We start from the raw sequence: 144,179 nt of genomic DNA, 5'->3' as shown, positions 1-144,179 counted from the left end.
TTACAAAATATACGGGACATTTTGTAATCTGGAGCCTGGCTTAACTGTCTATCTAGTAAAGAAAATGAGGAAAAGAAATAAACTCTGGATCTAACATTGTCAAATATTTATTTCTTTCCCGAGGCAGACACAACATGGGGATCGTGCTATTATTAGCCGGTGTTGTGGTAAGGGATAGGAACACTTGAAAGCATCAAGCAGAGTTGAAAGAATCAGCTCTTACTTATCATATGTGTTGGAGAACCAGTCTGCTTCCAGCAATTCTAGGGATCAGCTGGGGAATAAGGAATAAAGCAATTTATACGTATCTCCACAAAATAACCATTAAACGGCACTGTGATTATTTGTTTATCTGTTTGTTTTCCTCCTTTAGATCAGGGAATAAGGGTCATGTCTATTAACCTCTCTTCATTCTCACTTCCAGAAAAGTGCCTGACAGAATAGGTACTAAATAAATGTTTGTCAAATATTAACTACATGAAAGGAGACAATAATGCGGTTGGTACTATGATATAACGGCGCAGCAGGTGCTGGAGAAGGCACTCAGCCAACACAAAGTTGGTCCAACGTTAAAGACTCTGTTTCCCAATGCCTGACCTTGTTAGGCTCAGAGATTTCACCAAATTATTAGGAGACATTATAGCACGCTCAGGCTATTTGCCCCATCAGTGATTTGTATGATTTTTTAGTTAGAGTCACATCTGTAACTATTAGGGAATCTGCTAAGAGTTCCCCTCATCTGTCCATCCACACTCACCATCTACAGATGCTATAATATGTGCTCATTAAACATTATTTGATGATAGATATTTACATTCCATGTATATCATACACATATGTAAAATACACACAACTAAGCCAATCCTTTGTCCACTTCCACCATAATTTCCACCCTACATAATTGGATCTCGTATTTCTTTAATGTCCTCAGCTACTTCAGAAATGTCAATCAAAGAACAGCTCAGTCATACAGCAGAGACGCACCTTGAAAATAAGTATCATTCAGAATCCTCTGCCCCAAAGATTACCTAAATATATGAACAGAACCTAGAAGGGAAAAATAAAACCAAAACCATTTCTGGCCAAAGAACTGGGAGATAATAAACACCGGAAAACATTGTGGTCAACATGCTCAATATCAAGTTTTTATGATGATTCATAAATTTCCTGGTTGAAATCTGTATCTTTATGCTACGCATGCTATTTTCTTTTGCAGTTTATACATTCATCTTTCAACTTCCTGAATTTTGTTTACATAACATCACAATGTCATACTGATATTTTCATCTCTGAAACAACTTCTTGTGAGATTATTTCTAAGAAAAAAGTTTTCTCAATTCCTTATTTTCTACAGTTTTCGCAATCCTGTATCTTTTTGTTGTGCTGTACGATCATGACATCATTTGTTTAGTGAGTACTACTTCCAGAAAGTTCAGGAAACAACTTTTACAAAATGGGGATGAAAAACAATTTATAAAAATGTTTTTAAAAACCAACAAATCTCAAAAAAAAAAAAAAAAACCCTGCTAACAGCTGATATATAGAATGGTTCTCAGTGTTAACTGAGATTTTAAGTATTTGTAGACTGGTCATATCATCAGATTATCAAGCCAGGAACAGAAAAATAAATGATCTAACATTATAGAAGAAAGTAGACAGGCTAAACGAAGACTTTTATATTAGAGGTTGGACTTTATCCAAATTTACATCTCCTACAACACCTATCACTTTGCCTGGTGCACATAAATGAAAGAAAAAACGTAAGGGATGAATAGCTACTTTCCATTCACTTCCTGCTCAGACTTTGTACCTTTAATTAGCTGAACCCTCCCCTCTATCATGAAGCAGATGGTCCACAAAGGCCAAACATATTCCAGCTCCATTTGCGGCAGTCAATCAAGACCTCTCTTGCTTTATTCCTGACATTGCTCCCGCTCTGTTCTAGACCTTGGCAGGCAGGCTCTCTGGTTTTGAATGTATTTGCAGGCCCCCCTTGTGTTCTTTGGACTTGTTGGCAGACCTTAGCCTCAGAACTTTCTGAGGATTTTAGTTCAGATTCATTTCTCTGGCTGCACCAGGTAGGACACTTTTCCCCAGCTCTTATACTTAATTCAAACTCTGGCTCATCTAGGTTCACCTATATCCCCTGGGGAGTTTTACTCAGATGCTGAGTAGTCAAAATAGGCAAAAGAAACTAAGGAAATTTAGGCTGTTGCAATCCCTCAAGGACAATTTCCTGATATCCTAACCTCAGTACACTTGGTTACATGAAACAGTGGCCTGAAACCATTTATTCATGCATTATTTCAGCAAACATTTGCTGAATGCTTAGTACGAACCAGAAATATTGAAGATGGTGGATGCAAAAAGAAATGAGATATGATATCTTCTTTGAAGGGTAGCTAATCTAGCATAGGAGTATGTAAATCAATGGTCCCCCATAAGGTGCTCTGTGTCCAAGAGCCAAGATAAGCTCTTGGATGGAGTTAGGGACTTTCTGATGGAGGTGATATTTGAAATGGCTCCTGAGTGATAAGCAGGAACCTCTGGTGACTGGGCTATGCTTTTCCTCCAGGTCTATCTCTCTGTCTCGCTGCCTCAGCGTTAAACTCCATGTTAAAACAAATAAACTACTTATTTTTGTTCTCAGGTCATACCACACTGCTTCCAGCTTCCATGCCTTTGCTCATTTGGTCCTCTTTTTCTGGAATGGGTCCCGTACCCATTGACATTAGGTAGCACACTCCTCCAGAAAGTTTTATGACAGCTCCCACCCTTCTGAGAAGAGGAGTCAGATGCCCCCTCACTCCTTACTCTGAATGCCTATAAAGCTCTGTACCTTGCTGAGTATCATGGACCTCTAGACAACTCCATATCTTTCTGTCCTACTCAGGTAGACCATGAGTTCAGTAGTGGCAGAGTCTGTCTTTTCCCTCTTCGTAACCTAATAATTTAGTTCCTAGTTTATAAATGGTAGATAGATGTGGAAGGGATGAATGGATAGAGAGATTAAGTAGAGTAAATAGAGTAACTTGTGCTGGAAAGTTATCCATAGCAGAAGCGTGGAAGATGGATGGTGTTAAGCAAGACTATTTCACTGGGAAAAGATAGGCATCTGATTTAAATGGTCTTAAAAAAAAAAAAGGAAATCTGTTGCCTTACATAGCTGAAAAGCCCATGAATAATTCAGAGCCAACTGGAGGACACAGGTGCCCAAACAAGGTCCTTAGTAATTTGTCCCATTTTCTGTGCTTTCCTCTGGGCCAGCTTCATCCTCAGGCAGGCTTTCCTCAAGCATTGGCTGACCTCTATGCCCCCATTTCACCAGTTTTGCAACCCCAGCAAGAATTAAGAACTTCTTTTTCAGTTGTTTGAACAAAGTCTCTAGGACTGTTTCTCATTTGGCCAGGCTTAAGTCACTCTCCCATCTCTGAATCAATCAGTAGGGTTGGGGGTGGGCCCCGATAGGAAAGGAATCGAGAAATGGATCATCCCACCTGAATGCTATGGACTGAGAGCAGGTAAATCTTGGGTGTGTTACCCTGGGAAGAAAAAGGGAAGCCAGACATGCAGTCTCGGGGGGGACTGAGTGGGGAGGCTGACTCTGATCCCAGTACACACTCATGACCTTGGCCTGTAGGGGTCAACTGACCCAGGAATTTAATATCATTTTCAGATATCTTCACTCTTCTCCCCTCAGAGCCAGAGTCTCACATTAGAAGACGTCACTGTGGGGAAATAGAGATGGCAGTCGTGAGGGAGTAAATTCTTTAGGCAAGCTCGGGGTGGAGCAGAGCTACCCTGCTCATTCCTGCTTGCCAATCAGCATGGTTAGTTCTCAGGAAGGAGCAGTGTCTTAGCCAAGCTGCCCCCACAAAAAGCAGAGCCTGAGTCATCACCTGTCATGCAGGCAGATTTATTTAGGGAAATGTTCCTAATGCATAGGACTGGAGAACTGGGAAGAGGGAAATAGGGTGTGGGTAACTGGGATTCAATCCTGCTGGAGACCCTCTAAGAAGTCATGTAGAATATTTGCCTAAAACATGAAAGACAGGGAAACATTTATCGATTTCCTCCTGTTCCCTATTGGGCAAGAGATTTTCCACTGCAGTGATGGAGATGCTTTGCATAAAGTGAAAGACCCTGGTGCAGCCCAGGTGGGGAGCTGTAAATTTACACTTGCATGCAGCTGCTGGCTACAGCAATGACTGGGGTAAAACAGGGGGCCTGAAAGGTGTAAGCATCCTGAATTTTACTGTCATTTCTGAAAGATTCGTAATAACACAGGGCAAATGGAATTAGCCACCAAAGCTTTCACTTTAAAGGTTCTTCCATTTGTTTAAGAGTTGTTGCTTGCATGGATTTAAAGATTGTGCCTCAAAACCTGGCGTTCCACTCTTGCAAAAGTAACTGACTTGGAGAAACACTTGTTCAAACAGACAAAGAATTTGTTTATTGTATTAACAATAAACCATTAACTACAGGACTTTTGTCCTTATAAATATTTCTGCATTTTAGTTCATGGAGATCTCATGGATTCAAATGGCATATTAAGGAGAAAAGAACAACCACCAAAAAGAAAACTTTCCTTTTCACTTCATTTCTAAAAACAAGTGATTTTGACTGTCATTCCCAGGAATCAAATTCTACACACTCTATAAATATTGTCTGCTTCATGACAAGCTTCGTTTGCTTCACTTTTTTGGCAACTTCTATAGATGAATTGAAATTCTACTCTTCCTGAGTATTCTCATTTATGTCAGTTCTGGGTTGGGTCTGGAGACCATTACAGCCAATACTTTCTGTTTTTCTTCAGTTACAAGAAATAGAGGAGAGATTTGGACAGCATGATTAATGGTGAAGACAAACTATGTAAGCCCATGAAACACAATGAAGTGGCCAAACTGGGACCGCAGATATTTTGGATATTCATGTTTGAGCAAATATGGACTCAACAAAAATTCAGTTCCCTTTCTAGAAGCTATTGAGTAAAGCACTCATGTCCACTGATTTCATTTGGTGGTATTCTAAATTGATTTAGAAACTGAAACTTTTTTAGAAATAAATTTTTTATTTTGAAATAATTATAAATTTACAAAAGTTGCAAAGATAGTACAGTTTCCATGTACCCTTCACCCAGTCTCCCCCATTAGGAACAATTTACGTTACCCTGGTACATTTGCCAAAGCTAAGTAACCAACACTGGTACGTTACTATTAACGAAACTCTAGACTTTACTTGGATTTCACCAGTTTTCCAATTACTGTCCTCTTTCTGTTCCAGGATCCAATCCAGGGTACCACATTGTAGTTAGCTGTCATGTCTCCACGCTTTCCTCTGGACTGTGACCATTTCTTAGTCTTTCCTTATTTTTCACGACCTTGACAGGTCTGAAGAGTCCTAGTAGGCTATTTAACATTTCTCAATTTAGGTTTGAAGAATTTTTTTCTCATCGTTAGACTGAGGTTGTGATCTTTTGCAAGAATACCAAAGAGGTGAAGTACCCTTCTCATCACACCATATCAGGGGGTACCTGATATCAAACTGACATCACGCTGATGATATTAACCTTCACCATTTGGTAAAGCAGATGTTTGCCAGATTTCTCCATAGTAAAGTTACCTGTTTTTCAGAATTGGACACTAAAAAAACATAAACTATATCAATGCCGCAGGAGAAAGTTAGGTCATTAGTGAAACAAAACCATGGAGATGTGTGACCATTTTGCTGTATTTGCATTTTAGAATAAGTAAGTTTGAACCATTCAACCAGGGGAATAACAAACAGATGTTTAAAACATCATTCCTCTCCAGAAATTATTAACCAGATACCACAGAGCATTCTGTCGTAGCATAATGGTGAAAAGTCATTCTCTCTGGGTTTGGGTCCCAGGCTCAATATTTTGTGACCTGAGGAAAGTTGCTTAACTTCTCTGCACCTTAGTTTCTTCTTTGTAACCTTAACATTCCATAAGGATAACAATATCTCCTTCACGGTTTGTTGGAGGATTGAGTGAGTCAAAATTTGTAAAACTCTTAGAGGAGCACAAAATAGATGTGCCGTGCCTTGGGGTGAGTGTAGAGGTTTAGTAACCTGCCCACAGTGTGTGGCAACTAAGTAAAGGAAGCGGTCTGTTCCATATTGACTCAGAATCCTGTAAGCTCTTATAATTTGTCAGCTACTATGTTTGTTGAAGAAAAAATCAAATTTTCACTGACCTGTTAAAGTTTGTTCCACAGACAAAAGTTAAGAGAGTTTAGAGAAAAAAATAATCTCTTCAAGTTTTTCTGGCTTTTATAAATTTTACAAAGTGAGCCTGCATTACATTTACAATTAGAAAACAAAACAATACACCTTTCAAGTTTTAATGAATAACTTTTGTATTTCTGGGCCAGTTTCCCATCAAATCCCAGAAAATTATTGATAACAAGAGGAGTAACCATACAAATTCTCAATTATTCATGAGCTAGTCCCATACTTTACAACTTTTAGATTATTTCTTATTTCCTACTGCTTAATACAAATTTTAATCTCCCTTTAATTTTCCTGATTTTTCTCTCAGGATTATACTGATAAACACTATAGTATTTTTAAAGACAGTCATTCATTTTATAAATCTTTTCCAGTAAATAAGATGTAGAGTCTTTAATTTAAATTTCCTTTTTTTTTTTTTTTTTTTGTGAGGAAGATTGACCTTGAGCTAACATCTGTTGCCAATCTTCCTCTTTTCACTTGAGGAAGATTCTCACTAAGCTAACATCTGTGCCAATTGTCCTCTGTTTTATGTGGGATGCCACCACAGCATGGCTTGACGAGCAGTGCTAGGTCATCTGGGGATCTGAACCTGAGAACCCCAGGCCACGAAAGTGGAGCGCATGAACTACTACACCACCAGACCAGCCCCTCAAATTTCCTTTTTATAGATGAAATGATGGAAAGTAGGACTATAAAATAAATCAGTGATAGATGTCAGCAGTGAAAAAAAAAATCTCATATAAAAAATCTCAGATCAAGAAATCTCATAAGTGCATCTCCCAGTAGAGTACAGATGTGCCTTCCTTTCAGAAAGCCTGGTACAGAAAATATTAGATGTGGAAAGAAAAATTGGAGAGTTAACATTTTCATTATAATTTATTTTTCTTTATAGAAGAATTCTAAAATGATCTTCTGTTTAGGCGATGTTGGAGAAAGCTATTTCCATTTTATTTATTTTACAAACATTTATAAGTCACTTAATTGGTGCTGGCTCTCACAAACATTGATTCATTTCTCATAACTACCATTACAAAAGAAATAACAGACCTAAAATGGAGTCATTGGCCCCCCACCACAAGCAAACCAAGGATTAATTATGGTTTCAACCTATTCCAGGAATGTGATCTTTAAACAGTCAATCTGAAATCTCCTGATTGACACAGTGAGGTTATCTGTATGATGAAGACCCCTGCCATTCCATCCTCCTCAAAAGAAGATGTCCTGGTCTGAAACAATCTTTTCTTTCTTTTTACTAATAGCTTCCTTGCCCCACCATTCTTCTGCCTATAAAAACTTTCCATTTCGTACAACTCCTCAGAGCACCCTTCAAGATGCTAAGTGGGCTGCTGCTGCTCGATTCATGAATCATTTAACAAAGCCAATTAGATCTTCAAATTTACTGGGTGGAATCATTTTGTTTTTTAACACTATGTTGGGGTAGGTAAAGAAATATTTAACAACTTGCAGATGATGGGGTTCAAGGCAGGCTGCCCTAAAATGTGCCACTCTGGTATGTGGATTATTTCGAGCTGAAGACAATAAGGGCTTAGAAGACTCAGGAAGAACACTTAACCTTCCCCCAAACTGCCTAAAAGAATTGAACACAGAAAGCCTGTTACAGGAAGGAGCTAATAACATAAAATAACTATAGTATAATATAAAAATAGGTGTGATAGCAAGGCACCATTTTTGACCCAGCAAAACTTGTTTAACAAACGTTTGCATTTCCATCTCCATGTAAATGGCCTTCCTCCCCCTTGAAGTCCCAAACCACTACCCCTTGCATCCTCCTTTGTGTTTAGCTGATGATGGTATTTAAGGTGGCAGCTTTGGCCATTCTGGCCAGTTGCTCAGTTTTCCTGGGTTTCTCCCACATGTACATTTTATTAAACTCTGTTTGATTCTCTCCTGCTAACCTGCCTTTTTATTTATTTGACCAGCCATAAGAACCTTAGAAAAAGGGGTGTGTGTGGGGGGGGATTCTCTCTCTTTCCCTTCACAGGTGATGGGTGGCAACTAAATCCAGGCACTTTGTTGCACCGCAATGGCTGGCTATGGCGGGCAGGCTCTGATCCACTGAGCTGGGCTGCCTAGTGCCCTGTCCCTAGACACTCATCCCTTGGCTAGAGGCCATTTCTTTCTCCTTCCCCCTCCCATCGTATTTCACATCTCCAAGAGGTCTGAATCCAATCTGAAGACCTACACTTGTTAAAAAGAAAACCACTGGCCCCAAATGATGTCACTCATGCTACAGCCCAATGATACCAAACCTAGATTTAATATCTCATCGAACAGCAGTTTCAGCCTCTCCTAGAAATGTAATCTTAATAGACCAGTCTGGAATTTTATGGTCAAGCATCAGTAAGGTAATCTATCGGGTGGGCCCTCTCCATCCCCTCCCCACCCCCACAGAAGAAGAAGAGGCAATCTTCATGACAAAGACCCCTGCTGTTTAGTTCCCTTCTCCCAAGAGGAGATGGGCTGACCTAAAAAGAATCCTTTTTTTCTTCCGATAACAGCTCCCTCGCCCCATCCTTCTTCCCATAAAAACCCTTCCCTTTTGTACAACTGCTCAGAGCACCCTCCTAATTCCTAGTTGGGATGTTGCTTGATTCATGAATTGTTTAACAAAGCCAGTTAGATCTTCAGATTTTCTCGGTTGAATTTTGTTTATTAACACACTTAAACCTTCTATACCTAATGTTGAGTCAATCAAAGATCTACAAAACTTCTGGAGAAAACATAGTAAAGGCATCAGGTAAAAAGACTGAAATTCCTGGTCAGAAAACAGAGACATCAATGTTTGCTTCTAGAGAAAGGGGGAACCGACACGGAAGGGCCTGGTAGTAAATGTAATGGGGTTTTACATGTGACTCAGCATTTCATATTTCATCCCCACGTCCGGAGTAAGGCTGCTACACAGCAGGTACCCATTCTAGCGTCCATGTGCTATTTTGTCCAGGGATAGACCGAAAAAGGTGAACCCTGTGAGCCTGACCAACCTGCCTCTCCACAGCTTTAAAGTGATCTCCAGTCCCAAATTTCATAGATCAAGTCTGATCTCCTCATGCATGGAAAAGGAGATGTCCTGAGAATTTTAGAAGTTCCAACATTTCAGGGAAGAAGGAAATTCAGCAGGTTACAAAAGAAGAGGTCACATTACCGCCCTTAATTTCACTGAAATTAACACTGGATTCAGCTTTTGACACTGATTCCAGTTTCCACCACATGGAAAACATAACCAAGATCTTCGAAGTGTGATTTGAGAATATGCAACAAGAGGAACGTGTCAAACATTCTTCTCTGGAATCCGAGATGACAGCTGTATTTTTGACAGAGAGCATTCACTTCAGACACGTAAAGCATGCAAATCCAAAATCTTTAGAGAGACAGAGACTATATGTAGATAGAGGATAGGTAACAGCAAAATTTAACCCTTCGCCCCTCCTTAATTCTCCCAGGTCTGATAACTAAAGCGACATGATTCTGTCCCTCTAAAGCTGTCGCTGCCTTTCGGGAGTCTCACAGAAGGACCCGCCCTCAGTTCTTTCCCCTCTGCCCACTCCGGGACTAGGGGTCACTTGGCGCCCACGGTCCCCCCTCGCAGGCGGAGCTCCAGGGTGGCTGCGACTCACTCGCCTCGCTCACTCACTTAGGGAGGGAAGTGAAGAGTCCCGAGTAGGCGCAGTTACAGTCACGCAGGAGGTGACACGCGGTAGGGTGGCACCGGCGGGTCCCAGCACCCCGCCTCATCCTAGGGCGGGGCCGCGCTTCTTTCCGCACCCGGGGGAGACCTGGAGGTCCGGGAATTTCCCTGGCCCGGGGCTGTGAGCGCTGCAGCCCCATCGTGGATAAAAGGGGTGCGCCGAGGTCGGGGAGCCACAGAGCTCGCTCCGCCAGCAATCCCGCCAGCTCTCTCGCTCCAGGCCCCGCCGCCCCGACCGACTGAGCTGAGCCCCATGGCCCGCGCCGCCACCGCCACCGCCTCCTGCGCTCCCCGGCTCCTCCGGGCCGCGCTGCTGCTCCTTCTCCTGGTCGCCGCCACCCGGCGCGCGGCAGGTGAGACCCGGCGCCCTGGGGTTCCAAGGGCGGGACAGGGATCGGGTGGGCCCACCGGGGGACAGTCATGCTAACCGAGTCCGTTCTCCCTGCAGGGGCCCCCGTGGTCAGTGAACTGCGCTGCCAGTGCTTGCAGACCGTGCAGGGGATTCACTTCAAGAACATCCAGAGCGTGAAGGTGACGCCGGCGGGCTCCCACTGCGCCCAAACCGAAGTCATGTAAGTGCCACCACGCGCCGCCGCTGCTACCGTCCTTGTGACCTGCACCGTCCCGATGCCCCCAACCCGACCCCCAGCCCGACCTCCTGCCTCACTTGGATTTTCCCCTCTTTCTGCAGAGCCACTCTCAAGAATGGACAGGAAGTTTGTCTCAACCCTGAAGCCCCCATGGTTAAGAAAATGATCGAAAAGATGCTAAACAAGTGAGTAAGAGCCATTGGTCACTGGCATCTGACTCCTGAAAACTGTATCAGAGAAACCCAGGGTTTAGCTGAGGAGGGAAAAATAATTATTTCTCAATTTAATTTGCCACTAAGATCATTAATCTGCTCTGGTGCCAGAAGGGCATTTCTAGTACCCTCCATCCCCACCCTTGACTCTATCCCCATTCAAATAAGTGTGGGTAAAGCTGCTTTCATTAAAATACTCATTGGGGTTGGTCAGTTATGCTAAAAAGCTTTTCCCCTGTTAGAAAACAGGCATTTTTTTTTTTTTTTTCCTCAGTGCCTTCTGGGCTTCACACCTGAAAAGGAGAACCTTTGATTTTCTGCAACTTAGCCCCTAAAGCTTAGCGGTGAAGAATAGGGACTTTGCAGTGACGCTGCGCTGAGTACAAACCTGGGTTCACCACTTATTAGCCATGTGGTTCAAGGACGATTATTTGGTTTATCTAAGCCCAGTCGAACAGGGAAGCTGCATGGGGTTGCTGTGAGTTACTGTGAGGCTGAAGTGAGGTGCAGTGTGACAGACAGACAAAGAGTCACAGGTTCTGGCTGTTTGTAGCCAATAATTCAGTTTTTCTAAATAAAAGCATCCTAAAGAAAAGCATCTTAAATAAGAGCATACAAGAGCCTAGAGGCCTCTGCTACAGTTTAGGGAGTAGCCACGTGGTGCCAGGCTGGGAAAATTTAAATTCAGAAAACTCTGGAACACGGTGGGGCAGGCCAGGAGAAGAATGTTATGCAGCCAGCTTTCCTAAGCAGTTACTAAGTACATTTTTCTCATTACAGGGGCAGCTCCGACTGACCAGAGGAAGAAGCTGATCAGTGGCTGTAGCTGAAGTAGGCCCTGCCCTTACAGGAATCAAAGCAGAAAGAGAGAAACGGATCATCAGCTCCCGAGGCCGCCTGGATCAGGCTTAATGTGTTTGACATCGCTTAGGAGGGATCCTCCACTATTTATTTATTTATTTGTTGCTTGATTTTTCCAAGATTCTATGTTATTATTTTAAATATAAAATAATTATGTAATTGAATCTATTTGTGCACTGTACCATTATTTTTATTGTTTATTTTATGCCAAACCCAAATTAGTACAATCCTGATTTGTATTTACTTTGAAGGTAGAAGGTTTGCAAACGCCCTGCAGTCATTAAACTAATATTTTTGAGGAGCCCACAACATACCAGTGTCTGTGACAGAGGCTGGGGAGTCGAAGCAATTAGACAGTGAGGTCATTGTCAGGGTGGGGGAATATGTGTGTATGTCTATTTTTCTAACTTTTTAAAGGAATGTCAGTTATTCTTTATTGAAATGACTTTATAGTATGAGAAGTGATTTTATAGTAGTATAGAAGTGAGAAGTGGTCAACACTTCTCATGTTGAAGCTTTCAGAACCACAATGTTCTAAATATCCTTTGGACATTTCATGTCTTCCTTGTAAGGCATAATGCCTTGTTTCATGTTAATTATGCAATGTTTCTTTATGTCTTAGAACAGAGAGCTTTAAATATTTATTGATGTTTTTTGCAAAAATAAACATGAAAATAAAGTATTTCAAAATAACCAATGTTTGTTTTGTTTTCTGGAAAAAAAAAAGAGGGCCGTCTTTACTGGATAATGTGATGATTTACGTCAACATTTCTCAACGGTTTTTTCCCCTCCTGGGCATTCAATTTGCTACACAGATAAATGAAACTATCAGCTATGCTTAATTTCATCTGGTGATAGCTGTCATTCCCCTTGGCTCTCACCCACCCAGGATTGTGCTTTTCCAAACTGTGGGCTGCCCCCTCCCTCCTCAGTGTGAGAGTCACTGATATATATTGCTGGCTTTTATAAGGAGCTCCATTCTACCTCACTACTCAAGTTTACATTCTTGAGCTACATTCATTGTAACATTACATACATTGTAAAAACGCTTACATTCTTACAGCTATCTTAACAAGGACTCTTATTTAATTCCTTTTGCTAAATGATTCTTCAAACAATTATTGACAATTTAATAAAGCTGGCAGTGAAATGGTGGTAAAGTGGGTTTTTTCTTTGAAACTTAACTTGTGTTATCAATAGAAGAAGAAAAAGTGAATCACTGAGTACTTGACCTATGGAGTGATGTGATGGATATTCGGGTTCAATTTTCTAACCTTCATTTATAAGTTACTACCACTGAGTTTAATGTTATCCCAGTCCGTGGTACCAACTTACCAGATAGAATGGTTTTAAGATTTGAGTGCATTTTGTATGGAAACTGATAGATTATTTAGACTGAGAAAATCCAGGAACTTGGTATTCAGTGCTGCCCCAGGATGACAGTAGCACTCCAGGTTTCCAAGACGGAAACAAAGTTGGTACGTCAAGGGAAGAAAGAGCCCTGTAAGCTAAACCAGTGTAATCCAGACCTGAAAAGGAAGAAGGTTTGTGGATGTGTGGGACGTGTGCTTGGCTCTGACTCAGGACTAGTTGAGGGAATCCTGAGCCCTAGGTAAAAGAGTTCAGCAGAGGTAAAAAGGCAGAGCTGGCAGCCTAAATACTGGAGATCAAGTTCTGGCTTGCTCCAAGCAGCTGGGTAAGCAAGGCTCTAAGTAGCAAGAAATAACTGTGTGAGCTTCTTTTCCCTCTTAAAATAGTTAAAAACAGTCAACTCTTCATAATTCCAATGTTATTAATTACAAATGAGATGAAAGAAAATTTGTGAACTGTACAGAAGTAAATAAAGGCAAAACATTCTAGAAGCTTCATAAATGCTAGCATTCACTTTCTAACTCCAAATCAGAGGTTGTTGGAAAATATTTACAAGTAGGACTCCAAGGGCTCAATAAAGCCCTCACACCTAAGACCGGTCCTTACATTCAAACACTGTCTTAAGCTTGCTGTACTGGCCACTTAGTTCTTGTCAATATGGAACACGGAGCATAAAAAGGAGGAAGGAGATATTTCTGTTCATAGGGTGGTTAAAGACAAAGATTTCAAAGAATCAGATTGACTTTGGAGTAAATTCCAGCTCTATCACTTGTTGACTGTGTGGTCTCAGGCAAATTTCTTGACTCCATCCAACTTCATTTCCCCTTCTGTAAAACAAAGACAATAACAGAAAACACTTTCTGAAGTTGTTGCAGTGATTAAGGATTATTAATGGCTTCAGAAATCTGCCATTGGTCCTCAGACCAATTTCATGGACGTTGTTTCAGTGTCAGTTTTGGATGAAGTGGATATGTAGTGTTGTTGTCTTACCAAATTGCTCTGAGACTTTGTGAGTACAAAGCAGTCTCCCACTGAGAGTGTTATGGCAGGAAATGGGACACAAGAGTGTGTGAGGTGGTGGCCATTGGGTGAAGGAAGTAGGAAAAAAATATGTGACACAGCACAACTTTAAGAGGTCATCAGCAGGAAGCAGCAACGGCAAGAATGACTTGAGGTTTCCTGAACAATGACACCAAAGAAGCTAGAGCCAGAAAGGAGGAAATATGGCTGACCCTATTCTATCACTATGAGTCCTTCCTTGTGAGTTCCACTGAGATGTTCTCTCTGAACTTCCCGAAGTAACGGAAAAGACATTTGCGGTATGGCGGAGGTGGCACAACTGCAATAGTGTAATAGGGACAAAGATGATACTGTTTCTCTTTTCTCTGACTACCCACACAAATAATAAGGGGAAGGGCTTGTCCTGACTTTAGCAGTGATGCCCCACTCCATATCCCCTCTGTTTACCAGTGAGTTTTGCAGTTGCAATGGGCAACATCCATACATGCTGGCAGTTTCCCAGCCCAACCTCCCCTATCCTTCTGATTCTCTTCCTGACGGCTTTCTCTATTTGGGTGTGGGGAGGGAAGCATGGTAGAGAGACTTTGCTCAGCTCGCAGGCAGGATGGCCTATAATTTAATGCCCTCAGAGCAACCCTCATTGAGGGGCAGGAGTTAGTGGATGAATATTCTGTTTTCCAGTCCCTTGGTTGGACAGTTCTAGAGGTTACACTATGTATGTATATAAATATATTTTTTCAACTTCTCTCTTCTTTGTGTTCACATTTTCTTTTAAATCTTTGAGCATATTTGTAACTGATTTTTTTAAAAAAAATCATCCCATTCACAACAACATGGATGGACCTTAAGGGAATTATGTTAAGTGAAATAAGCCAGATTGAGAAAGACAATCTATGTATGACTCCACTCATATGAGGAATTTAAACATGTGAACAAAGAGAACAGATTAGTGGCTACCAGGGGAAAGGGAGGGGGTGGGCACAAAGGGTGAAAGGGTGCACCTACAACATGACTGACAAACAATAATGTACAACTGAAATTTCACAAGATTGTAAACTATCATAAACTCAATAAAAATTAACTTAAAAAAATATATATATATACATATGTCCCTGTCCCATAGGAAGCCTGAGCCCGATCTTCTGGAGTTTCACCCTATCATGTGTAACTTAGTATTGATCAAAGAGACCCAATGGAAACTCGTTGCAGATTTCTGGAGCTTTATTTTCTTGCATGGATCTCTCCTTTCTGCAGCTTTACTCCGTAACTTCTAGTCACCTCAGTTTCCCTGAATTCAAATCTGTGTGTCTTCAACTCAACAAGACCACTGTGCTCTGCTTCGGATCTCCCGTCCTGCACAGTGGTCCAGAATTGCTCCAGGAAAAAGCCAGGGTGGTCATGGATCTAACCATGTTTGCTTCCTTTTCTCAGGGGCCCTAGTCCTCTGCTGACTGTTGTTCAATGCCTAAAAACAGTTGTTGCATATATTCTGTTGAGTTTTCTAGTTGTTTACAGCGGGAGGTTAGGACAGTTTCCTTTTACTCCAACATGGCTGGAAATGGAAGTTTTGATGGGACAATTCCCTGGAATGTTTTACAAGGTTTCTCAGAGGCTCCATAGCAAGATTAAGCCTTAGTTACCTGCAGTGACATTTCACTTATGACATATACTTTATTATCTTTTCTGTCTCCCCCATCCCGTATTCCCCCACTCCCTCACTTGTTCTTCCTATGATCATCTCCAAGATAAACTACAGCACACAAGTCTGTGTATCAGAATCTGCTTTCAGGGGAACCCAAACTTGGTCGCTTGGATTCCTCAGAAATTGGATCTCAAGGCAAAGACTTATACTCTTATTTTATTAAGGAGAATAATAGCAGAAAATCAGAAGGAAGGAAAATGTGAAGTAGGGCAGGGAAAAAGTGACAACTAATAGGGCAGTGCTTAACCACAACCACACAGACCATCATCAAGTACAACTGAGTTCTTCACCTTCCTAGAGGCTATTCTGAGAGTTTGCTTTCTTATTCTGAGGAAACTAGGAAACCAACTCAAATCAAGAAATTGGAATTGCTGGATTTACATTAGAGTCATAATTCACTCCAACAGCAGGGCATCAGCCTCTGATTACTCTTCCCGTGCTGACCTTGAAGTCAAAACATGGAAGCTGGATCCATAAGACCCTAAAGTTCAGGATAGAGGCTAGAACCTACTAAACCCACATCCGGGACCTTATCTTCATCTGTGGAGAGGATGGTAGTCCTGGTGACATTTTGTCTTCCAAATAAAAAGTGACATTTTCCTATCTGGATATTATCTTTTTCCTGCTGACTCATAGGTGTTCTCTACATATTTTGGATATTAATCATTTGTCAGATTTATAGATAACACAGCTCATTTTCCAATTTGTAGCTCATATTTTCATTCTTTCTAGGGTGTCTTTTCAATTGACATGTTTGTATTTTTATTATACTTGATAATAGCAATATGCTCTGTTTAAGCCAGGAGTAGTTGGAATTGTTCCTTTTGCTTTCAACAGTTCCCTGAAGAAGAAACCACATAGTTTGGAGAGGAATAAACAATCAAGATTAAAACCAGGAACTGATCTTTTAGCAGCCAAGTTCAAAACCTGAGAGATCACACACAAAAATCAGTTGTCTCATTTTATAGACGGCACCGGGGAGGCTCAGAGACCCCTAGGGAATTACCAAATGTCACAGAACTATTTTATTTAAAAATGGACTGCAACTCAACGTTCTGATATTTAGTACAGTACTATTTTCATTAACTAGATCATTCTCATAACTGCCAAAGAAGATTATTAGCTTGAATCTTGGTTCTAGGATTGGCTTTCTAAAATTTGTATAAGCAGTTTCAGGGAACTAATTAAGAACTAATAACCCATTCATACCACAAGCTACTGTAGGGCAGTCTAAAGGAAATATGATGAACATTTGGCCAAACAATTTGAAGTAAAAAATGGGTTCAGCCACTTTGTGTGATCAGCTAAGTTACTCTGTCAGCTATCTATCGCCTCCCCAAAATGCAATGACTTAAAACAACCACTATTTTATTCTGGCTCATGACCCCATAGCTCATCAGTTTGGGCTAGGTGATGCAGCGGCTGGTCTGGACTTAGTTGGGTGGTTCTTCTGATGGGGTCTCTGGGGTCACTCGTGTGGCTGCAGTCATCTGATGACTTGAGCAGGACTGCCTCACTCACAGGTTTGGTGCTTGGTGCTGGCCATTGGCTGGGCCTCATGTCTCTAGCAGATGAGCTTAGCTCTCTTCTTATGGTGGCAGCAGCATTTCAAGATGGCAGGAGTGGAAACTCCTTGGCTTCTTGCATTCTTGACTCTTTCCTAGTTGGATATTATCTTTTCCTTATTGACTCACAGGTGTTCTTTACATATTCTGGATGTTAATCCTTTGTCAGATTTATAGATAACATAGCCCATTTTCCAATTTGTAGCTCATATTTTCATTCTATGATGTCTTTTTAATTAACCTAAGTTTGTATTCTGAATACACTTGAGTTTAGCAATGTGCTCTTTTCTAGTTAGCACTTTTAGTGTCTTGTTTCAAAACAATTTCCCTTCACAGAGGTCATAAAAATATTCTTCTATATTGTCATTTAAAATTTTTTCTTTGTATTTAAGAATTTAGTCCACCTGGAATTGATTTTTGTATATGATGTGAAGGATTATCCAATTTTATTTTATTTTTCTATATGGCTCCTCAATTGTTCCAGCACTATTTATTAAAATATTATTATTCACCCACTGATCTGCAACACTACTTCTCGCATGAATTGAGTTCCCTTCAATGTGTGGGAGTGCTTATGACCTCTCTATTCTGTCACGTTAATCAATTTGTCTATACTTGTGTCCTATTTTCATTGTTAACATTTTATAATAATTCTTAACATCAGGAAAGGAAAATTCTCCCATCTTCAGAGTGGCTTTTCTTTTCTTAGGTTTTTGCTCTTCCATATAAATCTTCGCAGCATCTTGAAAATTTGCACTAAATTAAATTATAATTTTGAGTGGAATTTCTTCAAAATTATACAGTAATTTGTGAATTATTGATATATTTATGGGTCTGAGTTTTCTATTTCAAGAACATAGAATAGCTCTCAAGTTTTTGAGCCCTTCTCTAATGTCTTTAAACAAAGTTTTATAATATTCTCCATAAACGCCTGCCATATCCTTTTTATTATAAAGAATTTATTTCTAGTCTAGTCTATATTTTTTTCATGCTATTATAAAGAACATCTTTATAAAATGTCACAGTCTTGCTATTATCAGTGATTAAACATAAAATTTTGTATTGATTTTGTACCATCAATCCTTTTCTTGAGTGGTCACGTCATCCGGGAACAATGGCAGCTCAGTTTCCTCTTTCGGAAAACTTGTCTTTTGTTTATCTTTCTAGCTTTGCTGAGTTGGCTGTGGTAACAGCAGACACGTTTGTCTGGTTTCTGCATTCAAAGGGCATACCTCGACCTTTTCACCATTATGTACAATGTTTTACAGCTATCCTTGTATTGGTGACTTGTTAAGGAGTCATTATATTATCATTATAATTTTTATTAGTTTTCATAATCAGATGTTAAATTATGTTATTTTCTTAAACCCTGGAATGTACACTTCAGGTCAGAGTATGGCAAGATAATCTGGTCTTCATGTAATGAATTTCAAAGGGGTGGAACTCTGTCATTCTGTGAAGTGTAGTTAAAAACTACAGAATCAATTTAACTGAGCAATTTATACTCCCCTCCCCAATAATAAATGAAGCTTTAACAAGGTCCTAAAAGCTAACAAAATTAGAATAGTTATACTGACAAAGAATATATAGAAAGTGGTTGATAACTGGCAGCCTGGAAGATATTACACTTGTGTGGATTTTTCAGAGTCTAGCACTGTGCCTCGTACATCCTAAGCCCAATAAATGTTTGCTGATTAGCTGATATCTCAAAAGACTCTAAGAAAAGATGTTATTCTTTAATTGATTAAAAATAACTGAGTTGTGCACACAGATGTGAATAAAGTTGTATTCTAAGAAGATGATTAATATAGTTTGAGAAAACCCTGTGATCATTTTAAGCATATGCATTTTATGTTGCAGAAATTCTAATGAAGAAATTTGAAGCATTATTAAATTAAGTACCGTTATTATTTAACCAAAGCACTCTTTTCTTTTCAGAATCACATGTAAAGGTGGGAGATTAAGTTGTTTGAATCTTGAGACTAAATGAGTGATGAGTATCATCAAAAAGTTTATGGACAGGCACCATCATATTCATATTCTTGCTTTCTCTTTTCTTTTAATTAAATGTACATCTAAAATATATACACGCTCTGGTATAGATTAGGATAAAATTACAGTAAGAATAGAATAAGGCTATTCAGAGAATCTAAAAATGTGGTTCCCTGACCACCAGAATTAGCATCACCTGTCAACTTAGAGATGCAAATTCTCAGGCCTCACCTCAGGCCCACTGACTTGGAAGCTCTGAAAGCAGGCAGCCCATTTTAACAGCCCTCCAGGTGATTCTGATGCACTCTCAAGTTTAAGAACTACTGGTACATATCTTCTATTGAACAAAATATCCAAGTTTGACCTATGTTATAAATATCTCCATTGAATATAAAAGTGATTTAAAATTGCTAGAAGCTGCTGTATGCAGACCAGCTGGGCAGGCAATAGACCCATTTGATGAAAGAGATCTTAAGAAAAAATCCTCCCCCTTTTGAAAAAAAAATTATTTCTGACAGAACATTTCTAGAAACTAAACTTCAAATGGAATTTGCAAATTGGTGGATGGAAAGGGTATAATAAGGACTGGCAGGTGATATGGGAGCGAGTTTGGATTAACTTCTGAAAAAACCCTAGGATTTTCTTGGATTTTTAAGCTATAGCATTGGGTAAGAAGGGAGAGGTGACCACTCATAACAAAAAACTAAATTTCATGGTTTTCTAAACTAAAAAATAAAAAGGAAAATAAATTAAGGGTATATGGAGCTTATGATTCACCCGAGGGTCACCTTGACAGTTGAGTGATGCAAACTGTTGGGAGAGCTTGGGTTTTTTAATCCTATTGCTATGGTTTAGTGTTCCAGATCCACCAGCTACAGCTTATGTCGTTCTGGAAAATTCACTTAACATTGGGGATTCACATGTTTTCATTTGTTCTTACTTTGCTCTATCATGGGAGAAGTAGATATAATACATGTCAAGTACTTAATTATGGCTATTATTAATTTTCAACTTACCAAACACGTGGGCTTTTTTCTTTATTCTTTAGTGGGCTTTTTTCTTACAAGGGACTACACATGGGTAATCCTGTGTATCTGTATAGCTTGTATTGTAGTGCCCCTAGCTGATGGCCACACAAGGAACATCACATGCTATGGGTATCGAGAGCCCTTGGCATCATTGTGAGCTTGGACATCCTCCAGAATTTTCTTTGAAAGTAGCATTAATTTTTGCTAATTCAACTTTTGCTGAACTGCTTTCTCTACTTATTCTGGAGACCTAAACATTGTTTTCAGGCAGGTGACAGGCTACTTGTGAGGGCAGTAATGGAAGGAAAGTTGATGAAATTTCCATTATGTAGGAAGGATAGTCCCCAAAACTCAGATGGTAGGTGAGAAGTTTCCCTGTTAGGGTCAATATATCTTCACAGATGCTACCTTTTCCATGCTGCCCCCTACCGCCTTTAGTCCATTTAACTTCCTAGTCGACTCTGGCCTTTGACCACTGTTTTTCTCTTCACCCCATCCTTTGATGTGATTCTTAATGACATCAGTATGGCTCTTTATTAACTTGTCAACACTCTGCTCTCTTGATTGCTCAGCCTTTGAATTCCAAATGCCTTAACCTCCACCCCATTTTAGTCACCCACAACCTTGGATCTCAGTATAAAGTAAAGTTGTTTATCTACAGTGTGGAAAACTGAAATATCTCTTTTAGAAAAATTTTCCATTCATTATAAGATCTGAAATAAGAATGTACTTAAGAAGAAGGAAATGAGATGTCAAACGGCTGTATTATAGCCAGCCCTGGTGGTTCAGTGGTTAAGATTCAGTACTCTCACCGCCATGGCCCAGATTCATTTCCTGGTCAGGGAACCACAGCACCCATCTGTCGCTTGTCATACTGTGGTGGTTGAGTCTTGCTGAAAGTTATGCTACCTGTATTTCAAATATCAGTAGGGTCACCCATGGTGGACAGGTTTCAGCAGAGCTTCCAGACTAGACAGACTAGGGAGAAGGACCTGGCCACCCACTTCTGAAAAAATTGACCATGAAAACCCTATGAATAGCAGCAGAGCATTGCATGATAATAGTGCCAAAAGAAAGACAGGCAGGGTTCTGCTCTGCTGTACACAGGGTCACTAGGAGTCTGAATCAATTTAATGGCACTAACAACAACAGTTGTATAATAGAATTGTCTTAAATTTTAAGAATTTACTTTTAAATAAAGCAAACCTAATAGATAACATCAGCCAAGAGTAGAAGTGATCCAACCTAGGAAACTATAAGGTCATCATGTGGAGAGTGGAAAGGGAGGAAATTTATAACCATTAAGACCCAGGGAGGGGTCAGCCCTGATGGCCTAGGGGTTAAAGTATGGTGCACTCTGCTTCAGCAGCCCAGATTGGGTTCTCGGTGGCAGAACCACACCACTTGTCTATCAGTAGCCATGCGGTGGCAGCAGCTCACATAGAAGAACTAGAAAGACTTACAACTAGAACATAAACTATGTACTGGGGCTTTGGGGAGGAAAAAAAGAGAGGAAGATTGGCAACAGATGTTAGCTCAGGACTAATCTTTCCCAGCAAAAGAAAAAAAGCGGGGGGGGGGGGGCGGGGAGGGGGATTCTTAAAAAATAAAACAAAGCAAAACAGACCCAGGGAAGATCACAAGGATGCTGCCTCAGAAAGAAGAGATGGAAAACACTGAGCTAAAGCTATGTTCTAATCATTTAACTTCTTAGTAAAATTTCTGCATATACAACACCATATTCAGTGAATAAACATCACATTTCTTTTTACTGTTTCTGAAGAAAAAAATGTGTAAACAGATGAGTGATGCTCTCATGGAGCCAATGAACAGAAATGCTGCTTCAGAAAGTGTCTTAGTCCATTGGGGTTGCCATAACAAATTACCACGGACTGGGTGGCTTAGACAACAAACATTTATTTCTCACAGTTCCGGAAGCTGGAAATCTAAAGTCAAGGTGCCAACGTGGTCAGATTCTTGGTGAAGGTACTCTTCCTAGTTTACAGATGGCCATCTTGCTGCTGTGCCTTCACATGGTGGACAAAGAGAAAGGTAGTCCTCTGGTCTTTTCTTATGTGGGCACTAATGCCATTCCTGAGGGTTCTGGTCTCATGACCTAATTTCTTTCTAGCGGCCCTGAGCTTTGGAGGAACACAAACAATCAGTTCATAGCAGAAAAGGATTCAATCCATAGGTACTGGAGCCCTCAGGACTTTCTTTTGTCATCTGTTGTGTCTTTGCCTCTCTCTCTCTCTGCTTCTCTGGTCTCTATGCAAGTCAGCCACAAAAAGTAACTTGCTATCTCTAAGAGTCAATTTCTAATTCTTGAGATAGAAGAGCTTATTGGCCATATTGATTCAGCTGTCCATATAGGTCCAATCAACTGTGGCCAAGAGACTGTGGTTACTTGGTGCAAACAAGACCATCTGAGACCCATCATTGCAAAATGCAAAAACAGTTCACAGAGAAGTGAGCATTTGTACGAATTGGGCAGGCACTTCCAAAGGATTCCATCCCTGCATGTGTGTGTCTGCGTGTGCCAGAGGGAAAAGCAAAACCAGAGAGACAGAAAGAGAAAACACATTTCCTCAATATGAAACTCTTGCTAAAGAGAAACTATTGCTCTTTAGAGAGGTGACATGCACACTGAGAGAGCCCCAGGCAAAAAGTCGAAAGAGTTGGGCTCTATGATTCTGAAGAAGTGTCTGAACTTCTCTGTACTCAGTTGTAAATGTGAAAACATGGCCAAACAAAACAAAACAGAACAAAATATCTCCATGCCTCATGGGATTTTTAAGAGGAGTTAATAAAATTGAGATTGCTTTGAAAGTTAGTATGAAAATTCATATATAAAGTGTCATTATTTTTATTGCTTTATGTATAGTGTTGTCCTTATTATTAAGAAAATTGTAAAGTTACTTCCCATTTAGTACTTAATAAGCCAGTTTTATGGTACTATCGACACTGCCTTATCCACAGTTTTATAGCCCAAGCCTCTAAACTGGAGCAGGTGGCAAGTTTTTGCTGCGGATCATGGCAAAATTATAATCATGTCATTAAGCTCTACTCTAACAATTAACTCTGAGACTGAGTTTGACAAAAGGGCTATCTCAGGATCACAAGTAGAAGACTAATGGTATTTTAGAATATAAAATTCCAAATTTCAAGAGAAAAAGATCCAGTTGGCACAGTTTGAGTCATACACCCACTCATGGTCTAGCCCCCTGTGGACAGGAGAGTGGGAACACACTGCGGAGACCTGGCTGCTGCAGCCACCCCAGGATGAGGCTGGCGATCTTCCAAGCAGCTGGCAGATAACTCGGTGGGGCCTCTCTACAACTCAGAAAGCACCTTTCTCAAAACTAAGGGAAGGGAAAGTGAGCGTGGCACTTCTGATTCCACAGGTGATTTTTTTTTTTTTGGACAAAATAACCTAAAAACCTTTACACTACAAATCATCTAGAAATACTGGATAAGATGTGAAATAAATCCTTCCAAACGGATAGCTTAATTCCTCAGGATCTTTCCCCAGACCCCTAAAAAAGGAAGCAGAAACTGAGAGAGGAAATCTCCTAGGTAAATGCTGTGCGTTGTGCAGGGCGAGGATTGAAGGTAGTCGCAATCACTTAGCTAGATGTTGGCATTTTGATCTCACATTAGGACAGATGACATGATTGTGGATCTTTGTTAACATAGAGAGTTGTAACAAAGATCCCAGCATAAAATCAGAACCTTCAATAGAAATAAAGCTACTAAAAAACACAGGTCTGTGATAAGGAGTATGTCTACCCCCACATGGACAATGGTTGGGAAAAAACCAATTTCCTCCCTGCAAAGTCTCTACCAAGAGTCTACCCTCAGGTAGGATTCCATTATAACACCTGTATGGTCGGTGAGCTCCTAGCTAGCATAGAAGAGGACCCAGATCCATGTCTGGCAGAAATGCAAGTAAAACTGCCCTAGTAGAACATACCATCAGCATGGACCCCACAGGAGTCTCAAAGACAAAGCCATGCTGAAGACAAATCCATAGTCCACATTTACAAAACTCTAGAGGAACCATCCACCCTAAGCAGCAGTCAAGACCCACAATAAACAGCATCCCTAAAATCAAAAGTGTTCAAATCAACAAAGGAGACTGTTATAAATATGTTTCAAATCATCTGACATCAAAGAAGGAATAGAATCATAAGAAAATAATAAGATACTAGGAAACCAAGCAGATTTTGGGGAGGGGACAAATAGATAATAAGAAAAGGAACACCAAATTTAAAAAAACCTAAAAACAAGGGGACTTCTAAAAATAAAAGTATGATTACATAAAGTAAAATCTCATTGGATGGCTTCAACAGTAGATTAGATTCAGGTAGAGAGACAACTATTTTAGATGCATCTATGATGCAGCAGAGATAAAAATATAGAAGATACAAGAAGGCAGTTAAGAGACTTCAAGAATAGTGTGATAATATCTAACTTATTTCTGAAAGGCATTCCAGACGGTGAATGGGTGAAAAGTAATATTTGAAAGGATAATGACTAAGATGAAACTCCCATATTCAGGAAGCCCAGTAGATGCTAAGCAGGAGAGAAAAATAAAACTCACACCCAACTACGTTGTAGTGAACCTGAAAGAAACAAAATGCAAAGATAAGACCTATGAATGAATAAGCATGCGCCACCATGTGTCAAGTGCCCTAGAAGAGGGACTCAAGGAAAGGTGAAACCTGTGGCAGGTCTCTAGGAATACATGGTTTTTCTAAAATGATTGCTCTGGATAAAATAGTTGTAGAAAAATATCAAATTGCTCCAGTTTTGTATACATGTTTGTAAGGAAGAATCAGGGTCACCACATTTGGCTTGTGTTAGTATGCCTAGATGTGAAACAGTTTCTAAGGGATACAGTGAACCATTAAGATGAAATCAGCGTTAGTCATTCATTTATTTATTTGACTAATTTCACAACAAATTTTTTGCTTCCTTATGTTTGTGGTTCAAACACTATACACCTAATGAATCACACGTTTTACATTTTTTCACTATGATTTTTTTCCTTTAGGTGCAAAGAGCTTTTCAAAATGTAACCTGCTGGGTACATTGAGAAAATATGCCTTCATTCCTGCTCGCCGCACCCATCTTAATGTGTTAATGTGGGAAAGTGGTAAAAATTAATAGGTGAAACAGGATTTGGAGCTGACAGACCCTATTAGTTCTACTATTTACAAGTTACGTGATTTCAGATAAGTAGCTGTTCTGAATTTCAGCTTATTCTTCTATAAAATGTTAATGTCTACTTTAGAGAGTGATTGAAAGGATGAAAGAAGTGAATGCCTTCAACCAATTTATGCTCCAGAAGTCAGATCAAATTACTTATAGTCCCTCTGAAGGTACTGTTCCATTTCTTGGCTTAAAGCTTGTATTCATACTGCTCCCTCTACTTGGAGCATTTCCCCGTGTCCTGCCTCCTTACCCTTCACCTGATCTGACATTTAGAGGAGCTAACATCTGAAGAATGATCTTAGTTTGTATATCCTTTCCTCTAGGAGGCCTTTGTCACGCCCCTCAAGTCTAGGGTATTTGCTCTTCATCTATACAAGCTGTCAAAATTATAATGGCTTAACATTTTAGCTCATTTTACAGGGGAAGTTTTTAAATCAACACAAACATAAATGACTTGCCAAAGATTATAAAACTAGCTAGTGGCAGAGCCAAGGCATGAAGCCAGGAATCCTGATTTTTATCCCCAATTATCTCTATTCCTGCTACCTCAGCTAGCAGGGCCAGTTCCACCCTTGTTACACCCAGCTTCTGGGATGCTGAGACATATAAGTTCCAGAAAGAGACCCTCTGTGTATTTCTGGCTGAGGTGCATTTCTTCCCCATGACACGGTAATTCATCAGGCCATCTAAGACATCCTGACTGATAGTCCTTGCCAGCTCTGCTAGCCTCCCCCTACTGAATCATCAGATGCCATAATCTTGGTCTGGACCAACATCTATCTTCTGCATTTTCTTCCTGGTGCCAACAGAAACATGTTATCATTTTAATTTAGCCAAATCTCCTTCCAGAACTCATCATTCACACAGAAATTTTTCTCTTCTCTTGAGACTTAATCATTATCACTGCTGGAAAGAATTGTCCCCCTTCCTCTCATCACCACCAGTCACCAATCGGTCAATGCCCGACCCCATTGGCCAGGGAGCTCAAGGAGGAGAAGTTGCATTCATTATCTTCCCCAAACCCACTGTTCCTCTGTTTTATTTTGTTAAACTACAGTTCATCCATCTGTTTAAGCTGGGGACTTAGGGGTCATCCTAGAGCGACCCTCTCCCTCTGCCCCGCATTCAGCCGGGCTCCAGGTCCTGCCTTTTCAACTTTTTTAACCCTCAGTTAGCCCTCCTCTCTCTTTCCTCTGCCACTGCCTTAGTTCTGGCCTGCCCAAGCTTTCACCTGTATCCCTGAAAGAACTTCCTAACTGGTCTGCCTGACCCCAGTTTGTCCCTATCCCTCTTATTCACTGCCAAATGATTGTTCTAAAATGCAAATCTCACCAGGTGAGAAGGATCCCTCATCTATAAGACAGGTCAATAATTAAGAAAGACCTTTAGTTGTATCCTTTATGAAAATTATCTCTTATTCTTAAGATCTGCCTCTAAACACATCGAATGGACCCAGCTCTGACTCCGTCCTCCTGGAGTCATTCAAATTATGATACTCCTGGGGTCATCTGGTCAAAAGAGAGATCCACGCTCCTTTCACGTCATTTTATTCAATTTGCTATTTTTTACCCATGGGACAAAACTTACATTAGCAAATAGGTACATGTGCTTATATTTATTGAAAGAACATGTGTACATGGTAAAAATTCAAACAATGTAAGAGTTTGTACAGATTTAAAAAAAGGGGCGAGGGATAAGTTTTCATCTTACCCCAAATACTGAGTTGTCTGGTTTCCATTCCTAGGAGTAATGACTTTTACCAATTTGGGTGAGTATGTAGTCCCAGAAATGTTATCTGAATGCACCAGCATATTCGATGTCATAAATGAGAGCATTGTTGTATTTCAGAACATCTATTTTTGTTTATCTATTTATTTACTTACTTACTCAAGATGGGGAATTGGAGAAGAATATTTTATTGAAGGTATGCACCATTATTTGTTTAACCAGTCCATTTTGAGGGACATTTAGGTGTTTCTAGACTTTTTTTTGTACAATAAATAATGTTTGTGAATATTTACATATTCATTTTTTGTCTACGTGTTATGCATGTATATCTATAAGATAAAACCACAGAACAGGAATTTCTGACTCAAAGGGTACGTGCATTTACATTTTGATAAACATTGCCAAAACATTTCCAAAGAATTTGCACCATTTTAAACTCCATCTATTAGACTGTGAAAATGCTTATTTCCCAACACCCTTGTATAGTCTTTGATGGTGCTATGTTATCAAACTTTTTGACTTTGCCAGACTGATAGTGAAAACTACTATCTCATTGTTTGAGTATGTTTTTCTCTAATCATGAGTCATGTTTGGCTTCTTTTCATTCTTTTGCAGGTATTTATATTTTATAATCTGGGAAATTTTTCTGCTGATTATTAGTCTTTTATGATTTATCTGTAAGAGATATTTATATATTAAGAAAATAAGCATTCTTCTGCAAAATGAATTGTAAAATATTTATTTCGTACTTTCTATTTGTATTTTTATTTTGTTTCAATTCTTCTCCATGGAAAAATATTATTAGTATAATCAATTCATTAAATTTTTCCTTAATGGTATCTGGAGTTTGTGTTTTGCTTCCAAGCACTTCCTCATTCTAAAACTCATCTTTTTCGAATCTAGGTGTTTGATCTGCCTGGAAATTATTTTGGTATCAGAAGTCAGATGAGATTTAGCTTCAGCTTTTCTAGATGTTTAACCATTTGTCCCAATTCCATTTCTTTGTCATCCCTTTTCCCCCCTGGTTTTAAATACCTTCTTTGGCATATATTTAACCTCTGTGTGAATTTAGTTCCAACTTCCTGTTCTGTTCTACTGACACCTGATTCTTCATAAACTATCTTCTTAATTTAAAAATTACTCTGCCGTTATATGCTTTAATATTAGGTGGAGCCAATCCTCCTCTTGTAACTCCCCATTTTCAAAGATTTCATGGCTCTTCTCAAATGTTAGTTTTTCCATGAGAACTTTAGAATCAATTTGCCTAATTCCAAAGAAATGAAGCTACTTTTATTTACAGATCAATATAATTAATGTAATGTATATTAAATAATATAATCTATATTGTAGATTAATTTAGGCAAAATTGATATATCTATACTACTGAGTTTTTCTATCTAAGAATTGAGTATCTCTTTCCTGTAATTCAAATATATGTATGTGTGTGTCTGAGCCTCAGTTTCTGCCTCTGTAAAATAAGAAGAAAAATGGTAGTCACCCTCCACCACCACTACCAAGGATGCTGTAAAGGCCACATGTAAAGTGCTAACAGGTGCCTGGCATATGTTAAGTTTTCAGTATATGGTAGCGATTATTTGTTGTTAATATTATTGCTATTGTTCACGTAGTAACATTGTTGTTAATTATCGTCTTTTTGCTCCTTTCAGTTAAGATCTACATATCATTTATTTTTCCTGTATATCTAAATCAAGTTTCAATACTTTCTAAACAAGTTTCAAACCTTAATGTTTCCTATTTATCTCATTGTCTTCATCATTTAATCATTAATTAACACCTTATAGTTGGCACGGTCGTAGAGGAAAGGAAACTAGTTTTCCTTTCCCAGGAGATCCACTTTAAGCCTCATGACTCAATTCTTCAAAAGATTTTCCTCAGTCATCTTTCTACCTTTAAAAAACTTCTGCTGGATTCCCTTTACTTAAAAAAATCTGCTAAATAAGAATTTATTGGGATAAAGAAAAAGGATACTGCCTCCAACCTTGTACCCATCTCCAAAATATATATTGTTTAAATTAGGACTGCTGGAAAACAGGCTTCTTAATGAGGGAGTCACATACAACGTATTTAAGAATAATGAACCTGTGTTTAAAAGCTCTCTTCAATCTGGAAGGTTTTAAAGTAGTTCATGTTTTAAAGTGGATTGATACATTATGACAGTGTCATCTTCTGGAAAGAACAAAGGTAATTTTAAACTTTAACATAGGTACGTGTGTGTGTATGATATACACACACAAGTATATCCATGTGTTTGTATATGCACATATATTAAATAAAAACTATACATATAAAGTATTTTTATATTGAATATATTTGTATGTACATAAATACTTTGTATTTTATACAAAAATTATATATATGCTTGTATACACAATATGCTATACATATTTTTATACAAAAATAATATCAAAAATATAGTTTTTCACTCAAAAAGAAATTTAACCACATTACAATATATTTTGGATAATAGATGAGAAGGTAATTCCCAAGTCCTACTATATTAACATAATTTCTGCCACATCTTAGTGCATCTCCTTCCAGTCTGTTTTCCTGTGTATATATACATTTTAGTTATAAGTATAATGGCATAAGTCAACTTTAAGGGACATTACTAAGAGGTTTCCTGTTAGATCAAGGAAACACCACGAGAAGAAAGCTGGAGGTGTAGTGCCTTGAGGGCAGAGTTGGGGAGAAGGGTTCATAAGAAGTTAGGTGGAGCCTGGCTCCCCCCCCTTTCCCCATCAGGGAATGGAATGGTGCTGAGCATTTTGTGCAAGGCTGTCCGGAGAACTACCCACACACCCATAAAAAGCTAACATGTGTAGGCTGCTATAAAACAAAGCACGACCAGCCAGCGTCAGTGAAAAAAGAATCACAAATAGTACAAATTAAGTAAAAAGAATTTTTACCCTTTTTCTATATCCCTCTATCCCTGTTCTGATGCTAGAAAATACAGAAGCAGCAGCACAAGTAGGGGAGGAGAGGGGACAAGGAGAGGAATTTCAAAGTAGAGGAAGATAAAAAGTACACACCTTTGTGATTTCATCCAGGACTTTAAATGACTCCCAAATTTATAACTCCACACTTGAACCCTCTCCTGAATTCCAGACACGTACAGCTAATTTCCTACTCAACAGTTCCACTTGAAAGTCTAAGAAAGTGAACATGTCCAAAATGGTACTCTGATCACTCCCAACAACCTGATCTAGCTGCAACTGTCTTCATCACAGTTGATGGCAAACTCATCCTTCTAAATGTTCAGGCAAAAAGTCTTGGAGTTTTCTTGACTTCTCTTTACCCGCACATCACTTATTATTTTTGTCAGGAAATCCTGTGGAATTTACCTTTGAAATGTATATAGAATATGACCACTTCTCACCACCTCAACTACTACTTCCCTGGTTTAAGCTCATATTATCTCTCACCTGAAGATGCCATTATCTTCAAATTGACCTCCAGCTTCAATACTTGCACAGTATATTTCAAAATAGCAGCCATAGTGGTGTTTTGAAAACATAAATCAGATAATGTCATTCTTTTACTCAAAACTTTCCAATCATTCTCTGTCTCACTCAGAGAAAAACCAAATGGTTTTTAAAACGGCCAACAAGGCCTTATGTTACCTGCCCTGCTCCATTGTCCCCACCTCACCCTGCTGGAGTCTGCCTATAGACTGGTGGCTTAAACAACAGAAATTTATTTTCTCGCAGTTCTGGAGGCAGGATCTGGGTGCCAGCCTGGTCAGGTTCTGCTGAGAGCACTCTTCCTGGCTTGCAGACAGCTGCCTTCTCACGGTATCCTCATGGGGCAGGGAGTAAAAGAGAAAAACAAGCTCTCTGGTGTGTCTTCTTATAAATAGACTAATCCTATTGAATCAGAGCCCAACCCTTATGACCTCAATTAACTCTAATTACTTTCATAAAGGCACTATCTCCAAATACACTCATATTGGGGGTAAGGGCTTCAATATATGATTTTTGGGAGGTCCACAAACATTTAGCCCATAATATCCTAGCTAACAATAAGACCTCATCTCCTACTAGGTCCCACTTGCTCACTGTCCACATCCACATTGAGCTGCTTGATTATCCTTCAACAACTCATACATATGCCTACCTTAGGGCATTTGCATAGGCTCTTTCCTCTGCCTGGAATATACTACTTCCAGATATCCCTGTGGGTAACTCCCTCACTCTGTCAAGTCTTTGTTCAAATGTCAACCTCTCAATTAAGCCTACTCCAATCAGCCTGTTTACAATTGCTACCTACCCTCACTGGCACCCCTGATCCTCTTATCCTGCTGTCTCCTTTGTTGTTCTACACAACCTTCTAAGACACCTTACAAGGACCTGGATGTATAGTAAGGACTCAGATAGACAGGGGAGGGACAGTGAGAACCTGGTGAGAGTTGCTGCAACTGCCCCAGAGGACCAGGGGTTGGGGTACAGGGAGAAGGCCACACAGGAGCTGAGACTTGAAAGGTAGGTGGGAGCATTAGGAAGTAGGCCTTTACTAGTGAGTGGCCTTTGGAAACCAAATAACCTTAGCCCCCAAAAATGAATACAATAGTAGAACCACAGCATTATGATAAGGCAATGAGAGGAGATTTCCGGCAGGTGGACATTTAGGGGGAAGGTTGACCCTATTCTATTTGGGCCTTGAGACTATATTTCATGAGGATGTGTTCCCAGCTTGTTTTCTTGAATAATAGGATGTCACCCCATCTGACTTTGCTATTGCAACTTTTCTCCTTCATGTGGGAATTGTCTTAGGAAATATCTCTCAAAATACCCGTATTTTAACAACTGTTAAATAACTAAATTTTAACAATTTTTGTGCATGGACTTCTAGCTTCGTAGATGGATAAATGAGGTGGTGCAGGATTTAATACAACTGGCTGTTCAAGCCATGGACATTCCAAGGCAAGTCAAGTGTTTTCTCTGACTGCCCTTCTACTCCATCCTTTACCCGACACCCAAAATGGGTGACTGTCAATACTCTAGGCAAGCACTTCCCACATTTAGGAATTCTGTTTTCATATATATGTGTACAATGTCCTCATATTTCTAGGAGAAATAACTCTTCCATAAGTTAGGTAGCTATATCAGGGTGTTCTAGTTAAGGACAAACTGTGAAAAGTCTGGGTAACTAGTGAGCTGGTAACTCTTACTTTGCATTGACTGATTAACTGATATCATTTTTGGGTGGCAGAGGGGGATGACCTAGAAGAGGAGAGAAGGAAGGACCACAGAGAACAAAGTTAGCAGAGAAGAAGCGATGTCACCCGTCCCACTTGAAAAGTCGTTTGAGAGCCCCTTTGGAGAAAACGGTGGTAGGACCAGAAAACACAGCCTGAGATACATGGAAAGATTCAGCACAAGCAGTGCTTAATGAATTTATCTATCAATTTAATTTTTAAAAATATTATGCTTACCTATATTGACGTGATTCATTTGGACAATGGCAAGAATTTTGTGGTCTGACAAATTTTGTCCAATTGTCTATAGATAGCAGATGAGCACGATCATCAGTGACCCAACACGGTGCTTCTTACCAAGTCTATTGGTAATCTGTCACTGCACATCTGTTATGAGCGCGTACACAGGCAGCCTCCAGTGTAACCATGGTGCCTCCCTGTCCTCCAGAGGGTAAACTCACATGATATTTTACAAAAATGGATCAGTGGAAGAGGGAATTGGCCAAGAAAGAAGAAAGTGCAGTAAATAAATGAAAAGTGACAAATGTGAACACGAAATTCAAATCAAATGTAAATGCAGTTACAGAAGAAATAGCTGACCATGGGGATATTGGCACTGCTGTCTTTGAAAAGCTCTAGCTATGTAGCCAGAGGAACTTCACAAAGGTGAACTGATCAACATCACTGAGGAAAATGGTTGTGATGAAAAGGATGAGGATTTCCCAGAGGAAGTGATGTCGGCAAAAATCTTCACATTGAAGTAACATCAGGGATATTTCATGACACTCAAAGTACAAAGGATAAGATGATAAATGCTGATTCAAATTGAGGAAGAATCCAACAGCTAAGGTATAGAAAGATGCTCCGTTCATAGCATAATTATACAATGAGAAGAAGGCAAGCACTGTTTAAACTACTCTTGATAAGTTTTTTACAAAGAATTAAACACTTTCATATGCAAAGTTTATAATGTTTAAAATTACAGTGTACTAAATAAGTTTTAGTTTTACTATTTTTCTCATTTCCCTATACATTTACAACTGACAATAAGAGAGATTTTAATGTTTTGACAAAAATTTTAAGGGTGATGGGAAAATAATAATTTTTCCCATAACTATTAAGATTGCTTTGCACAATTGCAGCTTGCACAGTCATTTTTGTGGTTCTACACCTCCGTGCAAAGTGAGGACAGAACAGCCTATATCAGATAGGGTAAATACAGTAACATTCAATGAATGCTTCCAAATGCCAGATACTGAGAATGAAAGCAACCATTACTGGCTGAAATAAATATAGAAGGAAATTCTAAATTTAAAGTAGCAACAATAGTAATAATGACAATAGATAATACTTTATGGCCATTTACTCTATACCAGCACCTTAAGATATTCTGTTACATAAAGTTATTTAATCACCACAAGAATCTTATGAAGTAGGTACTGTTATTATTCCCACGAGCAGTGATACAGTAGAATGCAGAGATTTAATAATCTTGTTATACAGAATGAACAAAGAACTGTCTTAAGTTTAACCAGTTTCTAAGGCTAGGTTCTGGAAAATGGAGAGAAAATAGAATCTTTCACTTTCTTCGACCAAGCCAGTTTGAAGCTTATTAGTAAATGAAAACGTTATTTCATGTAACCTGGCACACTTGCATTTATGCATTCATGCATTTAATAATTCAACAGAAATATGTTGAGTGCCTCCATTTGCCTGGCCTACTTCTAGAAACTGAGGATAAAGCAAAACTCTGTCCTTGTGGAGCTTACGTCATAGTGGGAGAGACAAGACAATAACGAAGAGACAAACATATCACATAATATCAGATTATATTATGATAAATTCTGATATGTATATGAGAAAAATGAGATAGGGCAAGGAAGAAATTTTTCCCTTGGACAAAGAAATTGCTAAGATGTTCCAAAAAACTTTTCTGAGGATGGGACACTTGAACAGAAAACCAAATAAACTGAGAGAGCAAGTCACGTGAATATCTGGTGGAATAACCTTCCTGGCAGATGGAAGAGCAAGAGCAAACTTCCTGAAATGAGACTGTGAGTGGCAAGTTCTAGGAAGAACAAGGAAAAAAAAGGTTGAAATAGTGAAATAAATGAGAGGAAGGGTCTCAGAAATGAAGCTGAAGAAGTAGCCAGGGACTATTACAAAGGACTTTGCAGCCATGGAAAAGATTTTAGATTTTATTCTTAGTGTAGTGAGAAGCCAATGACGGGCTGAGAGCAAGAGAATGAAATGTTTTGTCTCATTTTAAAATATCACCCTGGCTAGAGTGTAGAGAATAGAGAGTAAGGGTGGGGAGCAAGCAAGGAGGCAAAGAGACAAGCTTGGTTGCTTTTACAGTAGTTCATATGAGACAGTGATGGAGTCTTGGACTAAGGAGGGAACAGTAGGGAGAGTGAGAAATACTGAATGAGTGATATATCCTGAATATACAGTCAACAGAATTTGCCAATGGATTTGATGCAGATTGTGGAAAAAAGTGAAGAATCAAGGTAGGCAACACAATTTTGGTCTTAGCAACTGAGTGAATGGTGGTGCCTTTTACGAAATAAAGACTACGGATAAGTAAGTTTGTGTGGGAGGGTAACTAGAGTTCTTTTTTTAGACATGCAAGATTTGAGATGCCTGTTAGACATTCTACATGGAGATGTTGGACAGTTGCAACATCTGTTCTGATGCTCAGAGAAAAGGTGAGAGGTATCTGAGTCTGGTGCTCAGAGGAAATGTGACAGGTGGAAGTATCAATGGAAGCATCATCAACAAATGAGTAGTAATTAAAGCCAAGGAACTAGATAAGGCAACCTAGGTCTTCATTGTAGATAAAATTGAGAAGAGGCCATGGGATGGACTTGGGCACACGCCAGCATTTTGGAGTCAGAAAGTTGAAGATGATCCAGCAATGGAGACTGAAAAAGAAAAAAACCAAACTTTGTATTTTATACTTGTATTTCAAATGACTAATGACCTTGCCTACAGTATAAATGCACCAGACATATGACATCTTACAAAAGTCCAAATAATGGAGGAAAAATGTGTGTTATACTCTCTGAGAAAAGTTGCTTTTTTTATTACAAGTTTTATTTTTTATCTATTATTATTATTTATTATTTGTTTATTAAAAGTTTTCTTACAAGTTTTTTAATTACAAGGACCATCTTAAAATTTGAGGTTTAATATCACCTGGACTTAACCATCCAGTGTGAATTAGGTTGACAGCTGGTTTACACCTGGTTCTTCCTTTTCCTTTCTGTGCAATCTCCTGGGTTATGAACTTACTAAAGGGAGTCTCTTACTAGACTGACCATTAAATGTAGGTGATCAAAATTAAAGTTCAGCTTGGGGGAAATTAGCAAATCTCCTTAGGAATAAGGAGTTCTTTCATGCTACACTTATTTATCTGAGTTCTTGATTTTCTCCAGATCTTAATCTAATAAATCTTTATTTTGTTGCCTCTTGAACTCTTAAAAGATTTTTTAAGAATATTTTATCTCCCATTTTTATTTGTTTTCTGTAGGAGTATGACTCCAAATAACCTAGCCTTCCATTATTAGAAACCAGAAGTCCCAATCCCATCTCTATCTGAGAAGATTTTACCCATGTTTTCAAAACTCTGCCACTGCTTCCATGATATTCTTCTTGACTGCCTCATATGTGTGTGATTTCTTTCTTCTTCAAAACCCATATCATCTCTCTGACTCTCCTCCCTATTAGTCACGAGTGCCCTTGGTGGTTCTCTTTTTATCTCATGTTAAATTCTTAATGGCAGGTGGCATGTCTTATGTCCTGAAGCAACTAGTTCATGCTTTGCACAAAGCAGACACTTAAGGTTTATTTAATTAAAAAAGATTTCAAAGTATTGCTTGAGAAATCAGTGATTAAACAATCACTTCAGTTATTTCCCACATTTCTCAATTGCAACAACGAATAGACTTGAGCAATAAAAAAAGTTCCCAAGTCTTTTCCCTCAAATTCCACTTAAGTTGAGTTTACATAAAGTAATGTGACAGCCCAGTTCATTCTTCTTCTAGCAACAGCCAGCTGCTGGAACATTCAATCACTATTAGTTCAACTTGTGATAATAAACATGCTTCATCAGTCCACTTCACAGAACTTATTAAGTAGCCGCAGTTCACAAAGAAAGAAGGAATTTGGCTCCCAAGGAGCATAATTCTATACAGATGTGATCCAGCAAGACCAAATGCTGGCCTGCATGACAATACGTGAAATGATGTGGGGAAGCAAGGAAATCATTTACATAAAACGTGAAACATGTGTTGCCTTGATTGCCTGTATATTCCAGGGGAAAATTGTTATTGGCCTGAAAATAATCTAAAGTTAGAAATCCCACAACCCAGCTGACAAATTCTAGGCTTGTTAATTACTAGCTCCTTAGTGAATCTAAGACACTATGGATTGTAAGACATCATTATTTTACATACCATTTAGAAAGGGAAAAATCAGTCAAACAATCTATATTCCCTGTTAGTATTAGGCATATCATGATTTCAGAGACTTTAAAATGTGATAAAATATGCTTCTTAGAATTATTGAAATATAGTATGTATCTTAACATCTTTGAAGCTCTATTTCTCCACGGAGTAAACAAATGAGTATAAAAATACTTTCTCCATAAATGTAAGTTTCCTCGTCATCCTTTCTTTATCAGTCTCAGTACTGACCCAAGGGAGTCCAAATCTACAGCAGCAGAATGAATAGTTGTATGAAGCTGAAGGTCTGTCACCAAACCCGCCCACAAATAACGGACCGCAGGTTGTGCAGGTTGAGCCACAGGCTATACAGCTCAGGAAAAGCAGTTCTTTCCCCCGTAAACTTGCTTCTACCCACTTATGATGTATCTACCTATGGAGAAGAAGGTGTATTGAAAAGCTAACTGATCCGGTCTTTCTGCTTCCGAGAGGAAGATCGAATTATTTGGAGGGGTGAATGTGTAATAAACTAACTGGATTTGCATAACTTAACATCTCCATCTTACCTTTCTCAGAGGAGCCACCTGCCCACCTATAGCATGTGATCTGCTCTGCTTTCTGCCATGTTTTAAAGTAGCTTACTCAGCAGGACATGACTGAGACTTTCCAACCCAGCTAGTGACTGGGTAGGTGCATCTGCTTAATTCTGGGGTTCAGTATTAGGAAGTTCACCTACCCACAGGTACAAACCACAATCTCTAATATCTGCTTTATTAGTAGTAAGGGTGATATTTTGGTCTCTTATCTACAATAATTTTTCTTATCTTAATTAGATCAAGACTCATAATTCAGGAAGTTGTAAGGGGTGTTATTTGTAGGTTCCCTAAAAGAACAACTGGCATACCCATCCTTGGCTCTGATGAGCAGGCAGGCCTCTGTACTAAAACCCAAAAACTATAATAAAGGTTACCTATTCAAGATAGCATTGGGAGGTTCAATTCGTCATGTCACCATCCCTTCCTCACCCTGTTTGACACAGTCATGATTACAACCCCAGCCTACATCTGAGTATACTATTTCTTATCTGCAGAGGAAGGAGGCCACTCCTTTATTCTCCCTTTTCTCTGGCCTCTCTTAGCTTCCTCCCATCAGCAGAGCTGTCCAAAGCTTTATCTCTAACCCATGATGGACTTGGCTGTCCTCCCTTTGCTATTAGCCAGCAAAGAAGCAACCAGGCACTGATCCAAACCAACCAAAGGGCAGGCAGCTGCAGGCTATTAGAATGACACTGGCATTACCTAAAGGTTCAGCAAGGACCACATATTGACTCATTGTGAGCCATCAAATTGGGTGAATAAGGAAGTTTATCGGTAAAACCACAACCAACTTTGTTTGGCCACATTCTCAGAGACCAACAAACTGGGAGCAAAGGCAGCTGTGCAAGGATATCAAGAAGTGGGATATGAGGACAGCCAGAACATTGGACTGCAGGAATGTTGCCCAGCTCCATGCCCTCTTACTTCCTTGTATACATTCTGTATCAAAACAAATAAATTACGTCTTTACCAGAAAAATTTAGCCAGAATGCTTGCTTTTGTTTTTTGTACCAGGGGAAAACATCCTCATACAGTCCACAGACTTTCACATTACTTATTATAATTTGTAAATATTTTATTTAGTTGTGCCCTGCCTCACGTCCCCTGGGCCCAACCTCTACCCAGCCATTCATGCAGGAAACCACTCTATGTAAGCACAACCTGATGGCACTTGGCCTTAGCCTTACACCACGTCTCTTGCTTTGTGCCCTGGAACTTCTCTGACATGGGGGCACCAAGGAATGAGAAGCAGTTGACCTCCTTTGTGCCATGAGTGGGTACTGGAGGATATTGGTGGGCAAATTCTCCCTCCTTCTATCCCTAGGGCAGATAATTTGGAGGCACATCTACACTGAGTACTATCACTGTCTCTGCACCTGGAACAGGCTGTAGAGGTCCCATCCCTGAAGATTAGAAGAAGCATGGACTGCTTCAAAAGGATAGAATAGCATTTGGCACTAGTGAATTTGGAACAATGCAGAGAGAGATGGTCAAACAAGTTTGTACTACAACTTGATCTGATATCTTTGCAGGAGAAAGGCACTAGCCCTAAAAGAAGTATATCTATATAACTCTCTAACATAAAGAGATATTACTATCACCAATTAGAAAGAGAGAATGAGGTGCAGAAACAAAAGTGAGACTCAGTGCTCACCGAATACAAGTTTTAGCCTAAGGCTGACTCTGCTTGCAATGATTTTTAAAATATTATTTTAGAGTTTTTGGAAGACTTACAGTACTTCTGGATTTAATCCATTACAACACACTAGATAGATGGAACAATTTTCAGTCATACAATTGTTCAATATAGGTAACTTATTTTACAAAGTTTCTCCTCTTTCTTTTCAAATCAAGATGGTCGAACTACCATATGATGCCAAGCACAGTGTGTTCCCAGCACAATGACAGATTATACATTTGTGAGGTTTTTATAAGTGAGACATTTCCAAAGCAAATCTGGGTAAGTAACGAGATGAAGTCCAGATCAATAATAGAATAATCGTGTCCATTCCTGGTTCTTTCTGAGCCTGAGCTTCCCCTGAAGAAGGAGTCAAGCTGTTATGAATCTACAGAGATGACTTCTTTCTCTCAAGGTTAGACATGAAGAAGGTCCTCCCCGTACCACTGCCTTCAGTCACAGCCCGGGAGACAGTGCTGAAAAGAGTTGGAAATGATTACAGATCAATCCAGCAGCCCAGCCAAATAGCATCACTCTGGAAAGTTGCTTTGGTGGCCTCAAAGGTCACACTTGTTCAGGATACACACTCGACTCACCTAGAAAAAACATTTTGAAGGGTTTGAAGGGTGAACTGGTATCATCTAGAAAGAAGAGGAGGAAACAGGACTTGGTCACTCAGAGAATGAAAAGCTTATTTGTGAGTATCTTCTCTTGCCAGTGACCAGCAGCCAATCTTCAGAAGAGAAGAGCAACAACTTCCCTTGGTGGAGTGTTTTCCCAAGCTGGGTCTGCCTTTTACCACTGCAGCGAGAATTCTTTCTTTCCTACCTCATTTTCTTATGTATTGCAAACACCATGCACCTACGTAAAGTCATTCTAGCAAGAGGTAACTTGGATTACAGATAGTAATAAAATCTGTGGAATCTTTCTTGGTTTTTATCATTAAAATCATCCAAATTCAGATCCTTACCAGAATAGACATTTACAAATTCTCAGAAAAGAATCAGTTTTTACCAAACGTATCTTTGCAAAATCTATTATGGCTAACCTATTGCAATGTGCTTTATCAGTAAATCAATGTTACTTTTAGGAATAGTACATTGACAGATAAAGCATCTACTCTGAAAGTTCAAGATGCAGCATAGCATTATGAAATGTTTTCACACTTTCAGGACCAAAAAGGAAGAACCTGTGACTGCTTAGTCTAAAACCAAACATTGTGAAATAATTTTAATGGTGCTTAGGTCAGATTCAGAACTTTGATATTTTGGAATTTAACATTCGTGCTGCACAATGATCTTTTAAGAGGTCCTTTCTAACATGGTGACACGATGGTGAACACAAATTACATTGGGAGAATTCAAAGTATTAATATCAATTTGCTGTCTGAGGCTGTTCAACCTGAGCCGGCATGGTTTTCATATACGTTTAGGAAAATCTACTGAGCCTAAAGCAGAGAAATCACTAAGCCCCACTTAATTCCAACCTGACTAATATATTCATCAGAGTAGGCTGTTAAGCCTCAATCAGTCAGAAATACTGTCTAGGTGAAAGAGTCTTCATTTCCTTCCCCCCAGTGAAGCCTGGCTTTGATCAAGAACTCAGAGTATTTTATTTTACTTTGCCAAACTCTTAAAATTGGCAGGAAACTGATTTTTAATTGGGTAAAATAAGCACCATAACATTTAGAAGAAAAGAGCCAGGTAGTGACAGAGTAGGGTCTAGACCAGTTGTTTTCAACTTGTGGTCTAGGGACCGTTGGGAGACTCTGAGACCCTTTCAGTGTGTCTGTCAGGTCAAAACATTTTCACAACGCTGAGATGTTACTTTCCTTTTTCCCCCTGACTCTCTCATGAGTATATGTACAGTGGAGATTTCCAGAGGCTATATGATATGTGATGATGTCATTGCCCTGATGGCTAATGGAACATGAGTTCGTATTTTAAATTTTCTCATTTTTAATTTCTAATACAGTAAATATCAATGGTTTTAATTTTAAAGAAAGCTCTTTGGGGTCTTCAATAATCTTTAAGCATTTAAAAGTGTCTTGAGACATTTAAAAAAGAATGAAATCTTGCCATTTGCAACAACATGGATGGGTCTCAAGGAGATCAGCCTAAGTGAAATAAATCAGATAGAGAAAGACAAATCAGGTAGAGAAAGACATATTATCTCACTTATATGTGGAACCTAAAACCAAAACACACAAACAAAACCAAAAAAACCAAGCTCTTAGATACAGAGAACAGATTGGTGGTTGCCAGAGGCTAGGAGTGAGTGCTGGGGTGGGAGAAATGGGTGAAGGGGGTCAAAAGGTACAAATTTCCAGTTATAAAATAAATAAATCATGAGGATGTAAATGCACAGCCTGGTGACTATAGTTAATAATACTGTATTACATATTTGAAAGCTGCTAAGAGAGTAAATCTTAAAAGTTCTCATCAAAGAAAAAACTTTGTGATAGATGTCAAATAGACTCACTGTGGTGATCATTTTGCAATGTATACAAATATCAAGTCATTATGCTGTACACCTGAAACTAATATAATATTATGTGCCAATTATATCTCAATTAGAAAAATTGAAAAATTAAGAAAGTGAAACACTAAAAAAAAAAGTTTTCTTAAGAGCGTTTAAAAGTGTCTTGAGACCAAAAAATTACTGGTCTAGAACAATGCCGTCCAAAGAAATTTATTGCAATGGTGGAAATGTTCTATAAATCCGCACTGTCTTATACAGTAGCCCCTATACACATGTGACTTTTGAGCATCTAAAGTATGGCTAGTGCAATTCAGGAACTGAGTTTCTACTTTAATTTAATTTAAATTCAAATGTAAATAGCCACTGTGGGTAGAGACTCCCATATTGGGTGGTGCAGATGTAGGCTCAGTGCCCTGACTCTTGACTTAATGTGTTTCCCAGTCTCTTACACGAGCTTCCTTACAGTTAGAAAGATTTTTTTTTTCTACTAACTGTTAAACTCTTGGCTTGGCTCGTGTGGTGGTTGTGAGGGGGTTGTTTAACAACAAATATGCAATAAGAATGTATCATGCATAGCTCTGGAATATGGAGAAATAGCAGATGAAATCTTTGACTCAAAGAAAGAAAGAAAAATCGTTTAGTGGCCTTTTTGGAAGTTATATAGGGTTTGAAAGATTGTTTCTTCATATCTCATCTTGAATCAACTACAGGCTTTAGGTAATAGTTTTCAAATTATAAATAGTATTTTGGGCTTTGCTTCTGTTGCAGTTACATAGAGACAAGAATGTAAGTGTTTCAAGTCACATAGGAAGGTCAGTTGGACTTTCAGACATGTTATTATTAAACTGGCCTGCTTTGATGTGTTGATAATTCACTAGGATCTGAATCCCAATTGGTAGAAAGCCTGGATTTCTCAGCTAGTAGAACTGTCTGGATATTGTGCACCTGACTCTTGCTAACCATACTCCCAAGACATATATGACTAGAGGAGAGTCCAACCTGAAAGTATAAGCTTTGGATTGTGTGACCCTGTATGAGTTATTGAACCTCTATAAACCTGGTTTTTCCTAGTCAAATTGGATAACGATATTATTAGTGGCTTCTCTAAATATTGAGAGGAATAAATGAGATAATGCATGTAAAACACTTAGTACAACTCCTAAAAATTGTAAATATTCAATAATTGGCAGTTATTGCCCAAATTATTACTATTAGCTTCACAAATTTTACTTAACAAATCTTTATCAGGAGCCAACTATGTGCCAGAGAGCACGTTAGTGCTGGGAAATAAGCAGATGTGGTCCCTGCACTCACGGAGTTTACAATCTAGTCAGGGAGAGACAAACAATCACATGAATAAAATGAGTTCCAGATGGTGTTCAGCTTTCTAAGAGAAAAGAGCTGGATGAGAGATAGGACGTATAAGGTAAAGCTGTTTAGATTGAAAGGCTCAGAAAGACCTCTCCAAGGAAGCAATGCTTATGCCAAGACCTAAAATACCAGTAGGATTTGCTACCAATAGAAAAGTGTTCTAGGGCGTATTACTTGGGAGTAATGGTTAATAAATAGACTCTAAAATTCAATGAATAGTCAAGACGAAGGTTTATTTCTCTTTCACTTAACAACCCAGGGTCAGTAGTGAGGCTCTGCTCAGTAAAGTCATTTAGGGATCCAGGATAGAAAGGCCGTTCTGTCATCCTCCACAGTGACTTCCACCGTTGCTCCACCACCGCTATTTCCAGCCAGCAGGGAGGAAAAGAAGATGGACGTTTAAGAAGAACTTCTTTAAACTTCTGCTTAAAGAAGTTTAAAGTGCAGCTTTAAGCTGAAAGTTACACTTATGCAGGAAGGTCAACTGGATGTTGAGACAGGCTACCATTGAACTGACCAGCCTTGGAGTGGTCATCATTCACTAGCACCTGGATCTCATTTATAGAAATCCTGGAAGTGTCTGGACTTTATGCACCTGATTCTTGCAAACCAACTCAGAAGAGATACATGAATGTAGAAGAGTTTCAACTTGAAAGTATAAACTTCTAATTGACTGAGTTACTGAACATTTCAAAGCCTATGTTTTCCTCGTGAGGTGGGATAATGATAATATCAGTGCCTTCTCTATATGCTGTTGAGAGAGTTAAATGCGATAATCACTTACGCTCATATCCTGTTGGTGTCATATGGCTTTGTAATACTGCTACACCTAGATGAAAGGGCAACTAGGAAACATAGTCTCTCATGAGACAGTCATATTCTGAGTAAAAGGGAAAACAAACTGTGGTTTCCCCTAGCTGGCTAACACGCAGGCAGGGGAAACCGAAAACATGAAACCCTAACACTGGAAAGAGCTTGACATACTTAGGAACTGAATGGAGATTAGGATGGCTTGGGAAAAGTGGTATGATGTGAGTTTAAATGACAGGATGCCCTCCTGCAATCAGTTTGCAACCCACTAGGAGAAACAGAGAAGCAAGCAAACATGATTAGAGTTATTATAATTGCAAACAAACACCGTGTCTTGGTAGCAGAGAATAGGAATAGGTTAATTTTTTTCTGGGGAGTTTTTGGAGAATGGGACATTTTAGATGCACCACTGTGACCGAGAATTTGGGTGTGAGGTGATGGGTGGGGGCATGGGGAGGAAGATGAAGAGCATTTGGACAGAGTAAAGAGCAAAAACAGAGGGAAGGAGCCAGGAATATATAAAAGTGGAGGAACCATGGATTAAAACACTATCCCAAAGAGAGTTTGCCTCTGCTACTCTTAAATATCCCCAAAAGAGAAATTCTAGCGTGTTAACCATACAGCTAGAAAGGTATTATAAGAAAAAGATCATAGGGTCAAGATGTAATATCAAGTTCTTGAGTTCTGTTCACAGAAAGTTTGAAAAACTGCTGTCTTCATCTAACATGAAAGGGCCAACTTTATACATATTTCGAATGAAGGAACAACTCCTTTGCATGAAAATCTTGTTGAACAACCTAATAGTCCTGATGTGGTAGTTTTATCAAAAACAGAAAATATTGCTGCCATCTTATCTGAAACAGGCACTCAATACAGAAATGATTATTATATACACTGAAAGTAATTAAGTTCAATAACACTTAGACCTTCTACTGTCTTCCCCTCAAAGCTAAAAAACATGTTCAATATTTTTATTCACTAACTCAGACACTCATTCATTCAGCAGTATTCATGAATGTCAACAGTCTGCATCAAATGCTAGGCTCTGGGGACGTTATAAGACACAGTCCCTGACCTCAAGAGATCCAGGGTCTCATCTGAACAGGAGAGGAACAAATATCTCAGTATAACTCTAGGCAGAGGGAAAGCCGTGATATTATCTGGGTATAAATAAGGGCAGAAGAAGGCGAGGCTTGCTCCACGCAGAGAAAAACAAGGAAAGCTTTGTGGGAAGACAACCACTTGAGATAACTTGAACATTGATTTGGATTTTGAAAGGCAAAGAAGAGTCTTCCAGCCTGCAGAAAAGAAAGTCACGAGTAGCTGAGTATGAGTATAGTTTATGGGTGGCAATTAGTCTAGAGTAGATGGAACAGGTAATAGAAAGAAGGAGAAATCAAGGTAGAATTTTCAAAGACAGTCAAATTGTGAAGAGTCTTGAATGCTGAGCAAAATATCTTTGAATTTGTTTTATAAATAATGGGAAATTTTTGCAGATCTTTAAGAGGGGGATGGACGTGAGGGCATCCAAGTTTTAGGAAGAGAGCTCTGGCAACAGCATGAATGGTGGAAAGGCAGCTGAGCTCAGTGAGCACAGAAGCACTGTCTCTGCAGAGAATCCTCCCCTAGATAGCTGTGTGACATTGAACAAATGATTTACCCACGCTGTGTGCCTTATTTTCCTCATCTGTAAAACAGGGATGATAATGACGGCTGCTTCATAGGGTTGTTGTGCGGATTAACTGAAGTAAGCCATGTCAAGGGTTTAGATCAGTGCCTGACATCTAATAAGCCCTACATAAATGTTTATGCACATATAGCAATGTGTCCCTTGGAGAGAGTTAGAAACAAGGTAGGTGAACCAAAAACACCCAGTTTGTGCAAGTCCTAAAAGGACACTTGAGGGATAGGAGCAAGGGATCTGGAAACAGATTACCTGTTGTTCAGTCCTAGGTGAAGGGCTTCTTAATCTTTCTAAGACAATTCTTTTTATCAGAATGTATTCTGCAAGGAGCTTATAGCCATAACTCTTTACCCTTGGCTAACGTGCAGCCTTTGGGATGCAACTGACGTAGGGCAAAAAGAACAGACTTTGGAATCAGGTAAACCTGAAATGATTTCTTGTTCCGTCATTTAAAGCAATGTGAATGTGGGCATTTTTCTAAAACTAGGACCCAGTTTCCTCCTGAGATGATTAGAACACTTCCCACCTCAAAAAGTTGTTGTGAAGATCATATGGAATAATTTACATCAAGTAGCTAAACTGGCGCACAGTGAGCATGCAATAGAAATCAACCCACCATCTTTTTCAAGCTCCCTCTCACATCTGCTCTGAAAGATGCAGTCACATACCCTGACTTCAGCCTGGGTCTGTCTAGCCTCAAAGACAATCTTGGTGAGAAGCCAGGCAAGAAGATTAGGCACTGGTTTGGATCATAAGTTATGGGTTTTAGAGAAGGACCTAACCCCTTCACTTGCCAGACCTCTTACTGTCTCACTCCCACTAATGCCTAACCAAAATTAACCACAGACCGCCAATGGGCAGGGGAGCCATTGTGCAACACATTCAACTGGATAAAGCATGGAAAATAAGGAAAGAAGGAGGGGCCAACAGACAGGGCTGTTACAGGTTAAAAGGACAAAGGACAATTAACAATGGATCTGGGGCAGGAAACAGTATATACATTAATTTAGAAAGTGGTGATTTTTGTTTTCACATCAAAATGCACAGAACTAGACCATCTAAGTGATAAGCTTTCTTCATATTTCGGAGGTGCTGCGGTATAGTGGTTAAGAAAGCTGATTTAGGAATAATGGTTGTTGAGTTCAAACCCTGGCTCCACCACTTGTGAGCAGTGTGGCCTTGGGCCAGTTATTTAAAATTCTGAGCTACATTTCCTCAATAGTTTCTAAGTCATTACATTAATGCAACGATCAAATATTATAACCCATACAAAGCATGTGAAATAGCCCTGGCACACAGTTCAAAATGTTAACTATTGTAATTGTGATTTAAGTTTTTAGCTGAGTCAACACAGCTCAAATAAGGAAAGCAGAGGTATTCTCTCTCTATTGCGAGTGGTACAGATGCCAAGTAAGATGAGTTAGACATCTACTTACAGCCTGAACAATCTAATTCCTTAGATTTATTCAGTCCAGAATATTACTAAATTACTCTTCTGAAAATGACTTTCCTACTAGATTTCATCTTCTTTTCCCATTTAAAATAATTTTATTGTCCTAAACTTATGATATATGGTACTTGTTTCTTGAGAAACTACTCATTAAAAATTTTTATCTAGTGACTTGCTTCTCAAGTAACTTCAGGCTTGGCTATTGCTCGTAGATCTGTTATCTAGTTACCACCACTCCTCCTTGCGGTTTGGATCTTACAGCCTTTTCCTTCTTACTCAATGTGGTCATTATAATCTAGATAATACCCCTTAGAGACAGCAAGGCCATTTTCACCTTTTAGCTCTTTGATAGAATCCTCTTTACCTGGAAAGTGCTCTCTTATCCTCTACTTAGCATTCATTAAGGACCAATTTTGTGCCTAGACTTGTGCTGGGCTCTGAGTCTACAGATGCAAACTATGGGTTTTGCCTCCTAACAGTTTAGAATCTAACAGAAGAAACAAATCTCATATGCATGAAACAACCAGAGAATAGAGTCAAGGAAGTTATGAAAATAAGGAGGATAACATGGTAACACAGGCTGTGGGCCCACCAGACGAGTGAGAATAGACATGTATTGCTTTCTGAGAAACTGCAACCACTACGGCAAGGAAATGGAGAGATTTTTGTTGGCTAGATGGATGCTGGAAGCACCACAGCTGGGAGCATTATACTTCTTGGTCTACTGCAGCCCCGTCTTGCCACACAATGCACTTTCCTCTATACAGACATTATAAATAGCGCTTTATTTCCCTTTAATCCAAAGAGTAGCTGAACCACAAAGTACTTAAGTACATTGATAACTAACACGTTATAAGATATTGCAATGTAAAAAGAACTTTTGCTAATCTTGCCTTACTTAACGCTTGCAATCAACCACCCTATGAGAAAGTTACTATTATTTCCATTTTCAAACGAGTAAAATGAAGTTAATAGAAATTGAGCAAATTTGCTAAGGCCACTAATTTAGCTCATAACAGTTGCTTGTGGGTTATTACCATGTTCTATCACCAAAACTTGTGCTACCACATGTTGCCTCACAATTGGGATTAGAAAGAATATGGATTTGTGTATGTGTGTTTGTGTGTGTGTATGTGTCTGTGCGCTGGAAGTGTGTCAGGACAACTGTTATTCTGTGAAGTAATCCACCATTCAGAACATTATTTCTAGAGGAAAAACATTTCAAGTGCTAACAAACCAATTTGGGTTAAAAATTTTAGAATACTATCCACTTATGAATTGGAAACTGATGACACAAAATGCAAAACTGGAGCTGTAGCCAAATAGTTTATGACCTCATTTTTCTGTCGAGCAAAAAGATGTCATCTTCCTTTTCAGCATATTTTTCCTTGTGCTGATTTATTAGATCCTTGAAGATCTGTTAGTATAGGTCTATTTTTCTCTTTCATGTTAAAATAACAATCAATTATCCTGCTGGAAAGACAGGATTCCTTCTATCCATAATAACAGGCTACTTTGGTTGTCCGTATAATACATCAGTTTCCAAGGAACTTGTCTACAATTTCTCATTACAAAACGGTGTTTATAATATATTTTACTTCATCTGTTTGGCTTTAAATTAAAATATATTTCAAAATTTATTCTGTTTTATATTCTAGTTTTTCTTACCTAAGTTCAAATTTTTGGTTATAGACCATCAAGCCATATTTGTTTCGGTGAATTCTCAAGTCTTCCAACCTCTTGGCTGTCTGTCCTTGGAATACCCCATCACCTCTCTACTGTGTTCCCTGACACTTGTGCCCCATCAGGATATTTTGTTTGCTAAGAAGTTTCACTAACGATTAGAGATAAATGTTAAAAAGCTTTTTGAAAAAGACTATTCCTTTTCCATGGTTCCAAAGATCTGTCAACATGTGGTTGACAGATTGAGACAGAACGAGTCGGCATCTTTTTCTTTTGGGAAATGAATGATCTAAGAGATGCAATGTCACAAAGTAATATTTTTATAAGGCCTTGATTTCCGTTAATGCCTCCACCAGTTGGCCAAGATTTTAGAATGATTTCAACTGTTTATATGCTAGAATATAGCAAATATTTTTCCATTATTTCAAAAAATGTTGTGAATATTACTATTAAAGCACACACACACTTAAAAGTTGACATGGGCTGCAAGCAGAATAGTGACTTACTTCTATCCCCACCTCTTCTGGAGAAGAACTTGACCTTCATTGACTGTTTTGTAATTCTCTTCATTGTTAGCACTTGCTATTGTAATGGAACTTCCCCCATAGTTAGCACTTGCTATTGAAAAGCAAAAGTTAAAGTAACTTGTCCAAATATGTAAAGTCATTGTCAAGGCTGTGGTTAGATCCCAGGTTTTCTGATTCCCATCTCCTAGTCCTGAGCTTGATACACAGCATTTTACTCCCTCTGATCCCTATTTCTATTTCTACCGGTACCAATATCTCATCTAAATAGGATGTTGTCATGGACAATACAGATGGTCTTTAACAGTCTTCTGTAGGCTCCCATAGTCATCATCTTGCAACCCACTGATCTCTTCCTGGCCCTTTCATTAAAAAGTTGAAACCATCAACAAAACAAAGAAACAACCCACCAACTGGGAGAAAATATTTGCAAATCATATATCTAACAAAGGGTTAATTTCCAAAATGTATAAAGAACTCATATAATCAACAACAAAAATGGACAACCCAATCAAAAAAGGGCAGAGGATATGAACAGACATTTTTCCAAAAAATATATATACAGAGGACCAACAGACACATGAAAAGATGTTCAACATCACTAATTATTAGGGAAATGCAAATCAAAACTACAATGAGAAATCACCTCACACCTGTCAGAATGGCTGTAATTAATAAGACAAGAAACAACAAATGTTGGAAAGGATGTGGAGAAAAGGGAACCCTCATACACTGCTGATGGGAATGCAAATTGGTGCAGTCACTATAGAAAACAGTATGGAGATTTCTCAAAAAATTAAAAATAGAAATACCATTGATCCAACTATTCCACTACTGGGTATTTATCCAAAGAACATGAAATCAATAATTCAAAAAGATTTATGCACCCCTATGTTCATTGCAGCATTATTCACAATAGCCAAGACATGGAAGCAACCCAAGTGCCCATCAACAGATGAATGGATAAAGAGTACACAGTATATCTATGCAATGGAATACTACTTAGTCATAAAAAAACCACAAAATTGTGCCATTTGCAACAACATAGATGGACCTTAAGGATGTCATGCTAAGTGAAATAAGTCAGACAGAGAAAGATAAATATGGTATGATTTCACTCATATGTGAAAGATAAACGAACAAACACATAGTTAAAGAGAAGAGATTAGTGGTTACCAGAGGAGAAGAGGATGAGGGAAGAGCAAAAGGGGTAAAGGGGCATGTACGTATGGTGATGGATGAAAACCGGAATATTGGTGATGAACACGATGCAGTCTATAGGGAAACTGAAATATAATAATGTACAACTGAAATTTACACAATGTTTAAGCCAATACGACCTCAATAAAATAATTTTTTTAAAAAAGGAAAAAAAGTCAAAAAAATAGTTGAGATTTGTTTGCCAGCTAACCAACTAGTTTTAACCTGTCTTTTTGGTTTGCAATGTGGATTTAGCACTGTGTGTGCAACTGAGAAGTGGAGCTTATCTTTTCACAATGAATTTGTTAAGTTGCGGTGTTGAGTTAGGGTTTTGAGAACAATCACAGTCTTACTTATCTCCAGGTCATGCTTGTGAGAGATTTTTGTGGGGTGGAAGATTTTCCCTTTCCCTCCTGCCCAGACACGATATGTTACAAACAATTCCAAGTCAAAGCCTGACCGCAGAGCCCAGCACCTGGGGAAAACCAGCGCAATTGGGAGAACAAGCAGCTGTCCTCCAATTCAAGCTCTGTTTGCCAAGACCAGTAAGATAAAATAAAAGCCTTTAGACACCAGAGAAGCTAGGAAAGCAATAGTTATAGCTTGAACCAGAAGATAGAAACTATATTTGAATAATATTGTGAGGCAGAGAGAATGTGAAAGCCTAGAGGAGAGAGACTAGAAAGTATCTAAGAAGAGCCAGACTTTCTGGGGTAAGTGGCAGCACAGACAGAACTCTGCATCCAGAAAGCACTAAAGAAGCCAAAGCCTGCATTTGAGGAGTGAAACGGTTGACTTGGGAGAAAACACTGCGAGAATTGCAAATACTACTTTAACTTGTTAAACTAATACCAGCCGAAATAAACAGCTGGCCTCCATTTGGAAATTAACTTGTTCTCTAAGCAATTGGAAATTCAGAATTCTTCAGGGGTAGAAACCACTACAGAGGAGTAACTGAGGGTTTGACAGGCAGAGAGAATAGACAGAGAGTATCATGGAATGTTCTAAATGAATTTTCATTCAAAAAAACCTGGGGCTTTAAAACAAAATCATATCTTTTACACTTCTAAATATATATCCCCAAAGATAACTTAATAATTGCATAATAAACTTTAAACACAAAGATATCAATGTAATAATTTTATGGTAAAAGATGAGAGCAATGTAAACTCTTAAAAACAGGGAAATAGTTAATTAATGATGACACACCATAGAAAATGAAGTGCTAATATTCAAGCAATTTAAAATACCTAATATTGTGCATTGCAATATATCAAATGAAAAATATGAAAACTTTGCACTGGCATTATATTCTATATGTGCACAAAACTTTAAAAATACAGACAATGGTCATTTCTTAGCAATGCAATTATGGGTAACATTTATTTCTCAATTATTTTTGAAATTTTCTAAAGAACATGGGAAGCAATCTAACATAAATAAAAACTCAAGATCTGCATTTGGCTCTCTGGCTTCTCATTTTTCCTAGTTTTACCATCTTCATATTTTACTATCCTTGTGATCTTAGGCATTTTACTTGAAGTTCTTGGGGCCTCAATTTCCTCATCTGGGAAAATAGGATAGTAATAACACCTATCTCATAGAGCTGCTTTAAAGATTAAATGAAATAATATAAAGTGTGTAGAACAGTTCTGGCACATAGTCAACCATTTGACAAATTTTGCCTACTCATTACCCTAAAAAAAGAGAATATGTGTGTGTGCACACCCATATACATAATACATATTTAAGTTTTAAAACAATGAAAATAAATAAACGAAGCTCTCTATTCAATAAGGCAAATGAGTATTTTTTTTTTTTAAAGATTTTATTTTTTTCCTTTTTCTCCCCAAAGCCCCCCGGTACATAGTTGTATATTCTTCATTGTGGGTCCTTCTAGTTGTGGCATGTGGGATGCTGCCTCAGCATGGTTTGATGAGCGGTGCCATGTCCGCGCCCAGGATTCGAACCGCCGAAACACTGGGCCGCCTGCAGCATAGCGCGCGAACTTGACCACTCGGCCACGGGGCCAGCCCCGGCAAATGAGTATTTTTAAAAATCCAATTTAATTACACTTAGTGTCCTTAAGGTAAAGAGAAAGATCTAGGGAGGCAACTGACGAAGCGTAGGCCAGTCAGAGTCCCGCGCAAGCAAAGCTTCATTCATCCCTGTTCCTCACGGATCACATTTGTCCAATTTTCTCCTGACTACTCAACGCTTTGGAATGAATTGAGATTATTAATAATGTTTTATAAATGTGATATGATACACCTAGAAATATAGATTTTTCTAGACACCATTGAATGTGGGAAGTATAATGCTCAAATACATTTTTTTCACTCACTGAGGGCCACAAACTCCATCTTCTCTACAGGCCAGCTGTAGAAAGGGAGGAAATGTCAGAAAAATGCCTTGAATTGATTCTGTGTGTTTTTCTAGTGCCCTACAAGTTATAGTAGGTCTTTGTCTCAGTGTCTGTCTTTGATCCAAAAGGAACCAATGGGTGGATTGAAGGAACTAATCCCTCAGAGAATAGAACTGCTGGAGAGCTCAGCAGTTCAATCCCAGTTCTCCACAATGATCTCTCTCCACGAGGCTGTGCGGTTGAGTAGACAAGCAGAGACTGAGTATTAGCTCTGGATTTACTAGAGCTGACGTTGGGCAAATTACTGAATTTCTGAATGTTAAATTTCTCATTTATAAATCAGAATCAATGGTAGTTAGTTCAGGAAGTTACTGAAAAGATTAACAAAATATTGCTTAGAGTAAAATAAGTTGTATGTAGTAGGCATCCATTAAGGGGTGGCTGCTACTGTACAGGACCTAGAGGACAAAGGGAACTGTAGAGTTTCCATAATGATAACAAGTGCTAATAATTGCCAACATTTAATATGCCAAGCAATATTTGGAGCACTTCACCTGTAACAATGCAGTTAATCCTCATGACAGCCTTAAGAGTTTGATAAGATCATTAATTTACCCTATATTAATTTATACAATATTAATTTTCTCTGATAGATAGCAATGCTACTAAGTATGAAATGTGGTTTGGAGTAACTTTGGAACTCCTTGTAACTCTATTAACACGTGTACTATACAATTCTCTCTCTCTCTAGACTGTGAACTCGTCAATGAGAAAAACCAGATCTTTGTATTCCCTGGTTTGTCTGCCTTATAGAAAATATACAATAAATATATTCTAAAGAGAATCTATCTGCTTCGGCGGATAGAAATGAGTACTGCACTCAATGCAGAAATTCATTTCATTTAAGATTTCAGTGGCTATAAAAGAAGGGGCCAATTGTATCTTCTTCATTCACAATACATATTTTCACACTTGGAGATGAGAGTTTTATAGTAATTATTAAGATCCATTCATCAGTTTGTATTGAGTAACAACAGAGATTTTTTTCTTGAGTGTTATGGATGATATTGCTACTTTTGAATCGCTGCTGTCAATTCAGCATTTTCATCAATTTCTGTTGTTTTCATGAGCCCACAGAATCAACCACAACATAATCCATTCCTTTCATCTGGTTTTGCTCAAGGCCTAGTCCCTATAATTAATTGAATCAAACGTGTAGAAATTTGAACCAGCTATTAGACAATAGAAGTAACCAGTGACCAGGCCACAGTATGAAGAGTCTGGTAAAGTGGCCACAAACATGGCTGAAGTCAGACACACTGGAATTTGCATATCAGTGAACCGCAAGCAATGTAATAGACTGCATTATTGCAAAAAGTCCTTATGTAAAATTCTTTTCTGCAGTAGAACGTCAAAGAAAACAAATGCCAAAAATCTTTAAAGTCATTATAATAAGTCTGTTTGAACCCTCAAAATTTCCTTCGGAACATTTCTTGAAATCGGTGAATTGCCTTGAGACATTTCAGGTAAGAGTCAGGGATTAAATGACTTATGTACAATATATTTATTTTCTGATTACATAAGTATTTAAAAAATAGGACTTTGACATAAACTTAAAACATTCCTATATTAAATGGTTTGCGGCCTGGGGTGTCTAACCTTCTGAGTCGTCATTTTATCGGCTTATGGAAATGCTATGATTGTTTAGGAGTGTGTTTTTATATTCCAACAGGGATATGGGGTAGTTAGAAAAGCTCTAACTTCCTTTAGACTTTTACTCTTCAGTAATACAAATTGACCCTCATTTAAAAATGCAACTACCTATGCTAATGGTTGCCAATAAACATCTCTTTTGAAATAAGCACATAACCTTTTTTAGAGAACAATTTTGATTGCTATTTGCAAGAATTGTTAATGTTTCTCTCTCATTCTTTTTGCAGAACTGGAATGGAATTTAGATAGTCCCACACCTTTCAGCAAAGGATTATGATTTTTAGGAGATGGCTGGAGACAAGTCAAGTTGGTTGGTAAGGATCTAAGTATATAAAGACAGTATCATCTTAAATATAAACACCAGTTTCTTGGCAGTCTAAAGATCAATGTCCAAATACTACTAAATAAAAAGAAGGAAAAAATAAAATACTGAGAGGTAAGACAGAGATAGGTTATTGACTACTGTAAAAGGGGAGATGCCTACATCTACTCTGCGAAGAAAAAGATGGTATAGAGTCTTAGCCAGACAGAAGCTTAAAGAGAAGTCATATATTCTGCAAAGACTTCTTTTGGAACAATATTCATCAAGAACTTGAAGGGTAAACTTGGGCTTCCTGAAGTCAAGGATGACCTATGGCTTCCTGGGATTTTAAAAACATGGTCTTAACCTTAGCCTGGAGATAATCAGATCTCCTGTCTAGACTTGTGTGAGTTCAGCGTGGATTTTGTAAACACAGAACCCTCTTGCACTATGGTTAGATGCAATCAGGCAATATAAGACTCAAGGAAAATAGAATTTTCCAAAGAAGTACTCCACATGAAAACAGAACTGCTAGTAGCTGCAGAACCTCACTCCCACTCCTTATGAGCTGAGAGGTGCACACCTCTACACATAGGCAGAGAATGGTAAGATCTGGGGTCTGTGGAGCAGCTGAAGGAGTGCGGGCAATGTTTGAAGGAATGCACATCCTTTATTAGTATTGGTTTAATTTTCAATTAAAATATCAATTCAGTAATACAATTTATGGTGAAATGGATAAAAATTTCGGTCCATAATAACAGGTACGCAAGACATCTCTCTCTCTTTTATTTTTCTGTAGTTCAGCTCAATTCTTCTTCCTAATCCTATTCTACCTGGGTGGCGGACACACAATCTCATTTGATAGTTGGTTGTTTCCTTTTCTAAGGATTATTTCTGAGTTAGGAGGTAGATTCAGAACTGAGATTGTAGGGGTACCCCTCCAGACATCACTGTCATTTGTCTACCTGGCAATCACAGTTAAGGTACACATTTCTAATCTGCTTGAATTCTCTAGGTATATGGCTTTCTCCACAACTTCTGGGGCAGGATTAAGAGGAGCTGAATCATTACATTTCTTCTATGCCATTGCCAAGGCATATTTCCACACTCTGTGAGGCCATGTGAGGCCTCCGCTGTCCAGACTCCTCTAGTAAACTGCTTTTTATCAGATCCCGTAAATCCATTTTGGATTTTACCTCTTCTCTAACACCCTTCTAGGAGAGAGAAAGCACAGAGTCCCTTTCTCTGGAACCCACCAGTATCTACACTGCCATGATGCCCGTGCCCCCTTCAATCCACATCACCTTCATACCAGGGAAAACTTTTCTTGTCTCTAGAAAAGAGATAGATTTTCTCAACCTCAGCACCATTCACGTTTTGGACCAGATAATTCGTTATCGTGAGAAACTGTCTTACGCATTGTAGGATATTTAACAGCATCCTTGGCCTCTGCCCAACAGATGCCATCAACCCTCTCTTTCCCAAATCATGACAACCAAAAAGGTCTCTAGAATTTGCCAAGTGTCCCCTGGGAGGGAAAAATCACCCCAGTTGGGAACCATGACTCGAGAAGAAGCCCCCTATTGAAATCTCACTTCTTTCAAATCTTTTGTATAAGCTCTAAATTCTCAAAATGCCATATGGGCTTATCATACCACATCCAGACTAAGAGCAGGGGAACAATATTTGAAAGGAGAAAAAAGTAGTATATTAAAAATAAAATCCTTCCATAATAACGCGTCTTCTTGATCATATAATATCTTTTTCCTATTAAGTAAATGAATACTAGAGCTTGCATGAAGTCTTTGCAAGAACTATCATAGTGTTGTGCTAATTATCATCTACAAGTGGGTGTAGAGCTAATAAGACATCCTCTGTATTGACAGGTAAATAATTATGAAGAAGTATATAAGCTTTTCTTCTTCTTTAATTGAGTAGTTTAAAAATTGTTATTGTAAAATATTTTAGAAATTCAAAGCTGTGTAAAAATAATCTAATAAATACCTATATGTCCACCATTCCTTTTAGGAACTAAAATATTACTAGTACAGTTGAAGTTCCCGTGGATTGTCCCTGATTGCATTTTCAGGGAATCCCCTATGTTGAATTTGATGATGAGATGTACATAATCATATGGAAGTTCTCCCTCCTGGGCAACAATGGTGACCCATATCGCTGCTCCAATATGCAACACTTTGGATCTGGCTATTGGCAGTAGAAATTTTCAAAATCAAAAATGTTCAGAGAGAATTAGGACGATAAGCTTTGGCTTATTCAAAGTGAGAAATCTTCTAATGTTCTGATAAAACAAAGGATAATAACTAAAATATCCACTCAAATAGCTCGATGTGTCTTTGAGATACAAGTCAGTTTCAGTCCCATTCTCCCGCCCTTGTTTACAACCTCTTTCCCTCATTATGCCAGCTGCCTGAAAGAGGAATAAAACATCTTAAGTTGAGAGCTGAGGGTCACATACCCTTCAGTTCTCTCTATAATTCTCTCCCTTCCCATTACTTTCCCTCAATCTCAGTCACTTTGTTCTTTGTAATAAAATACAAGAACTTCTTCACATTGTAGCTTTAATCCAAGCTCTTGCTAATGAGGAGAAATGTGATATTGAAGGAATAGTCACTGTTTCTCAATAGTCAGCCTCAAATATATTTTTATAAGATAAGAAATACTGTCAAAGGATAATCGTAACCAAGGGCTCTCTAGGACCAGTTCAAACTGACCTCATCTTATCAACAGAAGGTTTAAGGGTTGGGAGATGGGGGGAAGGCAAGCCCAAAATTTGCAAGTAGCCAGAGCATGCAGAAGAGAAAATCTTGACCTGGAATGACCTCAGATCCAAAGACTCCTCTCACAACAGAACCAAAGGACTGGAAGGTGACCTGAACTTGAAAATCAGCCTCTCATCAGAGGGGAGGGGTCTGTTGTCTAGGAATATCTGGTATTAAAGCCCCTTCCACAACTTACCATAAATGCTTAAAACCTTACCATAAATGTTTAAAGCTCTCTCACCAGCGTTTTCGTGTACCAGCCTGTTCTCCCTAACCTCTTAAATTTTGCCCCAAATCCTGAATTGGGGACACAGATCTGAAAGCATGTGCCTCCTGGCTCCTTGCAGTTGGATCTCCTAATAAAGCCTTTTCTCAAAATCTGATGCTGTAATAATTGACTTCTTATGCACATTGGGTAGGAGAACCCACTTTTGTGAGTTAACGTAATAATGCTTTTATCTGCTGTCAGTAAAGTGATACAATTTCTGGGGAATAAACATACATGGAATTTGCAGTAGTACAGCCCATGTAGTGTTGGGCATGAACAGATTGGAAGGGAGCAAAACATCTCTCTCCCAAACGTGCTTCTTTGGCATAAGGATTAATTTATGCTGATTATTTTTAAGAAACAGCAGATATAGGAGAAGCTCTGAAAACCAAATAGAAGTTACTCTTTTGTAAGATAAATTTACATTTCTAAGGGAAATCTCCATTTGTAAGGATGTCTCCCTTGCCATACTAGGAAGAGGGGGATGACTAAATCTCCACAAAGTCTTATCAACGGAGAAGGCAGAGACTTAAATCTGCACTGCAGCCATGCCCTCAGTCACTGCGCTCTGCTTGGTAAACCCCATAACTGGCTTCTCTCCCCACAACATCTCCTTTTGCCTTTAGTGGGAGATGGTATTTAAAGTGGTGACTTGGGCCATTTTTTTGGAGTTACTCAGTGTTTCTGGGTACTCCCATGTATACAGAAAGTATACATGCTATTAAACTTCTGTTTGTTTTTCTCCTGTTAATCTGGCTTTTATTACAGGGGGCATCTCAATCAAGAAGCTAGAAAGGTAAAGGAAAAATTATTTTTCCTCCCCTACAAGATCAAATAGTAATAACCCTAACTAACACTTAATGGTGACCCATGGAAAGGATGTGACACTGTGAAGTGAGGATCGGTTTCCAGCTTGTACTCCCAGTAGGAATTGTCACTTCCTGCTAACATTCTTTATGGCACTCAATGTTGAGGATTCTCACCACAGCAGGGCCCTCCTCCTCCTAAAAAACATAGAGAGTTTGGGTTAGAAAAATGGAGTTACAAAATCACACAACTATTTTCCAAGATAATAAATATTATGTAATATTTTGCAGATCATATTGAAGGGAAGCAAAATTTTCTAAGAGTATGGAATAATAAAGACAACTCAATAACTGAAGTTTGATTTCTTAAATAAATGTATAACTATAGAATAAGAATTATTAAGGTTTAATAATATGGGCCCTGAAGCAGGAAATAGACATTCTTGCAAAGACAGAGGGGGACAGAAGACACATGGAACATTCAGAAAAGGATCAGAACCAGAATAGATGCTGCCTTCCTTAGATACTTTGATGAATGGTTAGCACCATTTCCTTAGACAAGAGGAGGGACTAAATAAAAATTTGTTGTATACTTGAGAGTTTGCTCAATGTAAATAGGTATGACAAGAACAAGCATATTTGTAAGTATTCTTTGTGTTTAAGCTTACCTTTATTTATTTATTTATTTATTTATTTATTTATTTATTTATTTATTTATTTTTAAAGATTGGCACCTGAGCTAACAACTGTTGCCAATCTTCTTTTTTTCCCATGGTTTTTCTCCCCAAATTCCCCCAGTGCATAGTTGTATATTCTAGTTGTGTGTCACTCTAGTTGTGGCATGTGGGATGCCAACTCACCATGGCCTAATGAGCAGTGCCATGTCCACACCCAGGATCCAAACCAGCAAAACCCTGGGCCGCTGAAACAGAGCATGCAAACTTAACCACTCAGCCACAGGGCCAGGCCCCATGAGTAAGAATTCTCCATGTTTCTTTTTTCCTTTTTCATCTAAGGATGGAGGTACATGTTCCAGGGTCTTTGTTGCATTGATTGGAGGAGGGAGTACCAGGAGGTTTAGAAGAGCAAAAACCTAGATTCTCTCTCTTTTTTTTTTTTTTTTTTACTGAGGAAAATTGGCCCTGAGCTCACATCTGTTGCCAATCTTCCTCTTTTTGCTTGAGGAAGGTTGTTGCTGAGCTAAAATCTGTGCCGATCTTCCTCTATTTTGAATGTGGGTTGCTGCCACAGCATGGCTTGATGAGCAGTGTAGGTCCACGCCCAGGATATGAACCCACTAACCCAGCCACAGAATCAGAGCACACTGAACTTAACCACTACGACACAGGGCTGGCCCCCTAGATTCATTTTTTTTAGAAAGAAAGAACAGTTAATTCATCCAAGAAAAGCCAATTGAAATTCAAAGATTGAAGAGGATGAATAAAATTATTAAGAAGAGGTGGCCGGCTCCATGGCCCGGTGGTTAAGTTCGCGCGCTCCACTGCAGTGGCCCAGGGTTCGGATCCTGGGCGCGGACACTGCACCGCTCGTCAGGCCATGTTGAGGCGGCATCCTGTATCCCACAACTAGAAGGACCTGCAACTAAGATATACACTTGTGTACAGGGGGGGTTTGGGGAAATAAAGCAGAAAAAAAAAAAAATGGAAGATTGGCAACAGTTGTTAGCCCAGGTGCCAATCTTAAGAAGAAAAAAAAAAACAGAATAAAAAAAAAAATTAGGGGCTGGCCCCCGTGGCCGAGTGGTTAAGTTCGCGCGCTCCGCTGCAGGAGGCCCAGTGTTTCGGCAGTTCGAATCCTGGGCGCGGACATGGCACTGCTCATCAAACCATGCTGAGGCAGCATCCCACATGCCACAACTAGAAGGACCCACAACTAAGAATATACAACTATGTACCAGGGGGCTTTGGGGAGAAAACGGAAAAAAATAAAATCTTTAAAAAAAAAAAAAATTATTAAGAAGAAAGTGTGGGGGAGTAAAATTTGCCACTCCAAAAATGTCTCTTTGGCATGAAAAGCTTTTCTTTTACCTCCCCCTTAACCGGTTAAAAGAAGTTAGGTAGAGGGCATGTTTTGGGAAGAGAACTATCACCAGAGATAAATACAAAGAATACGGGCAAGGTGTGGTGGGGGCAGCTCAACAGTGACTGGAGACCAAAGTTCTCTCTGTACCCCATTGTCTCTGCGTGGCATGGCAAACATTTGTTTACCACATATCTGCTTTTCCCATCTTCTTGTAAACTGTCTGCCTCTCTTTTGAAGTCCCAGACCCATAACCCCTTCTCTTTCACTCAGAATAGCATATAAACCTCAATTTTCACCTCATTGTCTTGCGGAGCCCCTGTACACACACAATTAAATTTTATTTTCTCCTGTTAATCGGTCTCATGTCAACTTAATTCTTAGACCAGCCAAAAGAATTTACAAGAGTAGTGGAGAAATTTTTCTTCCCCAACAGCTGACAAACTCAGCCGGATAATCACTGGCTGGAAAAACAGCTTTCTCCTGAGACTGCCACAGATGAAGAGATTCTGGGACGTGGGACAAAAGCCAGCAGAAGCTAAGATCTTTTACAGCATCAGCCTCCTAAAATCTCTGTCTGTGGGGTCCAGTGGAAGGGAAAAGTGGTTAGCATCTTTTTCTTTTCCTTTCTAAATTTAGATTAGCAGGAGAACGTATTTGGGAAAGTAGTTTCTCGGGCTTGGCAACTGTGGTAAATTTGGTACAGTATTCTTTTCTTTATTGATCCATTTTCTCCTAGAGATGGTCTCTGCTTTTCCTTTTCTTTGTCTTTCGTGCCACTTGTCACAAGGAGGGAAAACCATAGGGTAGGAATGCAGGTCTAGGCCTTAATAAACCTGTTGTTTGAGCTGGCCACACAGCCTGGTGAGTTCATGGTTCTCACCAGACTGGCATCTGTTTAGACAAACTGCCATGGGTTAAGATGCACATGAGGTGGAAGCTGTTGCTAAGGGACATCTTGAAAGCCAAAACTGATGGGCATGGGGCAAACATTTAAGAGCCATTAGGGCACTTGCCACCTCAAGAAGCCCCCATGATAGGATAAGTTGGTCACAGAGCAATGCATTTGTTGACACTAGGTTACTCACCAACCTCAAGAAAATTTATTTGCAATGAGGTACTCTATAAAACAACACACAATCCCCAACCCCATAGCACAGCTCTCCTAAGTATTTGTTTGACAACAAGAGATCCAGGGCTTAGCTGTAGCTGTTAATGTGAATATAAGAAAAACCAGATGAGACTTTTCCTTGTCTCTTGTTCTGTGACCTGAGAGCTTGACTTTATGACCTGTGAGAATATTCTCTCTGGCCTCTGCCATCTGGAAGGTGCACTTACTGAGGTGCATCTGGCGGCCAGTAGAAAAAACTAGAGTTCCAAGACACAAAGTCACAAGCCGCGCTCTCTTTGTCTGGCCGTGCCAGCTCTCAAGGGAGTTTGTCATACGACATCCCAGTCCATCAGAGGCCTTTGTCATATCAACCTTCATTATTTGTTACTGCTAGAAAAGTCTCATTCCAGTAGTGCCTGCCTGGTGCCACAAATTAGTGGATTTGTGACTGGAGGCATCCCACATTCCCAAGGGAGACCAAAGACGTTGTTTTCACTACACCATCCTTACCACCTGTGCAACAAAGGCCTTTGCTTTCTTAGAGTATCCTTTGGGAATGAACTTTCTGGATCTTGTGAGGACTGCATTCTTTGCACTCTCTCTTGGGACACCTCTCACATCTTTTGTTAAGCCATAAAGGCTTATTGATTTGAGTCACTATTGAGATTAATGTAAGATCCTACTTGTCAATAGTCAAGTGATGGATTCTTTAAATTGGCTATATTTGAAAAGAAAATTTATAGAGAGTTCTCATTCTTGACAATTGTTGGTAACTATGGAAAGACCAAATTAAAAAGTAGATACAAAGAAATATAACAACTAACAGAGATTAGACTTAAAAATTAAAGTCCACATCTAATGTAAATTCCCCTTCTTGAAAACCACCAAGGTAACAGGCAATCCTCCTCAGATATCTTTCATTCCTTGGTCAAAGGCCAAACTAAGGGCCATAGGTAAGGAATTTCTCAAACCCAGGGAAGATCCTCAAAAGATTTTATAAATAGGTTACCTCCTGAGATTAGTGGATAAATAAAAAAGGTGGAAAATAAGATGAAAGGCCACAGTCAGACTGAACTCATAACCAGAGTTGATATTCAGAGCCTGATAGAAAACTTTTCATCCTCTTCTCCTAAGCTAAAATAAAATTGTGTACCCAGAGGGGAAGAAAAACCTTCTTAAAGCACTTTCTAAAACGATTTATGGATGGATCAACCTATGATTTAATTTAGAGTGCAACCCTATTCTTTGAGGAATTAAAAAAAAAAAAAGGCTGTCCTTGTTTTACTAATCTAGTCTTTACAGGATCAGAGGTGTGGTTCCAGAAACAATTCAAAGTTCACCTTCCCTTTTCACCAATCCCAAAACGTCCCTTTTTATCTCAAAAGGCTTGTAAATTACTGGCCTTAGGAAACCGAAGTGCTTCTGGGAGGAACTTGGATACTTCCTCTGTGCCTTTGTAATAGATTTTCTACCCCAATCTTCTCTGGGACCTAAGAATCATTCTTTGAAATGCAAAAATTCAGAGAGGATCTTTCATCAGAATAAAAGAAGAAGGAGAAGAAACTATTTGAAATTGGGCTAATTAAAATCTTAAATATACTCTCCACAGATATTAGTAGAAGGCTTTGGGCATCTGAGCAGATGAACTTAACTTATTCCAACTGCGAAAACAAAATTTGGATCCAACTGTTCTTTTATAAAGTAGTGAGTTTTGTACTATTACACTCATCTCATAACTTCAATTTTTTCTAAAAAGTGAAAGCTATAAGATTCCTTTTTTCACATCTCTCTGTATGTTTGTGCATGTGTCTATAAGTGTATATTATAAGTGTGTGATATTTTTCTACCTCCAGATGGTATTACTAAAGTTAATTTGTAAAAGAGCTCTATTTAATTGGGTTAAACATCAAGTACTTGTAAGAATTGGCTATTCTAAAGCTCTCAGAAATATAGAAACTAACCCAAATGCATTTCAGGTTCATGTGATCTGGGAAAATATTCAGTATTGAAATTAATTTAACTTCATTGGTTTAATTAAAATAGATATGTCTTTAGAATTTTCAACACTGAATATAAAGCAGACATATGATTCTTATTCTATCTGGGTTTACCAGTCAAATAAGTTTATGTTACATTTCTTAAAAAAATACATCAGCAAAAAAAAAAAAAAAATTGCATAGGATGATGGCTGACTCTGTATAATTTCTCAAGAAGTTTATGTGAGTAATTTAAAAAAAATTGTTGGGAGCAAATAATTTAGGTAGATGTTGGTGGGATAAGAGTTTTCAGGTGCAATAATTATGTTTTATGATATGTGTACTTTAAAATTTCTTCAAAAACCTTTCTGCTTACTTGAAACCTTAGAATTTTGCTAAATTAAATTAAATTATGAGAATTTATTGAAGATCTAGATCATTTCCAAATAAGATAAAGTAATGGGACATAAATTACTGAACATAGGGCTACCTACATTTGGCTTCTTATTACCAAGAAACTAAACATGTTTGGATCAATTTGTAAACATGTCTTATGCCATGCCCAAAATTTTTCCATGTGAAAGCACATGTTTTTAAAATTATAAATAGTATCTAATAAGTCTGTCAATTCACAGAATGCTAATTAAAAGATAGTTCATAATTGCCTACTTGTTACTTTTCATTAGAAATTAAGGTTTCTAAGGGTTAAGAATTTTAATATATGTAACTAAAACTACTAGAAATAATAAGGGAAACAACTCTTTTTGCAAGGAAAGTAGTATATATTTTAGCTAAGAAAGATATGGGGTGTGGAGATGCACTTTTGTTAAAAAAAAAAATTAAAGTAAATTTGTCCTACAATAAAGGTGATTATCTGAAAATGGGAAGGAAGAAAGTAAAGGACAAATATGGACATAGAAAATTGAACAGAGAAAGAGGGAATTTTGTGCAGTCAAATTGGCTAAAAGTTAAATTATTATTATAAGGATTTAAAAGTAAGCTTTAATACCAATAGTGTACTTACATAGAACTAAAATTTAAATGCATTTCATCTGCTAAAAGGATGTAGCTTTCTTGGGCTATTGGTCTGCTCTTGATAAGATATTGTAAAAGGTTTTTCTCTGTCTTTTAAAATAATCTGCCTAGAAAACTAGGATTCTGTGTTTTATCAAAATAATTTCCTGTGTTTATTGTCTTTATCATCAGGTCTTTAATTACTTAAGAGAACTGAGGTATTTTCAATATAAAGAGCTAAGTTTTGCTCAGAACTATGTAACCTTCTGTATTTGCCTTTGAAATCTTCTATTATCACTTTGATTAAATAGATAAGTATTATTTCATAATGATCTGTGACCCTATTTCATCAAAGATTAAAATTTTTTGATGTTTTTGACAAACTTCCCCAAATCAAATTCTAAATGAAGTCTTTTTGACCTCAATTAACTTTGAAATTTTCCAGAGGGTCCCTGGAACATTTTAAAGTATTTGTTCCCTCTTCTTCTAAAAAGGAAAATTTTAAACTAATTAGGCTTTTTTGATATGTTAAGATTTCATGGGAAGCATTATCAAATAAGTGATAATAAACTTCTTAGGCTATTTTGCATGGTGAATGTTATTAACTTAAGTATTCTGGAAATTATATAAAATTCCTAAAATACTAATATGTCCTAGTACGATGTTATCAGTCATAACTATCTTAAATGTTGTGTGCCACAAAAATAACCAAATTTTCCCATCAACCACATTATAATGTACACTCATCTGACCTTTAACTATGGGCATTTTTAAGCCTTTGTCATTTATAGACAGTTGGTTTACTCTGATGCTTTTGCAAAAGTGCTTCATCTTCAAGAAGGTTCATAGAAAGGGCTTTTTGACAAGTATATATTTCTGATAACTTTCAGATCATACCACTGAACTGGGTAAGAATTTACTGAAATCTAATGATAAACTGATGTCTTCATAAAACTGCTAAAGATCAAAAATCAAGAATTTATTACATGGGACTGAACGAACTCATGAGGATGATTACAATTTTTAAGATTTTTTGTTTAAAACATTGCTGATATTTTCAATGTCTTGTTTTTCCAGATTTAAGACAACTTTTTCTCTTTTATCTTTAAGCTACCTTAGAACTTAGAACAAAAATGAAACATTTATCTTTTTCTCCCTACCTGATCTCTCCAGAATTTGAAAACTCTCAGTGAGCATTCTTGTACTTTGATGGCAATATAGTTATTTGCATATGTTCGATAAGAATCTGTTCTCCTTATAACAGGACACAATTGGTAACATTGGTGGTATTATCAAAGCTTTGACTGAAATGTCATGCTTGAGAGAAACATGCATAAACTCAGATATGATGATACAGCCTTAAGGAACTAAGATTGACTTTATGGAGCCAATAAAAGCCCCTTAGAAAAACATCCTGGTATATTGCTTACTGGGTTCCTGACAGTCTAACCAGGTGGGTAAAGAAGGTCACTTCCTGGCAGGTGCAGGAACTTTAGGATAATTGGGGGACTTTGAGAATAAGGAATTTCACCCAAACCTGTAGGTATTGCAGGCAAAATCTGATGCCAAGTCCTTGGCTTGGCTTTCCTGGCCTCAAGAGGCCTTTAAAAGTCCAATCTGAGATTCCTTATGAAAAAATTTCAGCAAAGCAGATTTAAAAGATTCTACATGGTCAATCACTATTCTTACTACACTTATGTAAATAAATTGGACAAGTTTATTGAAACTACACAATTTGAAAGCAAATTAGTTTTACTGTAATTATTTTTGGTAAAAATGAGGGTGATTGTAGAGAGAAAAATTATGTTTCAAAAGAAACCATAACTCACTCTTATGCATATTAGATTATGGTGCCTTTCATTGTATTTTAAGGCTTTATTTTCTACCTGTAAAGTAGACTGGATCCCGAATTTTTCTAGTTTCTTCAAATATCTGGCTACAAATTCCCAAACTAATGTTTCCAATTTTCCTTCATCTTTTGACTTGGAACACTGAGAACTGAAACTGTCCTTTTCCTGAAGCCCTACAATCCGAAGCTAGAGGACTTGATATAAACTTCAGAGAGATCACCACAACAGCTCATGTTTAGACAATATTCTTCATGCCTGTTGCTATGCAGGCCACTCTGAAAGCTTACCGGAACACCTGATGGCATCATCAGAGACATTTCAAACTGCTAAAGATGCTTCAATTCTGACATCTAGGAATCTTTATGGGCTGCTCCCTGAACTCAGAAACTGGTTTATAATCTTCTCTAATCATTAATCTTTGTGTTTCTTTTGTTTCTTTAGAAATGACTCTGATTGCTTGCATAATACAGGCCTAACTTTGAGAGACCCTCTGCATCACTGCCTCCTGAAATGAGTTTTTTTGAACTGACCTAATGTCAGGATTAAGAGACTGGTTCAATGAGAGGGAACAATCTATCAACTCAACTTCTGGACTGTGAAACTTCTTGGGGGAAGTTTCAAAGGTGCAGAAGAGCAAAATTTGCCACCCCAAAAAGTGTCTCTTTGGCTTAAAGAAGTTTTTCTTTTACCTCTCCCTTGACTGCCTGAAAGAATTGAGGTAGAGAGTATGTTTCAGGAAGAGAACTATCACCAGAGATAAACACAAAGAATATGAGCAAGGTGTGGTGGGGGAACTCAGCAGGACCTGGAAACCAAAGTTCTCTCTCTGTATGGCATGGCAAACATTTGTTTACCAAATATTTGCTTTTCCAATTTTCCTGTAAATAGTCTACCTCCCCTTTGCAGTCCCAGACTTCTAAACCCTTCTCTTTAGCTCAGAATAGCATCTAAACCTCAACTGCCTGAATGTCTTTGGGCCTCATATTCTTATGGAGCCCCCATACGTATGTAACTAAATTTTATTTTCTCCTGTTAATCTATCTCATGTCAATTTAAGTTTTAGACCAGCCAGAAGAACTTATAAGAGTAGAGGAGAAATTTTTCCTCCCTGACCAAAGCTAAATGAGCTAGGGCTAAAGGTTTTGAATATAGTTTTTGCTATTGATGGAGTGGAAAGATTTGGGGGAATGAAGTAGTAGGAGAGTTTTAGGGAGATAGCTGAATGGAGTAAATTTCTAGAAATTTTGCTCTGACTCAAACCATGTGATTCTCCATGACCTTGTAGACAGATTCTGGTAAGCTCTAACATTACTTTCTAACTGAAATGAACCAGCTCAGGGATGACACCCAAAGGTTGAGGCACTGTCCTCCAAGATGTGGTATATGTATTCAAACCATGGCCATTATATGGTGCTAGAATATATACGTGGATCTGGGAAATAAGAGGTAGAGGTAACACTGACCTCTCCAACCACCATGCCCTGCTACCCGCTTGCAGATTTTGTGCTTACAGAACTCATGATGCTAAGCTCTGACATCTCAAAGATTCTGGTTTGAAGGAGAAGAACATTGGTACCAGGGCACACAGAAAGTGTTCCACTGAACCTAAAACTACAATTGCCCCCTGGTCACTTTATATGACTCATGCTCACGGATCAGTAGAGAAATAAAAGAGTTGCTATACTGGTTGATATAATCAACCCTGATTATGATGAGGCATTAAGATTGCTGATACTTATGGGGACTTGTGATGTTTCTATGCCAGGGGAAATGGTCAATTTCAAAAACTGTGGCTGGATAAGGGCAAGACAACCAAAAGCTCAAACCCTTCAGGGATGAAGGTCTAGGTTACCCTACCAGGCAAGCAAGTGAAAGAAGTTCAATTTCTAACCAAGCAAAATGAAAATCTAGCATGGATGTGGAGGAGAGAGATGATGAATGTCAATGATGGCCGAGAACCAGTTGCTGTAGTGGGGAGTATAGTTTGTTCCTCTAAGACTCAGTGACTGACTGAACTTATGTGGAGTTCCAGTGAATCTAAGTAGTGCAAGAAGCAGCCTCTGACTTTAATTTATTGTTCTCCATATCACATATCCCATCAAATACCTCTGATCTCAGTCACAACTATGGGAAAGTGTTCCATATAATTTCAGATTCACTTTGCACTGGTAGCTGCCCACCTCAAGGGCAGGCATATTTCTGCATCTGCTTTCTAAGCTTTCCCTGAGGTAGTGGGAGACTGCTTGACTAATGTGCAAGAAGAGCTACGAGGAGGGGGTGAGAGTTAATGCCCCTGCAGGTAGTCCTCAACCACTGGGTGAGGAGAAGTGATGGTTATATACTTCAGACTCTAGGTCTTTAAGGGAGACAATTATAGAAGGCATTCGTGTGCTTCCTAGAAGCTCCAGGGGAATAGAGACTCTGTTACCCATAGCAGAAATGCAATGAAGCATGCTTACTTATATTGGCTTTCCACCCTTCCCTATTTCATTTCTCTACTCCCTCACTCTCGTGTCCTGGATCCTTCCACATACAAACTACCAGCACCCAATGCCTTGTCTCAAGTTCTGATTTTAGGAAATTGAAAATTATGGCAATTCTTTAAAAAAAAAAAAAAGATAAAAGAGCAAAAACATTATTTTGTCCACAGAAGTGCAATTCTTTCTGGGTGTTCTGTAGATTGCAACAGCATTTATCTTTCTATTATTCAGTTGCCCACTTTAAAGTTCTTTGGTTTGCTCCTATGTTCTCTTCTCTCTTTGTAAATAGCAAATTACCCCAAAATACTCAACTTAGTGAAGTCTAAGGGTGCTGATAGCACAGTCCCCGATGCTCTGCCCCTCACTATCCTTAGTTTTATGTTACGGTAAACAAAGTTAAGACACCACCATAATTCTGGGATATGTTTAACACTTGCTCAAGAGGTTCTTGTTCTTATATTTTTCTCCCAAGTGGTCTGATTACCTCACAGTCCCTGTGGTTAGTTGTGTTTGGAGATTATTTGGCTATGAATTTAAACGTCTGAGTGTGGTCTGCTTTAGAAAACACTGGACTGTGAGTCAGAGGCCCTCAATTCCTTTTTATGATTCTACCCATCTTAAAGTTGGGAAACCTCGTACCCTCTCTAGCCAGTTTCTCCATCTGTAATGGAGCCACCCAGCACTTATCTGTGCCCTGGCCTAAGAGAAACAGCTAATAGTACTAAAAGCCTCTTGGATACTTACATCAGGAACAGACCTAATTCTACTGCACTTTCTTGTGCTTATAACCAAAAATATTTCTAATAGTTGTTTTATTTTGATGTGGTTGGAAATATGCTTTGACTACAAAAGAAGAAAGAATGATCTTTCGTACTTTTATTTAATAATTGAACTCTGATACAGGGAGATTAAATTATTTATAAGTGAGAGAAGCAAAATTATTAAAAATACTGAATGGCATGTTAGTTCTTTACATCTCTTTCTGAAGCTCATCCTGACCAAGTCAATACTATATTGCCTCCTAATAGCAAGGATGCATTCCTTTGGATAAAACAATGCATGAAACTGTAGGACTCTCCCAGAAAGCAAAGACTAGCATTTAGGAGTACACTGTTAAAACATACACATAAACCTCTCCTGTACTAAAGCTCTGTGTATGAAAATATAGGTTGGGAGAGAGGAGGAGTATGGGAACAAAGGATTGCATGTGGCTGCAAAGCTCATTGCTTGCCATTTTAATTTTGCTGTAGGATAAGGGGGAGGGTTATGTTTATGCATTGTTAAGGTGTTGTTAAGAGGTAGTCTGTAATGAAATATAACCCTCATATATTTTCCTATTAGAGATGGCTTTTAGTTCTGCAAATTCTCTTTAGAGTTTGTCGATAAAAGTTTTGGCTCATTCATTTATCTTAGAATTAAGCACTATAACCAGATCGGTGACTTATTTTATCTGTAGCTCTGAAGTGGGGATGGAGATGGGGCAAGGGGGTGCTGCTAACTCCTATTTGGAAGGAGAGGTGGAGGCTCTGGAGGGAAGGCTCTGATCTGCCAGAAAATGGCGACAAAGCTCTAGGTGCCAGAGACACAAGGACAAAGGGCAGGCAAAAAGGCTTGGTAATGAGGGTGGGAAAGTGACAAAAAAAAACACTGTTTAACAATTGTGACTTTGCAGTTTTGCATAGTGAACTCGCAATAATATGTCCAGGTTAGTATGAAGATGAAAAATCTCCTCCTTATCAATTCATCCCAGTTTTCCCAGTCAATTCTGGTCCCCAACTGGAAAAGAGAGAAAGGGGTTAATTTAAAAGAGCTGTAAAAGAATGAGTAAACTCTGTATTTTACTGCATACACACACACACACACACACACACACACACACACATGAGTGTTTGAGCTCGTTCCCCCCGTCTTAATTACTAGTATACTAAGAAACATTAGGATTTATATACAGAAATATTTATCTTTTATAATTATCATGCAACACATCAAGAAATGCACAGAAGAAATTGATGGTTCAAAACAAGAGAAATGAGACAGCTACTACAGAATTATCTGCAGGACAGGATTAATTATGAGGCGCCTTTTGAAATAAAGTTAGAAGCCTGTATAAAATATGCCCTAGGGCCAGCCTCAGTGGTCTAGTGGTTAAGTTCAGCATGCTCTGCTTCAGTGGCCCCGGGTTCGGTTCCTGGACGCACACCTACACCAGTTGTCTGTCAGTGACCATGCAGTGGTGGCTTTCTCATATACACAAAGAAGAAGATTAGCAACAGATGTTAGCTCAGGGCAAATCTTCCTTAGCAAAAAAGAGCCCCAAACTGATAAGTACCTGCATTTAAAGTTAAAATGATGATTTAATCACCAATTCTTATAACTTTTACCTGTCAATATCTTTTGAAGCAAAGCCAACCACTCCAACCCTGTTGTCTGTATCCATATTTCTGTCACCTGGAATACTATTACAAGCCAACTTAAGTCATCTTCAGGCTGGCCTGGTGGTGCAGTGGTTAAGTTCACATGCTCTGCTTCAGTGGCCCAGGGTTCACAGCTTTAGATCCCGGGTGCGGACCTACACACTGCTCATCATGCCATGCTGTGGTGTCATCCCACATACAAAACAGAGGAAGATTGCCAAAGATGTTAGCTCAGGGATAATCTTCCTCACCAAAAAAAAAAGTCATCTTCAGCTCTTCTGTCTACATCCAATACAGCAGGAAACCTTGTTGGCTCTACTTTCAAAATTTAAGCTCTTGCACTGCCACCCTCCTGGTCTGGGCACCATCTTCAGCCGCCCAAATGACTACAATAGCCTCTTAACTGGTATTCTTAAGCTCACATGTCTACTCTTGACACATTTTCCAATGAGATCCTTTCAAAATATGTCAGACCAGGACTCTCCTCTGTTTACATCCACCATTGGCTCCCCTCTCACTCAGAGTTAGTGTCTAAGTCCTTAGAAATGAGTCACAAGGTTTCACATGCTGTGGCTCCCTATTCCTTCTCTGACAGCATTTTTGACAGTGTTTTTGCCCTTGCTCACTCACTCCAGCCACACTGGGCTCCTTACTCTTCCTTAAACATACAGCAGCCAGGCTTCCACTTTAGGACTGTTTATTCTGCCTGGAATTCTCTTCCACCAGCTATCTTTTAAACTAAACCCCTCACTTCCTTGAGATCTTTGCTCACATCTCCCTTCTCCGTGAGGATTACTCCTTCAAGCTGACTCCTTTGTCCTCTGGACATATCCCTCTCAGTTTCTGAGCACATCCTTACTTTCTGGCATAAGAAGCCATTCAAGGCTCACCTCATACGTTCCCTTCAGTTGCTCCCAAGACTTCATTAAAATCTTGTGCTCCTGTATAATTCAGTTTGTGGATATTGCTGGCAAAAAGAGATGACATGGGAGAGAAGAAGTGTCCAGCATCATCCCTTCCATTGACATCTGCTCAAGGCAGTAGCTGCCTGTCACAAAGGGCCATAATTCAGATTTCTAGACACCCACAGCACCTACATAAACTCCTTTAGGACTCCCTTATATCCTGGATTCCATTTTTTTGGTAAATGTTTTATTAAATGAATTAAAAAATAAATACATTCATTTGTGTCCTTTTAATATGATGTGGTCTCCTAATATCTTGGATTATATCCTTTCATATTTGAAGCCCTAGATTTAACTATAGTTTCCAGAATTTAGTAAGTGCTTAGTAAATATCTGATCAGGGAAAGGAAGGGGAAGGACCATCTTATCACTTCTATCAACAGTTCATATAGAAAATATTGAATGATATAATATGAGTAAAGGCTGTAGCCAGTGCCTGGCAAATAGCTGGTATATTACAGGACTAACCAGAGTAAAAGCTGAAGAGATTTCTGAAATCTGCTGGTTCTGAGATACAAACAGCAGAAAAATATTTTTCGTTTTACTACCTTTTCAACATTCCCATTGACAACATAGTAAACTGGTAAAAAATTATGAGAAAGTGTATTTGATGTTATTCCTATTCAATCTCAAATTTTGAACAGTTTTAAGAAAACTATTCGGAAGTAGAATGTTATATTGAGCTTTCTTGATTCAGTCAGCACAAAATAAGTGATTACCAAGAAATCACGTGTAAGTACTGAATTAAAACCACAAAACTGATGAATTCTGAGCAAAGACTATAAAATCTGAGAATTAGGCTTAACAGCGTTTACCTTAAATCTATGATTGTCAAAACATTGATGTAGTTTCACACAGACTAAAGGAATGTTATAAATAAATTAATATCTAGGCTAGTTTTGGAAAATAATTCCACTTAAAACTGTAAGAACGAATCAAAGTCTAGGACTGTAATTAACTCTGCCTGGACGCAGAAGGACAGGCTAGTGGAAGAGCACATAGATGGAGTTGGTAATAATGATAAAGTTCTAGTTCTGATGCTCATGATGCTCACTCATGACTGTTCATTTTTACCATGCTTTTCATTATGCTTTATACTTTATATCTTTGGTAAACGTTTCTTTTGCATGAATCAATCACTGCACAATAAACTAGTACATAGTCAATATTTTGGAAACTACTGACCTAGTGTATCTAATTCTTGGTTGCAACATATGTTACTGTTAATTGGGGATACTAATACTTATAAAATTGTGGTTAAAATTAGATAAAATAATATATAAAAATATGCAACAGAGTGCCTGGTGTATATATATTTTAGTCTTCAAAAGTGCGATTTAGTTTTTGGTAAGTTTCAAAAGATCATGCATGAATATTGCATTTGATTGCATCTTGAAATGTTTTAGGCATACAACTGCATTCTTGATGAAAGTGGCCGTGTCTTAATAACACATTTACCTTGGAAGAGAAACACTGAACAACTTTCTCCAAAATGCAGGGAGAATATTAAACATGTGCCCGCCATCTAGCATTGCAATGTTATCTAAGGTCTTAATCTTGATGGCCTGCTGCAAAAGCCCTCACCATAAATCAACAGAATTTTAACAATTCATGTAATACGTAAAGCTGGAAATTCTAGGCATAAGGTGAGTCACATTTAATTAGGAATTGTGATATATCTACACTACAATTAGACTACCTAATTTTACTTTACTACTTATAAGACATGCAGGGAAAACTTCTGTAGATGACTAAGTTCCACAGTTTTGTCTTATTTCTGCCTCTTTTCTTGAGATAAAAAATCAAAGATGTAGCAGAGTGCACACAATCAAATCAAGTCTCTCTCATTTACTTTGAAAAATCTATGAACTCACTCAAAAAATACAATTTTCTATTTTTCTGGTTAAAATATATACTCAGACCATCTTACTAAACTCCAGGTGGCCTCTTCCAAGCAATCTTGGGCTGTCCACACTTCTGACCACCTCTCCCTCTGCAAAAAGAAATGTGGAAGACATTGTGCCAATTAGAGCAGGGTTTTGAGGTTCAATTCAGAATCAGTTGAGAAATATCAGCAGTGATGTTTGGATCTTTCCACTGAAGATTAAATTAATTCTTTCCATTATCCCATGGTATTATGAGCGAAAGCAATGATTGTAATAAGAGGTACTGTTATGTCCTTACCACGTTCCAGGCAAAATGTTCACGCTTTACATGCATTCTCATTTAATTCTCACAAAAACCTACACAAAGTAAGTATAATTACCTTGAAGTGACTTATCTAAGCTACCCCACTATTAAATTAAACTGGAATACCAAACTTCTGACCCTAGAGCCTAAGACTTGTAACCACTTGGTAGTACTTACATGGTCAGTTCCACTGAATTAATTCTTTTACCATCTATTCAAATATTATCTATCAGTTGTCATCAACTGCCAAGCATTTTCTCTAACACCACATTACTCACCCTGGAAAGAATTTTTCACTGACCGGAAGGAAATTTCTGAGGCTCCATCTTAAGACTTTCAAGGATACTGAAGTAAGAAGAAGAAGTAATGAATTAGTCATGATCTTATAAAACTTTCGATCTGAGGCTTACTTGACAGAACCTTACAGGCTACATAGTCTGTAATTTTTCCCTGTGTTTCAAGTAGAAGACGATAAAGAGGAAAGGGTTCTGAAACTCTTTTACAAGTACTCAGGAAAAGCAAAAAAACAAATAATTGTTAACTAACCAATTTACAGAGGAGGGAAAAGGTAAAGATTAGAGATTTTTCTCAGCCAAGCATGCTAGGCCATGTACTACTTGAAGTGTTAACGTGAATAGGATGATTTATTTACTACTTTTATAGAGACTAGCCTTGAAGAAAAATGTCTAAACACATTTAACAGCCTTCTTGCCCATTTTAAACATACGAAGCTTGCTTTTCTCTCTTCTTCTAGCCAAATAGACAATGGATTGTTAAGTGAACCACCTACACTTTGGATTGTTATTACCATGGATTTTTCTGCAATATCTTCTTGCTCTTTGATTCATTTTCCGTGAACACAGAGCCAAGAAGGATATGGATTTGGGGCCACCTTGTGACGGCTTTGGAAAAGTCCTGGAGCCTGAATCCTGAGCTTAGAATTTAGGTTTCCTTTCCTTAATTGTTACTGTTCAACAAATACCTTTTGCAAAAGGGTATCATATAGCAATGACTGAGTTTTACCGATGAAAAGATGGTTACCAGTATCTCAGTAGAGTCAGTTACACATATTGACTGCCACCTCCATAAACCATCTAGACACATTATATCATTTAACACTCACAATGATCCTATGAAGTAAGTGCCATCATATCTCTATTTTATAGATGAAGCCACTGAGGTTTAGAGAGAATAAATAATTCATGCAGAGAGCAAGTGAGGTGTTAGGAAGCCTCAAAATATTCTGGTTGAAAATGTGAAAAAAAAGTTGTTCTACACGAAAGTACAAAATTACATGAAAATATTGAGACGTAAATCAACATACCATTTGTAACATTTTAAAGCTTCAAATTTCATCTTAATAGCATATTTTGTTTTAGAGACTCTGTTTTCATAAAAGCACAAAATAACAGAAAAGTACAAAAAACCTGGAAGAAAACCATAAGAACTGATAATATTATGAATAAACTCAAAAGTGTAGAAATTAAGAGGCATAAAAATATTCCATTTCCCATACTTGTACCCTATGATCTTATTCTTGACCTTTCACTGATGTCATGTTAAAAGAGGATTTGTGTTTGCATGTGTGAAAACAAAGAAAATATTCTCTAGCTAAAATTAATACTAAATATCGTTGTATTCCATTTTCAGTGTACCGGAATTATCACTGAATCAGAAGTCCTATATTATTCCTTCAGGGATCTCAGACAACATCTTCAAAAGCAGAGTTGTTACTTTTCCCCTATTTTGTCATCTATATTTCGTATCTCTAATGATGGCTGTAGGCATGGAGTTCTGCTTGCCAGGTCCTCCTTCAAGGAGGAACTTGCTCTCCCAGCTGCAGAGAGCTGCCTCCACCAACATCACGCACTTCCTGGTGCAGCCTGCATCCAGTGACTCAGTGAGAGTATAAAGGGGGGTCATTTCAGCTCCAGGTGGGACAACAATTTTTGCTTTGGGACTTGCCATGCTGGGTTGTCTATGTAGGGCTTGAGTAGCAGTTTGACTGTTCTCTGCCCAATCCTGCTTCTTCCTCCTTTTTTCATAGGTTTTGATCCTTAATAAACATCTTGAACTCTAAAATCATCTCAGAGTCTGCTTTCTATTATTTTATTGTGATAAAAAACACAAGACAAAAAACTGACCACCTTAACTTTGTTTAAGTGTACAGTACAGTAGTGTTAACTATATGCACATTGTGGTACAACAGATCTCGAGAACTTTTTCATCAGAATCTGCTTCTTGAGAAGCCAACCTGTGACAACAATTTCTTTAGGGATCTAAACTCTTTTCAGATGTTTTGAAGTGCTGCTCCCCTTTCTCGGTAATACCTTAACCAGGCTTGCAATATAAAATTGTGATGAGAAAAGATGACAGACAAGACATAAGGTAGAGTATTTGCAATGATCACACCCCTTTTTCATGGGATCTGTGAATATTTTCCATGCAACTTAAAGATTTAGGTTTTTCTTTTTTCTAGCCCTCATGAGAAGCAGCTAGGAATAAGAAGTCTCTCTCTTGAGAAATTTTAAGCAAACAGCTAGAGGTATTTTTTATTAGAGAGATGCCAAAAGCAATGTGGCAGGTATCAAATAAAGTTGTTGACTTAAAGCTTTCCTGAAGTCCTGGACACTGTATTTGGAGTTTTAGAGTTAATTGCATTTACTCAAAATTGGCGTCACATCGAAACTCCAAGCTTTGGTATGTCTATCTATAAAATAGGGAGGTTAAGCTATGACAGTGGCTTTCAATCCAATTGTAATAATTTAAAGATGGCTGAGAATTTTTTGCTATTTCTTCCATTGAGAGGTGGAATCTAATTCCCCTCCTCTTGAATCTGAGTTGCTATTTGTGACTTGGTTAACAAATGGGACATGACATGAGTGATGTGACGTGACTTTCCAGCTAGAACAGATGAAGTCTTGCAGCTTCACCTTGGTCTCTAGGACCATTGTCCCTGAGAGCCTCTGAACAGACAAGTGTTTTCCTGGGAACCTGAGGGGTGAGGTTGGAGGGAGGGATTACAAGGGGCAGGAGGAAAATTTTGAGGTTGAAAGATATATTCATTTTCTTGACTCTGGTGATGGTTTCATAGACATATATGTATATCAAAGCTCATAAAACTGTACATTTTAAATATGTGCAGTTGTTGTAGGAAAATGACACCTCAATAAAGCTACAAAAAAGAGAGGGAGAGAGAGAGACATTGGTTAGCTCAGAGAACTTCCCCAAGGGCCAGAAAGCCAGACCCAGAGGATCCATAGCTGAAAAAATAGTCACCTGAATTTCATAGTAGCATGAGGCTGACAAAGACAACACATCTATCCTTCACTGGACAGGGACACCACACACTGCATCATGGATCCTTGGACTCCGGGCAAGTGATCGCTCTCAGGAGAGTGATTGCTTCTGGAGCTGCCTCTGAAAAGGGAAGCCTCTTCTGTCTCTGCCTCCACCCATTGCCAGAGTTAATCTAGCTCTTCCAGGTGACTTTTACCTTAGACCATCTTCTTTTTAGGTGCTGAATCGTATTGGGACTTCTCAGGTAAGTCCAGAAGCATCTATTTAAATTCATAGAAATTTCATTGAGCAAGCAAAACTGGTTTTCTCCTTGTCTTCAATAGCTTTTGGTATCTGGTATTATCCTCTCAGAATCTCACTATGAAACCCTGGCTTCATAGCAAGCTGAACGGTTCATGACAGAGCATGGCAATTAAACATTTGTCAGCCTCAGTTGACCAATAGAAGTATGGAATCCTACAGTCAGCCACATTTTTCCCAGGATTCTTTTGCCCTATGACAATTTGAAATGCATTATGATAATAAGATTCCATAATAATTGTATTTTCCAACCGTTTTTTAATAGATATTCTTAGACCACTGGTCTCTAACAAAACAATTCTCCAAGGTTAATAGCCTTGAATTACTCGATGTTATGGTTTCTTGCTTCCCTTTTACATATCAAGAATCCTTTCCATCTAGAGACTATGCTTTAGCCCTAACAGAAAGCATCCCCTCCAATTTGTCCTTCTATTTAACTATTTATTTGTTCATTCATTTGATAAATAATTATGGAGCATTGACTATATTATGTACTGGGCACTAGGTGGTTCTCTCAGGACTTGAGGTGATAGAAAAGTCAGATATTTGATGTAAAATGACTTTACAACTATATTTATCTTTAATCCATGATCTAATATGGTAGAACATGACCTTCTTCCTAACCTGTCTTCTACATGTCAAAGAGTAAATTCAAGTAGACTTTTTTAAATTTAGTGAGCCTTGAAGGGCTTGCTAAAATACGGGTTGTTTGATCCTAGCCTCAGAGATTATGATTCAGTAGGTCTGGGTAGGGCCTTAAATTTGCATTTCTAACAAGCTCCCAGGTGATGCTGATATTGCTGATGCACTGACCACACTGAGTAGCATTGAACTAGAGTAACTCTCTGAGTCTAGTGTGTCATTGTGAAGTGCTCAGGTTCTTCACCATTTAGAACTCTATGGCCTTGTCTTGACTGGCACTGATTAATAGTTTTCTTTGTATCATAAGTGGTTTCTATGGTAGCCATGTAACTTGGCTTGTGGTGATAGCAATTGATATATTTATCATTGTGCTATTGGTCTTTGCATTAGTTGGGAGTAAGGATGGCTCAACTCATAGGAAGGAACCTGGCTATCCACATTCCCCAGAGGCTTTAACTAGGTAGATATGACCTCAACCTGCTCTCCACGGCCATTTCAGTGCTTCCCGCCAAAGCCTGAGCCAGGACTTCAGTAATAACTTCCTAGTCTTGTTTCATTGGTTTGTTTAATATGCCTCTACTACTGCACCTTTCTCTTTCTTCTCCCAAATTTATAATGTTAATACAAACACTGGGTGTGAGGTGGTCACTCACTGTTCTCAGTCCAATTAAGTTTCTACAAAACATTTAACTGGAGCTTGAATCTTTTCCCACTTACTTTGACCAAATTTTCCTTTTTTTCTCTCTTTACTGCCTGCAACAAAACTTTTTCATCATCAACAAATAGAGTTATGTCTTTTGTTATTTGACAGACTTCACCATTAACATAAATATGTCTTTGATCTTCTCCATATTTCCAAAGATCTTTCAATTGGCCTTTAAAGGAAAACACCTAGTCATAGAGGCATTGAGAACTTCCAGCACTGGACTCTGCTTAAAGATTTTTCATAAACAATCTTCTCCTTTCAGCTTAGTAACTGTCAAATACTATTACATTTATGTGGGATGATTTAGTTACATTTCAAAATTCTCTTTCCTGGTTTTTGGAAAAACATCATAGTTTTGGGGACCTCAAAACTTCCATCATAGACATTATCAAACTCTAAATTGCAAGTTCTAGCTTCTAGTTTCAGAATAATACAACCTTTTAAAAAGTATTTTGAAAGTAGGCATTCACAGATGCTGATTTATAGATTAGTTCCCAATGATCCTCCTTCTTACTATTTTGGACAGTTCCCATAAAACCCAGGAGACCTCACTCTCTATCAAATATATCCTGTGCGTATACCCAGACGCTCTGTTCCAAGTAGAAAGTAATTTAGAAAGCTGCTTCATCATGTCCAAAGCGGTTATACAAATTTACATTCCCCTTTGGGCAATGTATGAGTTCCCATTACCCTTAGACTAATGCTCAGTGTTATCTGATGTATTAATTCTTAGTACTTCATCATAGTTTACCATGCATTCCTCTGATGGTCAATGAGCATTAGCATCTCCTTATACGTAAATTGGCTTACATTAAGTTTCCCTTCCCTGTGAATTGCCTATATTTGTTCTCCCACGTTTTGTAATAAATTGTTTGTCTTTTTCTTATTGCTTTGTTATAAGTGATTAATGGAGTATGCTGAAAACTGTGGAAAAGTGAAATTTTCATCATGTTTAAAATTAATCTGTTGGAGACACATTTTGGATATATCCAAATTATCCTTGACTTTACTAAGTCTTAATAGGAATACTTCTCAATTTGCTTTACCTTTATTCAGAGCATCCAGTCTTTATTCTATTATACCAAAGTACTTTTATCAACTCTAATACATCTTGATCTATGTATATGTAGTTCTATGTATCTGTGTATCTATAGATATATAAGATTAGCCAAGTAATCACAAGCATATCACTTAACTTCTCTGTGCCTCAGTTTCATTATATGTTAAATTTAGAAATGATACTATCAACTTGGAGTTGTTGTGAGGATTACACGTATGCAGATAAGAAACAGAACACTGACAATTAGACAAAGGTATATAACACATGAGAATTCCAACTCTACTCATTCCTTGGCTTAAATTTTCTTCATGTTTTTAACAGTTTATTGATGGATTTAAAAATATTTAATATATTTTTAAAAGTTATTTTCAGAAGTCAATCTAGCCATCTGTTTCATTTGATGGAAACATAAGTTTGAAGATTTATGTTTCAAACCCATAATTGTGTGCCACATTTCCTTATAGTATGACTATATCCCTTCTTACAGTCCTTGAAAAAATTCATTTATTTTTAGAACATGAAAAACATTTATGAAGGAAACTATTATTTTAGTTATTGAAAATCGTTACTAATATAGATATTCCTCCTATTCTCTACCACTCAACTCACTTCTTAGGCCAGTATCTTATCTGGGAGAAAGTGGATGATAATCAGACCCTCTCCTGAAGCTAATAATCTGCTCCAAATAGACAGCATGGTTGGCTTTTGATAAAGTGAGAATCAAAATGAAGAGGAATCGGATCTAAGGAAGAAGTTAATTGTTTGAAGCCCAATTGTCAGTAGAAGTAACCATATGGTAATATTTTTAAATCTCAGTTAACTGCAGATGTAATCTCATGAAGCTGTCTTGAAATAAACAGCAGCAGGAAGCAACAAAGGGAAAAACAAATTCTTCAAGTTCTACGGAATCAAGATCATCAGAACTTCTAATGCAATCAACATCCTGGCTAGTCCAAACCCAATAATGTCTACATTATATCTTATAATCTGTACAGCATAATTTGGTCCAGGTATCCTAAAAGAAGGGTGAAAACAGTATGGTAGCTGGAACTAAACATCTTGACTGGGTTCAATCAGATTATCTTTTATTTGAGCACTTGCATGGTTTTACTACCCTGTTACTATTCAGATAAACTTTAGCAAGTTATTAAACTTCTTTTATCCTCAATTTCCTCATTGATGAAATGGGAATGCCATCTACTTCATATGATATAATTAGATACATAAGAAAAGCTGGTAATTTCATGCTAAGGATCATATAGTCAGAAGATTTTCTTTGTTTCATATATGTAAATTTCATTTCCTTATCTGGCTGATAAGCTCATCATCAATTATATTTCCTCCTCCCTTTCGCTGAGGGCCGCGGAAGGCTAGCTGGCCTTGCTGAGCACAGCTATTGATTGATGGATAGTCTGAAGTCAGCCTTGGGGACAAATACCTAAACTATGAAGTACTTTTCCTAATGCCTCATGATGGGGACTTGAGAAAAATTCCCAAACTAAGAGACTCAAATATATAAATCCTCTCTGGAATTAGTTCTGTATTTTGAAAATAAAAGTATAACAGTTTCCATAGAAGATTTTAAATTTTCTAAGTCGAAATATGATTGATTTTTTTAAAAAAAGCTTCCCAGAAAAGTTTACATTTGTAAGGAAAGAAGATAGGAAAGAAGAAAAGAAAGAAGAAAGGAGAGAGGAAGAAAGGGAAAAAGGGAGAAAAAGAAGGAAAGAGGGAAAGAGGAAGAAAGGAGGGCAGTAAGAAAGGAGAGATAATGGAACAAACATGTATGTTTCTGAACTATCAAAATGGTAGAAGAAAAAAAATTTGGTTTTGGGAGCTATGAATAAGTCTTTTTTAAAAATTTGAATAAATAAAACGATGCGGACAAAATACTTATTTAAATAAATTAATGACAACTTATGGTACATAATAAATAATTTTGACCAACAAACAATGACACCGAACACATTGTCAAGTGAATCCTTGCTATTTTGTTTTTCAAATATAATGAAACTATTACAGGGGTGCTGCTCTTGCCCAAGAGTCTCACTGTTCAAGGTATAACCGAGTAAAAATGAAGGCAGGATAAGAGAGTACCAGCTGAGAAGAGATGAAAACAGTAGCATCAAAAGTTCTCTGATATAACATCATTAAGAGTCTAAAATAAACATAAATGTTCTACCAGGCCATTATATTATCCTCTTAATATTTTTTCTCTATAATTTACTTATAGTAACATTTGGTCAATCTATCTATATATGCTTGTATATACACACATATGTATTACATAATATTTGAACTAAACTATATGTGAAAATACTATTTAATGTGACTATTTAAAAACTTAAGGCATTTTACATGTCTTCACAATTTTCCTAGGTAATATGAAGTGGTATATTTTTACCCCACTTTAGAAATTCGGGAGAAACTAAACATAATGTTGGTTTCTAGGCCCACAGAGGACCCCAAGCTATTGTCTCAGTTCATTTCTCCCTAAAAGTGGTCACTCAGCTAGGGATTCAAGTGTAAGTAGTTTACTTACACTTACGCTGGAAGTGATCGCAGCAAACATGAGGTGGAGAGGGGGATGTTGGTGAAAGAAAGAGAAGGCAGTCAATAAAGTGTTGGTTCTCAAGCAAGTTATTGGTATGGGTTAAACGGAACTTCACTGGAAACGACGGAAATAAAACATGTGCTTCAGCGTGATCTCACCTGAGGGCCAGGGAGCTGGGATGTTTATACACTGCCCCAGTGAATCGTTAGTTAAAACATGCTTCCAAGGGGGTTAATTTCCCAGTATTTCCAGCCAGTGGCTCTGCTGGTGTCGTGGACTCCGGCGGCCTGGAAGACTAAATACAGTGAGCGCGGAAGAAGTGAAGATAGAGCGATACGTGTGGGGATCCAACAGCATTGCCTAGAGTTCCCATTTTATTTCCTTAAAGTATCGTTAGCACATTCACTGAGAAATTTTTGGAAATTATGAAAGAATTATCCTTTAATTTTTTTACCATTTATTTTCCTCCTCCCTAAAAGCAATTAAAAACAATGAATTAAGAAAGAGTAAAGGAACTTTTATTGCTGTGCTTTTTTTTTTTTTGAGAAATTAATACTCTTTTAGGTTTATTGTTTTGCTCTACATTTTGAGCTGTTAAAAAAGCAAAATTGCTATTGCTGCTATTTTTTCCTATCATTGAAGAAGAAATGCATGAAAGAAACCTTTTAAGTAGCAGCAAAAAAAAAAAAAAAAAGAGTGCGATTCCATCATGTAACTGAGCTGACTTTTCTGAACCTTCCTTATTAGTTCCACGAAAAATAAGAATTTTAATTGAGAACAATCAACTTACCTCCTCAAAACTATCTGTACAAGCTTCTGCACCCACTTTTGCTGCGGGTCCAAGCAAAGAGAGGTCTCTTCATGAATGAGCTTCACACTAAAAAAACAGAGATTTTTGAGATGAATTATTTATCTGGTTTGAGATATTCCTTGCCATTAAAATCATGGTCCTTTGGGTTCGGTGGTGAACTGATATGATCCCAACAGGATTTCTTCACAATTTTCTGGAACCCACGGGTACTTCGTGTATGCTGCCAAAGGCCTTTGGACCCAGTCGTGGCAGTAAAAGGAACTCCCTGGTTACCTGGTGTCAGATTGCTAGGGTTAGTCAACAGGCACCTGGAGTTCTCCAATTGCCCTAATTCCCAATCCAAACTTAATTGTTACTTCAGAAATTTTCTCCTGCTTCTCTAATTACTTTAGCTCTGCAGAATGGAGGTTAGCCACCTCCCCAGACTGTGTTTTAGAATTTGCTTATATCCAATAAACAAAACCATTGCTCTGGAAAGATTTAACTTCAGAAGTAAGGGGACATGGTAGCTAAAACTAAACAGACATCTGTACCATGTTGCGTTTCATAAAGACAGAGCTTTTCTTGCTGCTTTTTCACCACTGAAGACCCAGCACCTACACATTCTATCTTTGCAGAAGCAAAGTAGCTAAGCACTTCTGACAGCATTTACATGATTTCTCAGTTTTTACAGTGTGATCTATTCTGAATCATTCTTAACTCTTTGATAAATTTGGGATGGAAAGGAATGGAATGCGTCCTCATGCCCCGGCATTGAAGGGCTGCACTAATGCTTGGCACAATGGGAGCTATGAAAACGCTAGGGGACTAGGGACTGATTTCATGCAAGAGCACCGCTCTGCTAGGTACTCTTGAAACTCTGATGTGATGATTTTGAAGACCATGGAAAATGTCTTAATTTTAAGAAACAAGTTGCTGCAAATAAAAGATCTAATTTTTTGGCTAGCCCTTGACATTAATTTCCTTTCTTTTAAAATGATTCACACTACTATTTTGAATAGCTTTCTATATAAAGACTAATATTTGGAGTTTTTAAAATTAATATTGAACCTCCATATGGCACTTTTTCTTCTATTTGATTTTGCAGAATCTTCTGTGACACCATAATGCTATTTATAGGAGGTAAGCTATGATCTTATCAACAAAGAACTCACCTTCAGAAAGAATTAATAGCAACATATGACTATTTCACAGAGATGTCTTATATTTAAAAAAATTTTAATACTAAGAAAAGAAAAGAGCAAGTATGGAAACCACATGATAAAAACACAATATTATTTGTTATAGAACAAGATCTTCGGAGGGTCTAGGATCCACCATGGGGTCTTCAAAACAGACAGGTAATGATAGCTGTCTAAGCCTTCGTCAACAGAATGCTGAGTAAAAATACATGGATTACCTGGTTCAATGTTAATAGACGATATTTAAAATCAACTGTGACTCCCAATGGAATATAATATAAATTATAAATGGATATAGGTATATATTGTGATCCATAGGTCTATAAAATTCAATTAATATTCAGATATATAAATCTATGTGTTATAGAACAAGATCTGATTTTTAGCAATGCAATGCCTACATCAATGCAAATATTACACTTATCTTAGAGGTATGAAGATGGCCCCTAAGTAATTCAAAATCTAATTCAAATCTTATGAATTAGGCATAGTAGACACAATGCCTAGGGCCCATGATAACTTTAAGGGGCCGCGAAAATGTTTCAATTTCTTTTAAAATTAAAATATAAAAATGAAGCTTTAGAGTCAAAGAGAGTATTATTTTTTCTCACAACAGAAAAAGATAAAATTTGGGGGGCCCACAAAAATCTGATAAATGTTGCCTAAAACAGAAAGAAAAGTTTGAAGTATTTAAAGTTACATCAACAATAATTTTTAGTATTGATGGGAGAGCCCCCAGAAGGTAGACGTGTCTAGGGTCTATGAAAGTCATTTGCAGCCCTGTCATATTAAATGAATGCAAACAGAGTTTTTGCTTGAATAAAAATAATGTTCTCAAAGCATTTTGGAGAGCCTTGATTTCTGAGGATCACAATTAGAAGAAAGAAAACTCTACTGATCAGAAAGATGTGCCTACCTTTACACGGTGTTACAGAAAGCATGAAACTGCCAAGAGAGCAATAGAGAAATGATCAGCTTGGAAGTTATGTTTACACTGGATCCTTGCTTTCCAGGCTTCTACAGCCCCTAGACACTGGTGTGCTTAGCTGTCTCTGAGGACTTGTGTTCACTGGAGTGCTCCTGGGGCCTTTTATATTATTTGCAACACTAAATGTGTGGGCCTTCATCCTTGCACTTAACGTTACTGGAAATTACACAAAGTCTGATATGTCCCCCTGTACTTTGAAACTAACTCTGAGAGAAACAAACACTCCTAGGTCTTCTAACACATTTTCAGCATGCTTAGCTTTTAACCTGACTTAGTTTAATAACTACTTTGTTTAAGGTACATGTCTTATTCTGTTTGGGCTACTATAACAAAAACACCATTGACTGGGGGGCTTAAACAACAAACATTTATTTCTCAGAGTTCTGGAGGCTGGGAAATCCAAGACCAAGGCACCAGCAGACTTGTTGTCTGATCAGGACCCACTTCCTGGTTATAGATGGCCTTCTTGTTGTGTCTTCACATGGCAGAGGAAATTAGAGACCTCTCTGGGGTCTCTTTTATAAGGGCACTAATCTCATTCATGAGAGCTCCACCATTATGACCTTCAGATGGATAGTTGGATAGATAGATGGATAGATGGATGGATGGATGGATGCATGGATGCATGGATGCATGGAGAAAAAGAGAGAAAAGTATTTCAGGATCCAAATCTAGGATCATGTGTTGTATTTAGTTGTCATATATTTTTAGTTTCCTTTATTCTGGGACAGAATTTCCTCAGTTTGGATTTGTCTGATGTTTCTTCGTGATTACATTCGTTTTGGGCAGCAATATCTGAGGGTGCTTCATATAAGGATATATTCCTATTTCCATATGCACAAATAATAGTTAAAAGGATTTTGCACCCCAGAAGATAGGACATTAAAGTATCAATTTATGTCCTAGAAAAAATGACTTGCTAAATGAAACTCTCTTGCTCTGTTCCCTCTGCTCTTCATCTTATTTTGAAGAATAGTTTCAGTTTCTGGTATAATGAACACCACCCAAGAGGCTTTATAGTAGTCACAATTGTAAAGACTTTATTCCCATCTAGCACATTTCCTCTTTTCTGGAGCTCAATGCCACAGTGAGCAGCTGCTCACAGAAGGCAGGGTGTGGAGGAGGGAGGGGTGAAATCTGTAATAAAGGGCTCACTAGCAAAGCAAGGCAAATGTTCTAAGTATTTGCTTCTTCACGTTTTTAACTTCTATGTTTTTTCTGAACTTGATCATTTGTTCAATAATTTAATAATGTCATTTAATAAAATCAGTTATTAACTATTTAGTAAATATTTTTTCAGCATGTTATATGCCAGACATTTTGATAGGTGCTGTGAATACAACAGTGAATAAGAGACCATTTCTTCTTTTATAGACCTTGAAATCTAGTGAGAGTATGGACAGGCAAGTAAAATTCAATGGGTGAAGTGTTACAATACAAATAGGTGCAGAGGCCACGGGAGCACATGAACAGGACCTTTCAACCATCTGGGGGAGTTGATTTATGAACTGAGCTCTAGGTCTGAGCTTGAAGTTCTTAAGGCAAGGGTGGCATGGAGAGGAGAAAAGATGTTGCTCAAGAGGAAAGCGCACTCACACCCCCAAGCGCTCTCCTCCAGAAACGCTGGGCCTGCTCATAGAGCTAGCTCTGATAGGAGAAGGTACTGAGTGGAATTTCAGGCCACTTACTGACTCTTCTTGGCAAAAAATGACCCTCAAATTTGAACCTTTGAACACTCAGTGAAGCTGTTGATATTACTCCTAGGCCCTTTGGCAAATATATGGTATTGCCTATTTTTTAACATCAGTGTAACTATTATTATTAATATAATTTTGAGTATTATGGTTCATTTTCCAAGGGTTCAGAAAAGAATAAGCAGCTGTGAAGGCGGTTAATGACTGGGTATTTTACTACAATTTCCTGTTCCAGCACATTCGAATTCTCAACACATACAAGCAACCAGGGCATCGAATGCTATGAGTCAGGGGAGCAGAGCCTAGGGCTGGACGGGAACTGGGCAGACCTGGGGTAGCCATTCATGGGTCTGACTTCAGTAGGGCAACGTCTATCCAAGAAATCAGACTCAGAGACTTCTGCTTTCCTGTGTGCACGTTCCCCTTGTAGTCAGCTCAGCAGTCAGAGCTAAACCAACGGACAGGAAGGAGAACGCAACTTAATTTCTCTCCTACCTCGGTTCCTATCTCGTGTTTACTCCCCTCACTTACTATATATCCAACCTGGGTGCCATAGCCTATAATGCTTGCTTTGTAGAAACTTCTAGAACAGGTTAAGTTAGAGAGGCTTCTGTAGGAATCATAACTCTGTTTCTTTTTATGGAATCATTCTTAGTTCTCATACACCAGAGTATATCTCCTTAACAGCTTTGAAATCTGTCTCCACTCTTCCTTCCATCCTTGTTTTCTGAACATTTGTCATAGTTCTGCATTACTAATATGATTCATTTTGAGTATAGAAAAATATAAAAAAGAAAATAAAAACTATCTGTCATCTCACTATCCAGGGATTATGGCTGTTAATGTTTTGATATATTCCATTTCAATCTTGTGGGTTATGTGTGTACTATAATTTTATCTCCTGGTTGTTTCACCTCCTATTGTGTTGTCAGCATTTCTTAACATCAGTCAGCACTTGTGTGTCATGATTGCCCTGTCAGCATTTCTACTTCTACTTCCACTTGTATCTATGAAGTATTCCAACATGTAACTTTATCTAGTCTTTTTTTAAAAAAATTCTTAGTGAATTTCTTCTCCCTTTCTAGCCCCACTGCATTGGACTAAGTCCTCCTTTCTCTGACCCAGATTACCACAGAAACCTCTAAGTGGTCGAACCTGAAGCTTTCCCCCTCCATGATTCACTCACTTCTCCCAAGTGAACTTTTTAAAACATGAATCTGATCATGTCTTTTCCCAGCTTTAATATTCAATGTCTACCCCCTTGCCGTGGTCTTCAGGATACATTTTACATTCTCTCCCTGATAAAAGTTTTTCTCTGCTTGGCCGCTTCTGGCTTCTCCAGATCTGTCTCTGCTCCTGCCCTCAGCTTTCATCTTTCAAATTCTAGTGCCTCTGAGTCCTTGCTCATTCTATTCCCTCTGTCTGGAATACCCTTGCTCTTTCTTTGCATGGCAAAACCTATTCATCCTTTAAAATTCACGCCAAGTAGCAGCACTGCTTGGACACTTCCTGGAAGTTTGTTCCTTCAACCTCCACCTCACTATATGAGCTAAGTTCTCAAGGTCTGTCTTCCCTGGCTGTGAACCTTTCTATTGCCCACTACACACTTTTCTAAGTGACTTCTTGGTTTTTTTCCCCTTAACAACAGGAGCTGAATTTGAGCTCCAATCACATCATACAGCATGAACACTCCAGAAAAATCTACTGAAAAGAGGAAATCTTTTGTAGTAATTCTGGCCCAGCAGCCAAGAGTTGCTGGGTCCGTGGCCAGCTTCCTTCTGTTGACTCCATTCGAATGTCGGCATGCCTCACTCATGACTCATGACTCGCTGATTTCTGGACAATGTCCTTTGTCGACATGGCTATGAAACCTTGTCTACTTGTGGAATTTCCCAAAGATTTTAGAATCTCCCTTCAAAATCCCTTTCCCTAAACATTTCTATCACTGATGCCTCCAGAGGAAAAGAGTAATAGGGTGTCGTTACCCTGAGGATGTCAGCTATTGAAAAAAATCTCCAACATTAACTTTGCTTTTAGGAGCTACAAAAGAGGAAGCCAAATGAGAGTTAGTTTACAAATTTGATAAATTAAAATTTAGCCTGCAAATTTTAGTATAGCTGATGAGAGTGTAGTTTGGGTGGAGATCGAGAAAAACAGAAAAAAATCTATATGACTAATTCAAAATACCACTTCAGTGCCAAAGAAAGAAAAATCTCTTTGAGCCTAACCTAATGGAAGCTTTACATAAGATCACTCCAGTGATCTAGGTAGGATTTACCATTTTGACCATACAACAGAATCTTCTTATATTTGTCACTGTTACCAGTTACTAGGGTCACAGGTACTAACCTGAACATAAGGATGAATATATTTACATGCTTTAAACAATGATGCCACTCAGGTAGATAAGAACTTCACCTTAGCCACAGGTGGATCTATTGTGAAGCTAATTAACTTAAGCTCCAGGACCCGTCACTAATTCAGCCTTTTCTCAAGGATTAGGAGGGGCCCTAGCAAGGGTCATATATTTTTATAAAATTTGCTGAAGTCATATATTTTAACCAAATTGATTAGGACTGCTTGTTTTTCTCACTCCCACTTCCCTTCTTTACAACTGTCCTTGTAGTGGGTGACGTTGATATAGCTGTGTTTTTGAGATCTGGCTAAGGGGAAGTTGAGTTGAGGATATCTAAATTCAATTTATATTTAGTGACATATGTTTTACTGGTTCACAGTCATGTTATGACTGTTTTTACTAGGCATCCCCGTACGAGAATAGCCTCTAGGAATATTCCTCTGCTTACCATGCCTGATCACCCCGCCTCCTGATGCGGAGATCAGAATGGGGCTTCAAGTACACAACGCCACAATGAGGCAGATGTGGGAGAAACGAGGTTGAAATACACAGAGCCAGAAGCTAGTCCGGGGAAAATTCTCTCAATCATCAAAATGAAAATTTGCAAGCTGAGGATTCAGTTTACATCAACCCTAGACAAAACAAACCCTCTCATTCCGGGAATATACTCAATAATGCAGGCTGTACAATTATAAATGTTTCCTACAGTTTTTTTCCTATTTGACTCGAATCATGTTACATGAAATCTCTCCGAATTCCTGTGTTTGTAAAAGATGCAATTGTAGTAACATGACATATACTAAGTACTTCTTAGTATGAAATCACATGATTTACTCACCCAGGTATCTATATGAAAAACAAATTTTGATCAACCATACTAACAGAAAGAATAAACTACCGCTCTGTTCTTTGAATAGAAGATTATCTTAAAAATCATTGTTATACAGGGGCTGGCCGGGTGGTGCAGCGGTTAAGTGCACACATTCTGCTTCTCAGGGGCCCGGGGTTTGCCGGTTCGGATCCTGGGTGCAGACATGGCACCGCTTGGAAAAGCCATGCTGTAGTAGGTGTCCCACATATAAAGTAGAGGAAGATGGGCATGGATGTTAGCTCAGGGCCAGTCTTCCTCAGCAAAAAGAGGAGGATTGGCAGTAGGTAGCTCAGGGCTAATCTTCCTCAAAAAAAAAAAAAATGAAAAAGAAAAAAAGATCTTAAAATAAAAAAATAAAAAATAAATCATTGTTATATGAAGAGGAGATCAAGAGTATGTAACCAAAACTGTAAAGTATCTTAGAGGTGTTTCAGGCAATTTTTTAATAAACACGTACTATTTTTCTGGATTCTCTGCGGTATTTTTCAGCTTTATAAATTTGTAATTTGTTAAGATTTCTTTTCTTATCTAAAATAAATATTCATTTTTATACTGTAATTTGTATTCTTTCTTTTAGAGTGTCTCCATAATTGTATGAGCTTCAGGTCCTGCAAAGCCTGGATCTGCCTAATTTATGACTTTTTTTTTTTTTTTTAAGATTTTATTTTTCCTTTTTCTCCCCAAAGCCACCCGGTACATAGTTGTGTATTCTTCGTTGTGGGCTCCTCCAGTTGTGGCATGTGGGACGCTGCCCCAGCGTGGTCCCATGAGCAGCGCCATGTCCGCGCCCAGGATTCGAACCACGAAACACTGGGCCGCCTGCAGCAGAGCGCGCGAACCCAACCACTCGGCCACGGGGCCAGCCCCTAATTTATGACTTTTTTAAAGTTTCATGTGCACATTGTTCTGTTGCTATCTTCAACAGAGTGGCCCTTGTCCCCTCACGTGGAGTCACATGGCATTCAAGAACAGCGCCTACAAAAGGTGGTCCTCCCTGGGTTGGAATCCACTGCTAGCTATGACTTACCCACTGCGTGACCTTGCTGCTCTTTCTCCATCTCCATTTCCTTACCTCTAAAACAAGGGTGAAGAAGGAACTCAGAAGAGAGGGGTGAGGGATAATTAAGGTACATTTTTGTAAACCATTTAGCCCGGTGTCTAACACAGAATATAGACTCAGTAAATCATAAGTATCATTATTAAGGCATCACAGAAATTCAATTACACTTTTCACGTGAATTATTCATCATTTTGGCAAGACTTAGATCTGCTTAAAGTAATATTCTAAATTCAATCTCAGATCCACTAACGGAATTGCTATTGTAGTCTCTTTTATATTAAAAAATAATCAGAATAACTAAATAGTAGTTTTATACTAGTTACATATTTGAAGAAGAAATTGTCCAGAGAATCTAATGTATAACATGGTGACTACGGTTGATGACACCGGGTGGTATAACTGAAATTAGCTAAGAGAGTAGAATTTAAATGTTCGTACACACACGTGAACACAAAAGGATAAATTCGTATGTGAGGTGATGTGTGTGTTAATTAACTAAATAGAAGGAATCTTTCACAATGTATAAATTTATCAAATCATCATGACACACTTTAAATATCTTACCATTTTATTTGCTAATTATACCTCAATAAAGCAGGGGGAAAAAGTCTTTATATTCATAATCCAATAAATTGCTTTAAAATGCTTTAAAAGAAAATATACAATCCTCATATATATTTAAATACACTCAAATGTCTCCCCTGACTTTTTTTTTAAAAATTGCCATCATTTCCTTGTTTCAGGGAAATGGTATTTTCATCAAACACCGTGATAGTACCATTTACTGGGCAAGGGCATCTTCCCGGCCAGGCTGGAAGAGCACAGAAACAAAAAGTCTTGTTGCTCTAACTTAGAATGCCAGAGCCCCCCACTTGCTGACTGCGTGACTGAGGACAACCTCTCTGAGTCTCAGTTAACTCACGCAAAAAGGGCTAATAATCCTTCCCATGAGGTTAGTGTAAGAATCAAAGAAATCAATCCGCAGAAAAAGCCAGCATAGTGCAGCACACTGCACTGAGCAGATACTCAATGTATATTTTAATTCCCACTCTCTTTGCAGCTTTGCTCAGCTATCATTCTTTATTGTGACCTCTGCTATTGTGACCCGTAAACATAGACATTAATATGTATATTAATAATCTCCTACATTTGTGAAACATTTTGGAGCTTTCATAATCATCTGTCATTGGTAACAGCGATGCTGACTGGCTTACCTATGGTCACACAGCTAGTTAATTACAGAGCGGACACGGTGGGCCCCATTCGTCAGACTCTAGGTCCAGCAGACTACCCATTCTCCTCTCTCTCCCACAGAGCCTCTCCCGAAGCTTTCAGGATGGTACATCCAACAAGCAGCCCTTTTTAGAAAGCAAAAGTGTGCTGGGTCCACGAATTATTACTTTGGACTGGAAAATTTCAGAAATACTTAAGACAGGATTCAAAATTTCAAGAGGAAATCATCTGTTTCCCTGCCCTGTTCCTTACTTTCTCAGAATGGCTCTTCATCCCAGTCCTGATGACTCATCTTCTTTCCTTCAGTTATCCTGCTTATCTTGAGGGCTGTGAAGCCACATGGGATATGGCCATGCACGAGAAAATGAACCCTGTCTGTTTTGTTCTCTCATTGTCCCAAGTTCCTATAATATTGCCTGGAATACAGTAGGTGCTTAACATATAATTGTTGAATGAGTGAATTCTACTTAACAAGAATGAGATTCTGACTTCTGACCTCACAGAGGAATCTCAGGCAGCTGTGAGTTGGCCCTTAGTCTGAATTCTTACAGCACTTAGGACAGTTTACCTGGACTTGCTGTCAGGTGTCAGGTAAGGTGTCAGGTGGCCTCCCACCTACACTGTAAACTATTCTGGGCCAAGGGCTGGACCTTGTTTCTTAGGGCAAGAGTACGTAGCTCAATGCTCAACCCCAGCAGGTGCATAATAAGTATATGTATAATTCCTCTTTGAGAAACTGATATTTTAACAAATTATAAAGACAATTTCACAGGTATATTTCCACCTAATGAAGTCAATTTGGCTTAAACCACAGTGATATGGGTAATGTTTCTTTTTAAAAATCCAGAATGTCAATGTCTTAATCTAACCTGTATGTTGGCATCCTCTAACCAGAAGGCTCTTTCTGCTAACACCTGAATGATTAGAAGATTGGATGAAATTAAAGGCAAAGGAGGTAGAGAGTTTTGAGGGTTATGTCATCCAAGCCATGATGAGGCCTTTCAGAGACCAACTCCTTATGACCCATTCAGGGTCCCCCCTCCCACCATACCACCTTTGCTATTTTGATGCTTCTGGTAACTATATTTCAATCTGTAGATAGTATTTTGTTTTTAAAGATTTGCACCTGAGCTAACATCTGGTTGCCAATCTTCCTTTTTTTCCTTTTCCTTCTTATTCTCCCCAAAGCCCCCAAGTACGTAGTTGTATATTCTAGCTGTGGGTCCTGCTGGTTGTGCTATGTGGGGTACCGCCTCAGCATGGCTTGATGAGTGGTGCCGTGTCTGCACCTAGGATCCGAACCAGGGAAACCCCAGGCTGCCAAAGCGGAGCGTGCAAACCCATATAGATAGTATTTTTAACAGAGGGGAATTTTACACAAAAAATATTTAGAGAAAACAGTGATCCAAACCCTAATCAAAAGAAATGCAACAATAATTTTAAAAATCACATAAAATCAAAAGCTTTCCAATCTAATTTGGGATAATGTTCTTCTGTGGCTTCCCAGAGTTGCTCCTCCAATGACTTTCTTTTGCATGACTTCTGAGTCACCCACCCCTCCCTTCTTCTATGAATTTTGACACCACACTTTCAGAATCAGACAGCAGGATGTCCAATCCCAAATATGCTTTGGAAATTAGAAATTTTTTAAGTCAGAATGTCACAGAAAACAGAGAATGTGTATAACCAAGGTTGTAAAACAACATGCAGCCAGACATTTTCCAGGGCAAGTTACCTGACGATGGAGTGTGGCAAGTGGAGGTCTTAACTACATCCAAATCGCTCATGGTAAACATAGTCCTCCTCATTTTCACACTCTGTTCTCCAGGTGAATGAGTCAACTGCCAACTCTTGAGAAATACCAACGAAAAAAATCTTTTGATCAGGGAAAGGTAAAGCTATCAGATGTATTCAACATGGCGAAGGGTAGTTTGACAGAGCTATAGTGTCTCAGAAAGAGGATGTTAGGGAGAGGGGGCTCAAAAAGTTTAAAACAGGTCATTCAAGGAAGAGTACTGACTGGAATTGGGCAAAGTTGCTGACTGATAGTTCAGATTGGTGGACAAATGAGGTGAGGGTCTTGACATGAATTTTTATAAGCAACCTATTGTCTGATGCATGAGCTGTTAGCCCACTTGAGCAGATTGTTGGCCCAGATAAACTAACTTACAAGAATTTCCTGATGCAAATAAGTTCTCTGTTGAATTATAGTTTCATTTTTCTAGGTAAGAATTTCCTGGAACATGGAGTTAAGTCATGCTAACACAAATAGTCTTGGTTCTTAAAAGAAAGCTCTAGAAAAATAAGGAACTCGTCTGAAGCTCCAACATCTAGTACAGTTCTGAGCGTAAGTAAGTAAACACAGAAATGTACCTGGTAGTCAAAAAATATTTGTTGAGTTAGATGAACATTATCTTGGCCCTAGTTATAATATTAAAAAAAAAAAGGCATTGTTGCAGATTTGAAAATTCTTAGAAGTTAGAGTCAGGGATTTGAATTCTGGTCCTGCTTCTACCACTATTTCTCTGAACCTGTTTATTTACCAGATTAATGAGTAAATTAGACAAGATTATTTCTAAGGTCCCTCCAGGTCTAAAACAATTATCTCTTTCCACATTCACTTGGGAATATTTAAGCCACCCACAAATATGCACTCTAGGGCATACAGACTTCGGCTGTTGCTTAGAAAAAGCAGTATGTTCTAGGATTGGAGCTGATTGGGAGAGCTAGTCATTGAGAATTCTCACTTGTCTTTTAAGCGTAATTGGGACAACAGAATGCCTCACCAGCTCCAGAATATATAGGCAGTGGTGCCCATATTTATGATTCCCAGAGGAAGAAATCTTACATCTTCTAGCATTCCATTCCCAGAGCTTTGCTTGTGCAAAAAAAACAAAAAACAAAACTGGTTTCCTCTGATCACTCCAGTGAGAACAAAGTCCTAAGAATCTTCTATGCATGAAAGTTGTCTGTGCATGAATAGTGAAGCACAAGAAAAATCAAGAATAAAAGAGGAAAACAGCTAAGGGACGAAAAATGTCCAAGGGATCCAAGCAGAGGACAGAGGAGCAGAGGACAGAGACTAAAGGAAAGGGGAGGAAATAAGGGAGCAAGTTTGTGCAGAGCTGAGTGAGATTGTACATAGTAGTGTGTTGGTAAAGCAACTCTCAAAAAAAACCCCAGATTTGTAGTATTTGCTGATTTCCATGGTGTAAACATGCTCGAATTTATGTTACCAAGAATTAATAACTGGCTAACAGAATTCCTGACAATTTTAATACTCAGCTCTTGCAATGGTGTGAGCTGGCTTAAGCACAGTGATGACCATAAGCAACACTGGGAAATACTCACTGACCAAGAATGAGTTCCTACAGGACCCTTGGGAGGATAACTCTCCAGTTACAGCCTCACATCTGCGTTTTTCTTTTAATGAAGCTATGACTATGTTTTACTCTAGGGCATTGATGTGCATATCCTGTTCGTCAAGAGGAGATTTTGAACGGGGGCTCAAAAAAGTGAAGTGGTTTGACCCCTCAAATGCCAGGCACCTCCGTTCCCTGGTTTAGATGACAATTACTACTCCTTCAGTGAATTCTGGCCACTCTGGGATGGAGGAAGAGTGCGAAAAAGGAATAGAACATCAGGTTAGACCACCCTGTGTTCTCACCCTGCCCCTGGGCCTCTCTCATCCCAGCCCTGCATGTAAGGCCTTGGCCTTTTTGTGAAAGAAACACTCCTTGGCCCTAGCTTAGAGGAAATTTGAAAGAGCTAGGCTCTAAAGTAACCTAATATCATCCCTAGTCTAGGCCAAAGAAAATCAGAAAACACTTGGCACAAAGAAGTTGTCTTCAAGAAATTATTTTCCATGTTATATTTGCACAAATTTGTCATAGGCCTGCCATTTCAATAGAAAGGGAAAACAACATGACCTTGAGTCTGCTAGTATGTTGTTGCCTTTTGTGGCCAAAGTCAGACTGCTTCTCGTCTTGCTTCATTTCTGCTCCTCTTAGTGCACTCAAGGCTGGCAGATCTGAGGCTTGTTGTGTGCTCTAAGTAATGCATGTTATGTAACAAAACTTCATTTTGCTGATATTTTGGTTTGTTGAGCTGTGAGCCTGACAAGTTGTTCGAACCACAAAGCAGCATTTCCTGTGGCAATTTCAGGCAGAGAAAAGCTTTAGCAAATGTTAAGTACCAAAGGTTCACTTGGCAAGACTGTCTGACTTCACATTCTTGCTCTAAGATCTGAATTCCTCTCTACTTAATACAGTGACATTGTTCCTATGAATTTAACATGAGGCGCAGCTGTCTGCGAACATATCCCAAGACACAGGATGACCAGTGCAGACTTCTGCCCTAACTGTGGAAGTCTCCCACCAGGAAATGACAATTGCTGTCCTGATGTTAATTCATGAGCAACTTGACGTCTCTTGAGTAATAAGGGCAAGTTGAGAAATAAACTTCCTGCTGTCGAAATTCTTATACCTTGGAGTACTTCAATAAACAGAAGCAACTAACTGGCATTTTTTACTTAATAATGAAAGAGATTTGCTTAAAACTAGACCAAATGAATTAACTTAGAACAAGTGAGTTGAATCAGGTAGATTCTTAAACCACTACAAAATAGACCTGTCTCCCATTGCACAAGTTTTCAAGGATACTTTGAGGAACCACTGAAGGCAAGATGATAATTCTTTGTTTTTCCCAATAATGGCATATTGTGTTATGTTATTAAGAATTGGTTATCGTTAAAATAATATTTTATTAATTGGCCAAAAAGTTATACTTGAAAGAAAAACATGCATTTTATCCCTTAATGTGGCTTTCCAATCTGAGGTCTTAACTATTAAAACTTACTACCTGCACTCCATTTTTCTTCCCTCCCAAGGACATTCTATTTCAAGTCACTAAGCACTGTTGCATTCCAAGCACTATAAAATGAACCCTTTGTATAGATAAAAACATAAATAGAAAATAAATAATTCTTGCTTACAAAAAGCAATAAGTCCTCTGAGAGGGTATCAAAATGAGCACAAATTTAAATGCATTATTGTAAAACTCAACTTTTTTCCAAAATTCATGTCCTCAGCCTTTAGGATGCCTTTCCAGAAATCCTTCCCCAAATGCATTCCCCAATATCTATGCACTCAGGCCCATCTCTAACAATTGTGAGTTCTTGAGGGAGAGTTCAAAGAGAGGCCCACATTCCTCTGCCTAAATATTTGAAACTTTCAAAACAAGCTAAAATGTTAGATAAAATTGTTACCACACAGAATCGGGGTTCTCTTGCCCAATGTGCAGAAAGAGCCAGTCATCACAGCATCAGCTTTTGAGAAAAACAAAAGCTTTATTGCAGGATCCACCTGCAAGGAGACAGGAGGCAATGCTTTCAAATCTGTCTCCTCAATCCAGAGCTTGGGGAAAAATTGGGGGATGAAGGGCAGGGTGGTCTGAAGTATGGAGATAGATGATTGGAGGCAAGAAGAAATGAGAACTGATTATCTGTGCAAGAGCAAGTCAAGCTTCGTGACTCTTCATAGGATGTATGTTCACAAAACGGTGGTGTTATCAGGGTCTGAGGGAGTTTCCAGCCCCTTGACTTCAAAAGGGTCGCTTGTTGGGCATTTGTGCAGGCCCAGTTGGTGGGTTGGTGGTCTCAGCTGGCCTGAACTGGACAAGAGGTCACTTCTCAGTTCCTGAAAAACCACTCTCAATTACTCTGTTGATAAGATGGGGTCAGTTGAACTGGTCCTAGAGGGCCAATGTGGCAGAATAGTTCTATCCTTCTACCTTGGCCAATATATATCAACAACATTTTAGAAATATGTAAAGCTATGGATTTTATTTGGTAATAGTCAGCAAAATATCAACGGCAACTAAATTTAATTATTCCACATATCTGGTGTTCTGTTATCATGTGGGCCATGTTTGAATAAAGACAACATAATTTATGATTTATGCTATACTTATGATACAGAATTTATTTTTCTTGGCTACATTTCAGCAAAATTAATTCTTAAGATTTTATAATTGAAATTTTTACACAATTTGTTATCTATAGACAATCATGCCAAATGAGGTGTTACTTGAATCATTAATCCTTACATAGCTTTGTTATTAACTTAAATTTGGTGGTTTCACTCTGCTAATGTAGTGACTTGAATTGTCAATAAGGTTTCTAAAGTATTACTTAGATTCAAAAATGAACTATGACTTTTATATCATGTTCCCACATGGTAATGAGTTGCCTAGGATAAATTATCTAGATTTTGACCTTCCAGAATAAATGAGAAGACATGCAGTAGACAGATTCCTTCAAGTTGTGCTTGCTGAGAGGTTGGGGAAATTGTTGGTCATAAGGGTATGTGGCCCTCTTCCCCCAAGCTTCTTAGGTCAAGTCCCCTGTGAAAATTACATTTTTTAAAAAATAAACTTCCAGCTCCTCATAGGCATCCCAGGGCAGAAAAGAATGGAAGGGAGACCAACCACCATCTTTATTATTCATTAGCCTCCCCAGTATGTTACCCTGGGAAAACTCAGCCTTAGGACTGAATTTTGTTAGTCAAGAGAGTGGAGATTTAGTGGTAAGGATTTTTAGGATGTTAAAGGTCATTTGAAGCCCACACTGGGCTTTGGTTCCTCATGTGGCAGAACTGCCCATGTGTTCTCTGGGACATTTATTTTTTTGTATGTTTGTGATAGGGAAGACTTATGAGGCTTTGGCTAAGGACAGCGGGCCCTTCTTTCCTCAGTCTAACGGCAGTACTGGACCTTATGCAGAATCAACCAAAAAATGATACACTTTTTTTTATTTATTTGTCTATTCTATCTTCTAGAATTTAAGATCTGTGAGAATAGGGACAGTATTTGACTCCTATTTTTATCCCCAGTTCCTTACATACATAATGTCTGGCAAAATACTACATTATTATTGCCTGTTGGCATGCCTGTCTGCTCAATCAGACTGTCTCTTATGAAGGAAGGCATAGATATTTTGATTTCTTGATCTCAGTGCCTCATCCAATCTTGGAAACATGGTCACAGCTTAACAAATTAGTGCCTTGGTTAAGGTATGTGTAACCTTAGAATTGTACCCCTACTTTGCAAGAGAGAGGACAAGATAGTCCATGTCCCACATGGTGTTAATATTAGTTTGGCAAACATCCAAAAGAGGTAAGAAGAAAATATAGAACAAGAAAGGCATTAGAACACAGAAGTGGCTCCTAGTCTCCAATCCACCATTTGGCTACCCCAATTTCACTTTCTGTTTCAAAGTCTCCATTTGTGAATCTTGGACTGCCAGTTGGCCAAATCCTCAAAATTGGCTAAAGAACTGCCTATCCCTTGGGCATCCTTCTCTTTTCCCTCTCTCAAGGACTTTTCCTTCTTTTATTCTCTTTTTCTCACCACTTTCTAGGTTTCCCCTTCTTTGAACTCATGATCAACCCTTCATCTTCACCAGGTTCCCTGCTGGACGTCACAGAGATAGAAGATTAGGAAGGGAAAAGGGGCTGTCACAGTGTTTCACACACTGCCAAGATTAATTATTTTGTTCCTTTTCTCAGCTCTCTCTTTCCAAGAAGGTAACAGGACTATGGAAGAACAGTTATAGTCTATAGTTAGGAAACTAGTAAGCACTAGTATTATGATATTGCAACCATAGCAACGATTTCTGTACTCCAGAATGGAAAAAAGCTGCACAGTGCTGCACTTGAAATGTCCCTGCCAATATTTGTCCTTTTAGGGAAAACAAATTTAAGCCAAAGTCCAGTGGGATATTCCTGGATGTTTTGTTCTGCATAAATCTCCTGGGACCTTTGCACTACCAAGGGGTGTGATCAGAGAGCCACAGTGATGACTGATATTAAATAATTTTCTTTTTGGTGGGATAGGGTCAAATTTAATCTGTTTTTAAAAAAATAAAGAAATTGAAATTTTCCCACACACTCAAGTTTATGGAGCAAAATTGCAAACTCACTACCCAATGTTTGAAAACTCAAGAAAAATATTTGGAGGACAGCAGAGATTAAACTTCAATAAGGGTAGATTGATAGTTTAGAATTTAAAACAAAGCCACTGACTTTGCTTTTTTTTTATTGTAATTATCATACAACAGAGATAACAGAGATAACTACCTCTTCTCTCATAAAGATTTGCCTATTTTCCATCTATTTTTACTTAAGCTAAAGGAAAAAAACCTATAAAGATGTGACAGAAAAAGATTATACCCTAGATAAACATATTGTTACAGAAATTCCTCTGTAATCCAAAGATTTTCTATTTGTGTCCAATGACTAACTTATGTATAATTACATTTAATTTAACAAAATCCTATAACAGAAACAAAGAATATCATCATATTTTTTATCTTATGGAATTAAAATTTGTCCTGAAAGATTCAAAGCATACTTCAGGCTCAAAGGTAGAGTTTTCAGAAGAGTATTGCCTCAGTGGTGGGGTCAAATTAATCCTCACCTAAAGGGTATTTTGAACCCACACTAACAAAGTTTAAAATCAAGCCTTGAAAGTATCAAACTTATCCCAAGTAACCTAACTACATTCCAGAACAAAGTGAAAAAATATTTAAAGTAATATAAAAGATATAATTTAAAAAATCATATCCAACATAAAATTCACAATATTTGACATCCAATCAAAACTTACAAAATATGCAAAGAAGCAGGAAAATATCACTATAATCAGGAGAGGAGAAACTGTTACAGGAATGGCACAGATGATAGATTAGTAGAGGAGAATGTTAAAACAGTTATAATTCATATAAGCCATATGTTCAAGAAAATAGAGGAAAGGAAGAGCATAATGAAGAGAGAAATGGAAGAAATAAAAACACCCAAGTCAAACATTTAGAGATTAAAAATACTATAGCTGAAATGAAAAGTACACTGGATTACTTATCATCAGATTAAACATTGCAGAAGAAAAAATTACTGAACTTGAAGACTAGCATTAGAAACTATCCAAAATGGATCGCTGAAAGGAAAGACTTTAAAAAATGAAGATACCATCAGCGAACTGTGGGACAATATCATGCAGCCTAACATACATAGATCTGGAGTCTCAGAAAATGGTGGAGGTGATGAGAAGCCAGAAAAAATACTTGAAAAAATGAGAACCAAAAATCTTCCACATATGTAGAAAATTATATCCAAGAAGCTCAGTAATCCTCAAGCAGAAAAAACATGGAGAAAATAAAACCAAGACACATTATAATCAAATTGACCACACACACACACCCACACCCCCCCCCAATAAAACAGTGACAAAGAGTACATTTTAAAGAAGCTAGAGGATAAAAACCACACTACAAACAGAAGAACAAAGGTAAGAATGAAAGCAGGCTTCTCATCAGAAAACATGCAGCCCAGGAGACAATGAAATACCATCTTTCAAACTCTGAAAGGTACTTAATAACCTAAAATTCTAAACTAAAAAAAAAAATTTTTTAATGGCAGAATGAAAATTTTTTCAGACATATAAAAGATGAAGAAGGTTCATCACCAGCAGACCAGCAATGTTACAAGAAGTGCTGCAGGCAGAAGTAAAATACTAGATAGAAACTTGGATCTTTACAAAAAGTAAAGAACATCTGGAATAGGAAAAGATATTTTTGTTATTTGTCTGTCTAAAAAAATTGACTGTTTAAGGCAAAAATAGCAACAATATATTGCAGAGTTTATAACATATGAAGAAGTAAAATGTATGACAACAATAGCACAAAGGCAGGGAGAGGGAAATGGAAGTATGCTGTTGTAAGATTATTACATTATATGTAAAGTCATCTTATATTAAGATAGACACTGATAAATCCTAGAGCAATTAAAAAAAGATAGCTAATAGGCAATGATAGGAAGTGAAACAATAAAATAATACTAATTAATTCAAAAGGTGGCAAGCAGGAAAAGAATTAAAAAGAAAAGAAAATAGATGAGACAAATAGGAAAAAATAGCATGATGGCAAATAGAAACCCAATCATATTGAGAATCATATTAAACGTAAATGGAATAAATACTGAAATTAAAGGCTGAGCTTATCAGACTGTTTAAAAAAGCAAAATCCAAACATATGCTATCTACAAAAACTCACTTTAAATATGAAGACCCCAAACAGTTTAAAAATAAAAGGATTGAAGAAAATTTACCATATTAGCAGTAATCAAAGTAAAACTAAATGCCTATATATGTAGGTTTTAGAGGAAGAAATGTTGCTAGGAAAAAAGAGAGTTGTTTAATAATGGTGAATTATCAATTATTCAAAAGGACATGACTATCTTAAATGGGTATTATGGTTGTAAAAACCATATTTTTGTCAAAAGTCATCAAATTTTACACTTAAAATTTGCCAATTTCATAATATATAAACAAAATTTCAGTAAAGCTGACCAAAAAATCCACAATCCATTGATCATAGTGCCTTTCACATTCAGTGTTGTATTTGTCCTCTGTCTTTTTGAACAGCTAAATGAACTTAATGCTAGATGGGGCCTATAGTATCTCATCAGTTTGATTTCCATTCTGAGCATCAGAACACTACTGCTGGTTAAGCAATGAGTGTTGCAGTCATCAACTCCTACAGTTCTCCCCATAGAACTTTCAGATATTTATCCAGTGTCTCTATCATTTTCCCCAGGATAGACCCACACCATTCATTTCAAAAAATATTCTATAGAGGGCATCTTGCTTTGTGTCAGAAATGGTGCTATGTACTAGGATTCAAAAATGAGTCTCTGCCTGTGCTCGTAGGCTAATAAACTTCCAACCTAATGCTGCAAATGTCTGCATGAATTAGGAACAAAGCACAATGAGAAGAGGGAGAAGAGAATGATTTACTCTGTCTGAGTGACTTTGCAAAAGCATAATCATAAACGGTACCATCTTTTAAGTACTTATTAGATGCCAAGAATCATCTCTAATCTTCCCAGTAACTCTCCAAGGTCGGAATTGTAAAATATTCCCACTTTACAATTGAAGAAGCAAACTCAAAAATCTTAAGGGACTTGCTCAAGGTTACACATGTAAGAGGCAGAGAAAGTCTGGCTGATTCCCGACCCCTTGATCTTTCTACCATATCGTGCTCCTCGTACAGGCAAATGATCTCTAAGTAGTTTCTTCATAGAGGTACCAACATATGAGCTTGCCCTTGAAAAAGAGAGTTGGAATTGACTAGTAGTCGAGGGAAGAACAGAACTGCAGACAGAGGGAGAAATGAGTGCAAACACACTAAACACACTCTAATGTGTTTGGAGAAGAGTTTATCATTCTGTATAGATGGAATATATGCAGAGAGGCAGGAGAGTAAGTTGGAAAGAGAGTAGACAATAATTTTATAATTATAAAACTAATTTTATAATTAAAAAAATTATAATAAGACAATAAAGAGTTTTGCCCTCTTTTTGAATTTCCACCTTATATTTCACCTTCAACAGCACAAGAATTATCTTGCTAAAATACAAATACAACAATGTCACTCATATGTACAAACACTCAAGGTTTCATTTTTGCCCCCATGTAAGGTCCAAATTTCTTGGCATGCATGGCGCACATGCCTTGTTTTCCTAATCTTTGAAATGGATATATTTTGAATATCTATTTCTTGGGCTACTGAAGGAGATTTTATACACACACACACACACACACACACACAATCTCAGCCCTATTCTATATATAAAAACATAAATGGTATGTTTTTACTAAATGTTAGTGGTTATTAATAATTATAATTATGTCATTATTATTATTGCTATTCTTTGTGCTATCATACAGAGTCTGGTGGGTTGAGTCAGACATTTAACAAAGATATTTTAGTGAAAATAAGCAAGGAGTGTTGAAATTGAAATACAAGTACCTCAATTGACATTTTAAAAAATTAACACATTAGGAAGTGGGGTGTCAGTAACAAAATATTATGGTTTTACTTTTTTCTTTATTTCCCTTTTGATGCCTGCCACAGCTAACATACTTAGTTGGATACAATAGTCAGCAAATATGTGCCAACTGGTCAAAGAACCAAAACAAACTTTTCTCCATGTTTATCTTTCTTTCAGTTGAACTCTGCTGAGAACATTGTGAAGCTGTCACCCTTATCAACAAGAGCATCAGAAGCAGGCAGTCCTGTCGGGAAAAGCACAGGTTGTACGGCAACTTACTGTAGCTCCCTATTGTGCAAACTTTCAAGGAGTGATGAAATGAAAATGGCATTACTTCAACTTATTTTTTAACTGGAAATTCTCAGCAGATAATATCTTCAGACTAGGAACTTATTATATTGTCACAACCTTGGTCGATGAAACAAAACCATTGAAGGGATATTTTTGCTTGTAGAAGTTCTTTTTCTACATCTTGAGCATCACGGGTTTAATTTTACACAGTTACTCATGTATATAAGAAACAAAAGCTTCACAAAATAATGCTTAAGCTAATTATATGTGATGCATTATAGTATTATCTTTTTTTTTCTATCCTATCACATTTAATTCCACGTATTTTTAAATACTAGTTACAACCCACACAATTGATTTTATGGCCTACAAATGCAACGTGACTTGTAGTCTAAAAGTATTTCTCCAGTCTGTTATGACAGAGCCACGCTTTGACAGTCCGTTTGGAGTCTACATCCTTATTAGCGCCTTCAAAGATACTTGGAGAGTCGGTAGGGGTAGAATACTTAGAGCAGCTAGGCTCTTTGCACACCCTGCCTATCATCTACATCTTTCCATCTGATTATCAGATCCTGACCAAGTATTGGAAGTCTCTGGGAACTCCATGGGATGAAGCATTTGGGGTTGAGTTGGCACAATAGGTAGGAGGATTTCTGGGCTGTCGACACTCCGGGGGCTAGTAGCTGTCATCAGTCCTACATTTCTGTTAGGTTCCTGGTACAAACTAGGTTGAATATTTTTAAAAATGCATTGTTTCCAGGAGGGCTTAAAATATTGTACTCAACAGACTTAAGATTTACATAGTGTCTTTCTCCCCCAATCCTTCTTTCCTTGTCCATAGAAAGACTGGCTTTGAACCAATGAGCTCCTGAGTTAGACAGTCTTGGGTTTGAATTTTAACTCCACCTGTAAGATCTTCTACCCTAGTTTCCTCATTTATAAAATGAGAATATGAAAATCAACCTCATAGCATTCTTAAAGTTATTAAAATGACTGTGTGAAACCTCAGGCACTGCATCTCACCTAGAATTGGAAACTAACAATAGTACTCTCCTTCTCTTCCCTTGTTGCTTTACCCCCAGAACACATATCATTTTCAAACAGCAGTGGCCACAATCCCTGAGCTAACAAGCAACCCACCAAGGACACTATAGACAAGCAAGAATTGTGCTTTGGCAGAAGCACCATCTAAAACTGTAAAAAAATTTAGCACAATGAATAGAAATTTTGTTTTCCAAAAAACCAAATAAGAAAGCCTGCAAAGTTTGTCAACCACTATGTTTATTAGACTGTAAAGTATACCGAGAACCTGGTGATTGAGAGGCTGTCTTAACTTTCTCTTTAGTAAAAAAAATAAGAAATAAACATAGTCTGTAATCACGTCAATTATTTATTTCTTCACTGGGTCAGACACAGCAAGGAGATTGTACCAGTGTCCAGTTTTGTGTGGGTGGCAGCAAAACTTGAAAGCAAAGGAGTCACCAAGCATAAATGGAGTTAGGACTATCCTGACTTAATTATCAACAGTGTTAGCTAATTTGTCTTCTATTAGGTGATTCCAAATTTGGCACCCATCTGTCATAACTGGGTCTCATGATTCTTTAACCTGCTCTACTTCAGAACCTGTAAATGACACACTAGCTCAGTTAGCCACAAGCAGGACCTCGCCTTTGACATCATTAGCTTCAAATGGTGCCACAAGATTACAGATACTGAAAAGCCCTTCTGAGACCACAACCTTTTGTCCTTGTAACTCTTCTACTCTCGAACTTACACTGAGCATGCTTGAACATGCTGAACATCCCATAGGGACCTGTAAGTCCCTCCAAGAACCCCCCATCACCACCTTTTTTTCAGTGTATCATCCCTTATCCTGTTTCATTCACCTTCCAACTCAGCCTGGACTCGCAAATTACTCTCCACATAGTTTACACGAGGCTAATCCTCATTCTTGCTCACTCCCACTCTTTTTCCCTGTTTTTGTCCCTGAACTACAAAATATTGCTGAAGAGATGAAACTGTGTGAATTGGTATCAGTGTAATTTAACGCTTCCTAGTCTTAGGGGAGCTTTCCCTGATATTTTATAATCCTTTTGTTCATTAAAGTCAACTACCTTTGGACTTTCACAAACCGTTCTCCCAAATCCCTGCCATTTCCCTCAAACACCCGGTCCTGTCATTGGCCCTGGCCACTCAGTAGACAACCTGTCATCCTACTTTACTATGATGACCTCTAAACTCACCCCTCTTCATCCTCAAAATCTCTCTGGATCTTCACATTTTTCTTCTTCTACTTTCTTGAAATTGAAGAATATTAACCCCTCCCTGACCTCATTTGCAAAGTATAAAGAGTCAATGAAATTGATTACTTAACCTCAGCTATGGAAGTACAAATTCATGCATGACTTATTTCCTTTACTTTTAACAAGTATTCTTAATTTTAGTTATTATTTCATTATTTTTTCTTTAATTAGCAACATTTTATATAAAATTTACTTTCCAGCACATTTTACAAATGTGAACTGATTCGATTTTCATAATAATCCTATGAGAACTGTTTTCAAGACTTTAAAAGGAGTAAAAATGTCTAGGTTGGCTGGGCTGGTGGGATGCAGAAAGGAAAATAAATGAAGCAGACACAAGGAGAAAAGCTGCAATGAGAGATTGCATCTTACAGAAAGAAGAAACTCTATTCCTGATTTTCTGTTTCTCAAATTTCAGTTCCATGTAATAACTGTTGCTATTTCTTGCCCTGGCCATATTTTGACTTCTTTCTTTGCCTTCTGTATGTACTAGGTTTTAATAAATAAAAGTTTTAATTCCCTGTAACCAAACAGTAATACATGCAACACACACACATGCTTTGTATGTCTCTAAAAATATATAAACGCAAGTAAACAGAATCAAGAAGAGTAAAACAAAAAATAAAAGTATTTCTGATGAAAAAACATGTGAGGGTGTAGTGAAAAACATTGGAAAATATACTATGGACAACTTGATTCAAAAATCAAGTGATTGATTCTTTATCCATAATTGTTCTAGGCAAAATCTGTATTGTGAAACCCTATGTGTGACACATTTATTTGTGGTTTATATACTCATCTATCGACTTCCTAAATTTCGCATCCATAAAACTAAAGTCATCACGATGTTTTCATTCTCTGAAAACATCTTCTTATAACATAGACTATTTCCATGAGGAAGTTTCCCCTTTCCCCCTGCTTACTTCTCTTTTGTAAATCTGTCATATCACCATTTCTTCCTGTTACATTATATGATCCTGGTAGCATTTGTTTAACCAGGACAACTTCCATAAATATTTAAGAAACAATTCTAGAAAGTAGAGATGAAAACCTAATTTAAAGAAATTTTTTAAATCCTTTGAAAATTTTCCAAAGCCAATAGTTTTGAATGTTACTTAGTGTAACTTGAAATGATTTTAAATAATTGCAAATTGCTAAAATCATCAGAATATTTACTACAGGTACAACAACAACGGAAGTTACCTAGCATACAGGAGGGAATGTATTGGTTAGATATTAAAGAATGTCAAAAGTTTGGCTTCTATCCAATTTTGCATCTCTTTTAAAACCTGTCATAGAACTTTATAAAAGTCAGGGCTTAGTAAAGATCTACCAAAATGAATATCCACTATATTCTCGTTTTCTTCCATATCCTGGGCCTTTTATTGACTCAGACCCTCCCACATCCCACTTAGTAAACGGTGGATTTGTGCACATAGGGTCATTGCATCACCTTGAGAAGGATTTTAAGAGCATTCCAGTGGAAGGTCCACATATGGCCTTCAGTCCTGCCTCACTCTCCTGCCTCCATCTCTCCCCTCTCCCTGCCTCATGGGTTAAGCTCCAGATATATGAACTGCTGGCTGCTCCCAGTAGACACAATGCTCATTCTAACCTCAATGCCTTTGCTCATCTGGTCATCTCCTTCTGGAATATTTCCCCCATCCTTTAATCTCCCTGTTTACTTTGGAAAGTATCATTCATCCTTTAAGACTCAATTCAAGGGGCATTTCCCACAAAGAGGCTTCTCTGAAGTTCTCTTAGAGTTCAGCCCACTCCTTTGAGAAACAAGGTTAGTTGTCCTATCTCTGGGCTCCTATCATATCCTAGGCATACTCTTCATGGGATTTACCAGGCTGCATCATGATTTTCTGTAGATATATCTGCCTCTCTTATTAGACTGAAAGTTTGGTGGCAGTGGAACACATCTTATACCTTTTTGCATTCCTAGAACCTAACTTGATTCCAAATTCATAAATCTTAACGCAAAAGTTAATAGTTGGAGAAAGGAAGGGAAGAAAAGATTTAAATAGTGAAGAAGTCCATCTGTTAGAAAGATAACTTTAGCATTGACATGAAAGACAGAAGGCATTTTTCATGACTCTTTTACTGTGAGTGATGGAAACACAACTCAAATTGGTTTAAAAAGAAAAGAGACTCAATTGCTATATAACAATAAAATCAATGGATTAGGTAGGGCAAAGCTAGATTCAGGTGCTCAAACAAGGGCTCCAGTAATCCTATGCCTGTGTAGGCCAGTTCCGTGCTTTCCTCTGTGACAGCTCCATTCTCAGGCAGGCTCTTCTCAAGTAACCGCAAGACTCCAAGTTTCCATCTTACCAGTTTGGCAATCTCAACAAGGAGCAAGAACCTCTCAATTCCCTTTGTTCCTGCACAAGTGGCTTCGTCACTAAATTGGCCAATCGTAAGTCATTGCTAAATATGCGACTTTATATTTAATCACTCTGAACCCATATTGGCCTGGGCAAGAGCACAGGCAGGAAGGAGGGATCAACGCTGCCTTAATGTCACAAACTTCACCTCTTGAGCTCTGAATTGAAGTCATCTTACCTTAATCCCATGGACTGATAAAGGCAGAAGTGAAGATTTCCAGAGGAAATCCAGGGTTCTGTTTTAAGAAGGTGGAAGGGTGGTGCCAGACAGGTGGAAACAGCAGATGCAGTAGAGATCGGATGGGAAAGTTAACTCTGATGCTCAATTGGGTGCTCTTAGACAGAGGGATAAGAGATCTTGGGATCCAGTAAGAAGTTCAGTCATCTTCATTTTCTCCCTTCAGACCAGAACCATTAAACAACAAACTATAGCTGTTAGGAAATGGATGGGGAGGGGGTGGTAGTTTTGTCAGCAAAGCTCTCAAGGCAAACCAGGATAAACCAAAGCCACACCACTCATTTTTGGGGCCACTTGGCAAGGTCAATGCTCAGCATGGAACAGCGACCCTAGATTTTGCAGGTATATGACATTGTATTAGTCAAATCTGAAAGATATAATAAAAATTTATAGAGTAGAATGGAATTTCGTAAACTGAGCTTCTATTTTAGAGATAACGTCATTGGGTTAGTGATTGCATAGGTGTACATCTTGTGCAAATAAAAGTGGCATTCGTGTTAAAACAGGAAGCAATTTGTTTATAATGTTGGGCTTCATAACACTGGTGCTCTTAAAATTTTCTGAGGCTTCGTATGGGGCTGTCATAAATTAAATAATGAAAAGTGGTACATTATGAAAGAAAAAGAAACCCTTTCTACTTCCTTCCTGAAAGCAAATGATTTTGATTAAACAAGTTCTAGGAGTCACATTATAGATAATTCTACAAATAATAGCTTCATTCTTGACATATGTCATCATTTTGGTTGATACTGTAGATAAGCTGAAATTCTACTTTTCCGCAGTATTCATTCACGTCAAAACTTTGGGTTGGGTCTGGCAATCATTATAGCTAATCCTTTTTACTGTTGGGGCAGCCAGCTGTCAAAGCCCAAGGCAGAGAGAGTCATTTCTTAAATATTTTCCCATAAATGGATTGGGGAGAATTTTACTCTTATTCCCATTTTATACGGGAAGTAATTGAAATTAAAATTTCAAACAAACAATGAATTTTTAAAATCTATTCAAAGATCGCCAGAGAATAAAGATGTACCCTCCTTTCAAAATTCCTGATGCTGAAAATGTAAAAGATAAATTAAAAAATGTTTCCTTGAAAAATTTTTTTTTCCTGTTTACATAAGGATTCACCATAGAGTGTTTCTGTTTAGGTAAGTGTCTTAATCAGTTCCGGCTACTATAACAATATACCATACACCGGGTGATTTAAATAACAAGTCAAATTCTAGAGGCTGGGAAATCCAAGATGAAGGTGTCTGCACATTCAGTATCTGGTGACAACCCTCTTCCTGGATTGCAGATAGTCGCCCTCTTGCTGCTTCTTCACATGGCAGAGAGAGAGAAGCAGCTCTCTGGGTGCCTCTTCTGATAGAGGCACTAATCCCATTATGAGGACCCCCCTCACGACCTTATGTAAACCTGATTGCCTCCCAAAGGCCCCATCACCTAATACCATCTCAATGGGGTACAGGGCTCAAATGTATGAATTCTGGGGAGACACAAATATTTATCTATAATAACAAGGTTTTAAAACACTACTTCTATTTTGTTTCTTTAGCAAATATTACGTAGTATTTAACATGTGCTGCTGTTTTACAAATGTTAATGCACCTAATACTCATAATAACCCTGTGAAGTGGGCACTTTTATTAGCTCTCTTTTACAGAGGGAAAACAAGAGCAGAGAGAGATTAAATAAATTGCCGGTGGTCAGATGGTCATGCGGCAAGTAAGTGTGTGGCTGAGATTTCAGTCCTGCCAGTCTTCCCAAACTCTCTGTTCCTGAGGCTTCTTGTTCTTAAGGTGGACCCACCTCCTCTTCTCTCAGCACTGGCCCAACATCACACACATCCCTGAGGCCTGCATCTACCCTGGAGAACCAACTTCAACCAACTACAGTTTAATCCAAAAAGGGATATTGAAGCCGATGGTGGAAAGTGATTTACCTAGTGAGAAGGCTCCAGCTACACAGATTTTGAAATGCTTGATTGCCATTCTTAGAGAACTAAAGCACGTTGATAGTTATTTCTCAAGAGAGAATCAATCCCAGGAGGCAGGAAATTCAGACCATGTGGAGTGGAAAATGCCAGGAATCTGGTATTTATACATTTCAAAAAACACTTCTGTTTGCTGCTTAGAGGAGTAAAGGCAAGAGTTGCCAGGTATTGGCTCTCTGGTGGCTATGATTCTTTCTGTCCATGGACAGTACTAGAAAGGTGGGCCTCCTGACCCAACACCGCCTCTCACAGTTCCAGAATGAGTGTCATGAATGAAAACACAGCCTCTTATACAATAAAAAGTTGCTGCTCCAAGAATTGCTAGAGTTTGGGAAGTCTCAGAATTTCAAAGAAAGTAAGGATGAAAGAGTACAGCACTGTGTCCTAAAATAAACAGTAACCTGTGGCCGTGGTTTGTCCCCTCACCCTACCACCCATCCCAACGCAGAAAAACATGGCACTAAGTGTGATTTATTTGAGATCATAAAACACTAGGAACAAGACACATGTTCTTACATGTAATCTGAGATGACAGATGTATTTTTAAAGAGTGAGCTTATTTCATAAATGAATAAAATCTGCAAAACCCAAATGAAAGAGAAAAGAGGATCGATAGGCTGCCATTCTCGCCTCAACTTTTTCAATCTCAGCAACTGAGATGTCTTTAAGAAAAGTAACCGTCTTCCTTAAAGATGTGGAGCAGTCCCTACATCAGTCTAACGAGTCTGACCCTCCTCGCCTGGCGACCAGGGGTCACTCGGCTCCCACGGTCCCCCCTCGCAGACAGAGCTCCAGGATGGCTGCGACTCACTCCCTCTTTGGGGATTTCGGGCGGGAAGTGAACAGTCTCGAGTCCCCGCAGTTACAGTCACGCGAGAGAGGACATGCGGTGGGGCGGCACCCTCGGGTCTCCCAACTCCGCTCCACCCAGGGGCGGGGCCGCACCCGGGAGAGACCTGGAGGTCCGGGAATTTCCCTGGCCTGGGGCTGTGAGCTCTCCCGCCCCGATCGTGGATAAAAGGGGTGCGCCGGGCTCGGGGAGCCACAGAGCTCGCTCCGCCAGCAATCCTGCTAGCTCTCCCGCTCCAGGCCCCGCCGCCCCGACCGTCTGAGCTGAGCCCCATGGCCCGCGCCGCCACCGCCACCGCCACCGCCACCGCCACCGCCTCCTGCGCTCCCCGGCTCCTCCGGGCTGCGCTGCTGCTCCTGCTCCTGGTCGCCGCCACCCGGCGCGCGGCAGGTGAGACCTCGCGCCCTGGGGTTCCAAGGGCTGGACAGGGATCGGGTGGGCCCATCGGGGGACAGTCACGCTAACCGAGTCCTTTCTCCCTGCAGGGGCGCCCGTGGTCAGTGAACTGCGCTGCCAGTGCTTGCAGACCGTGCAGGGGATTCACCAAAAGAACATCCAGAGCGTGAAGGTGACGCCGGCGGGCTCCCACTGCGCCCAAACCGAAGTCATGTAAGTGCCACCACGAGCCGCCGCTGCTACCGTCCTTGTCACCTCCACCGTCCCGATGCCCCCCACTCTACCTGATCCCCACTTCCTGCCTCACGTGCATTTTTCCTTCTCTCTGCAGAGCCACTCTCAAAAATGGACAGAAAGCTTGCCTCAACCCCGCAGCCCCCATGGTTAAGAAAATGATCGATAGGATGCTAAACAAGTGAGTTATGGTTTTTATTCACACGTGTGACAAGAACCATTGGTCACAAATGCTGGTATCCGCCTCTTGAAAATTATATCAGAGAAACCCAGGGTTTAGCTGAAGAACTGAAAATCATTATTTTACAATTAAATTTGCTACTGAAGTCATTAATCTGCTCTAACGCCAGAAGTGTATTTCCGATGCCCTCCATCCCCATCTCTCCATCTCCATTTAAATGAGTGTGGGTAAACATGTATTTCTGAAAGATTATGTAGCTTTAGCCAATGATGCTAAAATGGCTCCTACCCATTAAGGAACAACAATGTTTACCCCAGTCCCTAATGGGCTTCAGACTTGACAAGTGGAACTCTTGCTTTTGGGCAGCATGGGCCTCTAAATCTCAGTGGTGAGGAGCAAGGAGTTTGCAGTGAGACCTCCCTGAGTTCAAGTCTAGGATCCCTGTGAGAGTTTTTAATCCTTTCTTCCTTAGCAAAGTGGGGTAGATAATAGTAGCTATTCCATGTGTTTGTTATATGAGGCTTAACCGAGGTCATGCATGTAAATCTTTAACCCAACGTGGCAGTCAGTGAGCTTTTTCAAGCTAATAATAGATTTGACTCCACAGCCCCACTTTTTCGCAAAGGAAGAGCAAGTTCTCTGCCATACAGGGCAATAGGTAGAGCGGGACCTTCTCTGGATGCAGGGCTGGGCCAAGGATTTGCATGCAGAAATCCTTTCAGCCTAGGGGCCAGTGTGAGAAAAAAAACAGCTTTCCTCAGTGCCTGTAACATAACCTTGTTCTCATTACAGAGGCAGCACCAACTGACCTTGAGAGAAGAAAGAAGCTCTTTGGTGGCGATTCCTGAAAAGTGGTCCCTGCCCTTATTGGCACTGAAAACGAAGAAGAGAACAATTGTCTTATGGCAACACTTAGAAAGGGTTTAGTGTGTTTGACTATTTTGTGTGAGAATTCTATTTATATATGTATGTATGTATTTATTTTTCAAAGCTTGTATTTTAATATTTTATATGTTAGTATTTAAAAATGAGAATATGTTTAATCAAATATAATCAGTCCTGATTGCTATTTAATTTGAAGATGATGGGTTTTAAGTGTCTCATTAAACTGATACATATCAGGAGAGCACTGAGTGCCAGGCACTGTGATGGAGGTGGGGGGTGTGGGGTGGGAGAGGGGGCTCCAAGCAATTAGACAGCAAGATCACTATTAGAGTCAGACAAAGTGTGTGCACATCTTTTTTTGTATTTGTTTAAAAGCAGGTCAGTTGCTATTTATTGAAATTATTTCACATTATGTGGTCAACATTTTTATGTTGAAGCTTCCCTTAGACATTTTATGTCTTGCTTGTAGGGCATAATGCCTGGTTTGATATTCATTATGCAATGTTTCTCTATCTTGGAACAGAGAAGTTAAAACTGCTGTTATATTTTTACAAGTGACATGAAAATAAAAGTTTTGTAAAAAATAACATGCTTGGGTTTTGTTTTATTCTTTATGATCTTTAGTTCCTCATGGCTGCCCAAGGTATTGCACAAACTGTAGGTCATGCCTAACTTTACACCTGCTCCGGACTGTTACTTCCCATACATTTCTCGTACTTAGGAAGGAGTGTTTGACACACTGCCCTCCCCAACCATCTTAAGAATCCCAGTTTTATGTAAAATATTGCTGACCAGTTCATTATTCAAAATTACTTCTTTATAAACTTGAATTTTTATCAGTATTTTAACAAGGGATCCCACAAATATTTTTAGTAAGTGGTTTTCAAACAATTATGCAAATAAATTCTGTTCCTTTTATTGAGGCAGGGAGCAAAAGGCAGAAAAGTGGATTCTTCCTCAGAACTCAAACAATTTATGCTATTTAAAACAGCAATAATAATGATCTATGGAGATACACACTGGAAAGTAAAATAATGACAAAAATAGCATAAAGGACAGGTAGGGAGATAGAGGGGTTTAGAATATGTTTCTTCAATTGTTGGAGAAAATATTAACTTAAGAAAATTGTAATATAGCAAGAATATATATATTGTAATTGCTGGGATAACCACTAAGAAGGAAATGCAAAACTTTGGATTTAAAAATCAAAAAGGAGGGGCCGGCCCAGTGGCGCAGCGGTTAAGTTCACACATTCCACTTTGGTGGCCCAGGGTTCACCGGTTTGGATCATGGGTGCAGACATGGCACCGCTTGGCAAGCCATGCTGTGGCAGGCATCCCACATATCAAGCGGAGGAAGATGGGCACAAATGTTAGCTCAGAGCCAGTCTTCCTCAGCAAAAAGAGGAAGATTGGTGGCAGATGTTAGCTCAGGGCTAATCTTCCTCAAAAAAAAAAAAGTGAAAAAGGTGATAAAATGGAATAAAAGAAAATATCCAAATAACACAAAAGAAGGCAGAAATGAAGGAGTAAAGGAACAAAATAACAGGAAAGCAGGGGAAAGGACAAATCTTCCTTACAGAAGAATGCCTAATAATTTAAGTAGAATCTCTCTCCTCTTGAAGATGGAGCTTAATTCCCCTCCCCACGTGAGTATGGCCTGGGTTTTGCGACTTACTTCTGAAGAAGAGATTAGGAAAAGGGAAAAACTATAATATTACAGTGGAGAAATCTGGCAGATACCATCTTAACCAAAAGACTAATTATTATCACCAGTTATGTCGTGTGAATATCATGCATTCCTTCCACATGGTATGATGAGAAGGGCACTTCATCTCTATGATAGTCTTCTGGAAAACTTATATGCCCAGTATAATCAGGAGAAAATCATCATAAAAAGCAAATTCAGGAACAGTCTACAAAATATCTAACAAGTATTCCTCAAAATTGTGTCAGAGTCGTGAAAAACAAAACAAAGCTGAGAATCCATCACAGATCAGAGAAGACAAGGAGAAGTGATGACTAAATGCAATGTGGTATTCAGGATTAGATCGTGGAATAGAAAACGGACAGCAATGAAAACTGGTGATGTCTAAATCAAGTTTAGTTAACATAATGTACCAGAGCTAATTTCTTAGTTTTGACAAATGTACAATAATTATGTAAGATGTCAACATTAGATGATACTGGGCAAAAGAGCCAAAGGAACTTTCTGTACCATATTAACAAATTTTTCGTAAATCTAAAATTATTACAAATTTAAAGTTTATTTAAAAAAAGAAAGGCTATATAGAATAGCAAGATAGTAGACTTAAATCCAACTATACTAAGAATTAGAGTAAATTTAAACGGAATAAACAGTCTAAATAAAACTCAAAAGTTATCAGACTGTATAAATAAGACAGAAAATCTATACTGCTTAAAAAGGACACACTTTAAATATTAGAACACAACTTGAAATTAAAAGAATTGAAAGTTTTATATATATTAATAAGATATAACAAGTGTTGGAGAGGCTGTGGAGAAAAAGAAACCCTCAAACACTGCTGGTGGGAATGCAAACTGGTGCAGCCACTAGGAAAACAGTATGGAGATTTCTCAAAAAATTAAAAATAGAACTACTATATGATCCAGCTATTCCACTTCTCAGTATTAACCCAAAGAACATGAAAACACTAATTTGAAAAGATATATGCACCCCTATTTTCATTGCAGCATTATTCACAATAGCCAAGACCTGGAAGCAACCCAAGCACCCATCCACAGATGAATGGTTAAAGAAGATGTGGTATATATATATACAATGGAATACTATTCAGTCATAAAAAAGACAAAACTGTGCTATTTGCGACAACATGGATGGACCTTGAGGGTATCATGTTAAGTGAAATAATTCAGATGGAGAAAGACAATTACCATGTGGCTTCACTCTTATGTGGAAAATAAACAAACAGAAACATAGATACAGAGGACAGATTGGTGGTTATCAGAGGGGAAGGGGATGGGGGAGGGCAAAAGGAGTAAAGGGGCACATGTTTTTGGTCATGGATTGTAACTAGACGTCTGGTGGTAAACATAATGCCAACAATACAGAAGTCAAAATATAACCATGTACACCTGAAATTTTATAATGTTATAAACTAATGTGACCTCAATAAAATAAATAAGTGAATAAATAAATAAATAAAAAGAAAGTGTTATATCATACAAAAACTAACTGAAAGAAATCTGGCATGGATATATTAATTACTTATTAATAATTATTAATCTATTATTAATATAAATTATTAATATATTAGTTAATACCTGACATATTAATTAAGGTCTAATTAATATATTAAGCCTTAAGGAAAGAAGCAGTCAGAGATAAAGAAGGCTGATTCAAAGTAAAGAGAGGGCAATTTTACAAATGACAAAATAATTCTAAAATTTTATGAACTTAGTAAAATACTATCAAATTACATAAAGCAAAATGGAGAGAAATTAAAAAGAGCGCTAGATGAAAACGTAATCATTGTTAAAGATTCTGACAACTGTTTCAATGTTGAATAGGCAAAGCAGTAAAGAATCAATAACAGTATAGAAGAGTTAAGCAACAGATCAACAAATTGGCCTGAGTGACATACACGGACACTTCACCCAACAACTGCATAAATCACACAGGGAATATTTTCTAAAAGAGACCATATATGGGCCATAAAGAACATATTCACAAATTTCAAAATGTTGAAACATTACAGAGGACATTCTTTGGTCATCAAGGTTTTTATGATGACTTGCAATTTTTCTAGCTGGAAAATGTATCCATACAGTGTGTAATATGGTTGCTGTGGTTAATAACTCATCTCAACTTCCTAAATTTTGCTTCCATAATACAGGAAGCATCAAACAGGGTCATCATGTTGTTTTCATCCGTTACAACCATATTTCCATAGAGACATTTCCTCATTTCCTTTATTTATTTCTTGACATATTCTTTTGTAATTTTGGCATTCCTGTATTTGTTTGGTTTATATCATATATAAGATAATTTAATTATTCTTTACTGCTTCCACAAAAGTTTAAAAAATAATCTTAAGAAAATGGAAATACAAAGTTTATATCGAAATCCATTCTTTTAGAAGCCTTGGAATAATGCCAAAATCTAATATAGTGAATGGTGCTCACTGTTAATTGAAATGTCTTTAAATAATTATAGATTGCTGAATTCATCAAGACGGCTTTACTACGGGAACAGAAGAAAAGACTAGCTGCATTGCAGAAGGAAGTATGCAGGTTAGATATGGAAGAAGAGCAACACATTTGGAGTTTCAGTTTTATCCACTATGTGTTTTTTGCAAAACTGACCACAGTCTCTTGTATGTTGTGTGTGCATAATAAATGTCGTTTGAATTTTATATCTATTTTCCTCTCATTTTCTGGACATGCCCTGAATCTTTAGGTTACTCCAGACTTCCCCATGGTAGACTGCCAATAAAGGTCACAGTGTAGTCTGTGCAAGAGGGCCATGGAAACACCTTGAGATACACGCAAGAGGCTTGCCAGAGGAGGTAACATACAAACTGGGTCCTGACAGACAAGCAGGATCTTAGGGGCACATGGCCTCCAGTGTCCCAGCCCTGCCACCTCCTCCTGCCTCATTCTCTCCTCTCTCCCTACTGACAGAGTGAGCACCAGCTATATGAGCTTCTTGCTACTCCTAGCCTCATCCTGCTCTTTCCAATAGCCACGGCTTTGCTCACTTGGCCCTCTCTTGGAATGTCCTCTGCCCCTCAGTGCTCTCATTTACCTGGGAAATTCCTCCTCATCTTTAAGATTCACATGAGTGAGCACCTCTTTCAAGAAAACTTCTCTGACAATCTCTCACAAACCCGCTCTCTAAGAGTTGGATTAGGTGCCCCTCCTTGCTCCTAACACCTCAGGAATGATTTACAGTGGTATTTACCACACTTAAAAAAAACCTGATACATTTATACATTATAATATGACTGCCATAGGCAATAATTAGCACCTCTATCATGTCACATAATTATCATTTCTTTTTAGTGGTTGGAATAATTAAGATCTGGTCTCTTAACAAGTCTGATGATTCTAATACAATATTGTTGTCTATATACATTTCACTGTGCATTAGATCTCTATGATTTATTTACTACTCATTGCAAGTTTGTACCCTTAAATAGCATCTGCCCTACCCTCCCACCCTCATCCCCCGGTAATCACCATTTTACTGTTTGTTTTTATGCTTTTGGCTTTTTTAGATTTCACATACAAATGACATCATACAGTACTTGTCTTTCTCTGTCTGACCTATCTCTCTTAGCATAATGTCCTCAAGGTCCATCCATGTTGTCACAAATGGCAGGATGTTCTTCTTTCTCATGGCTGAATAATACTCTATTGTGTACGTATCTTTGTGTATATATATATATAGTGTCTGTATGTATATATATATATCACCATCTTCTTTATCCATTCATCTGTTGATGGGCGCTTAGGTTGTTTCTATATCTTGGGTATTGTGAATAATACTGCAACCAACATGGGAGTACACATATCTCTTTGATATCCTGTTTTCATTTCCTTGGTGTATATACCCAGAAGTGGAATTGCTGGATCATATGGTAGATCTATTTTTAATTTTTCACCAGGCTTTTCTAAAATTTTCTATTTGTACATTCATCTCCCCAATTGCATTGAGAATTAGAGGATAGCAGAGTCTATCTTATTCCTCCTTGTATCCCTGACACCTAACTTCGATCACACCTTGTAAATGCTGAGGAAATGATCAATGAAAATGCTGAAACAATTAAAGAAAGAAAGGAGTTAAATTCAAGTTGAAATGCCTTCTAGTTAGAAAGATAACTCTAGCAGTAAGTGGAGTCAGCAACAAAAATCCAACTCAAATTGGCTTGATGAAAAGGAAAATCACTTGACCTATCAAATAGAAAGTCTGATGAGCAGATGAGACAAAGCTGCTTGCTGCAGTTCAAAAATTCCCTTCGGTCTCTCTCCAGCTCAGGCTGCTTTTCTCCGTGCTGGCTTCATTTCAGGCAAGCTCTCCTCAAGCATTGGCAAAGCCCCAAGCTTCTGTTCTACCAGATATAACTCAGCAGGAAGCAACGGCTTGTTTTTCCAACTATTTTCTGACAAAAAGGACTCCAGGGAATTTTTCTGACTTGGCCAGGCTTAGGTCACTTGCCCAACCCAAGAGTGGCTAGGGATTGGACTCAAACTGGAAAAACTGACCAATACTACTTTGGGTCATCAGCCCACTCCTGGAGCTTTGAAACAGAGTCACTCTGCCTGCATTGCCCAGACTGGGAGAAAGAAGAGACGGTTCCCAAAGGAAAACCAAGGTTCTGTAACCAGAAGAAGGAAGAGGAACTCAAGCCAGGCAGAAATGACAAATGTCCTAGAGACTGGACCAGGTAGATGACATTGACCTTGGACAAACTGTTCTGAACTGAAGAAGTGGATGGATCCAGGGATTGAATGCCACATTCAGGCATCTTCATTCTTCTTCCCTCAGAGCCAGAGACATTCTACCAGAAGCAGTGATTGTAATAAAATAGGGTTGGCAGTTGTGACAGCACAATTTCCCAAGGCCAGAATGGGGACTGCAGCACTGCACTGCCCATTCCTGCGGCTCCATTGTCTCAGGATGCAGCAGCAACTCTGAATTTTAAAGGCAGATTAGACTGTGTCAATCAAATCTGCAAGATGCAGTAAATACGGTAGCTCAAAATGGGATCTAGCAACCAACGCTTTTATTTTAGGGATGGCTCTATTTTAAGATTGGTAATTGCAATAGTTTAAAGTTCGGGCATATAAATCTGTCATTCAGCTCATAAAATGAATAATTAGCTAGGGAAGACACTTGTTAAAACAAGAAAGAATTGGATTATTTTAGTAGGCTTCGGAACACCACTGCTTTTTAAATTTTCTGAAAAATAAATATGAGGCTTTTAGGAATTATGAGAATTAATATGTCATGAGGTAGGAAAACACCTTTCTTTTGTAAGATGTGTGTCAAGAAAGTCTTAGACATGAAGTTATAGATAATTCTACAAATATGAGGCTGCTTCTTGAAATGCTTCATCCTTTCGGCTCCTACTGTAAATTTTTTGATGCTCTATTCATTCACCTTGAGTGTTCGTTTACACCAATACTTTGAGTTGGATCTGGAAAGCATTAGGGAAAACATTTTCTGTTTTCTTAAGTCATAAAAAGAGTAAAGTTCTGAGTAACCTCTTGATAATGCTGACGGCAAAATATTTCAGTTATTTAAACATGACGAAGTGCCCAAGCTGAGTCAGCAGAAAATTGTGACCTTTATTTCAGCAAATAAGTGCTGACTAAAATGCTCAGTTCCCCTCCTGGAAGCTCCCAGGGTGGAGTCTTCGTTCCCTCTGACCGGATTTGGGAGGTGAAGTCGACTGATTTGGAAAATCAGACAGACAGATGAATAGATATGGATTTTATTAAATTTAATTATATCATATTCATACCACAAAAGAAAACCCTTGCTGTTAGTGGAATAAAACACTAGAGACTTCTGAGTAGTTTGCTACTTTTACGCTTTAGAAAAGGTGAACTTGACCTATTCAAGCAGGAAGATAGCAAACATATTTAAACAAAACAAAACTGCCCTTCTGAAGTTGTCATTTGTCTCAGAAAAAAAAAATTATTGTGTAGTGGTTAAAGTTGCACTGCCTGGAACTCAAATTCTGAATTATATTAACTGCGAGACCTTGGCAAATTACTTAAATTCCCGGCCCGTGAGTTTCCTTGTGGAGAAAAAACCAGTAACCATTTCATGGGGCAGTTGAGCAGACTAAGTGGGTTTTATACATATATATGTCAGTTACTAGGGATGTTGAAGAAAAAGGAAAGATCTGCTAAGGTTTGCTCCTTGGACAAACATTAAAAAGTCTGAATAGCAATCTCTTCATGTTTTCTGTCTTTCATAAATTTTTTGTAATAAAAAGATATACATCTATAATGAGAAAAATAAAACTATATTTTTAACTTTCAAGGAACGGCTATTAGAGTAGATTTCTGAGCTACTGATTATTTCAAGAAAACACAGTATTTCCAACTAAGAATCCCAGAAAAACAAGCAGTGTCTATACAAATTCTCAACTACTACCGAGTTACTTGTATATTATAAACTTTAGGTCATCTTTCATTTCCTACTCCTTTTAAAGAAAAATTTTAATTCCTGTTCTTTTTCACAGGACTGTACTGATGAATACTGAAAAAAAAACTATAAAGACAAATCTTTATTTACAATATAGTCATTTATAATCTTTTCTAATAATTGAGATGGGACATCTTTACTTTTATTCACATTTTGTAGTAGAAAATACTAAAACTAGCTTTATAAAATTACCTGATAATTAAAATAGACAAAAATTCATTCTAAATTTTCTCTTGAGGAAAAAACTAATATAAACATTTTATATTGGAGGCGTTTATGGTTTTTGTGGGGGTTTTTTGCAAAACTTCTTTTCTCTTTGTACAAGGATTTTTATCCCAGGTGAGTTTTAACTTAGTAATATGGAAAAAGCAATTTCTATTTTATTTATTTAAAAATTATTTATAGCATGTAATGTGTGCTGGTGTCTTACAAATGTTAACACATTTATCCATGATAACCTAATTGAAGTGGATACTACCGTTTATCTCCATTTTACAGATGAAAAACTAAGGCATAGACAGGTTAAATGTCACGTACCCACAACTGGCAGAGCTGAAATTCCTCCCCTGGCACATCTATAGGTTCCGCCCCAGCGCACACACCTTTCCACTGGTCCCCCCATACCTGTCGCTCGTCTGCATCCAGAGTCACACCTACACCATCTGAAACCTACACATAATCCAATAAAGGACATTAAAACTGACGGTGAAAAAATGAGCTACTGAATGGCAAAGGCTCGAGTTAACAGCTTGAAATCTTTTATTAGAAATCAGTAGAAACAAAACATGATCGCAATTATTTCTCCAGAAAGGAAATCAAATCCCTAGAGGCAAGAAAGTCCATATAATATGAAAATGAATGAGATTTGTGTTCATTAAACAAGGAAGTGGGATTAGATTCGCGATCCAGCACTTTGACATGACACAGGAACACGCCTCTGCGGCTTAAATGAGCAAAGGGCGCTACTCCCACTAGCCATCAGATCTCATATGCCTATGACAATTTTTGTGCTTGGACAAAACTACAAACTGTAGACCCTGCGACTCAACGCAGCTTTCTCTCCCCTCAAAAACTCCAAAATGACCACCAGCCCCTTATTTCATGGATTAATCAACGCCCTCTACACCAAAAAGGTGGTACTCTGGATTTACTCGAGCTCTGGAAGTTCCAGAATTTCACAGAGGAAGTAAACTATGTAGGATTACGACACTTTATGCTAAATTAAACACAATTAAACTTTTGACCCTGCCCCTGTGAGATGACATAACACCAAATGTGAATTATTTGTTCTTGTAGAATACCAGGAACAAAGAGAACATTCTTATGTATAATCTAAGATGGCTGATGTATTTTTAACAGAGTGTATCTATGCAGACGTAAACAAAATCATCTCATCGTCAGAAGATATTTACGCGTACGTAATAAGTGAAAAATCCGTTCTCCCCGCCTTTCCCCACCTCTTCCCCGCCTTAATTCCCCCAATGCTGATAACTAACGTTCCTCAGGACGCCTGTCTCCGTAACAAGTGACACCGCCTCTTGCAAGGCGACTCATTCTCCCTTTGGGGATTTGGGGAGGAGAAGAGAGCAGTCCCGAGCCCGCGGAGTTAGAGTCACGCGATGAGGCGGCACCGGCGGGTCCCAGCACCCCGCCTCACCCAGGGGCGGGGCCGCGCTTCCTTCTGCACCCGGGGGAGACCGGGAGGTCCGGGAATTTCCCTGGCCCGGGGCTGTGAGCTCTGCAGCCCCATCGTGGATAAAAGGGGTGCGCCGAGGTCGGGGAGCCACAGAGCTCGCTCCGCCAGCAATCCCGCCAGCTCTCCTGCTCCAGGCCCCGCCGCCCCGACCGTCTGAGCTGAGCCCCATGGCCCGCGCCGCCACCGCCACCGCCTCCTGCGCTCCCCGGCTCCTCCGGGCCGGGCTGCTGCTCCTTCTCCTGGTCGCCGCCACCCGGCACGCGGCAGGTGAGACCTGGCGCCCTGGGGTTCCAAGGGCGGGACAGGGATCGGGTGGGCCCATCGGGGGACAGTCACGCTAACCGAGTCCGTTCTCCCTGCAGGGGCCCCCGTGGTCAGTGAACTGCGCTGCCAGTGCTTGCAGACCGTGAAGGGGATTCATCTCAAGAACATCCAGAGCGTGAAGGTGACGCCGGCGGGCTCCCACTGCGCCCAAACCGAAGTCATGTAAGTGCTGCCGCGCGCCGCCGCTGCTACTGTCCTTGTGACCTGTACCGTCCCGATGCCCCCAGCCCGACCTCCTACCTCACGTGCATTCTCCTTTCTCTCTGCAGAGCCACTCTCAAGAATGGACAGGAAACTTGTCTCAATCCTGAAGCCCCCATGGTTAAGAAAATGATCGAAAAGATGCTAAAGAAGTGAGTTTCCTGTAACCCCAGGGAAAGTACTTAATCACTGAATCGCAATAATATGGGGGAAATAATAATAACTACTTCACGGGGTTTGCTATGAGGCTTAAGGGATGTCATGCATGTACTTTTTGAGCATTATGCCCTGGCTTTTTGAAGCTAATAATACAGTTGTGACCACAGGCCCCTTATTCCTAATTAAACGGCATCAGGAGCCTGGCATTTTCTGCCACACAGGGCAGCAGTGGTATAAGTAGTACCATTAAATGCAGGGCTCTGCAGTCATTCTTTTTGAGTCCTGCTAACCGCAACCATTTTCTCATCACAGGGGCAGCGCCAACTAACCTGGAGAAAAGGAGGAAGTGTACTGGTTGCTGTTGGCAGCCTTAAAGAAGAGAAACAAATAGTTCTCGGGGTCACCTGGACTGTGTTTAATGTGTTTGTTTCTTATGAGAGTTCTTCTATTTATTTACATAAGTATTTATTTATTTATTTTTCAAAGCTTGTATATTAACATTCTAATATTTAAAGATTTGAATGTTTGCTGGTTCACTGTACTGTGTGAAAAGGTTATTTTCACGTTAAATCAAAGTTAGTTCACTCCTGACTATTAATTTACAGATCATGCATTTTCAATGTTGAAGAACATTTATTAAACTAATATTTTGGGGGAGGGGTTGAGGGGGGAGACCACGCTATATGTGCACTGTGATAAAGGCTGGGGATAAATAATGGGAGAGATCCAAGTAAATAGATCACTGTTCAGGCAGGGGAATGTATGTGTATATCTATTTTTGTACTGTTGAGAAGAATGTCAGTTGTTATTTATTGTAGCAATTTCAGTATGTGGTCAACATGTCTGATGTTGAAGCTTTAAAAACTACGATGTTCTAAATAGCCCTTGGACATTTTATGTCTTCCTTGTAAGGCATAATGCCTTGTTTAGTGTTAATTATGCAGTATTTCTCTATGTCTTGAAATAGAGAAGTTTAAATATTTATTGATGTATTTTTACAAATACCATGAAAATAAAGCTTTTCACAAACATTTCTTGCTTAGGTTTGTTTTTTACTTTTTGACTTTTTGTTCATTCTGAATACCCCAGTGCTGTAAATTTGTAGCAAACTGTAGATCATACTCATTTAAGACCTGCCACTAGCTGGCACTCCTCTTTGTTTCGCTGATGTTCATGAAGGCATCTTTGACGCTTTTTCAAAGTCCTTGTAGACCCCCACCCTGAATCCCTATTTTGCATAAAATATTCATTTTGTTCCAATATACCAACCTGTTATTCAATTGTAGCTCCTTAAAATTTTTCAAACGTTCATACATATTTTAAAAAGAGCTCTCATTGAAATCATTTTGTTAAATGGTTTTCCAAACAATTATGCATTTTTTTGCCACTTAATGAAGTTGGGAACTATATTGTAGTAAAGTGGATTCTTCCTCAGAACTCAAACAATTTGTACAATGGGGGGAAAAAAGAAAAGAAAAATTGAGTGGCTGAGTGCTGCATCTGTGTAAAGGTTTCACTGAGAAGGGCTTCATTTTCTAACCTTCATGGAGAGATAACAATCACCAAGTGTAATGCTGTTTCAATGCCTCACAGGTAGGGTGACAGTTTAAATGTTTTTGAGCCCATAAAATTGAATTTATCCATTGCCCCAGGATGACAGGAGCATGTCCAGCTTTCTCAATAGAAACAAAGGCTGTCATCTCATGATAAAGCTCTGAGTCACCTGGAAAGGAACACACTCCAAATCTGAAAAGAAGGAAAGATTGTGCACATGTGGGGAGGGCCAGCTAGGGTGTGTGCTTGGCTCTGATTCAGGACCTTTGCCTGGGCTCTTTTACAGCCCTCAGCAGGAGGAGGAAGGTGGGTACACGCCCGGGCTTGTTCTGAGCAACTGGGTAACTGCAGACAAGAAACACTCTGAGCCTCCACATCCTTCCCTGAAAATCAAGTACAATAGTATCTTCATATTTCCAATGGCACGTGCTCAGAATGAATGAGGTAAGATGTCAGAAGGTTATTTCACATATGAAGTATATGGGGTAACTATTTGGGTTCAAAAGTAATTTGACTTGAACTAAAGAAGCCTAACTTATCGGCTATCAAACACGCACTATGCATCTGCTTTAACCTTTAAAGAATGCACTCTCTTAAAATAAAAATGCATACTTCCCCTCCTTCGTCCTATTAGTCCCTTTCCCAACATCAGGGTCATGTTAACCTGCTAATTTGCAACTGACTACCTCTTTGAAACTTTGATGAACATGTATCCTGGGTATGTTTAATGGATGTTCTTTGTTCTAGAAAGGTATAAGACTGTACTGGAAACCATGCTTTTCTGGAATGCTTTCTTCCTTTCAGGAAAAGCCCTTCTCGGATTACAGTCCTCACTTTGGCTTAAGTAAAGCTCACCTTATCTCTCTTATATGTAGAATGGTTATTGGTTATTTTGCATTGACATTTATGGTGTGGTAGGCAGAATTTCAGAGAAACCCACTGGAGACCACCTGGAATCTGCTTTGAACCGGCGCTTGGTACTAGGTGGGCCCATTGATTCCCTCCAGCTTCACGGCATTCTTCAGGTGCCTCTGTGAGTTTCTCCTGAAACCAGGACCTTCTTATTTAAGTTGTAAGCCCGAACTTTTACTTGAGCTGTGCCAAGTCTTAAGACTAGGTGTCTTCAGGGGTACTGGTACATATCCTAGGTAAGAGGAAGCTAGGGGGAATTTTCTAGGCCAGGAAAGCCCAGGGGGAACTTTATAGTAAACAGGGGAGGCTGACCTTTTTAATTTGGCTTTACATTGGAAAGAATTGTGTCTATAAAGTCTGAACGAATTGTTTAATAGCAAAATGAGAAACTGAAAACTCATTCAGTTCAAAGAGAAGGGACACCAGTTCCTCTCAACCATAAAGTGTTCTCAGGCACCTGAGAACCTCATGGGAGTGTCTGAAGTTGAGCCTCACGATGCACAGCAGTCCCATAGGGGATTCCATCATGATCATTTGCTTTAAGTAATTGACAGGTTGTCCAGGGATGCACACCTGAGGATCTGAGGATCGGTTGTCCATGTGCTCTGAGCCCCCATGGTAGTTTTAGAATGCCAGTGGGAGAAACCAAGACATGCAAGAGAATGTTCATGACCTTTTCTGAGGAAGATTAGCCTTGAGCTAACATCTGCTGCCAATCCTCCTCTTTTTGCTGAGGCAGACTCCTCTGAGCTAATGTCCATGCCCATCCTCCTCTACTTTATATGTAGGACACCTGCCTGCCACAGCATGGCTTGCCACGTGGTGCTGTCCACACCTGGGATTTGAACGGGTGAACCCCGGGCTGCTGAAGCAGAACATGTGAACTTAACTGCTGCACCACCGGGCCAGCCCCTGCTCACGACCTTTTTAAGGGAGTGACACTCACAACCAGCACCCTTCTGACCCGCTACACAGTCCTTAGAAATTGTTCAGACTTTATAGTAAAACTAAATTAAAAGAAAATAGGAAATCACACTTCTAAAAGCTGACCAGTTCCTGAATTGGCAGGCTCCCCCTGGAACTCTGACTGGCTTCACATGCAATACATATGCAGTGATACTTGCAAGTGCTTAACAAAATGGGGATAACTGTAAATGGTTGGATCTTTGGATAAAGATAACCTGGGATAATTTAAAATTACAGTGGCAATTGTGGGGCTCCTTTGAGCCTCTAAAACTTGTAGATTGGCCATTAGAAGGAACATTCAAATTAGGTAAGATCATTTAAGAAGTGCACTTGTTAAGTCAGGCTACCTTCCAAGGAGGACCCAATGTGAGCTCCACTCAGAGTTAACAAGACTCTGAGAGATTTTCTGAGAAACTGCTACCCTCAAACAATCAAGGGGAAACTAAAATTAAAAAATTAATGGAGTTGTTTAATGCTGCCAGAAATAGTTACTGCTTGTCCCAGCTGAAACCTGACAAGATATTTGACAAGATTTAGTAACATGATCAGAAATTTAGCCAAATTGGAAGCTGATATTCAAAGCCTGATAAGATTTTGTTTTCTTCATAAATTAAGATATAACTATGTACCCAGAGGGAATAATGTAATTGGATGGGTGTGTTGGTCCTTTGATAAGCAACTAACCTCCCTGTTTCTCTCAAGAAACTTGTGACCTTTCTGGGAGCTATTATCTAGACCATCTCAGATTCCTAAGACTGGAAGAAAAAAAAGAGAAGTTTTGGAGATGCAGACTGCTATGAAAGCACCCTTGCCCAAAATTCTAAGGAAAATTTTGAAAACAGAGGCTATAAAATCTTTGTTGCATCTGTCTGTTGTTTATGTGTGTGCCATATATATGTTATATATGTCATAATTTTCTAGTTCCAGATACTGATTCTAATTACCATCTATAATTCTATAATTTCTAAAAGAGTTCCATTCAATTGGCTAAAAGTAAGCACTTATATAGCTGTAATAGAAATTGACCCAAAAATCTTTGGTAAATGAAATCTTATTTAAGTTTGTTGGTTTGATTGCAATAAGCACGTCTTCAGAATTATCAGGATTGGTTATGAGGTAAACATGCAACCTTCATTCTACTTGGGGTTATTAATCAAATAAGCTGATGTTATCTCTGTTCCAAAATTTGTCAGCAAAAATAACTTAAAATGATAGCTGCTTTTGTCTAATGTGTCATGCAGTTTTTGTGGGTGATCTAACCATAATTTGTGAGAGGAAATGATTTAGGTAGATGTAAATGGGACAAGAGGTTACACATAAACTTTTAGTGATAATTACATTTTATGGCATGTGTACTTAAAATAGCTGCTAAAATCTCTTTGGTAACTTAAAACTTTAGAGTATTGCTAGGTCAAATTAAATGATGGAAAATTCATTGAATATCTAGATTATTTCCAAATAAGATAAAATAAAGAACCATTAATTGCTTAACAAGTTTAAGTTTACCACTTTTGTCTTCTTATTACAGAGAAAATTAAGATGTTTGGATCTATTAGTAAACGTGTCTTATGATTTACTGAAAGATTGTACTATGGAGTAGCATATGTTTTTAGAAATTATGAAAAGTATTTATAAATTTGCCAAGTCACAGAATACTAATATAAAAGGCAGTCCATAATGGTTTACTTCTTTATTTTTCGCTAGTAATTAAGGTTTCTAAGGGTTAAAAATTCTAATTAATATATGTAATTAAAACTGCTAAAATAATAATGAAAGTATCTTAATATGCAAGGAAAATAAAATGTGTTTTCAGTAAAATATATATATTTTTATATGGAATTTATGATATATATGAAATGGAAATGCATTTTGTCAAAAAAAAGGAAAAGCATAGGACAAAATCTGAATGTCAAAAGAAAGATATAGGAAAGGGAATCTTGAGAGAAGAGTTTTATGAATGGTTTCAAGTTGGCTAAGATCGGAATAAATTAATTAAGTAAATGAGTTTTAGTATCAAAAGTAAGCTAGTGCAAAATTAGAATTTGATTTTCTCTCTCTTAAAAAGACAGTTTCCAGGGACTTCTCAAAGAATTTTTCTCTGTTCCTATAAAGAGGAAGATACTAAACTAATTAGATTTATTTGGTAGTTAAATTGCATGGGAAGCATTGTCAAGTAAGTGATGATAAACCTTTTTAGGTTTTATTATGTGGCTAAACACTACTCATTATCTTAACCCTGCAACCTTGCTTCTAGTACTACAGGGGGAAAATGACCACAGCTGTGTTTTATTATTTAGAATGGTTTACAGATGGGTATTACTTCAAAGATAGGGAGGGACATTATGGGACTGAGTATCCTGTCCAGCCTCAAGAATGTCCACTGCTTTCTGTTAACTCTACTAACCAAGTGAAAGATTTTCTTCGATAGGCTCAAGAAATCAGAGAAAAAGAGAAACAAATATGGCAAGAGAAAGGAGGAATTTTTGACATAACTATGCAGATGCGATTTGGGCCAGATAATAAACCATAGTGCTTATTGGAGCACAATTGCCACTGTGCCAGCATATACATCAATTAACCCATTGAGCACCTGAAAAGATGATTTTATGGGGAAAGCAATATGTTTGGAAACTTTCTCCCACAGTGGCTCATAAAGCATATGCTCATTATACTATATGTCCAAAATCTTATCCTGTGAAAACAGTTCATGGGTCGCAAGGTTACTTTCCTCTTCTTAAGGGACCCTTTGAGGGTCAAATACCACTGTCTTAAGGATATAAATATCTTAGTAATGATCTGTGTATTCTCACATTGAGTTGAGGATTATTGATCAAAAGGGGAAAAATGTTGAAATAATGAAGATCAATAGTATATATGGGAGTAAATGAGGAAGCCATTTGGTTTAAAACTTATTTGACCTGACCTTGTCTTTCCAGAAAGGCCTGACATGGACTGTTGAACATGCATCATACATCTGCTTTAAACACAATGTCTTAAAGCCAAGAATGATGCCCTTAAAGATAGGGAGGTTGCCTTTCCCCATAAAAGGATTTCTTTAAGGATAAGCATTTCTTCCCAGAAACTAAGGATTAATTACCAACCTGCTCTAGCTCATCTCATGACCGCTGACCTGCTGTATTCACCTTGTGACCACTGACCTGCTGTGCCAGTAAACATCTCATGACTGTAGTAAGAGAGATTTCTGTCATAAGTGATGTATGTTCCTTGTCCTAAGACAGTATGTAACCATTCTGTATACCCTGCTTCTTTGGAGTTCTTCCTTCTTTGTGAAGGTCACTTCCAGGCTATAGTTATCAAAGATAGCTCATATAATACACTCACCCCAATTTTGATTTATAGACTGATTATGGATTATTTGCAGTGATAATTCTGTACCTCATGGCCATCTTCTTCCATCTTCAAAGCTATCAGCATAGCCTCTTCCTATCTCTTTCTTTCTCTCCTTCTGCTTTGTCACATCACTTTCTGTCTGAGTCCTACTCCTTCTGTATCCCTTTCATAAGAATCTTTGTGATTTTATAAGGCCTATTCAAGATAATCTGGACAATCTTCCCATTGCAAGATGCTAAGTTAGTCACATCTGTAAAGATCCTTTTACAATGTTAGGTAACATATTCACAAGTTCTGAGGATAAAGACAAGGACATTTTTGGGGAACCATTATCCAGGCTTCTACATGAGATTTAAATTTCAGTGTTCAAAGCATTTTCATTAGGCTAATGAGACGTACATACTATAGAAGGAGAGTTGGAGATTGTGGGAGGAACCAAATGGTACCAACACTGGATAAAATTCAATATATATGACCACGGTTAATGTTCCTAAGTTAAATAAAAGCAGATTTAGGTACTTTCTCTACACTGCTACTAGAAATCTTCAAAGTAAACCAAAATGTATTTATTACATAACTGGGGGGAAGACATGAATACATGAATGACCAGAAGAGTAAGAGGAAGTTCTGGGTCTACATTTATCATTGGTCCTCTGGCTTGCTCTTGTAGATTTCAATGCATTCCTGGAAAAGCAGAAACGGCAAGAATGGGTATCACGTTAAGTTGTCTGTGAGACTTTAGAGTACAAGGCAGCAGTCCATTGGGAACATCAAGATAGGAAGTGGAGGACAGGGCTATTTGAGAGGATGGTCACAAGTTAATGAGGGCAGGAAAGTGTTCTCTGTGTTAGCAAATAAGTCTTGGAACAATGTGACAAAGTATGACCATACAACTTTGAGAAGCTGTCAGGGAGAAAAAATTTGTCCTCTACCCTTCTAGTTTCTTTGGATAGCCTAATAATTAAATTGACATAAGACAGATTAACAGGAGAGAAACAAATTCAATTCATACATATAGAAGTCTCACAGATATGGGACCCCAAAGAAATGACCAAAACAGGCAGCTTAGACAAGGAAACAATAAATTTGTGAAAAACTGACAAGACAAAGAAACTTAGACTTAGATACCAATTAGCGAAGAAACTAAGCAGAGTTGTTTGCATAGCCTTCATGGCCCTGAATTCCCTATCCCTGGGGTTAAGGATGTCTCTCTACCTCCTGGTGTAGGGAGGGTACCTTTCACATGAGACATTTATTTCCTGTTTTCAGGAGAACATAGAGGAAGGTCAGAGTGTTCTTCTTGTACCAGCTGTTTCTTAAGTAACTTTAATTCAAAATAATCAATTTGCCAAAGTAGCCTATTTTGGGGTGGCCTGCCCTGAGCCTCATCAAAGCCATCAAGAAATAATAATGGCAGCAGTGCCTGAGGTTTCCTGGACAAACAAGCCAGAGCAGAAGAAAAGGAATGATGTATGATCCTGCTCTGTTTATTTATTTGAGAGTTCTTTTAAGATATCCTCTAGAGACTTCCAGAAATTGACAGGATGTGAGAGAGAGGAGAGATAGACATTCTGTAATAGCAAGACAGAGCAATGTTTTCTCTGCTGGAACAGAAAAATTTTAAGCTAAGAGTTCTGTTTTATCCTAAGTTTCCCATAAAGCAGAGCCTGAGGCAAAGGCCTTTGTGCTAGCACTTTAAATCCATCAGCCCACATCCAAGACCTTATCTTCACCTGTGTGTGTGGAACCCCTTTGGAAACATTTTATATTCTGCCTTCAGAGGGATAGTGACAGCTGGCTGGGATTGTACCGTTTACTTTTAGTAGTCCTATGAAAAGAAAATGAGATGGTATTATGGGCAGTTGTGAACAGATTAAATGGACCTGGACCGATAGCAGCAAGTTAGAGCTCAGAGAAGTCTGCCCAGTGGGTCACAAAACGTATCAGTGCACAGAACCACCTAACTCAGTGTCCTCATAGAGCTATCTAAATACCAAACAAGAAAGAGAAACAAGGTTTTTGAACATCAGTTCATTTCGCATGACCATCAGAGAGGCCTGTGCGTTGACTCTGCCTCCAGTATTGTCTTTGAACACATTGTGTAACCACCATTTCCCCCTGCTTCTCAGGATTCTTCTACAGATCCCACACTATGAGCCACTGCAGTGTGGGCTAAAGGAAAGTTATTTGGGGGCACCCTGCTATTACTGCTGCCATTACTGGCTCCTGGTGGCTTTGATGGGGCTCAGGGTAGGCCACTCCAAAATATGCCACTTTGACATATAGAATATTTTGAATTAAAGTTGGGCATTGTGGCCAAACACACTTAAAAGAAAAAGAAAATCTCTTCCTCTTTTTGTTACTTTGCCAAAGTACTTACCTCTTCTTTGTTTCGGTATCCTCATTCGTAAGATAAAAACAGTCCATGTAGTGTTGTCAGGTTTCAAGATAATACAACAGAAGTACATAGAATAGTACTGGCATAAAGCAATACTCAACAAATGGTTGTTACTATTAGTACAGTGTATGATGTCTATGTCAGAATAAATAATTATTTTGAAGAGGGAAGGATGAGATACAGTTCAAAATGGAGAATTTAGTGTAACTTACAAACTTGTATAGCTCCCAGATCAGCTGGAAGATCATGGTAATATAATTGGGTATTTTAAAAACCTGAGAATTTGGGGCCTGGCCCATGGCTTAGTGGTTAAGTTCAGCACACTCTGCTTCGGCAGCTTTGGTTCACAAGTTCAGATCCCGAACGTGGACCTACACCACTAGTCAGCCATGCTGTGGTGGCGACCCACATAAAAAGTAAAGGAGGATTGGCATAGATTTTAGCTCAGGGGTAATCTTCCTCAGCAAAAAAGCAAACAAAAAAAAACCCTGATATTTTGACCACTTAGAGTATTAAGAGCCTAGAATTCTTCACAAATTAAATATACTATCAATCTGGCATTGAGTCAAAGTGATATCGACTCTGATATCAGTTTCCCCACATTAAACCCAGCATATACGGTGTTAAAACCAAAATACTCATTCCCTGCTTACTCTCTGGCTTCCTGGCTCCAGAATCCACTATCCTCCATGGAGACAGACACCGTCAAGGACAAGCACCTGGATTATCTCCTCCCCACAAAGAGATACAGCTGACCAGCAAGGCCATATGCTCCCCCTCCCCTACCTAAAACCCCAAATAAAAACCCTTCCTTTTAGCTTTCCGGGGAGTTTGGGATTTCAGCGTTAGCTGCCCTCTCTCCTTACTCAGCGCTGTGCAAAAATAAAATTCCTACTTTCTTCCACCACACCCAGTGTCAGAGACTGGCTTGCTGTGCAACGGGTGAGCGAACTCTCTTCAGGTTTGGTAACAAAATGTCTCAAATTAGAGATCCGTGTTTAAAAGTGAATATCCCTGGAAATCTAACCATGATCACTTTGACAAATTCCAGAATAACTAATTTTAATTCTGTTAAATCCTAAACTATAATTTCAGGTTAGAAACTGCTCCTTTCTTTTGATTCTTCAAACGTTTTTTATTATGTTTGTTATATATTTCCTTATTATCATCATCGTGGCCTCAAATACTGACAACACACAATTTGATCACCTCCACTTGGTACACAGTGAAATGAGACTCAAGGAGATAAGATTGTGTCTGAACAGTGTTTCTAATTCATTGTGGCACTTTTTGCCTGGTGTAAAGGCCAAGAACCCAGCAATCAATTGAAGGTTGCAAAGTCATTCAATCTTATTGCATGTTGAGACTTTTCCCTCATGTGCCATTCCCTGTCACAAAGCTGCACTTCTTGGAGCATGAGTCTGTCTACAACATTTACCAGCTTTTTCTCTGTACACTGAGCTTTTATTCATCTTTATAGATACAATTCAATGGTATCTCCCTTTGTGAAGGCAAATGAGATATTCTGATTATTGAGGTTATGTGTACAGTGACACTGTATCAATAATTGTATTAATTATTCAGTTAAAGTGTTTGATTTGTTGATTCAGAAAAAACATGCTAATACTACTCTTGACAGGACAAGAATTATTAATTTATCAATAGATGGCAGATTCCATCAAGAAATTAAATATGATCGTGCAAATGGACATAAAAAGCAAAGATAACATGAAAGCATATTAACTTCCTGTTCTGCACAAACATGGTTTGTGAAAAGATGCACAGACTTTCTCGTGACAATATACTTAAAATAATCATCAAGTGAAAATGGTGTTGGATCCTCTAAAGTTGCATATTTCCACCCCGAGGAATAATAAGGAAAAAAGTTCATATCTCTGTTAACAAATCTATTAAATTCTGTACTTTCCATCCCTCCCAAATAAAACAAACTGGAAAAATAAATTCTATACTTCCTTATTGGCCAGTAACTGACAAATGCCTCTTTGATAAGCTTCCTTCATTCTTCAACAAGGAGGGAACAAGCAATAGAAACTAATATCGAGATTGCGCTATGTAAAGAACACTGTGTTGAATCAAAATTTGAAATCAGAGATGCCTACTGAGATTGCACAAACATTTTTATCTTTTCCTTTTATCCATTGGAAATTTTCATGAAAGAGAAACTAGATCTAAAGAGATTTTATTTTGGCTTTAAGCAGAACAAAAATTGTAAAATATCTAAAATTAAACTAGGACATACATTCAGATTGTCAAGTGTTGAAGCACTCCATGTTGAGGCAGAACAAAATCTATTTAATTACCTTGAAATACTGACTACAATGTTTTGTACTTCTCTTTTAGGGATGACAGTAGTAATATTACTGCAAATCAATCTAGGATGTTTATTTAATGTTGGTTAGCAGATGGAATTATATATTTAACGGAGATCTCACATCTAACTATCATATTAACAGATTTTCACTGAGTTAACCAGTTTATTTTATGCTTATATAGGCTTTCCTGATGCAATAAAGACCTCAAGGAATGGATTTTTGGTCTAGTATGTCTAACACAGTTCCATAGCAGCAGGTCAATAATGCACGTTTATTATGATATTGGCAAATAATTGGTCTTTCATAAATTTTCCTTAATTATTTCTATCAGTGTTGAATTGTTAATCCAATATTGTGGCCTGTGACATTGATTTAAAATATTAAACTAAGAGTAAGGAAGTATGGGTGTCTCTATCTTCACTCTGGGTTTTGCTGTACTTATCTCACATAGCTGATGCCGTGAGAGCCAAGACTTGCAATACCAGTGTATTCAGACATTCACATTTATTTTTATTTCTCCTAAACTTATTGAAAATGTCCAGTTGATACCTGAAGCTTCTTGCTGTAGCTGAAAAGAAATCATGTAAGCAGGAATCATGGGGGCAGAAATACGAGCCTCTGATAGTGGAATTTTCAGAGCTGAAATGCTTACAAAATGTACTAGACTGAGACTACAGGAGACCAAGACTTTGGGCATGCCAGGGAGGAAGAAACTTTTCCTCCCCCTCTTCTAGGTTCTTCTGGCTGGTGTAAGAATTAAGTGGACATGAGACAGATTAACAGGAGAAAAACTAACAGAAGTTCAATAGCATGTTTATCTCCTGTATACATGGGAGAGACCCAGGAAAACTGAGTAACTTGCCAAAATGGTTGAAGCCACCACCTTAAATACCATCTTCAGCTAAAGACAAAAAAGATTTGGGGGATGGGGAGAGTCAGTTATGGAAGGTTATCAGGAAAAGCACAGTAAACCCTTAAGGGTAAGGCTGTTATGCAGACTTAAGTCCTTGCCTTCTGCATTAAGACTTTCTAGAGACAAGGTCATCCCTCTCTTCCTGGTACAGCATGGGAAACACCCTTACAGATGGAGATTTTCTTTACACATATAAGTGTCTCTTATAAAAAGGTAACTTCTACTTGGTTTTCTGCAGTTTTTTAAAAATAATCAGGCTAAAATAAACCTTATGCCAAAGAGACATATTTTAGGGTGGCAAATTCTGCTCCTCTACAGGCATTATTCATATATGGTACAGGAAACAACTGCTCAGTCTTCAAGGTCCCATTCTAGAAACTGCCATATACCTTCTCAAAAAAAAAAAAAAAAAAAAACCACCCAAATACAGGCATAGCAACATGAGTAATGTGTGAACTGGAATGTGTAGATTTAATTTTGATGTCAAAGAATATCCACAATAAGCAAAGATACATGGTCAACAATAATGAGACATGGATAATTCTGGGTTATTTGGAAGTCTCTTACATACTCGAATAGAGGACATTCAAAAGATGCAATATGACTTAGCAGATTTAAAAATCTTTTTAAATTGCACAATACAGTGTATGTTATAGATATAAAAGATTGTACAAAAAATATTTTATAAAAACATACGTATATATGTTTTATGTATACAATATAAAAGGTTGTACAATATATGTATGCATATGTATATTATAAGTGTGTGTGTACATACATACATACATGTACAGCTTTAGGAGCAGTAACAAACTTAACTATGCTCACTTCCAGGTCCAAGACACGGAACATTATCAGGATACAGAAAGCATTCTTTATACTCCTCTCAAATCTCGTTCCTCTCCTTCCTTGTCACTCTTCCTCACACACATACCCCTTAACTTTATCTTAACTCAGTGTCAATTTGTCACTTATCCTTATAAATATACCACCTATGAATGAAATGCTAAACAATTAATTCTTTAGTTCTGTTGATTTTTGAACATTGAATAAATGAGATGATGTATAAATATGACTTAATTCTCTCATTCAACAATAAGTTTGTGAGTTTAATCTAGGCAGATTCATTTTTACAGATGACTGCCATTGCATTTTATGCTAACACCGACATTTATTTTGTGGTCCACGGTTGGGTGGAACTTTGGGTTGCTTACAGTTTTGCTATTATGAACGATGCAGCTCTCAACATTTTTGTACTGGTCTCCGGCTATATGTGTAAAAGATACTCCAGGATGTATATGTAGGAGGGGAATTATTGAGTCATGGGGTATACACATCTTCAACTTCACCAAATAATACTGTTTTCCAAATGGTTGTACTGATTTATTCCACCCACAAGCAATTCATGAAAGTTCCTCTTTCTCCACCTACTGGTCAACACTTGGAATTGTCCGACTTTTTAAATTGTTGCCAAATTACTATATAATGGAATCTTATTGTGGTTTTAATTTGCATTTCCCTTGTTACAAATAATATCTTTCTCATGCTTATGAGCCATTTCTATTTGTTCCTCTGTGAAATTTTATTTCTTTTGCACATTTGTTCTGTTATGCTATTTGCTATTTCATCAGTGTTTTTAAAAACATACATTTTGCATACCAATCATTTGCCATTTATATATGTGACAAAAATTTGTATCTGCAGTGTTTTTTAAAATAAGTTTTTTGTAATGTAACTTTTTTATGGCTACTCTATTCTCAAAATCATAAAAATATTCTTTTATATTGCCTTCTAAAAATTGGATACTTTTGTCTTTTACTTTTAGAACCCAAAATTCATTTTTCTCTACAGTGTGAGGTTGAAATTCAATTTCATTTTTCATATACGGATAATCAATTGCCCCAGCATCATTTATTTAAAAAACCCATCATTTTCCAATCTCTGCCATAAATCAAGATAATGTTATATGTACAGGTTTGTTTCTGGGCTCCAATTTTTTCTTCATTGGTCAATATGTTTATCTCTATACCAGCGTCATACCATCTTAATTATTATAGCATTATAAAAAATTCTTGATAAGTAGAAAGGCAAGTTCCCCAACATTACTCTTCTTCTTCAGCAATGTCTTAGCTCTTCTCAGACCTTCGAATCAGCTTGTCAATATGAGAATTTGGGGCAAAAGTGCATTGAATTTATAAATCAGTTTGAGTAGGGGTGGTTGATGCATCTTTAAAATAGTAAATCTTCCATTTTTTGCACTTCACATAGTCTATAAATTGAGGTCCTGAAATAACATTTAAATTCTTTTCTTCTTGCTCCTTATTTAACTTATGTCTAGAGACTTTTTATCTGAATGCTATCATAAATGGTATCTTTAAAACTGCTTTTCTGATTTTTGTATATTATTTTTGTATCCATTAATCTTCTAATTATGCATCTGTAAACTGTTTTGCATTTTCTACATAGTCAATTATGTCATCTGCTACTAATGTCAGTTTTGTTTTTCCATTTATAATTTTTTACATCTTTTTCTAGCCTTATTGCACTGGTTAAAACTTTCAGTAAAACTTGAATGAAAATGATGATAGCAGGTACTCTTGTTTTGTTCTCAACAAACCTCTTAAATATTTCACCACTAAGTATAGGATCTAGTGTAGATGTTTTATAGCTTTATGAGGTTAAAGATTTCATCTTAATTTCTCAATCAATTCTTTAAGTTAAATTTAATTAATAATATCTAAATTAACAATTTCTTTCTAAATCACAAGTGAATATTGAATTACATTATTTTTAAATCCTGGAATTTCCACACAGAGTAGAAACTATGGTGAAATGGTCATGTCTGAACCTAGCGAACTTCTGAGGAATCCTGCAGATACAGGTAGAGCCCTGTGGTCTGTGAAGAGCAGTTGAAAACTTCAGAATTAATATAAATGGGAACTTAAATAGGCACACAGAACACATTCCTTGTGATTTGGACAACTATGCTCTCCCTACTCAATAATAAATGAGATCTTAAGCAGATGTTAAAAGGAGAAGAAACAAACAAACAAAAATAGACCAAAAAGACTGCCAGAGATATAATGCTGAACAATATACGGTAAATATTCTATGGTGGCAGCTTGGGAGATACATGTGTAGATTAACAAACAACATAGAGACTTGTACATAGAATTACATGTATTATGGACATATTACAGACATAGTTATAAATGCTTTCTGATTAGTTTATTGTTGAAAAGGTCCTTTCTTACATTTTAACTGACATTATTCATAGTTAATGGTGGAAAATTTTGGTAGTACACACAGAACATTGCATACTAAATATGTGGTTACTGTATTATCTGAGACAAATTTGTTTTGAAATACATATATTTTGTAGTTGTTTTAAAAAACCCAATAAATAACATTAAATCACTTCAGAATTTATGAACCATTTTTTCTAAAGGTAGCACTCCCATTTTTACCAATCCAAATTTTCTCCTTTCTGAGTCACATTGAATGATGGAAAATCAATTTGCTTGGCTCCTGAGGATGGTATGGCCAATGATCTTAAAAAGGTTAAAGACAGAACACATGGCAAGGTGTCTTGAAGCAAACACTTTTCTTCTCAAGTAGATTGATATTTAAACAAAAGTCCTGCCATAGTTTTGAATGAATTGCGACTATACCTTTTATGTAATGTGGCATGATCTGTTACAATTATTCCTACTAAACATGTAAATGAATAAAATGGTTATCAGTTGTCTTATGCAGATCAAAACATAGGTATATTAGCTAAGAGAAATTTTGAGCAAAATTCCCCTGTACCTTTGGGGGAAATCTTTTAACTCCAACACACTGTTGCTAGAAGTTCAACTTCAAGCCCAGTTGACAGGTCATTGGGTGGAAATGGGATAATGAGAGCCAACTCTGAGACAAGGATTGAAGAGCAAGTATGCATTTGGGAGGTGGCTGGAAGGCCAGCAGAGAAGTGCACAGAGACAATATCAAGATGGGAACACCACCAATAAAAGGTGTACTGTTAAGCCAGCTGCCACACTAGGACATCAACTGAGCTCCTGCAGCAGGTTCTGCTGGAGGAAGATCTGACTGATGCACCTCCATGGCCATCAGAGACAACAAGCCTCAGATTCAGGAATCCCAACAAATCACAAGCAAGACAAACAAAATAATTCCACACCTTGCCACCTCATAAGAAAACAGTATACAGAGGACAAAGAGGAGATCTTATAATAAATTAGTGTAATAAATCTTCTATGCGTCAACGCTCCATGAAAGAGGCATAGACAGACTAGTTCATCCAGTCTCCGGATAGTATGTGACACAATTCACCCAGCTGCTAAGTCCATTATAAACTGAACTGATCTGGATCTGGGTTTTGTTTCATTTTGTTTTTGTAAAATAAACACAACTATTGCGGCTTTTCAGAGCTCACTTTCTATTTAGTGAGTAGTAAGCAAGTTTACAAAAGAAAACTAATCATCAAAATTTTGTTTTGTGTTAGTCACAAAATCCGTTTTGAGGTAGTTTCTACATTTCTGTAGGACTAGTAGTGGAACAAAGGGTTGGTAGATTGTCCAATGAGTTATTTGACTAAGTTTGGCTTCCTCACTTTTGTGGCCTAATTCTGTATTCCTAATGACTCTCCTTCCGACATTCTCACCTTGATTTTTCTATTTAAGCTCAAGCAAATATTCACTCTGTTACCTAGACCCACTGAGAAATATTATGCCTGTATTACCTTTGGTAATGGCCTTCTCATTATATGGTGTTGTACACAATTAATAGTTTAAATGCAAGTTCTGGTGCAGACATGCTCAATTCATGTATCAGACAATTATTAGTTTTGTGACCTTGAGCAAATTACTTAACTGCTTACAATTTAGATTTCCTCACTTCACTCCTATGAAACCCTATGCTCTAGTTGTATCAAATTACCTCTTGGTTCTCTGAAAATACCATTTTTTGTTTTGGCTCAGGGTTGTACAGATGCCGTTCCCTCTAACTGGAACATTTTTCTTCTTCTCCGCATCTCCCAGCCCATTCATCTGGTTAATTTTTACTTATTCTTTAGCTCTTAGTTTACAAATCACCTCCTCCAGGAGGCTTTTCCTGAGTCCTCTAAGTATTAAGTAGCTAATGTGTTATAATAACAATCACTTCATTTTCACCCTGATTTGCTGGTAAAAGGAAATGAGGCAAAGAGAAATCAATTGACTTGCCCAAGGTTATAAAACCTGTAAAGGGCAGAGCCAAGGCCTGGTGCCAGGAGTCTCTCTATTGTCTTCCATTACTTTCGCTTCAGCTAACAAGGCCAGCTCCACCCCGGTTGCACCCAGCTTCTGGGAATGCTGAGACTTATAACTTCCAGAACGAGACCCACTGTGTATTTCTGGGTGAAGTGCATTTCTTCCCCATGATGTGGCAATTCATCGGGCCATCTAAGACATCCTGACTGCTCCTCCTTGCCAGCTCTAGCAGCCTCCCTTCCCTGGATCACCAGGTGCTATGATCTTAATCTGGAGTGATGTCTATCTTCTGCGTTTTCTCTTTGCTGTCAATGTTAACATGTAACCACTCTAATTTGGTTAGCCCCCTCCAGAGTTCACATGGAGAGCCCACTGCTCCTCTGTTTTTCCAGTTTGCTTTATAAACAATTCACTCAGCTGCCTAAGCCAGGGCATGGGTTTCATCACAGATGGACTCTCTGTCTCTGGTTTGTATCCACCTGGGCTCTAGGTCCTGCCATTTCTACCCTCTGTAACCACTCTCATCTGTAACTCCCCCTCTCTCTTCCTTGTGAAATTGCCTTAATTATGCCTTTCATCAGCTTTGACAGGATCATTTATGTAACTTCCTAACTTGTCTCCCAGACTCCAGCCTGTCCATGCCAGCCAGTCAGTCTTACTCGTTGCAAAGTGATTGTTGTGAAGAGCAGATCTTATCAGGTCATTCTTCTACCTGAGATTCTTCAGTGGCTGTCTATCACCTATAGCCAACATCTCTGGGCTTAGGTGGTGCATTAGTTTGCTCAGGCTGCCATAACAAAGTATCATAGACTAAGTGGTTTAAACAACAGAAATTTATTTTCTCAGAGTTCTGGAGACC

The 144,179-nt window shown here is 38.3% G+C and overlaps 3 protein-coding genes and 1 long non-coding RNA gene across 15 annotated transcripts; 3 read left to right on the top strand and 1 right to left on the bottom strand.

The window, feature by feature from the left end:
• The first annotated feature begins 10,001 nt into the window (after positions 1-10,001).
• On the top strand, positions 10,002-12,308 carry LOC124237416 (growth-regulated protein homolog gamma-like). Its single transcript, XM_046657021.1, has 4 exons — positions 10,002-10,314; positions 10,410-10,533; positions 10,653-10,736; positions 11,544-12,308. The coding sequence occupies exons 1-4, from the start codon at positions 10,215-10,217 to the stop codon at positions 11,557-11,559; spliced, it is 324 nt and encodes a 107-aa protein (XP_046512977.1). The 5' UTR covers positions 10,002-10,214; the 3' UTR covers positions 11,560-12,308.
• Positions 12,309-52,360: 40,052 nt separating this feature from the next.
• On the bottom strand, positions 52,361-93,515 carry LOC124236686 (uncharacterized). Of its 12 annotated transcripts, none has more exons than XR_006887842.1 (7): positions 93,395-93,515; positions 84,010-84,096; positions 83,378-83,514; positions 74,936-75,002; positions 74,398-74,460; positions 71,470-72,550; positions 69,960-70,864 (listed from the first exon to the last, which is right to left on the bottom strand). It is a non-coding gene; the product is annotated as an uncharacterized LOC124236686 (long non-coding RNA). The 12 variants fall into 12 exon arrangements; XR_006887834.1 differs by lacking the exon at positions 93,395-93,515 and having other exon boundaries at positions 71,470-71,681; positions 72,393-72,550; positions 84,010-84,170; XR_006887838.1 differs by lacking the exon at positions 93,395-93,515 and having other exon boundaries at positions 71,470-71,681; positions 72,393-72,469; positions 84,010-84,170.
• A 19,968-nt stretch (positions 93,516-113,483) lies between these two features.
• Positions 113,484-115,649, top strand: LOC124237335 (growth-regulated protein homolog gamma-like). Its single transcript, XM_046656866.1, has 4 exons — positions 113,484-113,753; positions 113,849-113,972; positions 114,091-114,174; positions 114,967-115,649. The coding sequence occupies exons 1-4, from the start codon at positions 113,636-113,638 to the stop codon at positions 114,980-114,982; spliced, it is 342 nt and encodes a 113-aa protein (XP_046512822.1). The 5' UTR covers positions 113,484-113,635; the 3' UTR covers positions 114,983-115,649.
• Positions 115,650-124,793: 9,144 nt separating this feature from the next.
• LOC124237356 (growth-regulated protein homolog gamma-like) lies at positions 124,794-126,672 on the top strand. Its single transcript, XM_046656908.1, has 4 exons — positions 124,794-125,224; positions 125,320-125,443; positions 125,551-125,634; positions 125,954-126,672. Exons 1-4 carry the CDS (start codon positions 125,125-125,127, stop codon positions 125,967-125,969), a joined length of 324 nt encoding a protein of 107 aa, XP_046512864.1. The 5' UTR covers positions 124,794-125,124; the 3' UTR covers positions 125,970-126,672.
• Positions 126,673-144,179: the final 17,507 nt, after the last annotated feature.

Source organism: Equus quagga, chromosome 3, assembly GCF_021613505.1.
Source record: "Equus quagga isolate Etosha38 chromosome 3, UCLA_HA_Equagga_1.0, whole genome shotgun sequence".
In the NCBI taxonomy this organism is placed as follows: Eukaryota; Metazoa; Chordata; class Mammalia; order Perissodactyla; family Equidae; genus Equus; species Equus quagga.
The sequence above is the reverse complement of the archived record's forward strand: the minus strand, read 5'-3'. Positions and strand labels throughout refer to the sequence as shown.

Coding starts and splice junctions, on each gene's coding strand:
- LOC124237416 (XM_046657021.1), top strand. CDS start 10,215: ATGGCCCGCGCCGCCACCGCCACCGCCTCCTGCGCTCCCCGGCTCCTC. Junction 10,315..10,409: donor CGCCACCCGGCGCGCGGCAG/GTGAGACCCGGC, acceptor TTCTCCCTGCAG/GGGCCCCCGTGGTCAGTGAA. Junction 10,534..10,652: donor TGCGCCCAAACCGAAGTCAT/GTAAGTGCCACC, acceptor CTCTTTCTGCAG/AGCCACTCTCAAGAATGGAC.
- LOC124237335 (XM_046656866.1), top strand. CDS start 113,636: ATGGCCCGCGCCGCCACCGCCACCGCCACCGCCACCGCCACCGCCTCC. Junction 113,754..113,848: donor CGCCACCCGGCGCGCGGCAG/GTGAGACCTCGC, acceptor TTCTCCCTGCAG/GGGCGCCCGTGGTCAGTGAA. Junction 113,973..114,090: donor TGCGCCCAAACCGAAGTCAT/GTAAGTGCCACC, acceptor TTCTCTCTGCAG/AGCCACTCTCAAAAATGGAC.
- LOC124237356 (XM_046656908.1), top strand. CDS start 125,125: ATGGCCCGCGCCGCCACCGCCACCGCCTCCTGCGCTCCCCGGCTCCTC. Junction 125,225..125,319: donor CGCCACCCGGCACGCGGCAG/GTGAGACCTGGC, acceptor TTCTCCCTGCAG/GGGCCCCCGTGGTCAGTGAA. Junction 125,444..125,550: donor TGCGCCCAAACCGAAGTCAT/GTAAGTGCTGCC, acceptor TTCTCTCTGCAG/AGCCACTCTCAAGAATGGAC.